This window comes from Malaclemys terrapin, chromosome 2 (assembly GCF_027887155.1).
Source record: "Malaclemys terrapin pileata isolate rMalTer1 chromosome 2, rMalTer1.hap1, whole genome shotgun sequence".
Taxonomy (NCBI): Eukaryota; Metazoa; Chordata; order Testudines; family Emydidae; genus Malaclemys; species Malaclemys terrapin.
Window position 1 is genome coordinate 225,190,295 of NC_071506.1, and position 125,000 is coordinate 225,315,294.

Consider the following 125,000-nt stretch of genomic DNA (forward strand, 5'->3'; position numbering starts at 1 on the left):
AACTAGTGTACAATGTTACAGAAATAGATTGCTCTAACCACATGGAAACCAGTTACCTCACTAAGCCTTAGTAGTCAATATAATATCCCCTTAACGATGTTAAACAGTCACATAGACTCCAAATATAATGTGAAAATCCTAGCTAAAAACAACCACAGTTATCTACAAATTAAGTTGCCAGAAAGGAAATTTATTTTTTCATCATACATTAGTCTCCGAGAAATATATTACCAGGAGAAGAATAAAAGATTTTGCAGTATTATAGTTTATTATTATTTAGGGCACTTTGAAACAAGACAATGGACAACAACAATCACTTTACAGCACTTGTGGGATGTAAGAAATACAGCATATTGTGAAGCACAGTGTTGATGGGTGCCTTGAGTGGTGGTTGTATTGTAGATATTGTTGTCATATAAATTCAGTGAACAGGGGTACAGCAAATAACTTATCATACAGAATAAGTGTGAAAGTTGTATTAGGCCATGACCCATTAAAGAGAGAGTCACTTACTCTGTTGACCCCATAAGTGAGCTATGCATGCGGTACCATACTATTCCCACCTCACTTGTAAGTAATAGGTTTAAGATACTCTGCTATATGTTTGGAATTCCTAACTTGGCAATGAGTTCCAGAGCCCCTTCCCTTCAGTAGCTGTAAGGTCATTTTGTGGGTACTGAGGGAGACTATAACAGGAGATAATAAAATAATGACAGGGTGTACTCCTGTCATATTTTACTATTGACTGACCACTGAAAAGGAATTACATGAAAAACAACTGTGCATCACCTGTTGACTGGGATTAATTGTCACCATTATGTGCATCCTGTGTATGACCAGGATAAGCACTGTGGTTTACTGCTAAGGCAGGGATATCATGGAACTAGAAGTCCTTGAAAGATTGGCAGAAGATGTCTCTTTCTAGCTGAAGCACTGGAAGACCATCTGTTATGTTGGAGAACCACCCTGGTTTTATAGACCTACCCTTAGAATGCAGAGTTCAAACAGTGGCACCCATCTCTGAAAAGAATCATTGCCTCAAAATGAATCTTTTAAAAGCCAGCATCATTACTGGGAGACGTCATATGGCAAACATCTGTGATGAGCATTTATGGGTCTCAGTATATTTGTAATGTTTCTGAGATGATTAAGGCTATTAAATAGAAGATGACGTGATTGCTGTGTTAACAAATATACCAAACCTTTTAGTTTTGTGAATGCTTCAATCACCCTAAAAACACCACTGAAACCCACCATGATTTGCCACTTGCAAAATGTATGATCTGTACAGTCACCACATAGCATATTAAAAGAGTTGCAATACCTGAAACCATTTTATTACAATAAAATTGTTTGATAACCTTATGTTTCTTGCACTGAAATGTATTAGTATAACCGTTGAGCTCCCACCTTTAGGATATTGAATAAAATTAAGCACTTGAATGTTTCAGCAGTTTGTTGACATATGGAAAGATGAATTAGACAAAAACATTAGTAGCGCGATTGTTGATTATTTCAAAATTCTCTTAATCGACCCAGCGATGGGACTGATTTGGAGACCTAAATAAAAGGAATTGATTTTCCTGCCATACTAATTGGTTTCTAAGACTTTGCCACTATAAGACAACTCTTGTGCTGCACCTTTCCCAAGCCCCCTATCTTATATATCATGATGTTGGAATGACAAGGTGGGTGAGGCACAGAGCTCTTTTTGAGGTCTGGAATGGCTTGAACCAATAAGGTTTGTTTCCCATGCAAATCCTGTCATCGTGAAATGTGTTCTTAAGTTCTCTAGGGCTAGATCCTGAGCTGGTGTAAATCAGCGAAGCTCCATCTAAATCAATTTGAGCTGCAAGTGCTCACACCAGCTGAGGGTGAACTGTAGGGAATACTCCACTGTGAGTTGAAAGAGAGAAGCAATGAAAAAAATAACATACTAAAATTTATATTACATGTTTGTTTCTTCCACACCAAAACTGGGTTTCCTATGTTGCCCTCAGGCCTAAGAAACATTGCTGATTGTTATTGTTTAATAATATATGGCATGTATCCAAGTAAGCATTCAGATGACCTCGACAATCAAATGTGATTCTTGGCTGTAAAGTCTGTTGGAGGATGGCAGTCTGCCAGCCAGTCATACATCTTTTACAGGTTGCTGTTTCTGACAGACCAGTGTTAGTTATTGTAAATGAGTGACAATCCCTATAACTCACCTTTAAATCTTACCCCACTGGCATCAGAATAGCCTGATATGTGCACACATACACACACATGCACGTAACACACAACCTGCACAGTGCTCATCAGTACACGGGGCTACCTTGTATGTGATTGACGATAATTAGGTTTCAACTGCCTTCTGATGTAGAAATACACAGCATTACAGCATGGCCAGTTTCTGCTCCTGCAATCTTGCTTCTGAAAGGGTATTGATTCACTCTTTCACATTTTTGAAAGGTCATGGCAATAATTCCATCTGAACTATGCTAAGTGAAAATAGTTTGCAGAAATAATATGGTTGCTGCTTAGCTCCAATGTAATTGAAAGCCACAATAGTTTATTATTTTTTTAGTATATTTTAATTATCTTTGTCTCTTTTGTCTCTTATTGCACAAATTAACTGTTTGTAATGTTGCAAAGCAAGTGACCTTTAATATTATATGACTCTAGTCTTTATGCAAAGATATTTGCTTTTTCTATTATGTAAGATGCTGTAGAACTGCTTATCTTCATGCAGTGCTCACATTAAAAATTGAAAGCAAAAGAATAAAAATGGCCTTTCCCCCCTTGTTCTGTCATATATCTGTCCATTTTAATAAGATGAAAATATCTATTGCTATATGGGTATGGTTCTAAATGTGCTTACTTTTTGTAAAATATCATTGTAGTTAAACGAACACCCTCCAGCAGCTTGACTAGGAACATATCATTCCCAACAGTTTTCTTTGAATAACATGCTCTGTAATGCAATGAGTTAAGTTATTAGGATACATGGCTTCTGCAATCCAAGTACCCTAGCAAGATGACAGGAAATTATGGGTGCTATAGCATAAATCACTTGAGTAGCCAGGTTGCAATTAGTGACTTTGTTTTCTATAGCTTCCGCTTGTCTGGTTTACAGTAGTTACATCCAGTACTAAACTCCCTTAGGGGAAAGAGAGGGTTATGAAAGTTTTATGCATAGAATAATCCTGTATATGTTCCCCAGACATTTTGGTCATTCTTTATGGAATCCAGACATATTTACATCAACAAACCTTTGTACTCAGTGACAATCCTAGAATACCATTCTGTTGGAAGGGACCTCAGGAAGTCATCTAGTCCAAACTGCTGCTCAAAGCAGGACTAATCCCCAGACAGATTTTTGCCTCAGATCCCTAACTGCCCCCCTCAAGGATTGAACTCACAACCCTGCATTTAGCAGGCCAGTCCTCAAACCACTGAGCTATCCCTCCCACAATGACAATTTGCTATTTACATTGACGGTTTACAATAATAATTTACAATGACCAGCTAAGGATCTGCCCCTTTGACAACAATTTTGTCCCACACATACAGCACAAGGAAATGGACAAGATCCTGAGTGTGGTTTGGCGAACTGTAATCCTCCCCCTCCCCAGGGCCTGATCACAGAGCAGCTGTCCCTGGGCAGTATTAGAAGCATACCCAGTGCCTTAAAGGTGTTATTGAGAGGCTCTATGTCAGGGGTCAGCAACGTTCGGCATGCGGCTCACCAGGGTAAGCACCCTGGCGGGCCGAGCCAATTTTATTTACCTGCTGATGCGGCAGGTTCGGCCAATCGCAGACCCCACTGGCCACGGTTCGCCGTCCTGGGCCAATGGGGGCGGCGAGAAGCCGCGACCAGCACATCGCTTGCCCGCACCACTTCTCGCTGCCCCCATTGGCCCAGGACGGCGAACCGTGGCCAGTGGGGGGCCGCAATCGGCCGAACCTGCCGCATCAACAGGTAAATAAAACTGGCCCGGCCCACCAGGGAACTTATCCCGGCAAGCCGCATGCCGAACGTTGCCAACCCCTGCTCTATGTAGTTCATTAATCCACTGGCCATGTTCGAAGCCCAGAAAACTCTGTCTGTGTTGCTACAGGGAGCTACCAATGAACAGAGATCAATAACACATGGGGGAGAGTTCCATTAGCCTGCCTCCTTCAAGCTGGCTGCCCACTTCACACAGCAGAGTGCCGATGGCTCTGGTTTTTTCAGGGCATACGTGCCAATGCATGAGACAGAGGGAGCAGGATTTCTCTCATAATGATCATTAGCATTAATGCAAATTATATATGTACAAATCCAAGTATTAACATAATATGCTCCCAAATGCTTTAATACAGTCCCACAGTATTTCCTATAATTCACTCCACAACTTCTTTGCTAATGTACTATAATGGCCATATTTTGCCACTTAGTACACATCTGCAGCAACTGTATAAATAGCAGGAAGAGATGTGATAGGCTATCTAACCTTAGTCATACAGCTGAAATGCTACAGACTTAAAATCCATTCCTTCTCCTTAAACACAATGCCTTGTTCTGCTTTTCTATTCATAGTGCTGTAAATTTGTCAGCCTAATGGGACACTTTGTAGATGTTTTCCTTTTTAAGTGATTTAACAGGAGTAGGTATTACATTGATCCAAAATCTAGCTTAGCATTTCATTTTGTGGAGACTGGATTTGTATGTTTAGCCATATAAGAAACTAAGTGGTATTTTGTTCTTTGAGTGGATCAAATTCATTTTGAGTTGAATTCTGCCAACTTGAAACTGCAATCTCCTGTCTAAATTATAGAATACAATCAGCAAACAGCATGGCCATCAAATTCCAAGATTGCTTTGTGTTTTCATTCAATATAAAAATATTTGTTTGTAGAGCTGACTAGGTGCACTGCCATAAGTCAAGCTGGATTTCCTTCATGCTTTCTCCTGCCCTGTAGTGGTAGGGGCGTGATATGGTGTGGAAGCAATTCCACCTTGCTTTTGGAAAGAGGGGAACGGGAGTCAACATTAGGGCTGGTGAACTTTGGAACAAAGTATGAACCATTGTGAAAGATCCAGCTCTGAGATGTTTAACATTACAGGTTTGGGTAGGTGGCTTACGGCAGGCAAGAAAAATCCATGTTTTGGAAGGTCTTCATCAGAACACAAATGTCAGAAGATAGGTGGGCAGATAGGGAAAGTGGCCAGTCCAAAAGAGCTTTGGAGTCTGGGACACCAGCCCTTGAAGGAAAAGAGAATGTAAAACAGCAAAGCCAACCTTCCATCATTATTTATGCCCCATCTTTGAAACATGGATTTTGCTGGGCTGATAGTGTGATGCAATGAAGTGTATCTCTCATATAAACATCTATTAAACATAGATTAGAGTTCAGGATTGTCACTGTAGCTAGAGCCCAAACTACTTCTGAGTCCCTCAACCCATACTCAACTTTGTCCTTTCTTGCTGATTGAAGAAGAGAGAATTGGTTTTCTCCAAATGAGTCCTGTCCAGTCCTCTGTTGAAGTCTTCTTCATTGGGTGAACATGATTCAGGGCCTCAAGAGTGAAGACTTGTACAAACAGTGAGCCTCAGTGCTCTGAAAGGGATGTGAAAAGCCCCATCTGCAGAACAAATACCTTGAAAGTGTGTGGAATCACAGTAGTTACCATAATAAAAATGCTCGTTGTTAGCATGCATGCTCATGTTTGCCAACCCGGATGCCATTTCCACATGTTGGCATCACAGTGGTCAAACAATGCACCTTCAACCCTACACATGCATAAGTTCAAACTACCTTTGCTAAGGCTCATATCACAATGACTTCCTGCCCCTTCATGTTAGTTCCACACATTATACTTCCTCTCTGGAGACACTTACAAACAGAAGCTGCATTCATTCTGACAAAAAATATCAATCTGTGACACTGTTTATAAAGGGAAAAAGTGAACATCAGAAATCCTATCTCTATCATTTGACCTCTGAGATTTATCACTGCTTTGAATTTTCCTAGTATTGACATAAGGCTGTGGAATGAGCTATCTCATGAAATTTTTGCTGCGTATGAACGATCTATAAAATAATAATCACCACGGCAGTTTGGTACGATTGTCTGAGACACTTAACCTATTGTCTAATGCTGTCTTTTAAAACCGTGTTTCCCTTCAGTGTTAATACGAGGGCACCGGTAAAGACAGCAGAAGTTCGGAACATCTTGGCTGTGTACTTGTGAACTTCTGCTGTAGAAAAATGTCAAGGTCAGAGCATGATTGAAGAACCTTCTTCCCCTCTTGAAGTCACTGCTCCTATATGATATTGTTTTCCACTGTAGAAGATTCTCTTAAAAATGAGGTTGAGATCCCTAAAGAAATTGCTTCAATCAGCAACAGTGCTTAATGACTGTTAATGGGAAGTGGAGATAGGATAGTAAGTGTTACTTTGATTAATAAGAGAACTGCAGAGAATTTAAATTGTGCCACTGATGGATTATTTTCTTCAAGCTTGATAAGCGCTTCTCATTTGTTCTTAAATTTGGTCAATACTGTTAAAGACAGCAAAATGAAGTATAATTAATTCTATTACTGCAACTCAGACCCGGTGTTACTGAGAAACAGATTATGACGCAGACAACAATGTTAAGTAACGCTTTTGACAGTTTTATCATTTGAGTACCTGGTAATTCTGAAAAGCAAGAGATACTTTCCTTCTTCAGGTTTAGAAGCGCTTCGGTACTCAATTGCTTTTCTTAACGTGGGGTGATCTGTTAGAACCTGCAGTGGAAATATCATCAATAAAATTGTCAAAGAAAAGAAACATCACCTTGTTCTCAAGTACATAGACTCAACAAAAAACTTCAGGTTATCCCTCACTCAAAACACCGATATACTCTAGGGTCATTTTGAATCTGGCTTCACATTGGCTTCAGTGGGATGACTCACGTGAGTAAGCATTACTCTACAGGAGTAATGCTTGCACAGTCAGACCTAAGAAAATTGGGGGAAGATTTTTGGTGTTGGATTAGCTCTGTCCAAAGAAAATGCACTTTCTTTTTAATACTATACTTTTTGTGAAGTTCAGTCCTCTATATGCTATTAGGCTCCGGCAAAGTGACAGAAAGGCATTGTAATACCTTTGCAACGGTCTTTTCTATTTCATAGTCAGGTATGTCTCTTACAAGTTCTAAAATCTAGTTACGTGTATGTCCTTCAGTTTATTATTATTAAATATGTAGATTATAATAGCACCCGGAAGCTCCCATCAGGATAACAGCCCAATTGTGGTAGGTGCTGATAAACATTATGGCCCTGTCTCAGCAAAGCACTAAAGCATGCGCTTAAATGCTTTCTTGAGTAGAGATGCTTTCCTTAATTGGAGCCTAGGAGCCAGAATTTAAGCTGGTGTATATAAGTGTTGCTCCCTGAAGTCAGTGCAGCTATGCTAATTTATACCAGCTGAACACCCAGCCCTATGGGTTTGTACAGCACCCAGAACCATGGCACATGTGCTGATGTAATAGACATGCCTTGAGGAATAGTCAAATTATGAATTTTCTTTTAGGCTAAACTTATTTGCACTGTTTATTTACTGTAAAGGGAAAATATCAACTTGATTTTGTACAATTTTTTGGCGCATGCCATTTTTTATTAAACTTAATCAGTTATAGGACAACAACAAACCAGTTCTACTGACTGGAAATAAATCCAGGCTGTATGTAAAGAATGCGGAGGCAGCATTGTGCTTTCAGTAGTGGTAACCGCAATTATCGCTTCATTTAACAGACTCTGCCTATTTCCAGGTCTATACTTCTGCAGTTCTGAATGCAGGAAGTCATTGTGGGAATTATTTGGAATTAAATTGAAATCAATGTGTATTGGCTAATAGTGTTGTTATAAAATCAGTGAAGGTCTATGTGACAATACGCAGAGCCGAAGGGCAGAGGGCAAGGAGCACCCAGATATCCGGTAATGAATTGCAGCTGGTTTAACCATTTCAAGAGTATCCCAATTCTGTAATGTTATGAAACATATCTGGTAAGTGTCACGCAAGGTGTCAATGAAAAGCTCATGACTTACTGAATATTAATTTCATTGTGTAATGTAGGTGCAAGCAATTGATGCAAAGTTATGGACCTAAACTGATATTCTAATTCTTAATATGTGTTTGTGGACCCCAGCCTAGGAAAGGAATATGGTTTCCCCACCTGGGGACTTACTTCCAAAGTACTTTGGAAGACCATGAGAATGTATTTATGTATCCCGTAAACAGACCCATCAAGCTAACAAAGGGGTGGAGACAAACCTCACGCTATCAGGGCTGGGGAGGAGATTGACATTCATATGTCAATTGCACCAGAGGAGGCAGGTATTAAACTAAAATATTTGCATTTCAGCAGACACAACTCCAGCAGGGAGGGAGCAGCAAGAAAATTCCTTCAAGATGACTACCTCAGAGCTGGAAATAGACTTATCTGGGAGTATCCTTCAGAAGAATCCATTTCAAAGATTCATTGGACTACAAGAGAGGGGCCAAGAAACCCCAAGTTATCTATCTTTCACCTAAGAAGATAAATGTGACTTTGAGGGATAGATCCTGACCCAGAAGTTTGGTCAGCCATCTTGATGGAAATATGTGGTGAGGATTGTAGCTTAAACCAAGTCTAGCAGGTTAAGTTTTAGTTATTAAAAAGTGTTTTATCTACAAGAAAGGGGGATTTCTCTTGTAATCATTTCTGACACTAATCCTTATACTTGTACTCACTTAAAATTTATTGCTGTATAATTAAATAAGCTTGTTTTATTTGTAGCCTAACCCAATTAGGTTAGGTTACAAATTTAAACTGAATTATTTGGTAACTCCAGTTAAAGTAACAAACTGTTGATTACTGACTCTTTAAAGAAGCAAGGAATATTAACATTCCTCTGACTGTTCCAGGACAGGGCTGGAGATTTCAGAACACATATTTTGGGAGAAAATTCAGGGCTGGGGTGAGTGTGGAGTCACCTTACCAATTGTTAACCAAGACTGGTGGAGACCCATGGAACTCTGTGGTATTGCATGCAAGTTCCATGCTCCAAAACATTGGACCAGGGCTGCACAACACATAGACATAGAGTGCATGCTAGCTGCTGACTGTGGGTGTCCCAGGCAGAGATCTACAGTAGCAAGGCATTGTGAGGCACTCGGGGTTATAGGGTAACAGGTGACAACTCTTCACTGTCTGAATTGCACCCCAGAACACTACAGTCTAATTCTGTTATTAAAAATATAGAGTTTACATATTACAAATGAAGGGTTCATTCTTTCCCTAAGATATTCCATAAACATAATTTCTAAAGTGACTGGAAGCGAAGAGAATGCATTTCAGATCTGAATTTGGGGATAAACTTCTATACTCCAGAGGCCAGTAAAAAGCACAAGAATATTAGGTGGATGATCAATATCAGAATTCGGAAGCAAAGGGGAAGAACCAATAATAATTCCTTAACCTCTCCAAGTTACCCTACTTACATCCACTGTTTTCATTTTCTGTACAGAAAATAAAACAACTGAAAATGTTGCAGTCAATTATTTTATCAGAACCATTTCATTGTGTTTATTTTAAAACATGCTTATTAGACATATAATGCTCAGATACCTGATCTATCCAATACTTTCCTTCAGTGAATGTAGATAAGCATTGATGTCAGACAATCAGCAAGCCCTTCAATTCTGCAAAAAAGGGGTATGTGATATGTTGGAAGAAGTTCAGGCAGTTGTACCAATTTGCTAAAGAAATCTAACACTTGACAGAAGAGCTGGCAATGCTGTCTCTTGGTAACCAATCATAACGCAATTGAGGTGCCAGGCATCCAGTATTAACAAATGTTCTGGGTGTGTTTTCTGAGAAGGTGGGGGGGATTACAGCAGCAGCTCGCTGCATCACCTGCTCTTTCTACTACAACCTAATGAATACTTGGGGGGGAGGGATAGCTCAGTGGTTTGAGCATTGGCCTGCTAAACCCAGGGTTGTGAGTTCAATCCTTGAGGGGGCCACTTAGGCATCTGGGGCAAAATCAGTACTTGGTCCTGCTAGTGAAGGCAGGGGGCTGGACTCAATGACCTTTCAAGGTCCCTTCCAGTTCTAGGAGATGGGATATCTCCATTATATATATATATATACTTAGGTGGGCCAGAAACCTTTTGAAAAATGGCAGGTGGGAGGTGACTACGAATATTGACTCTAGAGCATTGAAAACAAAGACGGTTTAAATCTAAACTAGTATCCCAGAAAACCAGCCAAAGATTTGGAGGGCCAATAAACCTCTCTCTTGCTTGTATTTTTCTGTCTGTTATTCCATTTTAGGATGCAGCGTAGCTGTAGCCGGGTCAGTCCCAAGATATTAGAGAGACAAGGTGGGTGAGGTAATACCTTTGGTTGGACCAACTTCTGTTGGGGAGCGAGACAGAGCTCTGTGTGGCTCGAAAGCTTGTCTCTCTCCCCAACAGAAGTTGATCCAATAAAAGATATTCCCTCACCCACCTTGTCTCTCTCATATTCCCTTTTAGTGTCTGTCAGTTTGATGCAAAACCTCACACATGTCCACCTCTGTGTGTTTTTTCCTGTTGCTGCTGTAAAACAGCTGTAGGAAATTCCGCCGGATAACTTGTTTGCAAAGTTAATTCATCAATGAAGACAAGCAAAACCTATATGCCACTTTACAGCAATATCCTCCAGAATGAAGCACTATATTGTGAAGCACTGCAGTGCTGGGGATGTACTTTTCACAAGGTACTTGAATAGTATGTGTTTTGTCAAAAGCCAAGGTTTGGCTAATGAAAGAGAACTCTGTGTAGACTGAGAGCTTTGTAATAAGATAGGAATACAATTTGTTACAGTTATGTGGTTACTTGACTATAATCTCTTTCTGAGGTTTATTAAATCATATAAAATTTCAATTTACACTGTAATATTCTATAAAAGATGGAGCACACAAAAGTAATAAGTATGACAACATTTCTTTCATTTATGAATTGTATTGTTGATTGTGTTAAAGCTGCCATTTCCAGCAGCAAGATTATTTATGTTAGAATAGTAATTTTCTATCTCCCAATTTAATTTTGTAAAAGTTAATTACAAATTAGAATAAAATGAATGTGGTTATAAATGCCAATAAAATGCTGATATAGTGCTGTATGTAGTGGGGGATGGGGAAGCACATGTATGCATGAATCACTGTTTATTGTGAATATACTTCCGTTGAAACTCAATGACTGACATTATCCCCATACTGTGCATTCCAAGGTGATTGTTCCATCACAGGCAGTGAAAGTCACTTGCTGTGAGCCTTGTTCTTCATAACACCACTCGAGATGTGCTTTAGGGGCTTGATCCAAAGTCCACTAAAGTCTTTCCGCTGGTTTCCAGTAGGCTTTGCATCAGGACTTATTCTGTGTTTTATAAACTTCTGACAGCTGAGTCAGTAAAATGAAACCAATGGCACCCTGTTATGCCACTATTTGCTCTATTTGCAAAGGGCAATACACAGTCCCTTGGGCAGGCTCGGCTCTCAATTCTGCCACCACCTGCCCACAGCAGTAACGTATCTAGGGCTTTTGGCACCTATGACATTTGTCCTTTATAACAGAAGCATTTTTTTTTTACAGATCTGGTTTTCAGCCTCTTCCTTCTCTGAATAACTTGGCCATTGCACCAATTGCTGTGCCTCTGATTCATGCAAGTTTGAAATACAACATCCCCATCACATGGAAGGCTGTGGCTGCTTGTTAGCACTAGTACAGTTTGGAGCGTGATCCCGCAAGCACTTAGAACGGTGCTAAACAAATGGCAGTTCAGGAAAGGAACTAGAGATGGCAGCAGGTCTGTGAAGTAGATTCTAATAAGTCCATGATGGTGGATTTTAAAACTGGGGCAAATCTGAATGGGATTCTGAAATTAACAGGGAGTGGCTGGAGGTTTTGGAGGATGGTGGCGATGCGGTTGTGTTGTTTTGTGCTTGTGAGAGAGTTTGTGGCAGCATTCTAGCATATATGGCATGGGCTGGAGCCTGGAGGGCTGGCTCTTGAGGAGATCCTAGAAAAGGGGTTGCAAGTGAAACCATGAGGAGATGAAGGCATGGGGGAGGATTTCAACAGCAGTTCTCAGTAGCTGTATGGTCACGCTGTAATAATGAGTAATAGCTGAGGGCTAAAGAAAGGAATAGCGGAGAGGAGCAGAACTCTGCCTCCTCTGCTAAAAGAATAAGGATAGTTCCCCGCCTCTCTCCATGGCCTGGCTAGGCAGCTCCCCTCCACTGGTGACTGATGCGGTGAGAGCTGTTCCTCTTGTTTCATTCTGCTTAAGCACTGGTAATAGGGCAGTTTGTTTGGCGGAAAATATAGCATTTGTGCCAGTGTAATGAGGCACAGAAACAAGCGTCTCCAAAGGGTCCATAGCCCAGAAAAACATCGGGAAACTCCGACATGGTACAAGACAGGCCTAGTGGAAGCAGGGAATAAAGCAGAAGTGAGCAAAAACAAAATTGCAGCCTACTGCACTTAGTCTGACACATAACCTCTTTATTTTTCTGATAGTCTTAGGCCCAAATTCTGTCCGTAGCTGGGCACATGTAGCTCCCACAGCTGTTTTGTGAGACATTCAACCCCTGTAGTACTTTTTAAGTAAGAAGACCACGGTGAATTAGCTCAGGATTCATCACCTAGCTTCCAAATGGCTTCGCATTACATTAGCAATATCTATTCCACACAGATGATCCCTTTTTGTGCAAAGTGAATATAGTATTCACCGTTTTGGAGGAGATTTTGGATTGTTATCATGATTGGCTTGTGAGGTGAAAGACTTTGATATTTAGCTTTTAATAGAGCAAAAGTGACTCTAAATTTGTTAATATTCTTTAGGTTATATAGGACAAATTACAGATAAGTGAATCAGTAATGAAATTTGTAATGAGAATTTCTCAAGTATGAAATGTTGGCGCAAATTAATTGCAGGATTTTACAGCTCTTATAGTTTATATCATAAATGCAAAAATGACTAGGGATTTTTAATTACAGTAGGAACACACTAAATTTTTATGGAATGCCATTTTGTTAAAGAGGTACTTTGAACATTAAGAGCAAATGCCACCAGTAACAGTGAGCCCAGGTAGCTTGTGCAGCATCAAATAAATATGCTTTTGCTATGAAATGGTTCCTTAGATACTGTAACTGACATGGTGACTAATGAGATGGGCTTATTTTCCCAGCTTCAGTTTACCTTGTCTTTGCTATCTGTCTTTCTTTTTCTTAATCACAGTGGACTTGAAAAGGACCAGGACAAGCTGCTTGGAAATACACGTAGAACTTTTCTACTTAACCTTCAAAAATAGACTTTGAAAAGTAAATGGTTGATGTCTTCTGCCGAAATGCATAATTTTGTAGGGGGGGGCAGGAGAGTATGGCTGGATGCTGCTTCTTATTAAATATTTGATGTGTAGAAAAAAATCTAATGCAGTGGAAATGCAAAGAAATCTCATTACGTGGGTGGAATGCATTGCATACTAAGATATAGATGACTCAGATTCTAAAACCAACAGACAGATTTACACAGAGAGTGTGTCTGTAGCAACTTCCTGCTGACCCTGCTGGTTAAAATACAAAATCTATGTATTCACTGTCACCCTGCTTATCTAGACATTCCTCAGAGTCAAGAACATGTTTAAAAATTTCACCACATGTTTTGCAACTCTTCCTTGATGACACTAGGGGTGAGATTCCCAAGGGGGACTTAGGTGCTGCAACCCCTAACTTCTGGGTGCTTGCTGCCTAGGAAAATTCACAATCCTGAGGTACATGTCCAGGCTCCCTATACAATGTATGGGGAGAGTTAGGGGCCTAGGAATGGGCTTCACAGAAATCGATATGCTGAGCGGGGAGCTGACTAAACTAGCCAGTAGGAAATGCTGAGGAGAAGGGTGGTCGTAAGCCCCACCTCCAAGAGGGAGAAAGGCATCTCCCTTCCCTCCGGATTTACAACCACACACCCTTTCCTGGAGTCAGGCACATAAACCAGCACAGCCCTTTTTCAAGAACTGAGGAGGCGGGGAAGCTGCTGCCCTTATAACTTTTAGCACAGTGGTCAGGGCGCTCATCTTGAAAGGGGGAGACACCCCCTTCTGCCTGATGCAGAGCAAAGATTTGAACTTGTGTCTCCCACATCCAAGGAGAGGGCCCTAGGCACTGGGCTTTGGACAGTAAGAAGAGCATGTTTATAATTAGCCAGCACACGTTTCCTGCAGTGAGGTTTTCCAGTATAACTGAGCAGAGCCGGTGTAGAAATCTACAACAGTAGCATGCTGTATAAACAGTGTGGGAGGCAGTGTGGCCTAGTGGCCAGGACCCTAAGTTGGGACTCAGGATACCTGGGTTCAATTCTTAGATCTCATTGATTTGGTGGCTGATCTTGGGGTTTCTCCTCCTTTGTAAAGTGGAATATAAGAGCTAGGTATTACTGTGGTTGTGTCATTAGGAAAATGAAGTCCAGAAGGTGGCCAATTTTCATATTCAGCCTCTAAACGAACACTGTGCTCATTCAACAGAGAGTCCTGTGGCACCTTTAAGACTAACAGATGTATTGGAGCATAAGCTTTCGTGGGTGAATGCCCACTTCGTCGGATGCATGTAATGGAAATTTCCAGGGGCAGGTATAAATATGCTGGCAAGAATCAGTCTGGAGATAACGAGGTTAGTTCAATCAGGGAGGGTGAGGTCCTCTGCTAGCAGTTGAAGTGTGAACACCAAGGGAGGAGAAACTGCTTCTGTAGTTGGCTAGCCATTCGCAGTCTTTGTTTAATCCTGATCTGATGGTGTCAAATTTGCAAATGAACTGAAGCTCAGCAGTTTCTCTTTGGAGTCTGGTCCTGAAGTTTTTTTGCTGTAAGATGTTACCTTTACATCTGCTATTGTGTGGCCAGGGAGGTTGAAGTGTTCTCCTACAGGTTTTTGTATATTGCCATTCCTGATATCTGACTTGTGTCCATTTATCCTTTTACGTAGTGACTGTCCAGTTTGGCCAATGTACATAGCAGAGGGGCATTGCTGGCACATGATGGCATATATAACATTGGTGGACGTGCAGGTGAATGCACCGGTGATGTTGTATCTGATCTGGTTAGGTCCTGTGATGGTGTTGTTGGTGTAGATATGTGGGCAGAGTTGGCATCGAGGTTTGTTGCATGGATTAGTTCCTGAGTTAGAGTTGTTATGGTGCGATGTGTGGTTGGCTGGTGAGAATATGCTTAAGGTTGGCAGGTTGTCTGTGGGCGAGTACTGGCCTGTCTCCCAAGGTCTGCGAAAGTGAGGGATCATTGTCCAGGATGGGTGTAGATCACTGATGATGCATTGGAAAGGTTTAAGCTGAGGAATATAGGTGATGGCCAGTGGAGTTCTGTTGGTTTCTTTCTAGGACTTGTCTTGTAACAGGAGGCTTCTGGGTACACGTCTGGCTCTGTTGATTTGTTTCCTTATTTCATTGTGCGGGTATCATAGTTTTGAGAATGCTTGGTGAAGATCTTGTAGGTGTTGGTCTCTGTCTGAGGGGTTGGAGCAGATGCGGTTGTACCTCAGTGCTTGGCTGTAGACGATGGATCGTGTGGTGTGTCCGGGGTAGAAGCTGGAGGCATGAAGGTAGGCATAGCGGTTGGTGGGTTTTCGGTATAGGGTGGTGTTAACGAGACCATCACTTATTTGTACTGTGGTGTCTAGGAAGTGGACCTCCCATGTAGATTGGTCCAGGCTGAGGTTGATGGTGGGGTGGAAGCTGTTGAAATCGTGGTGGAATTCTTCCAGAGTCTCCTTCCCATGGGTCCAGATGATGATGATGTCGTCAATGTAGCATAGGTAGAGGAGGGGCGTGAATGGACGAGAGCTGAGGAAGCATTGTTCCAGGTCAGCCATAAAAATGTTGGTATATTGTGGGGCCATGCGGGTGCCCATGGCGGTGCCACTGGTCTGGAGGTATATTGTCACCAAATTTGAAATAGTTGTGCGTGAGGATAAAGTCACAGAGCTCAGCAACAAGTTGTGCTGTGTCATCATCAGGGATACTGTTCCTGACAGCTTGTATTCCATCTGTGTGTGGGATGTTTGTGTAGAGAGCCTCCACATCCATGGTGGCTAGGATGGTGCTTTCTGAGAGATCACCAATGCATTGTAGATTTCTCAGGAAATCAGTGGTGTCACGGAGATAGCTGGGAGTGATGGTGGCATAGGGTCTGAGCAGAGAGTCTACATATCCGGATAGTCCTTCAGTGAGAGTGCCAATGCCCGAGATGATGGGGCGTCCAGGATTTCCAGGTTTATGCATCTTGGGTAGTAGATAGAATAACCCCGGTCGGGGCTCCAAAGGTATGTTGAATTGTTCCTGTGTTAGTGTAGGGAGTGTCCTGAGTAGATGGTGCAGTTTCTTAGTATATTCCTCAGTGGGATCTGAGGAAAATGGCCTGTAGAATTTGGTATTGGAGAGTTGTCTGGCAGCCTCCATCTGGTAGTCAGACCTGTTCATGATGACAACAGTACCTCCTTTATCAGCCTCTCTGATTATAATGTCAGGGTTGTTTCTGAGGCTGTGGATGGCATTGCGTTCTGCACGACTAAGGTTATGAGGCAAGCAATGTTGTTTTTCCACAATTTCTGCCTGTGCACGTCGGCAGAAGCATTCTATGTATAGGTCCAGACTGTCATTTCAACTCTCAGGAGGAGTCCATGTGGAGTTCTTCTTCCTGTGTTGTTGGTGGGAGGGTATCTGTGTATCAGTGCACTGTTCAGTGTTATCTTGAAAGTATTCTTTAAATCGGAGGCGGCAAAAATAGGCTTCCAGATCACCACAGAACTGTATCATGTTCGTGGGGGTGCTGGGGCAAAACGAGAGTCCCGGAGATAGGACAGACTCTTCTGCTGGGTTGAGTGTGTAGCTGGATAAATTGACGATATTGCTGGGTGAGTTAGGGGTACCACTGTTGTGGCCCCATGTGGCAGGTAGGAGTTTAGACAGCTTACGGTCCTTTTTCCTTTGTAGAGAGCTGAAGTGTGTAGTGTAGATCTCCTGTCTTATTTTAGTGAAGTCCATTTGTGTGGAGGGTTGGTTATTAATGAGAGTCTCCAGGTTGGAGAGCTCTTTTTTGATGTTTTTCTGTTTGCTGTATAGGATGCTGTTCAGGTGGTTCCTCAGTTTCTTTGATAGTGTATGGTATAATCTCTCACTGTGGTCTGTGCAGTATGTAGATAGCAATGGATTTTTCACCTTCAGTCCATTTGGTATGATGTCCATTCGTTTGCATTTAGAAAGGAAGATGATATTTGTCTGTACTTGTGCAAGTTTCTTCATGAGGTTGATAGATTTCCATTCCATATGGCTAAATGCAGTACCTTGCATGGTGTCAAGTATCAGAGGGGTAGCCATGTTAGTCTGGATCTGTAAAAAGCAACAGAGTCCTGTGGCACCTTTAAGACTACAGATGTATTGGAGCATAAGCTTTCGTGGGTGAATGCCCACTTCTTCGGATGCATGTAATGGAAATTTCCAGGGGCAGGTATAAATATGCTGGCAAGAATCAGTCTGGAGATAATGAGGTTAGTTCAATCTCGGAGGGTGAGGGCCTCTGCTAGCAGCTGAAGTGTGAACACCAAGGGAGAAGAAACTGCTTCTGTAGTTGGCTAGCCATTCACAGTCTTTGTTTAATCCTGATCTGATGGTGTCAAATTTGCCAACGAACTGAAGCTCAGCAGTTTCTCTTTGGAGTCTGGTCCTGAAGTTTTTTTGCTGTAAGATGGCTACCTTGGACACAAGTCAGATATCAGGAATGGCAATATACAAAAACCTGTAGGAGAACACTTCAACCTCCCTGGCCACACAATAGCAGATGTAAAACTACAGTTTCTCCTCCCTTGGTGTTCACACTTCAACTGCTAGCAGAGGACCTTACCCTCCCTGATTGAATTAACCTTGTTATCTCCAGACTGATTCTTGCCAGCATATTTATACCTGTCCCTGGAAATTTCCATTACATGCATCTGACGAAGTGGGCATTCACCCACGAAAGCTTATGCTCCAATACATCTGTTAGTCTTAAAGGTGCCACAGGACCCTCTGTTGCTTTTTACAGATACAGACTAACACGGCTACCCCTCTGATACTTGTGCTCATTCAGTTCCCACAGCTTTTTTGAATACAGGTTAATAAATAAATATAATGTAATAAATAATATAACGAAGTGTCATGTAGCAGACCAAGATTTGGGTCTGAGTTTCATGATCATCTGGATCTCTTCTGGAGTGAGCTCTAGACAGGTGGAATAGTCACCAAGTTTTACTAGGCAGATAGATTATAGGATTTTTCCTAGCATATCTGGAATAATGTGGGACCAGATTATATCCCTCCATGGAGATCCAGGTCCAGGCCCACATCAGGTGCAGGCAATGTCATAAGGTTTCCCCATGCAGAATTTCCTGTAAATTCAACTTCCATGGGGAAGAAATTAGGGTCTGGCTCACAAATTCTGTGGATCCGCAAGATCCAGGTGGACACCCTGTGTTTCTGCAGATGCCCTGACCTAGCTTCCTGGTAGTGCTGCTTCATCTAGAGTTGCCACAGGGATGTTATTTAAGCCTGAAAGAGAGGCGAAGTGGTGCGTGTTGATTGCATATGGGAAGATAGGTGGTCTGCACCATCATGAGTGTCTCATGAAACACCTCTCCTCTGAACTTACCTTTTAACATGCACCCTTTAGTTATGTCTAAATAAATGGCATAAACAAACCAACCAACCAACCTTTTTTGGAAAAATTTTAACTTGCTGATGGGATATGGAGCTTTTCACTTGTAGGTCAGCTCCAACCCAGGTCAGTAGCGAACAAAAGTTATAACTATTTTGTAAGCAGGGTCTGAATAAGCTTTCCCCTGACACCTAGTGATGAACTGTGTGGGGGGAAATACTTAAAGATCAGTCTGTATTTGCATAAATATACCTTCTGTGCCTAGGTATCCAGAAGACAGAGGTGCATTGCCAACGTGATCAATTTTGACTGGTGTTGCATTACAAATCACTTCCTGCTGCATGCCGACCAGCTACTTCTGAGCCTCAACGAAGAAAGCCGACCTCGCATGCTGCCATCAAGAAGCCTACTCCCATTGCCAGGCCAGCAGAACGGGATGCTGTGATCGAGAAGGTACCTGCTGCCCCGGGGAACATCACCCAGGTCCTCACCAGCAGGAGGCCCGTCTCATCCTTGCATATTGCCAAGAACATCTCCATGCTGAGACGAGTCAGTGCTGCCTCACCACCTGTCCAGGATGTCCTCATCTCCAGAAGGATCAGCGCCCCACCGCACATGGCTGCGTGAGAGCATGTCGCTGGAGGGGCCAGCGCCGCCCCTTAGACCGCCCTGCGAACTCCAACCACCGGAGGAACCAGCTCCTCCGCCACACCAAAGCACCAGGCCATCATCGCCAGATGGACCATCATGACCCCCTAGTCCATCTTGCAGGACAGTGCCTATGGGAGATCTCACAGTCCAGCAGAAACTGCCCAGGCAGCAGCCACTCATAGAAGGACCAGTGGTGTCCCAGCAACCCCTGAGCCAGACTGCATCTCTCCGACCAGCAGCAATGACACCATCCCACCAGAGATTCCACCCCAGCACCCAACTGAAGGAAATCCTGACCCACGAGAGAGAAGGCAGGCCGACCACACAGCAGGCTCAAAGCCTGCACGAGACGAGGACCAGCGGCCGATGGTGAGGGCTGCCACGCCGAAGCAGACCACCTGGACCGAGGAGCTACAAGCAGCAGCTTCCTTTGATAACTTTCACGAGAACTGTTTGCGGAAATCGCTTCCAGGAGGAGTTCAAACCAGGAGAACACCTCACCTACCCACAGAACGCCTGCTCCGAACCACAACACCACTCCCAGGGGAGCCAGAAGTAGAAATGCCAGTCACTGCTACGATCCAGCAGCAGCTTCCAGGATACAAAAACTGTACCTGGCAAACCACTCCAAAGCGATGAGGGAGATCCTAGATTGGCCCTTGTCCTACTGCACGATCCCGTCTGCGCATCTCTACATCTACTTAAATGACGTATTCAACCACATAGCCCAGAACGATGCGCAGAGCCCAGAGTGCCTCCACCTCCTGCCCCGTGTCAACGACGCAGGTGTCCTGGAGACTGACTTTACGCCCAAGGAAGTGATGGCCAGACTCTCAAAAACAAAAAACACAGCTCCTGGGAAAGATGGCATCCCTACAGCCTCCTGAAAAAGTGAGACCCTGGCTGCCTGGTCTTCGCCACGCTCTTCAACCAGTGCAAGTGGTTCTGGCGGACTCCCAGCTCCTGGAAGAAGGCCATGACGGTGCTAGTGTACAAGAAGGACAAGCGGGACGACCCCAGCAACTGGAGGCCCGTCTCCCTCTGCTCCACGATGTACAAGCTGTATGCCAGCTGCCTGACGTCGAGGATCACGGACACCATCTTTATACAATATAATAATAATAATAACATCATCTTAATAAAATATTGAATGCAAGGGTAATAAAATGTTGCTATCCTTATTTTCTGAGTAAAGGGCAGCAGAATTTTAAATCATAATTTGAGGCCTTCAGTAATTCAGCCAGAGGTTGTGGGTCTAGTACAGGAGTGGGTTAGGTTATGTGGCCTGCAATGTGCAGGAGGTCAGACTAGGTGATCACCACGGTCCCTTCTGGCCTTACTGTCTATGAGTCTAACTGTGCTTAGCACATCCTGATTGAGGGGGGTCACCCTCAGCTGAACGGCACTCTCTAAGCAAGGGAATGCCAAATCCTACTGAAAAGAGAGAGAAGATGGAGACAGGGTTCCTTCCTGGTGGTATGGGCTCTGTCTAAGAGATCTAGACTCCATTTTGATCCTCTTTATCTCCACTGTTTAAAGACAGAGCTGATTAGTCTCAAAGGAGAGTCTTTGTTTTGTTAAGTGATCGCTAGAGCTGGAGTCACTGATAACCAGGTCTAGCTGCTGAGCCTTAGACCGGATTTGGGACAGTGTGGCAGTGAAGGAGACTGCACTAGCAGTGAGGTTCCCCACTACCTGCTGAAATCACTGAGAGCTGGGTTAAATGGTGGAACCTCAGAACGTGGCATCACAGAGAGTGGCAGGTGGCACAGAGAAGCAGCAGCAGCTCCAGAGTGCACAAGAGTGGCAGACTGAATGATGTTTTCTCAAATTGATGTTTGGTTTCCCTTTCCCTTCTAACAAAAGTTCTCTTATACACAGACTCAGTGCTTGCGAGTGGGGAAGTATGGCCTCTCAGAGGCGCCCAGGGGTGGGGTTACGTTTTCCCAGATTACTGGTTTGGGGCTTGAGCTGGTTCTGTGTTGTACTGTTAAGAGGAACCCCTAGATATTGAAGGTATCTTGTTGCTGCCGACCTCACCTGGCAGGGGGATTACAATTTAACAGCCAATCATTGCCCGGTCAGAAATGAGTTGCTGGTCTAACAATTTCCTAGTATGTAAAAAACCCACCACCACATTTGGTGACAATGGCTTACATTTTCAAATGTAATGGATGATGTTGAGTGCCCAACATGATTCATCTAAAATGTGCGTTGAGCACCAACCCTCGGAAAATCAGGCCCTCTTAAGGTGTCTCAAGTTGCGTGCCCTAAATCACTAGTCACGTTTGAAAATCTTGGCCAATCTCAGAAGAGAACCAAGGACTAAGTAGCCACTCCAGGTCAGGCATATTGACAGGGCTGATACTTGTACTGCTACTGCCATGCTGAACTGTTTGAAGGAGAACTCCCTTAATCCAGCTGCTGGCACCTTTCCCAGGCACCAGTGAATTGTTTTTTATAAAGTTTCATAGTCATAAAGATACTCCACAGACTTGCACACAATTTCTCTGCCACTTAAATAAACAGTTTTGCACAACTCGTTTAATCAGGTTTATCTTTCTTTTGCAAGATAAAAGGCGAGATATAGCTGTAAATAGTACGAGAGAGCACACGTCACATAAAAAGAAAGAAAATGCAGTCAAACCCTTATTAGACACATTGAACGGGGCATAGTGAATCAATTCAGATGAACTTGGGTTCAAATAATTAATGGGAGTTTTAGTCCAGTGAATGTGTCAGAGGACATGAGCTTGTTTTGGGTAAATGAAGCTTTTCAATAATCAAGCTTTGCTTGTACATATAAACAAAATAATGTATGTACAGAGTCTTTATAAAAAGCTGAAAAGCAGGATTGCTGGTTTTAAAGGCTGCTCAGAGACTCAGTGTTTCAAGAATAGACTTCAAGCAGTCAGAAGCCAAAGAATAAATTGTCGACAGTGCAGAAACTTCTGAGCTTTTTTATTCATCTATTTGATAGTCTAGATAAAATAAGTGGAATTTTTATGAGCACTCATCTTACACTTAACTTTTCCTATTTTGATATTAACAATAGTTTTCTCACCATCTTTTTTTAATGAACTTTAATTGCTTGATTTCATTGTGTACTGTGACAACTACAAGCTCTGTAAAAATGGCATTGTGGGCGCTGCACGTTTATTGGCTCTCAATGACTGCCACAGCAAGTGTGCGTAGTTTTCAAATACTATTACATATTTACGAGACATCTGCTGCAAGTTTTGAGAGGTAATTGAAAAGAAGTAGGATTTTCCAAAGAACATGGATGCCCAGCCACTGCTATGATATCAACTCATTGCTGTGCATAACAAGCAATCCAGGGTTAGCAGTGACCATGGGATTTCCATTATTTAGATTGACAGAGCCCTAATATATCATAGTAAGAAGGAAGGTGAAAACCCCCATGCTGTGTGAACACCCATTGCCAGCCAACAAATGGAGTTACGGTCATTGCAGCCTACCAGGAGACTACACTCTCTTGGAGAAAGGAAGGTTGTTATGATGGTAAGAGCAGCTGGCATGTGGTGATGAACTGTATCAAGGGAAGGAAATCATTGGTTCCCAGCATGATAGAGGGGGCTTTAATTGTCCGTGTTCTGATGCCTAGGGGAGCACTGCCAGCAAAGCTAGAATAAAGGGAAAGGTTGCTGACATTAAAACAATGCACTGCAAATGAAACCTCTACAGAAACAGTTAAATGGCTGCTTTGCCAAGGCCACAGAGTGAAATGTTACTGCGCCATGGGGCGGATTAAAATATGCATTTTTCTCCTAATTGAGCACAGCAGACTCAGCTGGAGGCTCTGTCATGAGAAGAAGAATAATTTGTCACAGCAAGAAATGTATAACTTGACAGAGCATCCATTAGGCAGTACAGTTGAAAAATAAAGTAAAAGTGGTGCAGGTTTTCTTCAAGTTCCACACGGTTCTTTCTAGGATACCATCGGCTATAAATAAATAAATGTTGGGAATGGTGATTTGCCAGGGGCCACGCAGATCATCTTATGATCAGTATAACCTGTTTACTGACCTACAAGTATTTCTGTACCGACCAAATCTTCCTGGATCCGTCAGGCCCAAAATGCAGCATAACCTCCTGTGTGTATACTGCAGAAGTGAGCGCGTGCGAAGCAGAGATGCTGCTCAGAAGCATTCCACTGAGCTCCACAGCAGTTCTCCCCACTGTCTGTAGAGAGGGGCATTTACGGGCAAGCCAGAGGAAGGCTGTGTGACAGAGGAAAGGGATGCTAGCTTGTTCCTGACAAACAAAAGGTTAACCTCAGCTTCCCCACTTTCACAGATGTTCAGGACTGGGGGGGGGGTGGGGAGAATGCCGATGAGAAGTCAAGGCTCCATATACTGAGTCATAAGACTGGGCTGAACCTCAGGCTAGAGGAGTTTTCTATTACCTGTGTTTCCTTAATTTGTTTTGATTTCTGGTTAGAAGTACTAGCCTTTAAGGAATAACCCTTGCTGACTGCATCTGGATATTTTATTTCTGCTGAGTCATTCCACCAGGGTACACTCTGGTCTGTTAGTTCGCTATCTGTGTGGATCCATTAGCTACAAGCCTCATGTGCTATGGTCCATGACTGATCCTGTATATCATAGGCTATAGCAGTGGGCTGTAGCCAGCTGGCTTGCATCTGCCTCCAGGGTTTGGAGATGGAAAGGATTCTGTCCTGCTCTCCCCTTGCAAGCTTTTCACTGATCCTCACACCGAGCTGTGTTACTTAGGTGTGACACAAAAGAGCAGAATCTTACCTGTGGCAACAATCCTGCAGCCACTTAGCGAGCCGCCTTATCGCAATCAGAAGGCCTGTTCGTGTGATCAGGCCCCATGTAAGCAAGTTAGCACGTATGGATATGTGACAACTCAAAACAGGTAACTTTTATGCAGGTGCATACTTTTTATCTTCTTGAAAGGGAAAAGCACTGGCTGACAGGGCAATTCATCATGCATCTGACACACATACAAGAAGTAACCTGCAGGTGCAGAACCACACAAAATATTTTTCCCCAGATGGAGGCTTCAGTGAATAAGTCCTCTCTGGGGCACAATGCTTTAGAAAGTTTTTGTAGCCTATAAACTAAAATGACTGGCTACAACTGGGAGATGAAGACGTGAAATCGTAAGACTTGGTTTGGAAGAATGGCTGTTGGGCAGCCATTTCAGGTAACTTTTCATTATAGCAGGAGAGGCAGCTGGTTTAAAACATCAGCTTTAAAGCATGGCTGGGAGATGGAACTGGCTAGCTTAGAGGATTGATAAAGGGCTGCAAAGAATTTCATCGCCTAATCACTGCTGTGAATGTGGTCTGATCAATGGCGACCAAAGAGCCTTATCATGAGGCTGCTCTTCTGTAGCCTCTAATGCAGGGATTAGACTCATAGACTTTAAGGTCAGAAGGGACCATTTTGATCTTCTAGTCTGACCTTCTGCACAACACAGGCCACAGAATCTCACCCACCCACTCCGGTAACAAACCCCTGACCTATGTCTGAGCTATTGAAATCCTCAACTTGTGGTTTAAAGATGTCAAGGTGCAGAGAATCCTGCAAGTGACCCATGCCCCATGCTGCAGAGGAAGGTAAAACAACGCCAGGGCCTCTGCCAATCTGACCTGCAGGAAAATTCCTTCCCGACCCCAAATATGGCGATCAGCTAAGCCCTGAGCATGTGGGCAAGACTTACTAGCCAGACACCCAGGAAAGAATTCTCTGTAGTAACTCAGATCCCACCCTCTCTAGTGTCCCATTACAGGCCATTGGGCATATTTACTGTACCATGACCCCCTTCTGATAACAAAAATTACTACATGACCCCAGGAGGGGGACCAAAGCCTGAGTCCTGCCACCCCAGGTGGGGGCGGGGGCAAAGCCCGAGCCACCACCCCAGGCAGTGGGGTCCAAAGCCAAGGGCTGAAGCCTGAGGCTTCTGCTTCGGCCCCGGGCGGTGGGGCTTGGGCTTCGGCCCTGGGCCCCAGCAAGTCTAACTCTGGCCCTGGGATCGCGACCCACTTTGGGGTCCTGACCCACAGTTTGAGATCCGCTGCACTAATGTGAAAGAGGTTAGTAATCTCAGTCCAATTACTAAAGGAGAGATGGCCCCCTTGATGGCAATAGCCACTGAAACCAAGGCCTACACAAAGCTATTAGCATTATGTTTACTACAGTAGCACCTAAGCCATGAGCCAGGCCCCCATTGTGCTAGGAGCTATACAGACACAGGACAAAAAGATAGTCTGACTCAAAGAGCTTACAGAGAATAACTATCACTCCCCGCTAGAGGTGATTTCTCCCACCCACTCTCAAGGCACAATGGTGGGGCAGTGAGTCAGCAAGGTCACACTGCCAACCTGCCACTAACACTGTATTTATTCTGTTGAGACCAGTTCAATCTCTGTGGCTTTCAACCTTCCACAAGAACCAGATTCATTTAAAAATCGGGCTAATTATTTTTAGAGCCTTGAGTTCTCTCACCTGAATTTGGCCTGCTAATCTGTCTCTGTCCACACTGCTTCCAGCAGTCCAAAACTTCGCACAGCTCTCAAAGAGCTGCCTCCTAAGCACAAAGAGCTAAACACAAAAACCTGCCACACAAATGGTTCTTTCCTCCCTCCCAAAATTCCAGCGTTCTAAATCAACAAACGGAGGCCTTATGAGGTAGCTTTAAGTGCTGATGCTTCACTTCACCACCCTTGTGCCACCCAGCAGCCCCACCCCGAGATGGACACAAAAGGCTAGCAAGCAATGAATGGAACCAGTGCAGAGCTGTGAATCCTGTCCTCCCAGCGATGCATAGCACATTTGTATTTAGCCAGGGTGGTTTGTGAGCTATCCGCAATCCTGGTGCATAAAACCCCTTTTAGATCAGTGCGGTTGGGAGTCAGGGGTCGGGGGGGTGTTTAAAAATGAATTTCCATTTTCTGCCATTTCATAGTATGAACCAAAACTCACTAGAGAGATTATTTCGTTGGCAGCTGTGCTCCCCATCGTGATCAGCATCCCTGTGCCAACTGCAGCAATTGCTTACATGGAAAAATCATATCAAGAAAATATTTGATGCATTTTCAGTTTATTTTAATGTGAATTAGCAGCTGGAAACATCTTCGCCACATGACCAACTAGCTTTCTGTGGACCATGGGCAAGTGCTACACACAAAAGCAGAGATCCATGTTGCCAGGTATCAGACCGTTTGGCATCTTGTCTTAGCGGGCAGAGGGGTTTGAGTTGTAACATCAGTATGACTATATTAGCTCTGTAGGAGCCCTGCCTCAACTCAGTGCCGTCTTGGAAAGTGCACACTTAATTTCTGGCATTTCCTAAATGCGAGTGTTTCACTTTGCAAATGCCCTGATGTTTTAACATTGTTTCATGTGTGTAATACATGCATCCACTCCATACAATTATAGAAGTGAAATCCTGGCCCTATTGAGTTTTTGCCATGAACTTTACTGGAATCAGGATTCATCATAGATGGTTATTGTATAGAAAACATGCCCTCGGTTACTAAGCCCCAACGGCTTCTCACTGACAGACAGATGGTCAGACCTCTCACCCATCCATTTACACAAGCACAGGGCTATGACTTCAGGTGGAGAATGAGCAATAGAAGAAGCTAATTTTGGAAAACTTCAAATTCTGCTTTCATATGAATGTCCGCCCCTAGGAATCAAAAGAGAGAAGAGAATACAGCTTTCTAAGCTCTACTGCCTCTAGATACCATTATTTTGCCCAGAGGGCCTGAAAGAGCTTTTTAAGAAAGCAGATCATGGAACCATGTGAAGTAGTAAGATCACAAGATCCATGTGGTTTGTCCCATGGTGACAAAAGGAGCACATACAGGGAGCAGATCTGTTGAGTAATAAGATGGCATAGTCATGTTCCAGCCACATGTTAAAGATATTTAAGTGACTGTTGGAGACCGGCAGTATAGAAGATGATCTAAATCCTTCCAGTCTGAGGAGAAACACGGAAAGGTTGCTCAACTCCCAGCGCTTTCCATCTGTTCTTTATTTCTTTTTTGCAGTGTTAAGCAGTTTCGTTGTTTAAGACCTGTTTGCTCTTATCTCTCCCTGTGTTTGTGTTTAAAATGGGTAGCTCCTAACTCTTTGTGCTACACTTAAATCACACAAAGGAAAGAAGCTGTCCTACTTAGAATAACACAAAAGGATTTTGTAATAGAAGTATTTGAAGAGGGATATGTCAAATTAAGTACAGGCCATTGTTAAGCACTTTTCCTCTGGTTTAATTTCGGTACTGAGTGAAAAGAGTCTAAATTTAGTATGTGCGCAGTGAGTATTTACCTTCACACAGCACATCAGGTCGAACATTTGAAAGAAAGGTTTGCTGTGAGAAAGTGGCCTGAAGTGCTTCTAGCAAAATCAAGGAAGAGTTTTGGTTTTGTAGATTGGAAGAGGCTTTTCAGCAGCAAACAACACAGAACCAGGGTCGGCTCCAGCTTTTTTGCCGCCCCAAGTGGCACTTTGGCGGCAGCTCTACCATGCCGCTTCATTCTTCGGCGGCCGGTCCTTCCCTCCAAGAGGGACTGAGGGACCTGCCACTGAATTGCCGCCGAAGACCCAGACGTGCCGCCCCTTCCCATTGGCCGCCCCAAGCACCTGCTTCCTGCACTGGTGCCTGGGGCCAGCCCTGCACAGAACTTTGCACCTCCAGGTCATGGGGCTCTATGTGACTTAAGTTAGTAGTGACTGAAAGGCATTCTCTGGTGGTGGTTTGGTGGCCTGTTTGAAATGAGTTGATGGCACTTGTCCCATTCCTGTTGAACCAATGCCTACACAGCTAAAACCATTGCTACTTGACAGAGGGAGAGAAGGAAAAAACACGGGTCTACTCAGTAGATCATTCATTAGGATTGATGTAACTTTTTAAGGCACTCAGGCTCAGATCCTCAAAGATATTGAGGTGCCTATCCCTCATTTAGGCACCACTGATGCTTTCAAAACTGCAGCTCAGCTGTCACCCCTAGGACCTGTGGACAGAGCCACAGGTGGAACAGGCTGGGACTGCCCGACATCACAGCTGGGCACAGGTCTGTGCGGGTTTTTGGGGAGCAGCAATGGCAGGGCAGGGATCCAGTGAACAGGGGCCCCAATGAAAGGCACGAACTGAGCCTGGCTTGGAAACCCACAAATACTTATTTGCTGGAATAGAGACTGGACAGGAGATGGCACCCCAGGCACTAAGCACCCTGTCTCCCAAATGGTCTGCCCCAAGGGCCCACATAAGAACTGCTATTGCTCACTTTTGAACCGTAACTGTTTAAGCCTCTGTACCTAGGGTATCTGCAACCTTTCCCGTTCCCTGCCAGCCCTAGAAACCTTTGCCATAGCCATGTGTCTGAGTGGTTATTGGACCACCTACAAGGCCTCGCTGCTGAAACCTCCAAAACACTGTACCCTGAGCACATTACTGGCACACAGAGGGCTTGGGATGCAGAATGACCCTAATAATTATATACCACTACACTCAATCTGTGACAAATTGGAGGATTGTAGTGAGAGTGAAAGGAAGAGCTGCGCACTGAGAAAAGTCAGGGTCAGATTCTCTTCTCCATCAACTTTACAAGAAGCAGTGTTGGGGTGGAGGGGCGGGGAGACAACCAGCTCCCCGATTCTCTGCTCAGCCCCAGTGCAGGTTAGAACAACCTAGGGGCTGTTGTAGACTGTGCCAGCTGGCAAAGGTCCCCAAGCAACCCTGCACCAGCTGAGGATAGTCAGAGAGAATCAGTCCAGACTCTCATCCCTATTCCTTTCTAGCCCTGATACATTCCCTGCTCTTGGGGCTCTAGCCTGTGGCAGTTGAACCAAAGACATTATCCACTAACTGAAGATGGCCAGAGTGCAGGCACGCTTCCTCCTTATTCCTTGGTGAACCCACTAACAGTAATACCACATAGCTTTTATATAGTGCGTTTTCACCCAAAGATCTCAAAGCATTTTACAAAGGAGGTTAGTATGATGCCCATCTTATAGAGGAGGAAACTGAGGCAAAGGGAAGGACCTGACTTTCTAAAAGTCACCCAGCAAAGCAATGACAGAGCTAAACCCAGGTCTCCTGAGCCCCAGTCCAGTGTCCTGTCCACTATGGACCCAATCTACTACCTCCTCTAGGGTATTCCACAGTCAGATCACAACTGAGTGGGCCTTCTTGGGGGAGGAGAGAGGGGAATGTTTGGGCAGGACCATGAGCAAAGTGTGAGGTTAAGTAGGGGAAAGGATTGGAGTGGGTTCTGGTGGGTTATGCTTCTGTAGAACCCAGACTTCCAAGACAAACCGCAGGGATTGCCAATCCCTGCAAATGAACCTTGACAGATAGCTTTTGTGTGACCCACATGAAGCAAACCCTGACCTTCCACCCCATCACCACAATTCCCCAGGCCTATGTCATCCTTAGCTTTGTTGCAGAGAATGCCAACAAAGGTACAAGCTAATAATAGATTTGTGTATATATATATATATATATATATGATATGGAGAACATACATGGGATGGAGACCATCAACTTATATAAGCCACCAAACAGCCTTCCCCCTGTACTAACATTTAAATCACATAGATTTGGGCCATATTCAAGTGGCAGAAGGTTCCATATCCCTTTTTGTATCCCATGAGCCATTCATTTCCCTTCCTGTCCCCCTCCCCATATATTTTTACATTCAGCTGTTGTGCTTGCATTGTTGTTGTACAACATTGGCTATAGTGGTTTTTCAAGAAACTGTAGCACTGTGCACCTGCAATGATGAGGGTAGAATCTGCACTCATAATCAGTTGGTCCTTTAACCAGTGTGGTAAGAATGCAAATGTACATTCTCTTATTGATGAAGGAAAGGGAGGGTTTTATGGCTTGTAGTAACTTGTCCAAGATAATCAATAGTGATTTATATGTTTCTTATTTAATGTTCTTTAATCCTTTGGATAAAATTCAATAGAGACCTGGACATAGTGGGGTATAATCTCATTTTCATGTGGCAAGATAAAAATGGGCTTTTTTATAGGTTGATGAAGCTTAAAGTAATTGAGCCTTTTCCTTGCTAAGCCAAGGGTAGTTAAGAGAGTGGATACATACAATAGCCTGCCCTGTGCAGGGCAGCATGCAGTTGCTGACACAACCCTTGTAATTCATCTCTTCAATATTTCAATGCTCAAAGTGTTTAATTGGGAATATTGAATCCTAAATGACTTACCAACGCCTTAAATATCTAAAGGCACACACTGCATTTTGAAAAAGGAGGTTGTAGGCCTGACACTGTAGAGTCTGATATCCCACTGCTTACAGAAGAAAGGAGATATACATTCCCATACGCAAAAGAGAGAATAAAGTTGGCACTATTGTTTTGACCATGAGGACTTTTTCAGAGCAATTGGTAAAGATTACCATTTACAATCCACACATGAATTATAGCATCCCTCTCTTTCTACATATTGCTACACTGATGACAGCAAACTGTCTTTTGGGACAGGTTTGTGAATGGCAGGCTCTCTCGCTCCAGCCATCAGGGCCGGCTCTGGCTTTTTGGCCGCCCCAAGCCAAAAAAAAAAACCTGCGGCGCGGCCGGAGCGCGGGTGCAGGGGGACCGGCTGGGGGGGTGGGGTGGAGGAGGAGGGAGTGGGCGGGAGAGAGAGAGAGAAGGGGGCGGCCATGGCTACAGCAGGGGCGCTGCCACGCGGCCCCTCCTGCTGCGCCGCCGCCTGCCGCGAAAGCTCCGCTCCAGTCGGCGGGGAGGGAAGGAAGAGGACTGCCCTGCAGGGCGCTCTGGTTCTCCGTGCCGCCGCCCCCTACAGGGCGGCCGGAGCGGAACAAGAACAAAAAAAAAAAAAGCGGCCGTGCCGCCCTAGGATTGGGCAGAATGCCGCCTCCAACAATCTGCCGCCCCAAGCACCAGCTTTCTCAGCTGGTGCCTAGAGCCGGCCCTGCCAGCCATCCTGGGGTTTTATACTGCCACCCATTACTCTAGTATCTGAACACCTTCCACATAAGATCATTAGCAATAGTGAAGGCTATGGTGGACTTTTTGGAATCCCTGGCACCTGTCTCATGCTGAAGACAATGACAATATTATGTTTTAAGTGTTACCCAAAAACTGTTTTAAACCTATTACAGAAGTAAAACAATGAATTGTATTACCTGACCTCCCAAGCAATGATAGTGCTGGCCTGAATGGAGGTGAGGTAGGAATGATGCAATGAAAGGATGCCCTAAAGAGGGTACTTGAGAGAGCCTCCCACCAGTTATTGTTTTTAGGGCCTGGTACTACACCACTTCATTTGGCCACCAGAGGAGCTTAGTGACTCTGAGGGTCCAGATAACTAATTGAACAGCTGGGTGGGGAAAAGCCCTTCATGGAAGTATTTTTAAGCACTGCTTTTAATTGGGAAATGTGGGGTTTCGTGGTGAATTCTAAACCCAGGTAGACTCTGAATATGGAGAAAGGCCACTCAAGGTTCTTTTGAAATTGAGATCATGGCTGAGCTTGGCTTGTGATGCCTACAAGGCCACCTGCTCTTTGCACATTTAAAACCAGACTCTGTATTGGGCCTAATATTCATATTACCTGTTTTGGGTTCGTTCTTCATTGAGCCAGAAAACAAACTGCAAGTCTGCATCCTGCACTTCAATTTCTTGATTCCTGCATTCCCTTAGGCCTTATCTCAGGTAATTATTCCAATGGTATGTCTAATGTATCAAACACTGAACCATAAAAGAACAAAAAAACAGGGAAGGAGATGGGGCCTGTGAGGGGTAGCCATGAAGACAAGGGCAGTGAGGAGAGAACCAGTGTGAGGGCAGAAGCTAAGGAATCCAGAAAGAAGAGTGGGAATCCTTGGGGTGCACAGTGAGAGTGGGAGACCAGGAAGTCCAAGAGTCAAGGATGGGTGAGTTAATAATACCTACATCTTCCATAGTGCTTTCCATCTGCAGATCTCAAAGCACTTTGCAAAGGAGGTAAGTAACATATCCCCATTTTAAAGGCTGGGAAAATGAGGCACAAAGAGGTCATATGACCTGCCTGATATCACCCGGCAGGCCAGCTGCAGAGCCAAGAATAGAACCCACATGTCCGGAGTCCTGTCCACTGGGCCACACTGCCTTCTCTTAGGATGGACCTTTCGGGCAGTGTTGAGAAAAGGTAGCACTTAGGAAGGTAAGGTTTGAAGTTATATAGGAGGAAGGAGCCCACATCCAGATTGCATTTGGCAATATTCTATGTATCATTAAAATCTTTGTAAGGTATAAATTCATAATGGCACTTTATCAACTAAACTTCTTTATTTAATCAGTTGATTTAATTACAAGCTGGTTAATTGAAAAATTCATGGCACAAGTTATGAAGGTCAAAAAAATTCAGAAGTTCAAAGAAAACCAAGGCCGTTGCTTCACTTGAGTGTGAGTTGAAATGCTGAGTTACAGAAGTCTGCTCTGATTCAAACCGGCACACTGGTCTGGTCACGAAACAGAATTACAAAACAAGGAAACTTTCCCTTCACAAAGGTGTGAAGTTGTCTACTGCCAGACCTGGTTAATTTGCAATTGATTTACCTATATGTTGTGGTTACCGAAAGAGCCATGAATGCATGTGTCCCTGCACTGTCAACCTTTTTATTCTTCTACAAGAGAATTTTATACTTGTACAAGGTGCCAGACTGATAACCCTGGAGACTATGGTCCCCCATGCACTGGGGAGACCCAGCAAGGGCAATGAGTGTGCCAGCTTCCCACTCAGTAGCTAAATTCTAACCTAGTGGGACCATTCTGGGAGACTAGAGAGGTCAGCCAACAAGCCCATTCAGTCCTTGGTTGCTTCACTAAGCATGCAAACAATGAATCCAATTCTTGGCAAATGTGAGGTGGCCCACGTCCACTAAGTGCTTCACTGAAATCAGTATCCCAATTAATGTGGGGCATCAAATAAAAGTATGCTGCATTTGTCTGACTGTGCTTCCACATTGCGCTTGTGCAGAAGGACCTCAAGGATATGGAATGTCATAGACAAGTATAGCTTATCTTGTCTCTAGTAATTGCAGCCTGCAAAGGATAAAGGGTAGGATTCTTAAAAGCCCCTAAGTGATTCAGGAATAAAAATCCAATTGAAAATCAGATGTGTGCTCCAAAGTTACGTAGGGGCATTTGAAAACCCCACTCATAAGCCCTACTGCTGCTACACAAGCATGAATTCTTCATGGGTTACCACTAGCCAGAAAATATAAATTACCAGCATGGGTCACAATCATGGCCTGATCCTGTATTCCTTGCACACCCAGAACTCCCACTCTTGGTCACTGGGTGAAATTAGCACACACCCAAAAAGCAGGATCCAGCCCTCTTAGAGGATTAGATCATATATATCCCACTAGCCATTCCCCATAGCAGTTAGTGCTTTGTGTTTTGATCCCTTATTCCTGGATTTTACCTTCCTCGTCCAATGACAAGGATATTAAGTGCTCATCTCACAGGCTGGAACCAGCCTATTTGATCCATTTATGTGGCTTGCATGATGTATTGGATTCTACGGAATCTCAGCTTTCATTTAAAAACAAAACAGTAAATTTCTAGCCTTTGTGGTTTTGAAATTAACCCATCAAGAATAACTTGAGGGAACCGATGCAATGTTGTCTTCCTTTCTGCAGGCAGCCCAAAAAAAAAAAAAGGCTCTTAGAGGTGCGATCCCCATCCCACCTATTAATTTCCTTGGGATGTTAATTCTAAAGCACTGTGATGACACTTCACATATCAACACTAACTATTGCATTGCTGATCATTTGAGCAGAAGGTAGGAGCGAAGCCCACAGTGAGAGGGAAGGAAATGCAGCGGACAAAAGAGAGGGTAGATGCAATGACAAGGAAGAGGGAGAGAAAACAAAAGGGGGATAGGGAAGGAAGTGAAACAAAGGGCAAAGATAACAGTGGTCATATATATAGGAGCATATATTCCCCACTGAATGATGTTGAATGCAACAAAAAGGCACCAAATAAATAATCATTATCACCAGCAGTTAATTTATTATATGTTGGTCATATTCTAGCCTTGTTCTCTGTGCAAAGCAACCCTTGACATTACAGGGAGTTTCACTATGTATTGAGGAGATCTGCAGTCCTAAATATATACCCTGGCCCATTGTCTGACACTGAAAATGGAATTTCTCACTCTACATGAGCTTGGCAGCCAACCTAGGAGGAAGCAGAAAGGAATAACATGATAAAATCGGAAATTACAGTGAATTCGTTTTTACTTGTTGCTCAGATTTTATTAAATAGACTCATATGAGAACAAAGGCACATCAGAATTCAGAACACATTATTTGAAACTAAAAGTGAGTCTAGGTAATGCGCTTGTACACTCAAAAGCAAAGAAAATCATTGTTTGACAATCTAACGTTGTATTTATCATGCCAGGGATGAAAATATGGCTAATATAGGTTTCAAATTTAAAATCAAACTATTCAAGTGCAACTAAGCCAAGGTTTATTTCCAGCTTTCCATCTGTTCCCAGTGACATTCCATTGTTGGTTTTTCTTCCTTGTGTGTTTGCATTATCTTAATAAATGATTAGTTGCAAGATATTATTTTCCTTTAAAACATGTGACAGTAAAACAAATTTTTAATAAAGTGTTTTGAAAAAGCAATAGCCTGAAAAAATGCTGGGCAAGAGTTCAAATTGGTAATAACTGAATATGCCTCTAATTATATTGAATTTACAAGTAATAGGATAAAGCAATATTAGAAATTACTTCAGAGTGAAATTCAGTGCCTCAAGGCAGAGAAAGCTCCCCTCAAACTTAGGGAGAATGAATAAAATTGCTGTATCATTATATTCCGTCGCAAATATCTGTCACTCAGAACCTCAAAATGAACTACAAAGGTCGAATCATTTCTGAAAACAGACACTTCAATAAACATTTCACAGGAGCGGAGAAGATTTTCTTCAAAACTAGATTTATTTTGGATTTTGTGCTTAAAGAGAAAATGTAACGTGTGTGAGTAGGTCTGGCGATATATAAAACTACGCACAAAATTTCAGAACATATGTAGCTGGCTACTTTCAAAGCAATGCCCACAGATTTAGGTGTCGATCTTGATGAGAATCATCATAGGACTAAATCCCTGAGCCTCATGTTGGCAATTTAAGGCTTAATCTTAATCTTTGTATGACACAATTTGTATCAAATGTATAAATAATTTACTGCACTGGATATGGAAACATTATCAGATTAATTCCTTTAATAACAAAAATCCTTAGATAAATAGGGGCTGGCCAGGAAAGTGACCTTTTATCTTTCTTTGTGTGACCCTGAATTAAATCCAGCCTTGACCAGAATGCCCATAAATCATTCTGATCAGATTGCTGGAAGAATTATCAAATGAAGTGAGTTCAGTGGCCTTGGTTTACTTCCTACAGCAGAAAACATTGGGTGTGTATTATGCAAAGAACACAATAAACTCAGGATTGGGTTTGCAGGTCGAGGTTAACATACCTTTGTGGAAAAGCCTAAATTACGTCTACCAATAATGTTCCTAAATAATACCATACTTCAGGAAAATAAAGGATTTATGGAACTTAAAGGAACTTAAGCTCACAATTTAAGTGAAGAGGAAGGTGTTTGTTTGCAGGTCAATCAGAATGATATTAAATCTAAGAACAATAAACTGGTTTAGAGATTCTTGATGAGTTTAAATATATTTGTAGATTACAGAGAAACAAACAAAAGGATACCTCTACACCTACCAATACCCAGCTGTGTGAAAAAAGCCCCAAAAAGAGAGAAATCATTAAAGTATGAGTATAAGAAGCTGAAAATTACATGAGATCAATTATTTAGCCAAAGTAACATTGTCTATAACCTCAGTTTCATGATTCAACATTTCTGATGAGATCACAGCAGTTTAGTACAGGAGAGAAATAAATTCTGAATCTAAAATGAAGAAGTCCTCATGACAAGGAACAGCTGAGAGTTCTGAGTATATAGAAGAATAAAGTCACGTTCATCAGACATAATATTTCCCCTTTTCTTGGTATCTAGGACTATATTTTTACAGTGCTATAGGGAATGGAAACGATGATGCAGACAATTCATCAGTGTCACTATCTTAATCCTTGGTTGGCATATATGACAAAAAATGGATCAAGAATATCTCATTTTAAGGTGGACTTTGGGGAGCTTAAGATAAACCCTAACAAACCAAATTAGGCTGAGTCACAGAGATGAAATCCAAATCTTTTTACTGTTTCAGAGGAGTAGCCTTATGCCAATAAGAAAGGAAAAGGAAATGTTTAAAATATCCTGAAAGGAAATACATCTCAAGATCCACATTGTTGTGGTGTTTTGCTTGAGTCTTAGCCATCAGGAAAAATAGGAGGTTATCAGCTTTGATACCATGGAGGCAATCAGATACCACAGTGGTGGGCATGGTACCAGAAACAGAATAGAATAGAACATAGTTGTGGAGGCTCCCACTACAGAGGAGTAGAAAGTGAGAAAAAATAATTATGATCCATGCATGCTGACTTCCCTCTTTCCTCCCAACCCAGATACTTGGAATGTGGAAAACCCACAGGTCATATTCTTCAGCTGGAATAAAGTCCCTTGAACAGTATGTGATCTGGTAATCTATTAACCCTGCCAGCCGAACATATAACAGCTGGAATCACTTGGAAGCTCCTTTTGCATGCCAGAAAAATAAAATGGTGAAACTTTCTAGTGAAATTCTTTTTTGCCCAGCTTGACTTTCCTTTAAGCAGAGTTGCGTTCCAAGTGGAATTACCAAGGGAGCACCTGCAGAGCTGGTAAGCTTTGCAGGAGAAAGTTGCCAGGGCTGGGATCCTGAAGAACTTGTGAGCTCTACAAGCTCCAGGTCCTGGCAGCAATTTCAACTTCCAAAAGTTCCTTCTATCTGGAGTATCTCATTCCCTGAAGAAAATCAAGACTTCCTTTATATTTCAAAGTAGAGTGGAGCTTCACTTATTACTAAGTTCCTTATACATGATAGGATGGGATGGACACCTGATGTATTGGGATTTCACTGAGCCTGCCTGCACCACTAGCCTGGGCTCCCTCTCCCTGTTTTGCTGAATTAGACTCTCCAGCCTCTGGCAGCGCGTGCGCGCGCGCACACACACACACACACACACACACACACAGGTAAGGACGCACCAGCTGTAGAATCACACAGCGTCTGCAAACAGCTCTCTATGAGAAGCCTGAGCTAGGAAATCGTCCAGCACTGAAGTGCAGCTCCCTTCTGGAACATACACCCAAAATAATATTGTCTTGCGCTGTAGAGAAATCTATACAACATAAGCTCATAAATTCGCCCCCTCCCTCAATGTGGAGGAAGATGTGCACAACTTCTTGCCCCCCAGTTATAAATTGCACAAACTGGGTTTAATAACAAACAAAAACAAGTTTATTAACTATAAAAGGCAGATTTTAAGGGATAGCAAATAGAACAAGGCAAATTGCTAAGCAAATAAAACAAAACACACATACTAAGCTTAAGATCTTAAAGCAACTGTTTTCAAGAAGTAATTTCTCACCCTAAATGTTGTTTTAGGCAAGTTGCAGAGTTTCTGTAGCTCACAGTTTCAGGTATTTCTCTTTGCAGACTAGACTTCTCTGTCTCAGTCTAGACTCAGCCCTTGCCTTTCCCTCAGCTCAGTTCCTTTGTCTCTTCAGGTACTTTCAGCAGTCTTTCTTCTTGGGCAGGAAGGCAATAGAGGAGAGTCTTGTTTGCCTTACACCCCAGCCTTAAATAAGATTTACATAAGGCGGGAATCTTTTGTTTCCCAGTCTTGACCTCCCCCTCCTTTTAGTGGAAAATCACAAGAAATCCAAGATGGTGGTTAGTACCAGGTGACAGGACCACCTGACCTAGTAGCGTCACAGCTACATCCCAGGACTCCTCTCAGGAAAGAGAGATTAGTATCTTCAAAGTCTTATTGTTTCTTCCTAATGGCCCTTCAAAGCTGATGGTCTGTTGTCTGGTGGGTGTCTCCCAAATACACACACAATTGTAATTGTTACATAGTCAATATTCCTAATTTTAGATACAGAAAGGATACATGCATAAAAACTGGATAATCACATTCAGTAAATCATAACCTTTCCAATGATACCTTACAAGACCCATCTTGCATAAAATATATCTCAGTTAGGCCATATCCATATCATAAGCATATTTCCATAAAGAATATGGGGTGTAACGTTACACATGAGTTCCATAAATTTCAGAGCTACCACTACCATTCCTCCCCCTCAAAGAAAAACCAAAAGCAAACCCAAAAGAAATTTCTTGTAGCTATGTCTACTGTACTTGCCTTTGGAGAGTTACAAGATGGGGACGCATTGGTTAGAAGTAACGGAAGAGGAGAAGGACCTAGGGGTCCTTGTGGACCGCAGGATGACTATGAGTCGACAATGTGACGTGGCGGTGAAAAAAGCCAATGCGGTCTTGGGGTGTATTAGGCGAGGTATATCTAGTAGGAATAGGGAGGTCCTGCTTCTGTTGTATAAGGCGCTGGTGAGACCTCATTTGGAGTACTGTGTGCAGTTCTGGTCTCCCATGTTTAAAAAAGATGAACTCAAACTGGAACGGGTGCAGAGAAGGGCGACTAAGATGATCAGAGGAATGGAAAACCTGTCGTATGAAAAGAGACTAGAGGAGCTTGGGTTGTTTAGTCTGACAAAGCGAAGGCTGAGGGGGGATATGATTGCTATCTTCAAATATATCAGAGGGGTTAATACAAGGGAGGGAGAGGAATTATTCCAGCTTAGTACTAATGTGGACACGAGAACGAATGGATATAAACTGGCCGTGGGGAAGTTCAGGCTTGAAATTAGACGAAGGTTTCTGACCGTCAGAGGGGTGAAATATTGGAACGGCCTTCCGAGGGAAACGGTGGGGGCGACGGACCTGTCTGGTTTTAAGATTAAGTTGGATAAGTTTATGGAGGGAATGGTTTAATGGTAAAACATAGTAGCCAAGGAAGACCAAGCAATGGTACATGAATAGCATAATGGCCAACAAGGGTCAGGCTAGAGACTCTTGCCTATATGCTCGGGGTATTACTGATCGCCATATTTGGGGTCGGGAAGGAATTTTCCTCCAGGGTAGATTGGCTGAGCCTCTGGAGGTTTTTCGCTTTCCTCCGCAGCATGGGGCAGGGATCACTAGCAGGAGGGTCTCAGCCGATTGAAGTCACTAAAACACAGGATTGGGGACTTCAACGGCAGAGTCCAGGGAAGGGTCTTGCGGCCTGCATCATGCAGGGGGTCAGACCAGATGATCATAATGGTCCCTTCTGACCTTAAAGTCTATGAGTCTATGAGTGATTGCTCTTTGTGTTAACTCCTCAGGGAAGGGTCTTTAAAGATAAGCCTATTTAGGAGGGGACATTGGTTGAAATCTATCTGAATCTTGTCTGCATTTTAAAAAAAAGAAGGTTGTCCAGTATTAGTTTCTTTCCCCAGACCCCCTATTAGACAGACATCTGCAGGGCCTTTTCTTCCAGGGCTATGAATTTCCTCTCGCATGGCAGTGCTGAGGCTCTTGAGAGTGTGTCGGGGTTCGGTTCTCCCTAGTTGCTCACCCCATCCCTGGATGCCCTTGATTTTATCATTACCTTGTAAAGATAGAGCTTTTCTTTGTCTCCTTCCTCTGCCATCAGAATCTTCCCAACTCCCTTTAGCACTAGCTACAGCAGGTACAGTGCCCTACACACACACACACACACACACACACACACACACACACACACACACACACACACAGAGGTCCAAACACTAACAGATTCTTGCACTTACCAGACAAAATGCAGGCACAATGCCTCCTACATTTTGGTGGAGAGTTCTACTATGATATGGACTAAGAGCACATGCTTATCACTGAGTATTTGTCCTTTCATTCCTATGACACAAAGTGCAGTACAATTCAGAGTGTGTATATTATCCTAATGTTTAGCCTGTGTAGTTATAATAAAGCATTATGTTATATACGCCAAAATTAGTGACCTGTTTTCTGGTAGCTGTTTGAAAACAATCATAAATGATGTGATGAAATACACCTCTGCAATAAGGAGAGGAGACAAATGAAACAGACCAGGGTATGTTTGTCCAGGTATAACTCCATAGATTTCAAAAGGAACTACATCAGAAATTTACTTAGCCCACTATGTTCATAGTGGCATTTGCCACTCCTCTGTTAAAATGTTCTGGGCTAGACTGTGCCCCAACAACACAGCCCATAGTAAGTGCCGCCCCAGGAGAATTCCAGGGGAGGAACTGCAGTTCGTTAAGCTTGCTCTATCGTCTTTCGTCTTCCAACTCTTTTCCCGTTTCCTAGCAGCACACAAAAACCATCCTAAACAGCATCCATTACAAATGTTGATGTACTATCCTGCGTATTGTCCTTGGGGCTATTGCTTTGTCATTTGATATAAATTAGGAAACATTCTGAAATGTTTATCTGCACCCAAATAATGATGTTGTTGTAATTTTTCCCACCATTATCGTTGTTGTATACATTGTTTCTATTTAAAATCTGTTCAATGGAGGTATATTTAGTGTTCACAGTGATATATCAGAAAGACGGAAAAAGGTGAACTCTTGATATATTGCAAGTCTTTCATGCCATGAAATAACTATTGCCTATTATTTTACTCCTGACATTTTTATTTTGAGGGGAATTTCACTTGATTTGTGTTGCTGACACCTCTGATATGTTGTTTCCAGTGACCTTACATCCAAAACCAGTAGTATAAGACATTTGATGGCCCAGAAAAAAAAACATTAAAATTATAAGAGGGTTTATTTTCCTGATCATAAATTAAGTTTAAATAACTCTGAATTTATTTTAAACTCTTCAGTACTTTTTACTGTCACACCATTAATGTATTCATTACTGGCAGCTTATCAGGTTTTCTTGGTAAAGTAGTTTCCTTAGGTGCCTATGTACAGTCTTGTCTTTCTAGCTTAGCACTCAGCCAGAGTTTAGTAGCAAGAGCTCATTTGCACAAAGGAAAAGAGATTAGTAGCAAATTGAAAGGAACCTTCGGGGGAAGAATATTTGCTTTCACCTAAAGAAAATTAAACAAAAAGGTATTTGGGGGACGAGTTGCCATCATTCATAGTAAGATTCAAATTCATAACTGTGATGTTTTGGGGATCACCCAGACCAGAAAAGGGTCCTGTCACCACCTGCCCTGTAACTTTGGGTGCCTGGCTGCTATGATTCAGTAGCCAGCCCACAAGCATAAAAGATCTGAACCTCAACAACCCTTTCTGGTCCCAAGTCCCCCCAGATGTGGCGAACCCGAGTTCTTAACTACCAGACGCTCAGACATTCCTCCCTCTGGTTCATCACCTCCAAGGGAGTGAAACCTGCCCCCAATTATCGTGCACTTTGGCTCCACACAGGTTGCACAACAGAGACCTCCTTGGGGTAAAAATAAACAAACAATGTATTTAATAGAAAAATCACAGGTTCAGAGATGAAACAGTAAGGGAGAGAAAACACACACAAGTTGCACAGAAAATAAACATGAAGACACAATCTCAGTCTTTACACTGGTATATTAGCTAAATTTCCTTTTCCAATACAAGTTACCTATTGCCTCTGAACAGTTTCCCAGCATGCCCTGTGACTTAGAGGGGATCCAATATTTCATGGACAGCACCCTGCTAGATGCTGGCCGTCAGTTTCTGGATAGCTTTCCCCATAAGTGCTGACTCCATGGGTGCTCTGGGGCTGGAGCACTTCCCCCTCCTCCCAACACCTCCTGCCCACCGATGGGCCGTACCGATCAGCATCTCCCCCTCCCTTTTGCGCCTCCTGTCCGACGCAATCAGCTGTTTCGCAGCGTGCAGGAGGCTGTGGGGGAAGCAAGGACACAGCACGCTCAGGGCAGGAAGAGTTGGGGTGGGGGTGGGGGTGGAGCGGGGGCGGGAAGAGGCAGGGCGGGAATGTGGCATTGAGGGAACGGGTGGAGTGGGGGCGGGACCTGGGGCAGAGCCGGGGTCAAGGACCCCCCAGCACAACTGAAAGTTGGTGCCTGTGACTTTCTCTTCAAACCCTCTTTCCTTTTAACAGGGTTTGCAGTTTTTTTTTCCTTTCTCTGTGGCAATGTCTGCACTTAAAATGATACTGTGGCAGCGCTGCAGCTGTGGGCTTGTCTACACTTAAAAAGCTGCAGCTGCACCACTTCAGTGAAGACGTGACCTATGCTAGCAGGCGGAGCTCTCCCATCAGCATAGGTAATCCACTTCATTGAGAGGCAGTAGCTAGGTCAATGGAAGAATTCTCCCATTGACCTAGTACTGTCTACATGGGGACTTAGGTCTGCTTAACTCTGCTGCTTAGGGGTGTGGATTTTCACACCCCTGAACAACCTAGTTAAGCCAACCTAATTTTCTAGTGTAGACCAGGCCTTGGTTCCCTAAGGTCACTTTTTGTGGCACGTGAGCTTCTAGGCAGGGCTAATTTGTAGCTTTAGCATTAATTGAATGACAGAAGATGCAGGCTTTCGGTGGGAGCTCAGCATATTGGAAAATCAGAATACTTATTTAGGTGCCTAAATGGGAATGTAGGAGCTGAAAATGTAGGCACCCAGCCACATTTGAAAAGCTTGGCCACAAGTTTTCCTTGTCAGATAGCCCACAATCTTGCTGATTCTCCAGCATCTTGGAGCAAATCCTAATCCCTTTGCCAATCTCAAGAAAATGGGCTGAACACAAAGGAGAGGGTCTGTGGTAGTCCTGGCTGTGAAGCTGCTCAGTGGCCACACCTTCCCCATAGTTGGGAATGCTAGGCTGACGGATCAGCATAGTCACAGATCTACCACCTACACACATTAGGATGGAGGCAGTGTGCAAAGGATGCTAACTCCTCGCACGGCCTTCCTGCATCCTGACCCTGTCTGTGGGCTGTGGAACCAAACTGGCTAGTGTGGATTTGAGGCCTTGCATGACCCTGGAGGCAGTGGAGAAGCAAGATTTTCAGGACTAATATTCATGAAAGGATAAACTGTTCTTGAATCACTTCTTCAGTGTATTGGACGTTTGATTCTGCATACTACACATGTGAGAAAAGAGCTAGGATAGGCTCTTAAAAGGAAAGATGGTTTCCCATAATATCAGGATCGTACTGTGTGTTCTCTACTACCTTTCTTTTTATTATACAAATCTGTTTTTAAGAACAGTACACACTGTTCAGCCCCTCCCTATATGTTATGTACACAATGTCCATTGGCACTGATGCTGAACAGGCTCTGTTTACAAACCCACATCTAAATTTTGGGGTAAATTTAAAGAGAAAAACAGTTAATCCAGCTTTTCTGAAGCTCCAAAAGGTCTGTTTAGAGCTTTGGGTGTAGGCTCAGTGGATATCTGTTGGGCCCTTTTGACCTGAAGAAGAGCTCTGTGTCAGCTCAAAAGCTTGTCTCTCTCACCAACAGAAGTTGGTCCAATAAAAGCTATTACCTCATCCACCTTGTCTCTCAGGCCATTTTGAGGCAGAACAGAGGTCTGTATTTTGTCCAAACGCAGTTTCTTTCCCTACTATAGCTGAAAGGTTTCTTGAAAAAAGAATTAACTTTCTTATCTGAGCATGCTCCCTACTCTCTCTTTGGAGCAAACATCATGTGTTTGTCTTTAACATGATCTAAGATACCTGGGAGATTTTGGCTAGCAGAGTGCTAGCTTTGCTTCATTTAAGGAGAAAGTACATCACATTGAGCTCTTATTTAATTGACACTAATGTTTAAGGGGGCAGAATTTAAAGGAGACTTTGCTGGCCTCCTAAGGTACAATTCTGCATCCACAACCCCTCCACTTGTGTCTGCGGACTGAGTGGTTGGATGGCTATAGTGTTGCCAACTCAAGCATGGAAAAAAATCCTGGGATTGGCTTAAAAATCTGAGATATTCAAAAATAATAAAATTGGGGGTGTTTTTATTTGCCTTTTGGTCTCTGACCCTTTGGGGTGCACTCACTTCATGTTTTCAAGATTCTGTTTACTTTTTTTTTTAAATGAAAGCTGAGATTCTCATGTCATCTCTTGATTTCAGCAGCTGCGGCTTTAAGAAAAACAATTACAAGTGTGAGAGTTGACTACATTGTATAACTACTCAGTTTGTATGCGCAAGACCATAGCGCTGAGTCCCCTCTCATTTAGTCTACTTTTCCCCAAGTCTAACTATAGAGTAGAGTTGACTACAGTAGTTATACTTGACTTGGACTGCTCTGAGGTGAATCAGGCCTTGAGGGTCCAAATCTAGTGGTTACTTTTCAAAAAATTTCCCATACAATGTAAGTGAAAGGAAAATGAAACCCCTAGTGTTTTCCTTTTACAAAATCTCTCTTTAAAGTTCACATGGGCAAATATAACAACACAAAATTGGCTCAGGAAACATAATGGATGCTAATGAGGAAAAAATATAGGGAATCCCCTGTCACCACTGCTACACTCCTCTTTGGGCAGCTGGGGGTCGGAGGGTGCGGCCTCCCCTATTGCTGCTAGTGCAGTGTTCAGGCCCCTTTCCCTTGCACCTGGACACCTGAGGAGAAAACTACTGCCTCTCCCCTACTGGGGCAGTCAGGGGTAGCAGAGAATCCCAACTGTTGTTGGTGTCCTCTTTGGCCCTCTTGTTCGATCTTCCTCCTCCCTAACAGGTATCACTGCTCCTCCTCTTTGAAAGACCAGGAGGAAGCAGGATGAAAATTACCACTGCTTCTCCCCAGGCATCAGGAGGGAAGAGAGTTCTTCCTCCCTGGCCATTGGTGCAGCTCTCTGATCTACCTCAGACTCTGAGCCAGAAGTTTGGTGAGATGGGGCTCCCACTGACACCATTCTGCCCAAGTGGATGGTCCTGTCCCTTCCTACTCAGACTGAGCTCTCCACTGGAGTGGCAGGTGGGTCCCCCACGAAGTCCTCTGCTTGGGTGGCAGGCAGGGTTGCTGACTCAGAGCCCTGTGCTGGCCTGGCAGGAAAGGCCTCGTGCAGGCTCTGTGCTTGGAATGCGGTGGGGCAAAGGGTGCTGAAGTCTCCTTCCTTCCAGAGAGAACCCTACCCTGCCCCAAGACAGGGACTGGTGATTTGGGGAAGAGAGCTCTCAGCTCTCCTGAATAGGAGCAACAGCTTCAGGCTAATAGATCCCTGCTGCCCAAGCTATCCATAGGTGACAGCTCGTCAGGGACTACAGAACCCACAGGCTGCCGGAAGACTGGCAGCGTATGACATATGCCCACTGTCATGGATATTTCTTGTATTACTAATGCAAATAGGGAGGTGGGGCCCATCACACCTGCCATAACCTGGGTGTCATCTTCGACTGTGTCTAAATCTTGCCAGTGCTTTCTGCATAACATCTCTGTGATATGGCCTATTACCCATTCACACAGCTAAAACTTTCCTCCGGGCTTGCACCAGCTGGTGTCTCAATTACTGCAACATCCTTCTCTCTGGCCTTGACAAAGGCAGACTTGTCCCACACATATTCCTTCAGTATGATGTCAAAAAGATCATTTTCCTTGCCCGTCGGTTCTACCCTGTCATCCCACTCTTTGCATCCCTCCACTGGCTCCCCCGTCTCTAGTGCATCAAACATATGTGGTTTGTCTTCACTTTAAAGGCCCTGCATAGTCAGTCCCCACCCAACTACCATTTCTCTTTTGCTATCGTGCCATCAATCGGCCCATGATGCCTTCCATTGCCCACTTGTTACACTTTCAAACCAGTACCTTCATGTTTTTGCTTAAGCTACCTCTGGTTCTTGGGAGAAGCTCCCTGGAAACATCTGCAAAGCCACCTCATTCTCCACATTCATATCCCTCCTCAAAACTCTCTTTTGACATGATGCCTACAAAAAACTTGAGAATGGTTGAACTGCTGGAGTGCAGAGACCAGAGCCTATTATTCTGACTCCGCATACTCCCCGTCTCTCGCTGTATCCATCTGTTGTCACATACTTACAGCTAGAATGACTCAGGCACTTCGCACCACTGATATTCACAACCCCCCTGCTCAGGTGCTGCCAAACACTGTAGTTGCTTAAACTCACTCGGTGCCTCCATTTTTACAGTAAAAGTTCTCTAGGCACCTTTGTTTCTGCCTCTGGGCAGATGCACTGTTGCCTCGTTCTAGGAGTCCAGCTGCCTAGCTCCCACTTAATCTCCAATGGGACTCACAAACTGGGGAAAGAGAAGTGTTCCTCCACCCATCCCACCCGCGGGGCCCAATCCAGTAGGCATGCTCAGAACATGCCTAACTGCACACAAGATGCTGCTGCTGGAGGACCTCCCTCCCTTATAACCTAATGATTAGGGTACTCATCCAGGATGTGGGAGGCCACTAGTTCAAGTCCTCTCCCCTTTCCTGATGAAAAGAAAGGATTTGAACGGGGATCTGCCACCTTTAGGAGCGCCCTAAAACCACTGAGCAATGTGATATTCTGATGGGGAGGGGGTCTCCCTCAATCTCTCTAATTGAAGCTGTTCCACTTTCAATAACCATGTAGAGGCACTGGAGCAGGGGGACTGCTTTCTGAGGTGAGTGCTCTAGCCACAAGGCTACAGAGTCAGAGTCATGCTCACTCTGTTTCTTTCTCTCACACAATTCTGTCTCCAAAGTGAAACAGCTTCAGCAGGAGAGATTGAGGGAGACCCCCCATCAGACGATGATGTGAACTGGGGGGGGTTACCCACATCCTGGGTGAGCACCCTAACTACTGGGCTAAAGGTTATAAGAGAGGACGTCGCAAGAAATGCATTAGGCGTCTGACTGCCAGAGAGGGTTCACAGCTGCGAATCCCAAGAGGAGACAGGCACCTCCCTGCAACCTGGATATAAGCACTGAACTACCTGAGAGAAGCAGGGCTTAGGACACCCTCCCCAGGGGCTAGCTTAGGCCGGGAGCCACCTCGAGTGCTGGCTTTTGTGAATCTCATTCTTAGGCAGCTAGCTTCCTGTGTGCATCATTTAGGAAGCCTGAGCACATAATTCAGGCTTTGTGAGTCCCAGTGATTTTCTAGGCTCCTCAAAGTTGCAATGCCCAGTTTCTTTTGTGAATCTATCCCTCAGATTGTAAGCTTCTTGGGGCAGGGACTGTCTTTCTGCTGTGTTTGTACAGTGACTAGCACAGTGGGGTCCTGGCCCAAAACTAGGGCTCTGAGGTGCCACAGTAACACAAATAAATAATAATAATCAGGGACATGGCCACATCAGGAAGCAGGATCAAATGGGTCCCTTTGGGAGTGCCTAGGGTCCTCATCTGCCTTAACCTCTTTGGTTCTCTTTGTCTTCGATGCTTAGGCTGATGTCTTGGAGGGATTTTCTAACAGCTACACATGTCAATTTTCCACTGTTTACAAGAGTTCCCATTTCTGAACGTCAAGCTGCCGCGCATTGTGTACAACATGCTTTTATTGTGAATTCATGAAGTGCCACTGCAATTAAAGTCTCATGGTAATTAGCTAATTTATTAATGAAACAAGGCTGGTCTCAAGAATTTTGTGACGAAAAGAGAAGTAGGAGATTCCTCACCACAGCATCATCAGATTCACACTGGTCATAGGGTGAAAAAAGTATAGCTGTGCCAAGGAATCCAATGAACAGAACCTGCTACTGCCCCCAATTTGCCACTCCCAAGACCAGACACACAAAGAAATAAGCGGGAAAGACGAGTGAATGGTAAGAAAACTCAAAATAAGAAAAATTACAGGTGTCTTTAATTTCTTTGTTTCATCTTCTGAGAATTAGGAGGGACATTGTGCTCACACATGAAAGCTTTGCCGGGTTAAAGTCCATAGGTTTATAGCTTGCAGAGGAAGCTACAGAACAACTCTGCAGCTCTTTCCACAGAAAGCACCTCTGCCGAGCTGCAATGTAACATTACATTAGTGTAGGGCTCTGATGATTATCTGATAATCTCTTCCATTCATTACTGATAGATGCCTTCCAACAAGACCTCTGAATAAATGATACCTGAACCAATCAAGGAAACAAAATTCTCTTTAGGCTTTATCATTAACAGCTCAGTTCACAGCTACACAGTGTACACACACACACACACGCTTATAAAAATATTTGGAGTTGTTCACGGCTCTACTCTCTGTAGCATAAACAGCTCCCTCATCAATGCTGTATAACTAATGCTTTTATTCTGTATTACAGTTTTACCCCTATAATGGAATCCATATGGGGGCTTCTGTTGTTAGCCTATTTGCTGGGTTTAAAAAAAAAATGAATGCATGTAAATGTTTGCTAGTGTGGGTAGGCAACACTACCGCTGTCTCCGGAGGTACATTCATAAGAATTGAGAACACCGACTAATTGATTAACCAAGAGTTCTTGAAGAGAAAGATTTGATTAGGGTAATGTATAGAGATTGTATCTTTTGTCATCATTTGTCTTTGAAAACATAGGGAAAAAACTGCTTCCAAGTGCATGTAGCCGCCAGCATGAGAGATGGTGCATACTACATCATCAGTTACAACAGTCTGCTCAATTCTGTACCTTTCCAGCTAGTCAAATATCCAATAACCACACACACACACACACACACACACACACACACAAAAGCATCGTAGCTCTCTGCACTCTAAACTTTTCCAACATAGGCTTATAAAAATATTTGGGGTTGTTCACTGCTCTGCTCTCTGTAGCATAAACATTTATTTAAATGGGGCTGTCTTTTCAGTAATGAAGAATGAAGGAAAAACAATGGTCTGATTTTGACAAATTAACTTGTGATTTTGAGAGTCAGTGAAGCAGGGAAGAGACATTCCTAACTATACTAATTAAATGAGCTTGCAACATTTATTTTAATGCAATGGAACCAGCCATATGAAGATGAACATTTTAATTTATTTTTCAGTGACATTATGAAAAATTTCTCCGCTGCAGATTATCTACAAAAACAAATCTCATCAGCATCTAGGTTTGTGCATGAAATTTACATCCCTCACGTAAGTCTGACCTTCCCCAGTGAAAACAAATGGAATGTCCTAAGTTAAAAAGTTTCTGCAAAGATTGTCTTTCCATTGATGCAGAGGTTTATGTTCAAATTACCTGTGTGAAAAACACATCCATTTTTCATGGTGCAGCGTAGATGAAAAATTCAGAATCCATTCTAAGGGGAATGCAAATATAGCTCATTAGTTCAAAAACATTTTTCATGAAAGACTGCTAAGTATTTTCAGGCAGATGAGGATAGGTAGTTTCAGCCAAGAATGACACGACATGTCGCACTAATTGTTTTTTAAACTTGTTCCCTTCTTCTCTGCCATCCAGTTACTATTGAAAGTGGAAATATTCTTGGGGGGGGAGGGAGGAAATGATCGTATCCTAGCTTACTTTAATTCACATACTGTGTCCTTTTGATATTGCATGTAGCCCCAATGAAGAGTATGAGCCAGAAAGATCGTTCTTGCTATTTTCAAGCACATAACATTTTCCTCCTTAGTTTTTCTTAGCTACATTTTAATGAGTAGAGTACAAATATTATTTACAGCGCCCCAGGGTGGTACAATGACATGTCCCCACCCTGAGAAGCTTACAGCAACATGGATATCAAGGGGACCTGCAGGGGCTCAACACCTTTTTGAATTGGGCTGAATGGCAGTAAAATATTGCCTGTCGTTTAAAATAATTATTGAGACTGTGCTATACTGTACCATCAAATCCGACCCCTTTTAGGGCAAATGGACTGATCCTGAACCAGTATTCTCTACCACCCACCCACCCACCCAAGTGTAGTCAAATCACAAGTCAGGCCTCAAAAATCATGAGATTGCCTTAAAAACCACATGGTTTTAAAAATAATAAATGGTGGGTTCTTTTTCTTGCATTCTGGTGTTGGAGCTTGTAGGGTTCATGTTTTCAAGTTCTTCTCTGCAACTGTGAAGCCAGAAACCTTTTTTAAAAATCTATGCTGAGATTCTCAGGTAATAAGCTGATTCCACCAAAACCCACCAAATTTTATGAAACTTGCAATAAAATCACAATTTGGCAACACTTAAGGATTTTTTATTGGGCTGACTGCAATCAGTTAGAGAATAATTTGCAGTGGGTTTTTGGCTGGCAATGAATATCTGAGTGAGAGCTCTATTGCTGAGCTTAGGCAGGGAAAAGAGAAAGTCCCATCAGGCTGCTGTTTCTCCTGCCATTACCCACAAATTGGCATTCAGAGTGAGGGAGCCCCTCATCCTAGGGATTGGGAGCAGGGTCTGCTGGATTCCATGGCACATCTGTAGAGCAGAAAGCACCCAGGTGCCCCCGGCAATGATCGGGGGGTGGGAACACCATCCCAAACAACTGATGCTTTGGCATTGTTTTGTTTTTTTAAAAGCCATTTGGGTCCAGGAACTGGTCTTCCCACAGAGGCTTTACTCAAGCCTTAGCTGCTCAAGTCAGCTGCAGGAAGTTCAGCATAGGGAACTGGAGTGGGAAGCAGGTGATGAGCTCATTGAAATGGACTTTCCTACACCTGAGCAACTCTTCATCCTCTGCTGTGGTCTTCTGCGATGTGCTGACTCCTCCCGCAGAGAGATTGCCCCACCATGGGCCCAGTTTGCTCTGTCTTCTGAGCCTTATGCTGCTCAAAATTCCAAAGATATTTTCTTTTGTCTCAGCCCCTTACATATTTGCTTCCAGTTTCAGTTGCCATGAAAGAGAGCATTGCATCCTTCGGGGCCCTTGACAGCATGTAGTCATGATGCTCTTACATGTATAGAATCTTTCATCCTGAAGGATCACAAGGCACTTGACATACTTCCCCAATGGATTTACAAACATGGTCAACTCTCTCAAAAACAGTTTTCATTTGTAAAATCCTGCACCAAGGCAAAAGTGTCCTCCAAATCATGCACACTAGGGTCATTCTGAGTCAGGATTCCAATAGGAGCTTCAAGTATTGGTGCTTTAAAATTCTTCAGGATACCAACAAATATCCATCTACAAGGTCCATGTAGAGCCCACACCTGACCACCCTACTCAACTGAGGAGTCCCAATAGCTCAAAAATGATACACATGGAGACAGTTTTCTGCAGACTTCACAACATCTTCCCCATAAAATGAAAGAACCAATAACCGAAATTCCACTTTCCTACAGGTTCCGTGATTACAGGGCCTCTAGCAGAAAATTAGTCTTCTCCTAGCAGGGGATGCTACTGCTGGAAGGTGAGTCCTGTAGGTTCCTGCAAATGTGGGAAATATCCTGTAAAGCACAAGCTTCAAGTAACAGTTTAACGATTAGACTTTCCTTCTGTTATTTAAGCTATAAGATTTATATTGTACCTCTGAACAGCTTCAGGAGTTATCTGTTTTAAAAGCACCCAGCCACAAATGTTTTTTTCTTTCCCCCCCTCCAAAAACATTACACTGGTTTGAGTTGCAGTCAGTCAGTCAGTCAGTCCTGGATCAGTGACAAATTTAAAGTCCACTAATGTTTTTCTCAGCAGGGGCAGAAATAGAAGATTTTGTATTGTTGAAAAGATGTGCTGCTTTGAAGTTTGGGACATACTTCCAGCCTAGGTAGCTCACAAGATATCCATCCTTAAAAATCATTCTACAACTCAATTATGTCCATGAATAAGCCATAAGCCACCACATTATGTGGTGGTACCAATAGCAGCGCTGTTAGAAGAAGCAAACTTTTAGGCCATCTTAATCAAAGCAAAATGATCAGGTATATCATTTGAATGGGTGGAGTTACGCCTTTTCTTCTAGTCTTCTAGAACTTCCATACAATGCTCTGAGTGAGGCTGATTCACTAGTGCTGAAAAAAGTGTTCTATCGTCAAGATGCATGTATTTCAGCTAACATGGTATAAAACTGTAAGTCCCTGTACCCAGAGCTAAAATTTGTGCTGGCACAGACATTCAGCCAAAAGCCACCAACATACTGAGATGCTCTTATAAGGCCAAATTAATCCACGGTCTAACTCCATTGAATTGGAATTACACCATGAATTTGGCCCATTTTTCATTTTACAGCTGAGCAGCGGACAGTTAACGCTGCTATCCTGACACACACAAAAATCTGTGGAAGGGGAAAGTAATGCTTTTGTATAGGGAAAAGAAGCTAGAACACAGACCTTAATAATGAAACCTTGGTCAATCGGCTTTTGATTCCAAAGTAATGTATTCATTGCTCATTCAGAGTTCATGTGCATTGCACTTGTGTTGGTGAAACATTTTTCTTCATTCACCTTTTTACTTGGTTTTAATATTGTTTGCTTGGATTTTGTGTTTTTCATGCTGTGAATTTAGCAGTTAATATTGTTTCCTGCCATTATTTTAATCATGATGTATCATTGTATTTTTCCCACTGCTCCTCCAGATTCAAGGACCCTCAAGGGATCCCCATGTTTTTCCCTCTTTACTCCACTTGCTCTCACCCCTGCACTGAGTCCACTTACACTCCTAGCCAAGCAGTGCAGGATGGTACTACTGCACATATTGCCATATACAAAGAGTCACTATTACACTTTCAGTCAGCCCAATATAAATGTCAGTCAATGACTACTACACTACAGAGAGTGTTCTGGCAGAGCTCTGTCTGCATAGCCCCCAGTGTAGACACAGCTCATGGCGACAGCCGCAGTTTGAACACCGCCTCTCTTAACGACAACTGCTGTGTCAACAGAAGCGCTCTGCTGTGTCTACACTGGGGATTTTATTGGCCTAGCTATGTCAAAGAGGGGCGTGGGGGTTTTCACGTGTATCGGCATAACTATATCGAGTTACGTTTAAGGGTAGATCAAGCCTTAGACTGAGGGGGAGGGGAACAAAAAAGAGCCAAAGTAAAACTTCCATGAGTGAGCATAACTGTCTTTCCTTTGTACAAGCTACAGCGAATCTGAGAACAAAATGGCAGCTCTCTAGAGACAAAAGATGAGTTCTTAGAAATTTAAAGATGCAGTCGAAGAAAACAAAGATACACAGTTTCATTGTCAGTGGTCACAGAAAGGTAGTCTGCCGCCATACAAAAGTGATGGTTGTTTGAGGAGTCCTCACATGGTATAGAGCTGGTTTAATGGCTCTATGCTATCTGCCTTAAGCTCCCTGGGATGGAGGGCATGTAGGGTGAGTGGCTGGAGAAAAAGGAGGTATGGCCAACATCCTACAGTTCGCTCCAACTATTCCAAGTTGCCAAAGGAGCTCCTACGGACCACAGGCAGCCAAGCATAAGTTAGAGCTCCTATCAGCAGGGTTTGGCAAAGAAATCGTTTCACATTTTTGTTACTGTGACCTCCCCTAACATTAGAGCAATTCCAATATCTGCCAGCCTAAAAGTGTATTGCATAAAGTCAAGTCTTTATTTTGTGGAAGTGGGAAACAATGAAAGTGAATTGACAAATATGAAAATAAGTTCTCTCTTTTTAGAATGCAAAACCAGTTTGCAGGAGATTAATTTTATGTAAAGTTTTACATTTCAGATTGTGATCAGCATTTTTTTCCCCTCGGTTGGCTCTGAGTAAACGCATTTTCAAGTTTGAGAATTCATCATGTCTGATTAATGATGTGTATATACAGCTTTCTGTATCATCTTCCTTCTTTTGGTCTTTTTTATTCAGTTGTTTGTTGTGCTCCAACCCTGCGGATAGATGGTTCTGCAGTGATAAATGTAAAGTTTGCATAAGCCATGTAACAGCAGGACAGCCTATTATCACTGTACATTTTCCATGGCTGTGCAAACCTCTGTAGGCTATTTTATTGCTAATAGATCCACAGAGAAACAGTAGTGATTTTACGACTCTTTTTAAAATGGAAATTCATGTTTGAGAAATACAACTGGGAGGAAACAGATGTAAACCACTTAAGCATTTGCAGAAAATTGAGATGCACACTCTTATTTACAGACCCACATAGCCTCCATGTCTTTATTTTCAAAATTAAAATAAGCAATCTGTTTACCATGGGAAATGAGGAACAGCAAACTTCTTGTTTTTTCTTTACAAAGCAATGGCCAGCGTCATCCTTTCTATGCTTAATGGCACAGCTGAAATGGAATGACGTTCTTTTCCCCAGATTTTATTGTCTACAACACATTCCCTCTGTAATCGATGTAAGAGGTACACAAGTGGGAAAGATTTTAGCATAACCATGTGTTTGAATTCACATTCTGTTATAAAAGCTAAAATGATTACCCAACCCATTATAAGGTTTTACCCCAAGTATTTAAAGCTAGCGGGGAATCGAGTTAAAAGCTTAAAGAGCAAACAATTGCAAAGCATTTAGACATAGATCAGAGCACTAGTGCGCTCATTCACTGCACAAGCAGAAAGTATTTACATCTTTTACACATCCCACTTTTGATTACTCATTCTAAGGCCGAATAGCCCCTTGTCATGTATCATAACAATACATAGCATTTCTGCTCAAAAGCTGAATTCGCAAAACCAGTTGTCCACAAAACTATAAATTAAAGTCTGTTAGCTGCAATAATACTTTGTATTTATATGTAGCCTCTCACCCAAGGAGCTCTGAGAGAGACTAAGTCTGATGAACCAGACTGTTGGATCTATTTTACAAATGGGTGAACGGAAGCAGAGAGAGGGTCAGAGGGGATTTCCCCAGTTTCATAGCATTGCTGAATGTCAGAGGTGGGAACAGAATCCAGTTCCTGTTGTACCACACATACATATTTTCATCCATGTGCATATATTTGTTAGTGATAGTTTACTATGAATTTAAGAGATTTGCCTATTTTAAATATTGGGGCATATTAAAAACAGTACCTGGTCAGAAAATGCACCTTCTCTGTACTTAACTATTGAGCAGTATTAAAATACTGTACTTTCAATGTCAAACGCAATGTAACAAATACGTCTGAGTGTCAGCTAGTGTACTAAGAGATGGAGGAAGCCCTCTCTCTCTTTGATACTAGCATGATGACTAACAGTATTTGCTCAATGATGTGTCTACAAATGAGACTTTGGGGTCCTATAAATATATTTAATCAATCAATGCATCATGATAACCAAGCACATACTTCAATTACTAGTTTTCACAACAATGAATATTGTGCCACGTATTGAAAAGCCCTACAGATATTAAAACAGTCTACTGATGATCACTGCTGGTCTGCAGAACACTTGCTGGTGGCCCAACAGCTCACATGGTCAGCGCCTCCTCCTGTTTTCAGCCACTTCATCGTAAAGAAGAGTCTGGATAGCTGTAAAGCAGCTGGGAACAAACAAGGGAAAACAACCCAGGCACATTCACTTGGGCCTACTGATGTGTTGTAGGAAGAGGAGGGAGAACAAGAGCTGCTTTTATTAAGAGCAGAGCCACCAGTGGGACTGAAACTTGTCAGCACAGCTTGTGAGCAAGAGCCACCAACAGGAGAGGAGCCAGGAGTGGGACCAGCACTTCCAGTAGGAGAGGAACATCAAATGGAAAAAGGAATCATGTAGCACGTCCAGGGAGCAAGGAAGCAAACAGGCAGGAAGCATATGGAGGGGAGAGGAGGACCAAGTGGCAGGGCAGCAAGGGTTGGGTAAATGCGGGGGAGAAAAAAACAAAACAGGTAGGAGGGGGAGATCTCGCAAAAGCAGAGAGTGATTTAACTCTTGGGAGGAAAGAATAAAACATGCATCACAGTAGAGAGTGAAAGTGCATACATACCTCCCTAATCTTGCTCTTCCATGTAAGCAGTTGCCATGGTGACATTGCACGATTGCAAATGAGAGGGGAGAGGTCCATTAGACAATCTCTATTAAGATGTGATTTGCACCATGAAAAAGTCTGAGACCCTTTGCGTAACAAAGAAAAAAATTAAATGCATAACCCATAGTCCCCCGGCCACAGTATATGTCTGAAGAAACAGGAACAGTGAGAGCAGGTAATGGGAAGAGAGTAGAACATGTGTGTGCTACATAGTCTGAGCAGACAGGTTTCAGCACCAGTCATGCAAGCTTGCAGAATTGTCATTCAGCAACTAAGGTCTTGTTTCCATTACATATCACCTGGATACAGCACCCCTGTACTGTAACCCAATTACACTCACATTCGTCCAATTTGTAGTACAGGCTAGACCTGAACCATGTTTTGTAACAAAACTAAGGCCTCCCAGCCTCCAGGGTTGTAGTTTCTCTTCCCATTCATATGAGGAGTGAGGACCAATTGCTGCACCCCTCTGCAGGACCACTACTATTTGTCAGGGCATATTCCAGCACCTTGAGCAGCTGCTGAGAAAAGGGGTCCATGCCATCAATCCTCCAATTATCTCATTGGTAATACAGACAATAACTACTAATGCAAACCCCAATATGTGTAAATCACAGGTTGGAAGAGCCAACTAAGTGAAAAAGTTCTTTCTTGTACTCTGCCACTACTCATTTCTACACTGATTAGTACATTAAAGAGCTTTATTGACTCTTTGTAGTTAAATGGAAAGCTTTCTTGTTTGCAGCGGCTGAAAGAAGGGACAGATTTTCCAACAGCTGTCTAATATCTCTGTCAACGTGGAGATGAAACTGATTTAAGAACCTCAGAAAAGCATCCGGTCATTTAGTGCCCAGCAATGATGAATTCCAATTTCCAGTTGCAAAAACTGGAATTGCTTTCAGTCTGTTTCATGTGCTTTTCAAATAAACATCTGGCAACATTTTTTTAAATCACCCAAATGCAGGCACTGTCTTTCCATCTATTTATTAGTCCAGTGACACAGCCAGATATTTTCACAATGTTAATATGGATCCACAGCTCCCATAGAGAAATGGAACATAATTGTTGAAAATAAAGTTACTCTTTCAGCAAAAGTAAACTTTGGTGGGTTTTGTTACGGTACTCCAGCGTTCTTCAGATTTGTGTACAACTTGTATAAATCAATGGACAGGGAAAAAAAATACTATGTTGTTTTCATTCTCAAAATGCAAGCAGAACTCCTTGTGCTTAGATCAAGGCCTGGTGGTGCTGAAGACCAAGCAAATCCAGCCTGCGGTCCCACGGAACAGATGTCAGCTCCTTCCCCAGTCCAGTCTAGCACAGTAGAGTTCATATCTAAAAACCACCACCAAGATTAAGCAATTATTCCCAATAGGCTTGTTATTGTCGTCCTATAAAGCAGCATCTAAAATAATAGCTTTTCCCCTGACACCCAAGGTTGAGTGTTGGAGAAAAATGTATTGAAACTGATTAGGCTGGAAAGATATGCCTGCATAAATAATTGCTAAAAGACAACTAAGTCAAAATAATAATAGCAAAGAAAATTAACTTTAGGCTAGCAAAACTAGCTTCTTCTGGTTTCATTTGTACACCGAAGACTAATTCAGCAAATGAACAATGCAATTCTTGTTAAAAGTCAGACAGCACATGAATTCATGGTGATAGCTGTCACAAAAGCCAGGTCTTCTGTGAGATCAATGGGCACTAAGCAAAAGTTTAGTTCATTATTTTTGTTATCATGGAATAATGTTATGATTTATATAGCTTCTTTCTGGTTGTTGTGTCCTGGATGTCAGCATAATTTATTTATTTATTTATAATTTATGGAAGCCTGGATTTGCAGATATTTAGATGGTATATCTGAAACAATTCAGAATTTCATTCCTTATGGTCCAAGAATATATGTTTTTTCTATTCAATTTTTTATATCCTATCCATTTTGACAACTCCTCCCTCTGGTCATTGGTTACTTTCCTATAATTTATTGCCTTATACACTTCTAATTACAACAGGTTGCTCCTTTTATGGACATTAATATAACTGGAGCAATTACAGGAGCCATTACAGCACATATCTTCTTGATTCAGTCAACCACAATTCAAATCTAGAGACCCTTTCTCATGGCACAGCATTTCACATGCAAGGAAGTGCCTTTGTGCCCTTTTTTATTCCTTCAGGGGCTTTCCTCTTCATGTTGAAACTATTTTGTAGCCCCACATATCCTCTGAATGCCACTCCCTGCTCACAAACAGGAGCCCGTTCAGAACAATCATTACAACCATCTTGTATGGAAGAGTCTGTATCTAGCATTAAATGTTTCTGTAGGGCAAGCCTGGTGGGGCAGGAGTCCGAGTTCAATTCCTTATTGCCTGTTGATGTTTTGTTCCTGCTCATCTTCCCACCAGCAAACATTCCAACTAATCAGATCACTTCTCTTTGCTTTTTAAATTCTGTCATTTTCAGTAAAACCAAATTTGCTCCCCCTCTCGGCCCTATCACTATAAAGGCTGAAGGAATACAATTAGAGAGAGAACATGAACCTATGAAGGAAGGCTGAAAGAATTGGGTTTGTTTAGTTTGGAAAAGAGATGACTGAGAGGGGACATGATAGCAGTTTTCAGGTATCATAAGGAGGTGGGAGAAAACTTGTTCACCTTAGCCTCTAAGGATAGAACAAGAAGCAATGGGCTTAAACTGCAGCAAGGGAGGTTTAGGTTGGACGTTAGGAAAAAGTTCCTAACTGTCAGGGTGGTTAAACATTGGAATAAACTGCCTAGGGAGGTTGTGGAATCTCCATCTCTGGAGATATTTAAGAGTAGGTTAGATAAATGTCTATCAGGAATGGTCTAGACAGTATTTGGTCCTGCCATGAGGGCAGGGGACTGGACTCGATGACCTCTGAAGGTCCCTTCCAGTCCTAGAGTCTATGAATCTATGAATCTAGATACAGCAAATAAAGCACAGCCAATGTTACAAAACAACACCCAAGTTAAATAACTTTGTGCTGATCCACAGTGAAATTTACCAAAGTATTCAAAAGCCCTCATAATGTCTAATTTCTCACAGGTGAGGAGGTCAAATTGTTTCATATTAGATTGTAGTAGAAAATATGTAGTTTACGCACATTGCTAAGTCTTGTTAAAGACTTTTCCTACACTTCTAGCTGAGTGCATTTGTGATTCTTTTCCTACCATAAATAAGTGTTTCTATATTTTCCTTCATATGCAGCACATGAGATGAGCAATGCAGATTTGATGTATGCAGAGGGCTTGGATTGCAAGGAATGCTACTACTGAGTCCTTAATGCTTTGATTTTGAGGTGCACTTGCACACCAGATTTTCACAGAACCAGCTACTAGCTCCCACAAATTAGAGATTTGTGTGGAGATTCTACAGACATTAAGGCTAACTACAGCCTTTCATTGAGGGGAATGTAAAAGTAAATCCCGTAACCCTTTTTATCACAGAAAGGACCGTGAAAAGGTAAAGCAATTGTTAAGGTTGAAAATTTGTCAGTGATTATTCCTAAAAACTATATGTGGTTTATTTACATTTAGTTCCCCAACACCTACATCTGCCTAGCGCTGGCTTTGGACTCAATGAAACCCATGGTTGCGGTACTTCCATTTTGCAGGAGTCCACAGCCCAATTCACAGTGGTGGCTGAGATGATGACAGAGTAAAGGGAAGATGTTGCTTATGGCTGGGGGCTGAGGTAAATGAGGTCCTTCATCCGCCTTTATGTACAGTGCTACAAAGTCTCACTATTTTATCATGAGTCTCACAATATTTGGAAAGCTCTGGCTCCTGGAGTCAGGGGATTTTGTGGGAAGGATGGTAAACAATGAAGAGGACAGGTCACTGATACCAAATGATCTGGATCTCTTGGTAAACTGGGCACTAGCAAACAATATGCATTTGCATATGGCCAAATGTAAAGTCAGACATCTAGGCACCAAGAACGTACGTCACGGTTACAGGATGGGAATCTCTATCCCGGGAAGCAATGACTGAAAAAGACTTGGTTATCCACCATGACCCCACAACTGAATATGACCTTCCAGTATGATGCTGTGGTCAAAGGCCTAATGCGATCCTTGAATGTATAAACAGAGAAATCTTGAGTAGAAGTAGAGAGGTTATATTACCTCGGTATTTGCACTCATGAGCCCTCTGCTGGAATATTGTGTTGCATTCTGGTGTCCATAATTCAAAAAGGATATTGATAAATTGGAGAGGGTTCATAGAAGAGCCCCAAGATGAGCAACGGATTGGAAAACATAGTGAAAGACTCAAGGAATTCAACCTATTTAACCTATCAAAGAGAAGGATAAGAGGTGACTTGATCACCTACATGGGGAACAGAAATTTGATAATAAAGGGCTCTTCAGTCTAGCAGACAAAGGTATAACAAGATCCAGTGGCTGGAAGTTGAAGCTAGACAAATTCAGATTGGAAATAAAGCACAAATTTTCCAGAGTGAGGGTAATTAACTACTGGGATAATTTACCACAAGTTATGATGGTTCTCCATCACGGGCAATTTTTAAATCAAGATTGGATGGTTTTCTAAAAGACATGCTCTAGTTCAAATAGGAATTAATTCAGGGACGTCCTGTGTCCTGTGTAGGAGATAAAACTAAATGATCTCAATGCTCCCCTTTGGCCTTATAATCTATGAAAAAAGATCTCAATATATGTACTTTTAAAAATCCCATGATTTTTAAAACAGTCTCATGATTTTGAGGGCCTGACTCAAGATTTCTTGGGGCTGGCAATACTATAAGTATGTTTACATAGTCACACAGTACTGCCTACCATATAACTTTTTTTTAGGTTTCATATATTCAAGAGCATCCTGTTCTTATTAAGCTTCCAATATTCAGCTCTGCACCTACATTTGGGTTGCACAAGAGAAATTAATAACCCACCAGTGACCATTTTATTCAAGAATTAAAGAACTTACACTACAGTGAGCATTGCAAATTTTCCATGTGCCATTTTGCTGCCACTTTTTAGTACATTAGCTGAAGAGTACAAAAATAGAAGATACAATGACTTCAATAATGCGTACACAAAGTTTCTGAGGCTGTGAATGAAAGTAGACAGAATGAATGTTAACATTCCTCTGTATATTACTGTGCATGGTGTGTTTGATGCTTTACTGTACCACTACTGAAGCAAGAGGTAAGTAATGAATAAACATGTCTCTTTGAAACAACTTTGACATTTCAGCTAAGTTTACACATTAATTAAGATGCGATTGTCCTAGCCCCCCAAAAAGGAGCAGAAATTTTAGAGAACTCCCAGGCTGAAGTATAGTATAAAAAAGCTGTATGAACACTTTGTTAAATGCACAGATTTAACCCTGCTGTTTTGCTCCTAATCATTATTAATTGCCTCTAGTGGTGGACATTAATTTCCCTATTGCAGCAACATGCATCTTGAGCTTGGGCATATCCTAATATATCAAGTGGGACAGGTGATATAATTCAGCTGGTCACAGCTGGAAAGAAGACAGCCACCCACATGCAAGCAGTCTGTCAGCCTTAGTTACGCTGCAGACACCACTACAGCCTCCATAACAACATTGTACATTTATCTCTAGGGATATCTTTACAAGAAGTATGGCCGATCAGTTCATCCTACTTAATCTGTGATGGTTTCAGTAGTAGTAGTAAGAATGGTTCAGCTTGAGCTTTAACTCTCAATTCTTTGCAATGGGGAATTAACACACGTGGCTGGATTTTTCTACAGGTTAGACTGACCCATTGCTGATCAGTGCACAGCACTAACAGATAAGGGTTTCTTTTATAACATTCCCAGTAGCTCTAATTCTGCAGCTCTTACTCTCAAAACAGTCCCATTATAGTCAATGGGGCAAACCCCGGAGATAGTGTAAGTATTCCTAGAGATGGACTGAACAAAAGGATCTCAGGATTGGGCCCCATGGGACGACTCATGTTTAAAGCAAGTGGGACCAGGACCCATGCTTGCCTCTCCAGTGGTAATTAACCTTTTTTATAATTGTAATTAGCCTCATTATAACAGTGAGCAATGGATTAACCTGGGAAGCTGTTTGGCAGTTTGGTTCAGATAAGTATCTAAAAGTTTGGCTGCTTATCCAAAGTGTTACCCAAACACATGCATATTTCCTTGCTCTGGAAAGATCAAGCAGGAAATCTTGGATGACCAGATTTTTGGAGATATATCCTGTATTTCCTGGTTTCAGACAGGAAATACCAGATCAAGTTCTCAAATACCAGCCCCAAACCTGCAGCTGTGCAAGCAACACCCCCACTGAACAGCTATTCTCAAAATAGTTTGGTGCTTTCGGTCATGGCCAGTGCTTCATTTGTAATGAAAATGGCGCTGGGGCTCAAGCAATTTTTTTCCATTCATAACTGATGCATCAAGCCCAGAGGTGCCCGGGCTATGAACTGCCAAGCCTAGAGGTGCTGGAGCTCAGCCCTGGCAAGCCCTGGCACAAATTAAGCATTGGTCATGGCTGAAACCTGACAGTGCAGAGGATTTTTAGAAGGAATTTGATTTTTTTAATAAGTTTAAAAAAATGCAGCGCATGAAAGGAGCTCAGGTTTGGCTTGTTGAGAGGTTTCAGGTGGTTCTTAAACCAATTTAGCCATCCCTAATAACATTTTATGTTTGTTCCTGAGTGTGGTACTGTAAGAAATGTGGGATTCAAAAAAAGCACCTAAAGATAAGAGCCTCAAAAGTATCAACAATGATTCAACAGGAGTTAGGTGCCTAAATACCTTTGAGGATCTGGGGCAAACTGAGGTGAATAGCCCTCTGATGACTTCTGGGTTAGACAGTTTGGGATTGCTCTCTCTCTCTCTTCATATAATAAAACTTCACACTGAACTTGTGAACACATATAGTGTGTATTTTTGAATCTTCAGTCATTAAACTTGATTTAATCTAGCTATCTGAAAATCTTATGTGATAGCACTCAGAAAGGAATCATTTTTGCAACTCTTAAAGGGGACACGTTCACAAGCTTCATTTCCCATCTCATCTGTGAATTATTCCCTGCCAGACTTCTGGATTATATCTTGAATCAGAATTCAAATATAATTTCCTTAAAGGTTATATTATACACTTATAGTGTTTAAATTATATTGGTTTTGGATTTTCCACTGGGATAACACATTGGCAATGAACAGTAGGATCTGCTTTATCTACAACTCCCTCCTGACACTGATCTCCCCCTTTTCCCATAGAAGGCTCTAGTTTTGGGTCAATCACTCCCTGGCACTGTATATCCAGTCACAGACATTCCAGGTTGCTGTTTACCTCTTTCTCATTCCATTCTTTATTGGAAGGTTCTAACATTCTTCTAAAACCAGACAGGCCTGGGTTCCAATTTACTTGACCTCTGCCAGCGTTCGTTGGAGGACTTGATCTGCTTAATTGTAGATAGCAGTTTTATAATTAATCTGCACTGATCCCTGATTTGGAGGCCTGGAACATAATGTTTATATTTTTCTCCTCCTTTTTACCACTTCTAAGGCACGCTGTTTTACTATCCAAGAAGGATTTAGTGGAGGATAGATTTGCTATTAAAGCCCACAACTAAGGAAAACAATCCGGGATGCGCTGCAGTTGCTGTCATTGTAGACTTACACAACGTATTTTGTTATCTAGGCAGCAAGAGTGTTTGAGTTAAACAGTCAGTACCACTCTGTCACAAATCTCTCTGCCAACCTTTGAATGAGTTGTTCAGTATCAAAACAACTCAATTAAACTGCTGTACTGCCTGCATCAGATGGCTTTGCCAAAAGCCTGATTTCAGCTATAACTATTATTTACAACCTATCACAAGCAGATTCCGGTGTTATGATCATCGTTATTAACACGGGGTTTAAAAGGAACAAAGGCTTTGTACTAAAAAGGAAACACTAAAGAAAAAGCCTTACACAGTGGTATGTGGGCTGAACTCTTTACTGTCTGCAGCGTACATTTTCCTGTTAGTTCAAATAGTTAAACTTGGAAGCTAGACATTGATGTAATATGTTGTTTCCATTCATGGAAACACATTCACTAAGAGTTAATAAATAGTCTATGACTGCTAATCTTTTAAGGACATTTCAAAGGGATGAAATCACCCGCTGTCATTGTAAATGCAGTGCCTCGGCCTTTGTTGCATTTAAATGTAAAGGTGAGAACCTGATTAGAGGTGTTCAGCTGCTTTAGAAAGACGTCTCCATGTTAAATGCCACATCGTTTGTTTTTAGCAAATTGAGTCGCTAGAATAATATTTTCTCCCATCGTTAGGTCTTATCCCTTGCACTGTACCTGCCTAGTCGAGATTTAAATGCAACAGGGTTCATTTTCCTTATGTTCAGTGTGGAAGGGGGTTAGTCTCACCAGAGTTAAGGTTGCCTGGATGGACCAGTTTTGCAGAACTGCTCAGCATCCCAAAGGGACCGTATGTTCAGAAGATCTCAACTCCCATTAGGCACCAAAAAGAAATCCAGCTATAAGGGTCACAAGGGGACCTGCTGGGTGCTGAGCGCCTTTAAAAATCTTGCCCTTATTTTGGTTTTCATTGGGAGCTGAGCTCAACTTTCTTGAAACCCTGGCCCTACATGTGAAATTCTCAACTCCCCTACCCCCCACTAATGACTTCACTAAAGACCTAACCAAGCCACCTGAAATTTTGCATCCCAACATAACATTTTTTTTCTGGAAATTTCAAGGGCAAGTCACACAAGCAGGCTCAGAAATGTGGGGAGGTAGGGGGGAGAAGGTGATGTTTAAAAATACTCCTGTCATTTACTCTTCAAAGATTTTGCTCATCATGCTATATCGCCAAAAATGATTCATCGAGAAACTTAAACCATTTCTTTGGTTAGAGTCCTAAAGTTTCTAATGAGTAGAAATGCCTTTCAGAACTTTTGGGGCACATGAAGGAATTATGGAGATATTTAAAGGTGTTACTAATCACAATAATGCAAAAGCACAGATATACACTTCAAATAATATGGGTGTTATATACAAGTATATCCTTTGAAATGTATATAGTACATTCATCAAACCAACGCATGCCTTATATACACATTTCAGCTTGATGCGTACTTTGCAAAGTGTGCCTGGTTCAATGAGTGTTTTGCAAAGTGTGCACATCCCAACGGATGCTTTGGAAAATATACACAGACATGATGGCTGCCATATCTAGCTTGAAACCACATTGGGTTGAGATCATAGTTCTGGAAACAATGGACAAAGAAAAACCACATGATAGGGTGAATAGGAGGGAGGAAAACAAATGTGGAGGCAGAAGGAATGGGGTCTATTACAACATTGCTTGTGAGGTCCACTTGAGTCCCTACACAGCCCCCCAGAGCCTGTCTTTCAGCAATATTTAAACATTTTGTAAAACCTAAAAAGATTGAAAATTCTGGAATTAAGATTTTAAAAAATTGTATGACTTACTTCAGCCAAAAGGCCTGTAAGACTTCATTTAAACTAAGAGATGTTATCAGGTTTAAACTCTAGATTTCACAATAAAATTAGCTTATACGATTCTTACTCATCAGGGTAGACAAGGACAAGTCATGTTAAACTTTGGATCAACTAGTCTTGTATAAAGCTATCGGCACCATTGTTTTCCCATGACCATCTGACATGTTGCAGAATACACTCTGGCCTTATCTACACTTAGCAGTCAGTTGTGCTCAGCATTATGTCCCTTAAGATCCCTGTTTAAACACAATTAAATTTCCTAGTGAAGACAAGCCTAGGAAAATAATTGTATTTCCACAAAAACTACAAATTTGTAAGATTTCTTATATGGTGCATGGGAACCAAAATTAATCAGTTCTTCCTGCCCCCAAAATAAACTACTTTCCATTAACAGGCAACAGATGGTCTCTTGGAATTTAAGGAAACTTACAAGAGATATCTACACAAAATAAGGCAATGAAGATTGATAATATAATAGTGAACTGTAACCAGCAATGTCTAGGGCAATTTAACTTAATGTGTTGAATATGGTTTTTCTCTGAAGCCCCCTAGTTTTGAGAATAAAATCCCAGGGTATGTGTGAGATATTTTATAGGCTCCATCCACAAACAATTTTCAACACTGCAAGAAGTGTTAATGTGAGGTGTATTGAATGTACATATATTTTTAAAATCTATCCTCAATTTTTTGCTTCATTTTATTAGGTTTTATTAGTTTCAACCTAAACCCAGAAACCCTAGGCATCACATACATTCTATTCACCTTTGAATCACACCCCCGGGGCTGAGTATTTTGGATGGGAGCAGCACCATTTCTAATAAAGTCACAGCACTAGCAAATGACTCACAGATTCTATCTATCCACAGTTAATTCAAACTGCTGCAGATAATAATTTTTGTTGGGTTTTGAACATGATGTAGTTCTGATGCCTCACATCACATTATGTCACTTAGGACATGTCACATGATATTTGCTAGTGTCAATTTATGACACACTGCAACATGAACGAACTGTCTTATTTTCTTATTGGATTCCCACATCTGAATCACAGGGGGAGGGGGGGGAAGCAATGTTGCTCATAGCAAGATGCCAAGGGCTTCTATAAACCCACTGATGCCATGGTTCACCAACTACTTAAATTACAGTCAAATACTTCAACAGAACACATTGCTGCTGCTTCTAATAAATGTTTGTGCGGCCACTCCTACTGGGACTTGTTTTTTAAAGGGTGCGGTGATATTAGGGGAGGGCAGAAGCCAGAATGAATCGGTATCTAGTCAAGGTACTTTCACTGTTTGTTTTTAACCTTGACGTTCTGACATCACGTGAAATGAAAGTCAGGATGGAAATCTTGCCATTTTGTTCTGAACATACAGAATATCCATGAATTTTGCTTAGGAACAGAAACCTATCCTGTGATTTAAATGTGCTGAAATTCTGGAGACATGAGAACTTTGCACCTCCTTTGGAGATAATGCAAAATATATTTTAAATTACATTGAGTTTTTATGAATGTTCATAACAAATGTAAAATGTAACGTATACCATATGCAAGGGAGATACATGTGATATAATATACACACACACACACACTTGTCCTGTGTACTGTAATAGTTTTAATAATATTTATAGAGTTGGCCTTTCTCACTTTAGAAGATGGATAACACAGTATCAACTCCATTTTCAAGGTAGGAAAACTTAGACCAAAGGTGAGACCAATATTTTCAAGTGTCTTCTAGGTTTCTCAAGCTGGGCACTCAAAAACGGAAGTATCTAAAATTAAAGGACAGTTTTGAAAATTCTGTTCTCAAGGACTTATTTGATGTCACACACTGAATCGGTGGCAGAGTTGGAAGAGAACCCAGAGCTTCTGACTTCCAGCTCTGTGCTCCCTGCACTGCTGTCACAGAATATAAACCAAATGTGTAAACGTCTGTTTCACATGCAAATCAGAGTGTGGAAAGCAGATTCTGTATTATAAGTCAGAAGCTTATTTACCAACCACTATCATTCTGTCATGTCAATGCAACCTTATTTACTAGCCCCTTGGTGCTTTGATACTATAGTAAAGGGCTTGCAGTCTCTTTGGGGCAGGAACCACATCTTTCTATGTCTGTTCAGCACGGAGCACATTTTGGGTGTTACTGTACTATACATAATCATATGGATCATGGTGCAGTTTTACAGGTGAGATGGTTTATCAATAGTGTTATAGATCAGGGCTTTCACACAACATACCTGTCTGACAAATTTCAGTTCTTTATCCTGGTTGTTTTGACACACACACTGTTAATTAACAACGGAGGCTTTAAAACACAGTTACTCCCTTTGTCCTTGTATCCTTTTCTCTAATATTTATGACCAGTTTTCAGTGGCATGCATTGGTATCGGATGATCTGTGTCTTTTCAAGTCTGAATGCAGAGCTGCAATCTGGCTGGCTGTGGAATATTTCCAGCAAACACCCTTCCTCCCTCCCCCCTTTTCTCTCTCTCCTCTTCCCCCTTCTCTCCTGCTGTGCTGCACCCCTCAATGCAGGAACGTGACTGATGAAGCCCATTACTTATCTATCAGATAACAGATTTTTTCCACACAGATTCCTTATAAAACTCTCCCTTAACAAAATTTGTTCTGCACATACCAATATTGGGCCAGAATGTGGGAGGTTAATTTAGCTTTTAAATTCTTTTTCTCTTTTGTGGAGTAATGTCAAAGAAAAGTTCCCTTTATGACCACAGGATATATTTGATCCATAGTTTTGCGATATGTAACATCTCTGTACAAAAAAGAGGCAGTGAATGAAGAAGAAAATCACCCCCTGGTGCTGGTAGCTACATAATTATGTCCCATTGTTGTTAATAAAATGCACTGGGAAAATCCTGACTCCAGACAAGGAGACGGCTGGTGCTAATAAAGTTTGTTATGTTTTAGACTCATAGACTCATAGACTTTAAGGTCAGAAGGGACCATTATGATCATCTGGTCTGACCCCCTGCATGCTGCAGGCCACAAAACCGTCCCTACCCTTCCCTTGACTCTGCTGATGAAGTCCCCAAATCCTGTGTTTTAGTGACTTCAATTGGCAGAGAACCTTCCTGCTAGCGATCCCTGCCCCATGCTGCGGAGGAAGGCGAAAAACCTCCAGGGCCTCTGCCAATCTACCCTGGAGGAAAATTCCTTCCCGACCCCAAATATGGCAATCAGTAAGACCCCGAGCATGTAGGCAAGAGTCTCCAGCCTAACCCTTGTTAGCCATTATACTATTTACCTACCATTGCTCGGTATTCCTCAGCTAATATGTTTTACCATTAAACCATTCCCTCCATAAACTTATCTAACTTAATCTTAAAACCAGACATTTTGTTAATTATACAGCGCTGCCAGTTAACAGAGTGGCGGGACAGCAAAGTTTTGTGGCCTCTCCACACAGTTCAAAGGACTGAAGTCATGTAACATCCTCCCCAGGGTACTTTTCAAGGAGGCAAGAGAACAGTACAAAATGTTCAATCCCAAAAGTACAGAAAATATTAGCTTGAATCAAATCTGCAGCGGGCTGTTAAAGCCACTTTTATGTTCATGAGCTGTGTGAAAGTCCTTTGTTCTATCTTGATAACATTTTGAACTTGCTATTTGAATCATGTTCACTGGGAAAAGCCATATAGTATTATTCTGAGCTGGGTGGCACCTCGTTATCGGCTGAGTTAAAGCCTCATTCAAAAGGAATGTGCCTTTCATTTCAGACAGTTGTAAGAGACAGGTGAGGGACCACACTTGCATCAGTGCCTAATAGAAACTAGCACCATGTGGATGAAGGGTGGGGATTGTGACCAGGTTGGGGACAAAAGGGGGAGGCTGAGAGAGAACACACAGAAACTGAAAACAGACAAGAACAGAGAGAGACAAAAAGGCAAGAAAGCCAAGCAGAAGCCTGTGATGACAGTGTGACTCTGGGAAAAGCTAAGAGAGAGAACTTTTGTTCTTGGTTCTTCCTGCGTCCAGAGGAGCAGAACTTTGTATATTCCTTGTAAACAAGCAAGGTTGCATCCAAGAGAATACCAGACTCCATCAATTTCTGCTTCCAACCGGAACATCTCCAGGGCTCTGCAATTTGACTAGTTGCTCGGGTCAAAAAGGGACAACAGTATTTTCTAGTCTTAGCAAATCAATGCAAACCCATTGAACTAAGATTGCCTCTGTGTTCACAATAAGATTTGACCATATAAAAGCTATTGAGATCCAAATATTTTCAGCCTTCACGGCCTTCAGACTCAGGCACCCAGTTCTAAGATAAAACTTTAGAAACTCAGCAATCTGAGCCACAAGATCAGGAGTCACCGCTATTGTTATGTGGCTGATAAGGAGGCCAGTGTAACCTTACAGAGCTCAGTATGCGAATAGCTTTCATCTTTCTTTGTTTAACAAAGCAGAACACAAAACAGAGGAGCTTCCTAGGAGGCATCTCCCAGCAGTCCCTCTTCTCACCATTTCCCTCCTACTTCCAAGCCGTTCTGCTTATCCCATTCCTCTTAGAGCAACAGTGTCCAAATATGGCAAAACAGACAGAACTACTGTATGTGACCAGTGTAAATCTACTGCCCATAGTATAATTGTTTGCCTGCAGCTCTGCACGTGCCTGGTAGTTTCAGACATCTAAGTCATTCTGGGGATCCCCGCATATTCACTCACAACGTGTGCTGTCTCCCTCACAGTCTTTCACAAAAGAAATGGGAAGGTTGGGTAACGAAAAAGATACCACCACTATCACCACCACTCTTCTTAGGTCACTCGCTCTAAGTTGATTAATAGCAACACTGTTTTCCAAGGCCCAAACTCTGCAAGGTGCTTAGCTCCCTCAATACCTTGCAAGAGCTGCTTGAGGGAATTTAGAGAGCTCCGTGCCCTGCAGGAAGTGTTCTGCACCTGCAGAGCGAATAGTCCTTTGTACACAGTCTTGCAGCCACTTAATAGCTCATGTCAGTGTCCTGTAGTTCCTCCACATCACCCCCATAATCTGCCCTCCAACTTCATTTCACTGAACGCAGTGTTTCTTTTAAACTGTTTTCCTCCTATAAAACTGACCTTCCTTCTCCCTTTGGGGCCATATGGAATGACAAGAAAGAGAACGCCAATGGCTGTTTTGTATATATCCCTGCAGGCTCCATGTAGACTGCAGCAGTCATCCACCCCAATCTGGCATAATTCCCAGAAATAGCGCTTGCAGAAATATATATTCCTGGAATGACCTAAAAATAACCCAGTGGCAACCCCAAGTGTATGCTAAGTTAGATAGGTAAAGATATAAAGGGCATGAAGATATTTGTCCCTAACTACGAGTTAGCACGGCACCTGAGGCATACTGGGTATCCTTCTGACATCCTTATTACCTACCTTAGTATCTTGGCTTCTAGAAAAACTGAGGTACAGAGACATTAAGTGTCTTGCCCAAGGTCACACATTGTATCAATAGCAGGATGGAATAGAACCCAGCTGTCCTGATTGCCAGCTCTGGGACCTTTTACAAATAATTTAAAAGGCTCAAGCCTAAAAGCCAGTTAAACTCACTTGAATTTACTTTTAATATTTCTAGTCTTTCCATTATTGTTATGTAAAATGATTGTATTCAATTGTCTTCAGCTGATTTGTGTATCTTCATTTTTTAACTGCAATGTCTGATTGTCAGCAGAGTGCTTCGCAGATTACATAGCTGAAATGAATATATGAATATATTGTGAAATTAGCATGAAATGGACAATATGGCAAACTTATTTCACAGATCTAGACAAAGACAAATGAAAATCAAGAATCCCTGCAACTTTCTCAAAAAGCATCTTATTGAATAAATTACACTTGGTAAGGCAGCAGTGGTTATTTTAATGGGTGAAGATTGATGGTCAGGACCAGAAGTCTGTACCAGCAAACAAAGTACCTGCTTACAGTCCACCCCACAGCAAGATCTTAATGTCAGAACTGAGTCAATCATTCTCTGCAAATAAAAGAAGATACTTTTTTTTTGCTCACAGAATAGCTGCAGATTGTGATTTCCTCTGATTTATCTGTAATTCAAAATTTCCTTGACCAAATTTATTCTCTTTTTTTTTTTTTTTAAATTTCTTAGATTGGCTGTGAAGAATTTGCCGCAAGTATCTGATATTCACTATTCAAACTGTGAGGTGTGTTAGTTATGAATGGTGGCAGAAGTCACATGGTATTGTATCTGTACTCTAATTGGATGAATGTAACTTTAACGATCGGGCAGAGGGCATGAAGAGGCACCAGGGCTCTGAATTTTTCAAATAAGGAGAATACATGAATTTTATTCATTTTTTCTGGGCCAGATTGGCTTTGCCTAAGGCACTGGTCCAAGAAAAATGATGCCACTGTAAGATCCGTTGTCTAGGTGCACAGCTGCAATTAAATTTTCTTTTAACACATTCACCCCAAATAATTGCACACGCACACACAGCCCTAGTTGCCAGGAGCACAGTCAGATCCTCATTTAATTGCCTGTGTACCAGGGCTCTGGTGAGGATTATTGGGACCCCTGACCCCTGCTGTGTTAAGCAGTGTCCCTTTCAAACACACTAATTGCCCAGCACACAATGAAGAGAAATGGTCACAGCAGCAGTAGATGAAGAACGTTGTCCCTCATTAGGCAAGTTTAGGCTTAAGGCATCAGCATAGCTTTGTCATCGCAACCTGGCACTTCTGTTCTCTGGCAGTATTTGAGCGTGCATGCTTCACATTTGCTTTCCATGAGCATTCAAGCAAGTAGAACTTGATCATTCTAATGTTTGCAGAAAGCAAACACAAAAAAGGGCAGAAGCATGGGCAAAGGGAATTAATTTTCTAAATCACCAAACATTTTTATGGTATTTGTCCATTTCTACTTAATAAATTCAAATCTCATCCTCGAGGGAAGAGGAGAAAAAAAAATCAATGTGGAATCATCCAGCTAATAGGCACAATGTTAATTCTGGATTTGCATTTACTAATGTTACAAACCGCTGCTTAACAAAATATTATAGTCTTAGCCTTTCAAGAGATAGTTAAGAGACAAAGCAGGTGAGGTAATACCTTTTATTGGACCAATAAAAGATAATACCTCCCGTATCCTGTCTCTTTCATGTCATGAAACCAATACAGCTACAACCACACTGCAAACAAGAGATAGTTATTTAGGCAAGTAAAAAATGACAGCTCTGACAGTGAGCATGTGTGTTGAAGTCTCAACAAGCAAAGGATAGGTTCCTAAACGGTAGGCACTCCAGGGTGACTGCATTACAGTAGAAATGGGTAACTTGTCTCAGATGAACTGAAAACTAACCTCTTCCTTTGCTGAAAACTCAAATGAAGGGCTCAGTTCTGCCAACTTTATCAGATAACACATTTTACTCCAGGAGTAATTCCACTGAAATTATGGGCCTCTTTACATAGAATAGGTAAGGTACTACTCAAAGTGAGTAATGGGGCACAAACAGACCCCGTCATTGAGGTTTATTTATCTTTCTCTCTCTCTTTGTTCTTCATTTGTATGAACCTCCATTCTTCTCAGTTCTGGTCAGCACTCTAAGTGAAAGTACCAAAATAACACAATAGAGACCATTGGTATTTCTGGTGTGACTAAATGCAGGAAATACCAGGAACCTCATGGGAAAGCCTATTCCTATGCTATTTCAAACCCTGTTTTGTAATCAAGTGTTCAGATCACAATGCCACCACCGTGCCTGGCATTAAGGCAAAATCATGGTCCATGGTATGGAGCCATCTGGAACTGCACGGCTTCATGGCCACCCAGGCCTAAATCACACCTAGTCAAGAACAGATATGAAATATTCCTGTGACCACACAAGAGGTGCAAAGGGACCTGGAGTCAGACTCCATTCTACCTGGGCTCTGGGAAATGACATCAGAGAGGCTGAGCCATGAGTAATTACTTTTTGGAGTTTAGTAAGGTCTGGTCTATACTACCCGCCTGAATCGGCGGGTAGAAATCGACCTCTCGGGGATCGATTTATCGAGTCCCGTTGGGACGCGACAATCGATCCCCGAATCAGCGCTCTAACTCCACCAGCGGAGGTGGTAGTAAGCACCGCCGACAAAAAGCCGCAGAAGTCAATTTTGCTGCCGTCCTCACAACGGGGTAAGTCGGCTGCAATACGTCGAATTCAGCTACGCTATTCACGTAGCTGAATTTGCGTATCTTAAATCGACTCCCCGCTGTAGTGTAGATGTACCTTAAGTGAGGGCTGGTTGATAGGCAGGCAGAAGGGATCTTAACAAGGCAGTACTCCCCTTATACACCACTCACAAAATGAAATTCTCAGCTGGGAGAGAAGATTGAGCCATCTGGCTGAATTACCCTTAGTTGGCATCAGGGAGGGATGGTTCAGTTGCTCCCAGTGATTTCGCCCCTCAGCCCTAAGATATATTTCCTACTTTTTTTTAAATTTTTAAAACTACAAACAGCCAATTCTCAATTCCCTTCGTTCTTCTCCACAGCAGCTGTTCAAGATTCACTACAGCCTTAGGGCTGCTTATTACTGGGGGAAATCTCTCTTTCCTTTGTTTCTTGAGCACCGAGTTTGTATTTTATTAAACAATATTCACATTCCTTGAGACCCCATTGGATACATTTTAGAAATCTAATAAAAATATTTTATGTATTATAGATTATTTAATATCCGTATTATGGCAGCATCCATATCTGAATTATGGCAGCTCTGTCAACGCATCTAGGAAGACAGAGCCCCTGTCCAGAAAAGCATACAATCTAAGAAAAGCAACATATAGAAGGTGAGGGAGAGGGAGGATACATGCAATAAAAAAAATATTAAACAATATCAGTTATCCCACCCACCCCTTTACCAAGCCATTAAACAGTCTGATAATAACTGTGGAACTCTTTGCCAGAGGATGTTGCGAAGGCCAAGACTAATAGAGTTCAAAAAAGATCTACTAGGTAAGTTCATGGAGGATAGGTCCATCAATGACTATTAGCCAGAATGGGCAGAGATGCAAAACCATGCTCTGGGTGTTCCTAGTCTCTTATTTGCCAAAAGTTGGGACTGGGCAACAGGAGATGGATCACTTGACGATTACCTGTTCTGTTCATTCCCTCTGAAGCCACTGGCATTGGTCACTGTCAGAAGACAGGATCCTGGGCTAGATGGACCATTGGTCTGACCTAGTATGGCCGTGCTAATGTGCTAATTTCTTGAGACCCTCATGATCAAAGTTTTAAGGAGGGATTTGAAGGAGCAGAAACTAGTGGTCCTCTGGCTCAGTTCAGGCAGGGCAGTTCATGTAGAAGGGATGGCATGAAAAAAAGTGTGAGAATGGTTGTGTGAGAAGTGGACAATGTGGAGGCTGGCCTCATTGGTGGAATAAAGGGCAATTGGCAAGAATGGGCAAAGTTGTAAAGGTCCTTGACAGTGAGGACAGGAAGCTTGAACTTGACGTGGTGGAAAAGAAGGAACCAGTGGACGGATTCAGAAAGAGGGGGTGATATGAGCAGAATGACGTGGTAAGAAGATTGTCAACAGTGTTGGTTCCAGGATATTAGAGAGATAAGGTGGGTGAGGTAACACCTTTTATTGGACCAACTACTATTAGTGAAAAAGAGACAAGCTTTCGAGCTAAGAAGGTTAACCTTAGCAGATGCATTTTGGTGGATATCCCAGGAGCCAGAGTTCAGGACGAGGCTGTAGCAGTCAAGATGTGAGATGCTGAGTGTCTAGATGAGAGTTTTAACTATGTGGATGGAAAGAAAAATTTAATTCTTAGCAATATTGCAGCAAAGAAATGTTTTATAAAAATGTTGACTGCACATAGAGGCAAATATACCTCTACTGTTCAAATAAGCGCTTTGATTCTCATTGTGATGTGCTAAACTCCCTTGACTCTGGCCAGATAAAGCTACAAATCGTGCTACAAATACAAATTTGTGCTACAAATACAACAGTCGGGGGATCGATTTCTAGGAGACACAAGCAAGGCTCTAGACAGGTTATGGAACACAGCTAATTCCCTGTCTACACTACAAATTGCAACTGTATTGTGACTGGTTCAGGAGGCAACTGTACTGGAACCAGATCCTCTTCCTGTATTGCATTTCTAGTTCAGGCAGGCCCTAAAATTACACAAGAGATAACAGCTGGAAGTCAATATGCCAGCAGCAGAACAGGTCAACTGGAAATGAAGACATACCTCTGAAGCAAAAGCTGTCCAAGATGAATGTGGCATTCATTCTGGGTGACTGTCATAATCTGACTGGTGTCCAGAAGTCTGAGATTATTCTAACAATGACACAGCCATGAACTGAATTTCCTCAATGACAAATGGAAGCAGGAGAGAATGGAAATAAGTTGCTCATTGTCAATTCAATTGAGTAAGAGTGTTACAGACTATAATAAATATATGCGTTCACTCTGCTCCTTGTTTAGTTTTTTAAGCAGAAAGACGACTTTGTTCTCAATGTTTGTGGCTGACCAAATAGAGCTGCAAGATATGCCTGAAGCCCAAACATGGGAATTCAGTCACAAAGACATTTCCTTTGCAGATGTGACTGTAAAGGAAGATTGAGGATAGCATTATATACCAGACACTGTCAGTCTGTTAAACTGTTTACTGAATTTAGTAGGTATGCACTAGAGAAAATGATCCAGATAATTATCATTTGTGGGAGATGGAATATTGCTCTGAAAAAAACACACTGTTGGTACTTCAGCAGCTAGTCCTTATAGGCACTAGCCCTGGTGGGTCCCATAGCCACTCATACACATGACTAAGTGAAAAGTATTTTACTGGGGCTGGCAGGAAAGAGAAAGGTTGAAAATACCCTAGGTCCAAACGTTCCAACAGTTCCAGTCCAAAGTGAGCAACAACTGTTCTTGTTTTGGGACCCTGTGACAGTCCAGTCTAGAGTTGGGCTCGTCAGGCCTAGAGCCTGCGGTGCCCTCTCCAGTCCCGTCTCTATTCAAGCAAAGAGCTTGCAGGTTTCCAGACCAGGCTCAGTTACTGCTGTTCACCCATAAGTTCCACACAGACCTGCATCTGGCTGTGATCTTGTCTGCTTATTCCAGTCCTGTTATGTTACCTTGATGCTAGCCCAAGTACAAGGCAACCACAGGGACTGCAGAAAGACCAGCAGCCAGCATTCTTCCCTCCTGAGGGGGCACATTTATTCCATGGGAAGGGGAGCAGAGAGGCTGAGAGGAAAAAGAAATGCATTGAAAGAGGAGAAGGATCAGTGTGAGGAAACTTGCAATGCTGCTGCCAATCTTGACCTGTTGATGAATAATTAATAATAGAGCTTGGCTCAAGATGCAAAATTCAAATTTGGATCTAAACTCTCAGAGCTGCCTGAATGCTTGGACTTGGTTTTGGCTCATCACTAACAAATAAAGGATTTCACTTTACTGGGCAATTTTAGACTTTTCACCAAGACTAAATTAGTATAACGATAAGAAATCATGCCAACTGGTACTAGCTGTAATGCTATCCTTTTCTTAATGTAGAAACCAACCGGCAAGGACCCAGCCTGAGCTCTACAACTCTTTTCAGAGAGGCAACTGAACAAATGTAAGATGGCAATGTGGATACATTCTTGACACATACCAGAGGCTGGTGCATTTGCTCTCATTTCTATGTGCCCGGTAGCTCCAGATTCTGATTTTTCACACTGCCTTGTGGGGCTATTCCTAATTCACGCTGTGGGTAGAAAAGCGACTTTCCACCCACCCACAGTGTGACTGACCTCTGGAAACTCAGTTCCCGAGAACAGCTCCAGGAGCCCCTAGTGCCACAGAGAGAAGCTATTGCAAATATTTATCTCTAGTACCAGATTAGGGTGCTGTGCTTATTCATTTCTTAAGTAAAAATAAGCCAAAAGTCCCAGAGTGTTTTGCCAATGGACTTCATTGTGGCTCACCATAAAATATTCAGGGATCTTTCCCATTTGAAAAAATCACAGATGTACACTTTGCCTTGCCGTGTCAGTCAGGAGAAATGATAGAAACAAGCTCTGGAAATAAATCTGACTCTCACTCAGCACTAGGTAACCGACAAGTGTTCGTCCATCTGCCATAAGCAGTCAAACTGTGAATTCATTGATTTGATATTACTGGGGCATAATTGACTGAGGCTTTTTTGACTTTACTCCATGCTTACATTCTGGTGTTCCCAGTGCTGCTTTTGGAGTTTGTTAGTTTGATGATGACTGAGAGGCAAAACACTCTTTGAGAACTTTCAGATGGAATGTGCGAGAGAGACTCTAACTGATGTATTGCCCAACTGCTTTAGTGCTTTCTGCCAGAAACAGTGACGGAGAAAGCTTTTCACAGCTGTCCCTCAAATCCCTGCCTTGGATAGTCAAAACCCCTCCCTGAATCTAGGCTTGTCTGCAGTCACTTGTATCAGTTACCAGCACCACCATCACAGTACTTCTGCCTTAACATTTGAGTATCAATCTCTTGTGTCATCACTTTCTTTCGTGTCCTTAAATGGACAAGATAAAAGGCCACTTGTAATTTATTCTCTGTAATTCTTTCAACAGACATGTTGTGTTAATCTACACACTATCTTGACCTTCTGCAGTCATTATAAACACTCCCTCCCCTGGTGACTTGATCATGAAAGCTGCGTGCAAAGTAATGTCATTCTGTGAAGCTTTCTGTCTATCCAAATACTAGTCTGTTCACAGATAGCTAGAATGCAATGCAGGCTGCAGCCTGACACAAAGCAATGGTTACTGGGGGGCTTGTCATAGGAGGGATAATAGTGAAGCCTTCTTTCCCCTGTAACAGAAAGACCTCTCCATCACTGTGCGCAGGCAGTGTTCATATGGGCGGTGGATATCAAAGGCCTGGGGAGGCTAAGCCTCCCCTAACCCAGGCTGTGGCCCCACCCTGGGGCCCCACCCTCGCTCCGCATAGCCCCCAAAGCTGGTGGGGGCTCACCTGCAGCCGGCGGCCTGGAGCTTGGGCTGGCAGCCAGGGGCTGGGGCAACCAGGGGCAGCTCAGGCCACGGGGGCTCCAGTGGGCAGGGGGCAGGGCCTCGGGCAGAAGGGGCGGGGGTCTAGCCTCCCCAAAGAGGGGGTTCATCTGCCACCCATGAGTGTTCACATCTCAGCATCATATCCTTTGTTAGAATTCAAGTCACCCTGAGACCACTATTTGATTTTACGGCCCAGACTAATCATCGCTAACTTCACAAGCGGCCACTACCCAGCATTCTAGTTCAGAAGTGAATCAGTACAAGTCTTGTAAGGCGATAGGTACTGATCACAAACAAAGAACCTGAGGAGCAGGGTAAGGAAACTTTCACAGCGGGTTTGTTCATTAAGGATAACAGGGTGGGGTATTTTGATGTCACACTTACTTATAAAGAGCCTGTTAAGACAATTTACTGTGGTAATTATGGCCATGAAGAGAGATCTAGCAAAGATTAGGGTACTGCAAAAAAAAATCATCAAAGACTAAGTACTACATATTTAGGGTTAAATGGGAGACCTCGTGTATCTGTGTGGGGGATGGAGGCCCCTTAGGCCTTTGCATGGGCTACCCACAATGTACCCGCCAACTGGTTGATCCTCCAGTCCCATGCAGGTAAGCAAGGAGTGAGCTGGCTGAAGCACGAAGCCTTGGCTCCACCTCTCCTGCACCCACCCAGAGCATCAGCCTGCACCTTAGCCACTACAGAAGGGGGAGAAATCTGCACCAATACCTTAGCTGTACAAGGATTGCAGCAGATTACATTCCTCCCCTCACCCCACCCGGCCCCACAAGAGGGAAATTGGAAGCAGATTCTGACTCTGAGACACAACCTGATTCCACTCTGAGGAAGCACAGCTACACAGAGAGGCTTTTACTCATGCTGAATTGTAGGGTGACAGTGATTTAATACTGTATATTTAAGTATATAAGAACCTAGACAGGCAGAATATGAAGGAGACACCATTTCAGCCCCTTTCAACTTGAAGCTATCTTACAGTAACAGGACCAAGAGTGAAGTGTCCATTTATACTCCTCTGGGGATTTGTTGTATCACAGGCTTTTCCTGTCACTTGGTCTGTGTAAAGTAGGTGCGTTGGCAAGGCTTACGAAAAGGAAGGAAACATTTTTATTCCATCCAGTTTAGGTAACACAGGGGCGGTATTTATTGACATTCCCAGGGGATCCATTACTTTGATGGAAATAATTTTACAAATAACTGCACCTAACAGTTTATTGATCTGAATTCAGATGGCTTAACACACACACACACACACACCTTCAAGCAGGACCAAAACTAGCTTATGAGGATATTTTTTTCAAATGGTTAAAACATGTAATTTTTTGTTTTTCAATAAAAACCAAATGACAAACACTCTTCTCCTTTCTTTTCACCCACCAGTGGGCACTCTCTTTTCTATCAATCCATTGTGTGCAAACCCCAAACTTACGTTCCAGCCAGCCCTTCACCTTTGGCTTAAATGGCCTTTTTGACCTAAGGAAAATTTTCAGGTATCCTACGTAGACAGTACTGAACTGCCAATCATGTGACAAGTAGTTAAATTATATGTAAAGTTACCTAAGAGGACATTAGCCTGTCTTTAGCTAACAGGACTGATTCTCTCTAGGGGAGTATGTGGGAAAACTTAGGGGAGAGTTAAAAGAAAAAACCTGAACTCTGGCCTTGCCTACAGCAGAGTATTAGCCACTGGTGTCTCTACACCAGTGCAAACTTCTAGCGTAGACATGACTTATATTGGTGCAGCACGTGTTTACACTTGGATGTAGCCCCACTGTGCTGGGGTCAGTGACACTTGTTATGCACTATTGTAGATGCTTAAAGATAGCGTATCACTGTCTCTGCCTCAAGTGAGAATGAGCCTGATTTACATCGGAGTAACCGAGAGCAGAAGCCAGCCTGTTATCTGGATTACTGTGAAATCTCTGCTTATGTAGCCTGAAGCAGCTGCACAGTTTGTCCACAGCAAAGCTTGGTTCGGAAAACCGCAGTCTTTTATGGGAGCAATTAAGCTCCTCATGTGCATCCTTGACATTAAAGCTTATTTAAATTTAAAAGCAATGTTTTGTAATAAAGTATTTTTTTCTAGTTTATTTGGATGCCAGAGTTGAGCAGAGACCTGGGGGTTGGCTGATTCATGCCTGTTTCATTTTCCCATTCAATCCATTTTCTCTGAAAAGGAGACATAAGCAGTGAAGCCAATATAGTTTTATTGGATCCAATGCACTGGCACTAAAACAAATATATGTACACTCAGCCCACTACACTTTTATTAAAACAAATAGAATTTAATTCAAACCAGCATTCAATAGCTTCTTTTTAAAAAAGCAATGAAATTAAACCCTACCAATACTTTTGCTCAATATGTTTTCACAATCAGATTCATTTGACCTAAGCAATATATAGTTATCATAGGTAACACATTTTTATTAAAAACAAATTTACTGAAACCAAGTTTTCCTTCAACCAATAGACAGAAATTCTAACCAATTGTAAGATTAGATCATTAAAACTGATGGGGGTTTTTTGGTTGCTGTTTTTGTACTCCAGCAAAAAGACATTTCTATTTAGACTTTTTTTTTTTTTTTTTTTTTTTTAAGCTGATGCACAATGGAATCGATGCAACCAATGTCTTTTCTGGAAGCAATAACTTTCAGTGTCTTTTCGGTCAAAATATACTTTGCCAGCTCAAACTTTTAACTAGACCACAAATAGTACTGCCAATGTTATTAATGCATGGAAGCTGGGTGCTCTAGTGATTCCAGCAGGGAAATAGGAGTGTGGAATAGGGCTGTGCAAAGTGTTTGACTAGAAGCCAGACCCTAGTGTTCTGTGTGCAATGTAAGGGCCTGGTCTTGAGAGATATGGAGCACCGTGACATACTGGCCCAATAGAGGGAAACAAACACATGTACGGAATTCTGTAAGGCCTAGAGTTGACACCACTTGCTAGAGGATAACCAGTTTTGGGGATACCAGAAACCTGAAAGAAAAACCGAGCAGAAGCTCAATACACAGCAGAGAATCTGAGCCACCATTACAATGCTGTTCTGAAGCTCAGTTATATTAGTAATACTATTATGGATGAGACAAAGGAATCGGATGTCTAATGACCATTGATTTTCAAGGGCCATTTTCAAGGGTGCCACTGAAAATCCCCCCTCAATGTATAAAACTATATTTTAAGAAAAAAACATTTTGCACTTGTAAAGCACCGTTCATCTCTTTAATTTCATTGGGAGTGTTCAGAACCCATCCTTTGATTTGGAGAGGCTGTCTTCTTTTCTAATCTCCCCTCTCTCTTTCCCTCTCAAGCTTACAGAGGCTGGTGAAGCAGATAAATGCTTTTAAACGTGTTGTTGGTAAAAACCATTACAAATATTTTAAAAACATTTTGTAAAAGGCGTGTTATTACTGTTCTAAAAACCAAGCTGTTTTACAAAAGACAATACAGTAGAGGTGGGATACTTAAAAGCATCTAAAACGACCTAGGAGCACAAGTCCACAGGACAGGTGTTTTTAAGTTACTTACATGGTTTTGAAATATCCTGTAGTCTTAATAAGCCATTGATAGGAATCAGAAGAATTGCCATCATTTTACATAAAACGATGCAGTGATCAGATGCGCCTTACTTCATGCTCACAGGACTCTGGAGCCTGCCACAACTGGAAGGGTACTGAGGACAGCTGAGACAACTGAAGTATAACCCCAGTGATTGTCAGAGCTTTGCAAGACCAACAAGGGGGGGGGGGGGAGCATGTGGTGAGCAGGGGATCAATCCTAAAGGAAAGAGAACATAAATACAACTTGGAATGGGGAATTTTAGTGGGTTCCTCTGAGCCTTTCCCTTTTTGCACTCTCACCAGTAACACGTTTTGGTGACCTTCCCTCCCGAGTCAAGGGCTCTCCCCCAGAGCTGTCAACGTCAGTCTTCCAGTCCGTCAGGGTCGCAACATTAGATAGCACTGGTGGGAGAACTTCCTCCTATGTGTGGGCGGAACAGCTGCCTCTGCAGATTTCCCAGCCCAGGGAGCAAAGGATTACATTCAGGACTGATACTCAGACACCCTCCCCTTCATCAGGTTGAGTGGCAGCGCAGTGCAAGTGACAAAATGCTTCCACTCTTTCCAAAATACTTTGTCAAGGGGGCTACTGCTGCTTCTGTGCCTCATTCTCAGTGACAACATTTCCAGTCAACAGCTCAGCAGCTGCGTCTGCCAGTCAGGCTTCATCTCCTCTGCCAGTCTGGCGCGGGGGGGGAGAAACACTCCTACGCTGAAAATTTTTAATTAATATTGACGTTTATCAAGCAACTGCTGCTCGTTGTATTGGTTTACATGAAAATGGTAGAAATAAATGGAACTGTCATAAAGTTGTAGACCATCCCATCTTCATTATGGATAAAGTGTGGGAGAAGTGAATTGTAAAAAGAAAGAGACAGAAGTTTGAAGAGACACCTACGAAGTATCCAAATGCAGAGGTTTTGCTCTCAGATGGTTTATTTTTAATTTTCTTTATATTTCTAATTTCCTCCCCATTTTCCCCCTCACCTGTACCATTTAACTCAGATAGTAGCCACGGTGACATATTATCACACTATATGCCCCTCTCTTACCCTTTTTCACATTTTCTGTGCTTTCCCCCACACACCCTCTTTGACTAGGATGTCCTTTTCCTGAATCATTCTTCCCCCCCTCACTTGCAGACGCAACACCCTACTTACCAAGGCTAGACTGTGCCTTTAGGCACAGCCCTGAGCAATACATGTGTGTCTCCGTCCCATGAGTAACCGCTGGAGGCGTTGTGCCTCAGAGACCTCCCTCTAAGGCCTTGTCTACACTGGCGGTGTGGCATGTGAAACAGCAGGTTGCCAGCATCCATGCTGCACTGTGTTGCTACACCTCAGTGTAGGCTCTAGCAGGGGGCAGGCAGTGGGGAAAGCCTCCAGCAGCTCTCCATTGCCAGAGTCTTTCACTGTGGTGAGGAAAGGCTCTAGCAGGGGAGAGGCAGTGGAGAGCTGCTGGAGCCTCCCCCCATTAAATCCTCTCCCTGTGATGGGAAAAGTCTCCAGTAGCAGGGAGGCAACTGAACTCTACACTGCTAAAATACCAATGAAGACAGAGGAGGCACCGTTGCGGGTCATAGAGAGTTGTGTAGGGTATGTACCACATGGTTCTGGCGTGTCTTTACTCTACTCGCCTAAGCCGTGCCTCTCTGTCTACACTGCTACTTATACCCATGCTATGGGAGCATGCTGTATGTGTACTCTAAATGCCACCATAAGTGTAGACATCATCTGAATCATAAATCCTCCCCTGCTTCCTTCTTGCTCCTGGGGAGGGGGGGGGGAGGATAATTTTCTATTGACCTATATCCGCAACAAATTATGACACACCCTATGCAAATTCAACTGCACACGCCAGCAACAAGATGGATGTAACCAAGACTCCACTCATGCCCCAGCTACTTGCTCCAGGTATAAGAAAGAGGATGCTGCTATGCACTTGGACCCAAGGTCCTGGAAGCCTGCACTGGGATGCAAGGAAATTCTTACTCCCCCTTATTCTCCTGCATGGGTCTGAAGTCCCCAGGCCACAATCTAGCCCTATAATAAAATTCTGCAATCTGGTGAGAAGTCCCAGGCAGCTGGACTAATTCTGCTGGTGTGACAGCCACCATCTGGGCCACCACATTGGAGACCTTCCGAGAAAAGTATAAGTTGTTACAACCTGAGCTAAAGAGCCTCAGCTCTGTAACCAAGGCCATAACTGATTAATATCCTCTGTGTATTGGGCACAGAGGGGGAACAATAAAACAAGGGTGTTACCTTGGCACTTGGAAAATGGCCACTGATGTTCTCAAAGCCAAAATGGTACCACAGGAAAAACAAAATCAATCCACTTTCTTCCACTGAAATTATTTTCCCTCTCCCATATATGATTATGCCTAAAATAAACTCGTGACCCACTCATAATTCTATATGTAGGTGACATGTTGACTCTATAGGCCTGTTACATTCCCATCATGATGAAAGGAGCTAAATAACTGTGAGATACTAACACATGCTGAAAATCATGGATATTCATAAATCACACAGTGTCTTCTCTTTCTACATACTTTCTTACTGACTAGTTTAGTGATAGATCAAGGGTTTTTTTTAATATGTGTTGTACAAAACTACAGTAATATCAGAAGCACCCAAAATGTGGCAGGCTTTGGGTGTCTGTTCCTGTTTATTTACAAATTAAAGTTTCTCTCTCAAAGTTCTTCTATAATGGGTTTTCCTATCAAAAATGTACAATGTAAAATAGAATAATTTCTTCTTATTCTTGGAGGCGGGTCAGAGAATAGTTGTTCTTCCATAGACAAACAGTAAACACATAACTTCACTCTAGATTACTTTTATTTTAGATTAAGGGAAACAGTAAAGATGAGAACAAACACAAAGTCTCCATGCGTGAGCACAGCATGTGGGATTTGCTCCATAAGGCAAATTCATAGGGAGACTGGTTAACAGTATAATTAAAAGTGTAATTCACAGAAAACAGCTTTGTGCAGCTAAATGTGCCACCCTCATCAATCAGACAGTATGATCTGAGCACAATGCTTGGCAGTGGGGTGTGACAGGAGTTCCTCAGTTCTAATCCCACCTTGAATACTACTGTCTCCTTCTGTGGCCTTGGACAAATCAAGTGGTAGCTCCTCAGAGCAAGGCTTACCTACCTGGTTTTGATTCCGATACATTCTTATCTTTACCTGCTGCTGTAGCATGACTCCGCACCTTTGAACTCATGCACTTTTTGCCTACTTACATTACATTAAAGGTATGTCTACACTGCAACCAGAGGCACTACTGTAGCTTGTGTAGACATACCAGTGTTAGCCTTAATCTAGCTAGAGCAGCTAAAAATGGCAGTGATAATGCAGTGGCCCAGGAACCTGAGTATGTACTCACACTTCTAGCCTGGACCAGAGTCTGTGCCACCGTGTCTTCATTACTATTTTTAGCCATGCTAGCTAGTTTAGCCGCAAGCGGCAATACTCTGTCAGCTGCAGTGTAGACATGCCCTCAGATGGCTCCAGCCTCCACCAGAGAAGTCACCTAAGCACTCTATCAGTTTCCCAACCTGTGAAGTGGGGATGCTGATATCTGCTTTCTTGCCTCATGTCAGTGTTGTGAGGATTAATGAATTAATGTTTGTAAAGTGCTTCAAAGATACAGGGCCAGATCTTGAGCTTCTGTAAATCAGGATGTATCCAGGCACAGACTCTTACATTGCTATATAAATAGAACAGTAGATGTTACTTGCATGGGAATCTGGATTCAGTTGCAGTGCAGAACACTTGTCACATCATCTTCTGTTACCTTTATTTTTCATGCACTCATTTAATACGTTTCCCATGGACACTTTTAAAAAGTCCCTCCAATCCTGAAAGACATTTCAAGTAACAAAATTATTCTTAGTGATTTAAATAAAATACAAATCATCTTTTCCCCCCTAGATCTGCCCAGCAGCAATTGCTGGTTGCTGATATACAGTATGTTGTTATTTCTCTTTTAGGAAATAAATATTGTTTCATTTGTGAGAAAATATACTCTAATTTCAACTGTAAAATACAGTAACTGGTCTTCAGCAATACATTAATTATGCACACCTAGCTGTATTGAAGACTGTAAATTCATCAGATGATTCAGGTCAGGGGGTTGCTAGAGTGGAGGGATATTTGTCTCCCTTCCCCCTCCAGGGAAATCTGTCACCCTAGCTGAGATATCGTTTGAGGGGTGGCTCTCCAGAGGCAGCTGAGGCCAAACTTGCTGAGTCTCTTTGAGATATGTTTATCTATTATTGACATTCACATCCAGTAATAATTCAGGAAGTAAAAATAGAAAATACATCCACTTGAAGCATCTTTGGATCTTGCACTGAAAAATTTCTACTAGAGGAGAGACTGATTGGGCCACTGTCAGTGTGGGTCCCCGTGGACAAATACTTTGCCATCCTATATGCTAAGTTTCAGAAATGCACATGGTTCTGGAGATATTAAATAAAGCATGAAAGAAAAGCACAAGCAATGTTAATATCACTGACATGAAATTAGAGTCTTATATTGGGTGCCCAGTTGTTGCCAATGCAAGGTTATATTACACATGGTAACAAAGAATCTTTTTTATCTCTTGCCAATATTCATCATTTATTCTTCTTTATCTTCTGGGATGTGCTTTAATTTCTTTTCTCCTTCTGATATTCTCTCTCTGCCCTTCTCTTCCAACTACTCTAAATACCCTATGTCGACCACTGGTGGGTTTCTAGGTCCCACTTAGCAGTGAGTCAGCTTAAATGTTTGTTTTCTTTATAGTGAAAGAAAAACTTAATAGGAAAAAAAAATGTCAACTTTTGTAATAAAAAGACAAATTTAAAAAGCTGAGGTGATCACCACTGGATGCATCAGAAGTTCATCTTTAGCCAAAAAGGTCCAAATGCTAATTATAATTCATTATTTGTGAAAATTTTGAGCAATAAGGAAATTGCAAAAAACTAGAATATATTCCATTAAAACAACGGTAAACTCAAGATAATTAAAAAAAATAGGATGTCTCCTTACTTGTATTACTTACTAGCAATTTTTATTATTAAGATTCACTATTTAAAAATTCTAATTTACTTTTCACCATTTATGAGGTGTACTTCTTGTATTTCTTTCATCTTGGATAATGATCCATTTCACTTTTGTTTGTGCTCAGTTACTAGTTAGTTTCTCATGTATTAGCATTATGCTGCAGTGTTTAGATTCTACAGGGGAATGATTTCATTCAAAAATGTTTCCTTTGGAATTTTAAAGATGTAACAGAAGCTTTTGTACTGATCATAGGTTATGGAAAAATCTGTTTTATAGCACCAACATTTTGGCCCAAATTTGTCCTGATGGTGTCTTTAATGTTAATCCATAAAAGGATGTTGAAGTTGAGTTTAAGCCACCTACATACATGTGGCAGGATTAGATTCAGGAGAATGGCAGAGCATTCAATTGATCTATTAATAATTAATTAATATTAATCCTATTTATTACAGTAGTGCCTGCGAATCAGCTAAGAGTTGGGCCTCATTCTGCTAGGCACTGCACAAACAGTCCCTCCCCTGAAGAGCTCACAATCTAAACAGACAAGACAGACACAGGCTGGGAGAAGGGGTGCACAATGTGTAGCAGAGTGACCAATGTGATGTCAGCAAATGGCACGGCACGTTAGTTCCATGGGGGTTTTGGCGGATGGGAGGGGAAAGGAAGTAGTTAGGAGGGGATAAACTAAATAGAAAGAAAAAGGGAAGGGAAGGGAAGTGAGTGGGGCACTGAAGGGAAGAGAGGTGAGGGAGACGGGGAGAAGAGGGTAAGATGGGCAGGTATGGAGTGAAGCTAAGGTGAAGTAGGGTGACCAGATGTCCTGATTTTATAGGGACAGTCCCAATTTTGGGGTCTTTTTCTTATATAGGCTCTTATTACCTCCCACCCTGGCCCGATTTTTCACATTTACTGTCTGGTCACCCTAAGGTGAAGGGACCGTGATTGAGAGGGTTGGAGCTAAAAGCCAATCAGCACAGGGCAGAGAATGTCTAGTCAAAACTGTGAAAAGGTCTCTGAATGTCCAAAGGTCCCTGCTTTGGCTGATGGAGCCTCTGACTGGCAGGGCCGGCTCCAGGCACCAGCCCACCAAGCATGTGCTTGGGAGGGCACCTGGAGGGGGGCGGTGCGGCGGGGCGCTCTGGCCCGAGAGCGGGACCACGACTGGGCTCACCACCCTCCCCGCGGCGCTCTGGCCGCCCGGGGAGAGCGGAGCCACAGCAGGCTCGCCGCCCTCCCCCCGGCGCTCCGGCTGGTCGGGGAGAGCGGAGAGCTCCGGCCGGGCTCTCTGCCCTTCCCCCGGTGCTCTGGCCGCCGGGGAGAGTGGAGCCGTGGCGGGCTCGCCGCCCTCGCTCCGGCCAGTCGGGGATTGCGGGCCCGCGGCCGGGCTCGGCGCCCTCCCCTGCCGCGCTGGGAGGGTGGAAGGGGGGTGGCGGGTGGCTTTTTTGCCTAGAGCGGCAAAAAAGCCAGAGCCGGCCCTGCTGACTTGTTCCTCTTTGTACTTTCTTCTTCCCCCTCTCTACCCACAATGTGTATGGGGAGAGGAGGAAAAGGCACCATCTGAGTCCTAGTTTTAGCAGATTGGGGTAGGGGGGTCTCCTCTGCACAGTCCTGGGGATAGGAGTGGCACAGGCTGGGTCCCATTTTACCCCATCCCCCCAACTGCTCACTCCCTGCTTAGCCTGCTTCTGCAGCCACTCCTACTAGCTGCAGGCTCAGGTGGGAGAGTGTGGCTTCAATTCACAGACCCAAGGTACTTCTGATTTCAGCCCAGGCTTCTCCCTTTTAATATAAATAATCAATCATTATAGAAGAAGCTGAACTCAATCCTTTTCCCAGTGAGGTCATTGGCAAAATTCATATTGACTTCAATGGGAGAGAATCAGGCTCTATGATAGAATTGATAGATAATTAGCACACGCTAGGTTTAATTAGAATGGATGAACTTGATTATTTGAGTCCCAATAAAACAAAACAAAAGAGAACATAAATCCATAAATAGTGAAGAATCTTTTGTTGTTTGTTGTTTTTGATGCTAAGAAGTGGGTCACTTGGTGTGTGCATAAACAAAGAAGATAAATGGCTAGAAGAGGAATGAATTTTCCATAACCTGATTAAAGGATAAGGCTGGCTCCTAGGAGAATGTTACAGTGCTTAATGATTTTGTTGTTGCTATTCTTAATGTGTCTAATGTTTGCTGTTTAAGAAAATCAAGAAAAATGTTAAAAGGTTACTCCGAAAGGGAGCTGTCGGCCAAGGGTTGGGGGGAGAAAGACAACCCTATTCAGCCAAAGATTTCCCCACTGGCAATGCAGGGGAGGAGGAAAGAGTCCACAGCAAAACCACTTAGAGATCCAAGTCCTGGGTTGTTTGGGTTTTTTTTAAGCACTGCTTCCCCCCTCTAGAGCTTCTTGAGGTTACTACAGCTGACGGTCTGGAGAGTCTCCCAGTTGGGTGCAGACAAAGGCCCAGAATTTGTTCACAACTGCTTGGGACACCAGGCAGCTCTGTATCCCTTACCTATAGAAGAACTGCCCCTGCTTTGTGACCTCTCACCTACAGACATGGAGAACTTGCCTACATGATAGACCCTTTAGTGGTATAGTTATGCCAGCATTAACTATGCTAACAGAGCCCCCCTAGTGGAGATGCAGCATAAACCATCAGGAGGAGTTCGTTTGCCGGCATAGCTACATCTCCCTGTATGTATTAGCGAAGATGGAAGAAGCATTCTTCTGTTGGCATAGCTGCATCTATACCGGGGGTTTTGTCAACATAGCTATGTCAGCTAGTGGTGTGATTTTTTTCCACATCCTAGCCAACATATTGTTGGCTAAACTTTGAAGAAGAGACTAAAGTGACAAATTGTCTTCAGGACTGGTCTGCCTGCTGCCTAGCCAGTTTATATGCCCCACAGAGACTAACATGCGCTGGTCACCATGCTCAGCCCAGTTTCTTCCCAGTGGTTCTGGCTGCTCCCACACATTCCCATATCAGTGTCTGCTGCACAGGACTAGACTTAGAATGTTAGGGCATTTAGCTATTACCATGGCATGCTGCCAACATTTTCCTGACCAATACAAATGAGAGAAGGGAAGTGGCAATTGTAAACAGTTCATAGCAGCAAAAGCTCATAAAAATTCATGGGACAAAGAAAAGGCACTTCCCTACCCTGAGGGCAGTCTTCCTGTCAAATATCAAAGCTGTGCTGCAAATAATAAAGGTGAGAGAGCTTCTCAAAGAAAAGGACAAGAATCTTTTATATTGGAAAATATTAGGCAACTTAAATATAGGAGTCACTATTAGCTCTCCCTGTAACAATAGATCATTTTTGTAGTCAGGGACGGCTCCAGGCACCAGGCAACCAAGCACATGCTTGGGGTGGCACCTGTAAGGGGAAGCCAATCTTGGGGTGGCGGGGGGCAGCACGGAGCGGCGCGGCATTCCGCGGGGGGGAGGGGCGCTCCGGTGGCACAGTGCTTGGCGGGGGGGCAGCGCGGCCCTCGGGGGGGAGGGTTCTGGCGGTGCAGCGCTTGGCGGGGGGGGCAGCACGGGACGCGGCGCTCGGGGGGGGTTTCCGGCGGCACGGCGCTCGGCGGGGGGGGCTCGGCAGGGCAGCGCGCTTTTTTGCTGCTTGGGGCAGCAAAAAAGTTAGAGCCAGCCCTGTTTGTAGTGTCCTTATTTAAGAAAAAGTGGGCCAAATTCATCCCTAGCATAACTCCATAACCTTCACTTGAGCTGCACTATGGATGAATTTGACCCAATTTATTTGTTGATGTGTTTTTCAAAAATCTGCATCTTCTGAAATAGAAATAAGTACTTTTTTAAAGCCTTGTTATATTTTGTATAGCTATTGCCATATCATAAGGCAGATCTTTATTAGCTAAAATCCTTTTTAACATCACTTACTATTTTAGTTCCCATAACAACAGAATATATCTAATAATGAGGAAACTCATTCTCTCCAGTCCTTTGCTTGGTGTAAGATATTTTTCCTCTATGTAAGAGAAGCTTGTACTGTAATAGGAGCTCATGCAAACCAGAAAGCTTGTATAGTTCATCACATGGGTTGACCTAGTGAAAAGTGTTTACACTAGCTCCTATATTTAATTGAGCATCTTCAGGTAAAGTCAGCAAAACAGCACAGGGAGAGACTGGGTTAACATCTCTGCAGCCAACGATAGCTATACATAGCCTATATATTCTAATTAAGATCTGAAATACTAATTTTTTGTGTGTGTCCTCCTAGATGCTAACAAATTTACTATATGGTTACAAAAACACAGCCATACAGGCATTGGCTAGCCCAGCAAGGTTTATCTTCAGTGTATAGCTCTTTTCCTGAATTCAATACTGCAGGCACAATTTAATGCAAACCCAATTTATGACTTAATGCTCCCGGGACCATAGTGGGAGATTGTTACATTATTCTTTTCTAATCCTATTTGTGTTTTAATTTGCTAAGTCTGTAATGAGGTGCATGCCTTGAATAGATTCAAGATCTTTCACATTGCTTTTGACTTTGTTTAATAATAGATAGTACAGTTTGCATTCAGAACCGAAGTGCTCAGGTCAGTATTTTCTCTTCATTTTCGCAACTAGAATGAATAAAATTACACCATGAAAGTAATTGTATCCACATTTCCTTGTTTATCACTTAATGGTTTATTTCCTGTTATAATTCTAAATATTTGAGGTCACAAAAATCAATTCTCAGTGGGCTCTGGCTTGCCTGTTCCAAATTATTCTGAAAATAAAACAAAATATCACTCAGAAAATAAGGTCCTTCTGAATAAATGGTTGGATACCATCATCTTGTTATAGCATTGTTTCTTTGATTTTTTTTATATTTATGATACTACAGTAGAAGTAAAAAGAAAAGAAGTAATACTTCAGATACTAAATACACTTGAATAGAGTGATCCTGATTAACAGCGGACAATCTGGCTCTGTATATTTCAAATATTTAGGCTTAAAGTTACTGTCTGTAATCAGAATTGCTACTAATGCTTTGAGGAGAATAGGAATTCTGTTTCAGAGAGGATTGAGATTTCCAAATGTGTTTTTGTTTCAATTTGAAACAAAAGCCAAAAATGTTGAAGTTCTCCACAAAAGTAAATTCTGAAGTAATACTCTGATGACTCAAAATGAAATTTTTCTTCAAAGACATTTTGTGGATTTTGACATTATCTAATATCTAATAAAATATAAAAGATTTTAAATCTGAAAAAAAAATGATTTTTTTTTCCTTTTGAAATAAGATGTGTTGTTCTGAAAGTGTCAAAACAGGATGTTTTGCCATTGATAAAACTTCCTCTTAAACAAAACAGTGATTAACTCAACATGCATTTCCATTTTGATAGAACTGCATTTTCCAATGGAAAATAGTTCTGTTGAAGTTTTTCTGACTGCAGCACTCTGTACCTCAAAGCAGCACCCTGGAGCCCCCAAATTCACCACTGTCATAGAATTCTGATATGTCTTGTACAAAGTATGCCTTGTGAGATATCATTTTAAAAGTCTTGATCTGTTGAATATTAATATCCTGTTGGACTGTATGTGCTGTCATTGTTTGTGAAGTTATGAAGTTTTGCTATGTGTGTTACTGAAATATGTTGTGAGATTGGGAACACCCACAACCAGACTTTCAGGTACAACAGTGCAGTAGCCAGACATGCCCATTAAAGGGACTCCACTTGCCCAGCAGCCATCCCAAATGACTTCTCAGAGAGAACACGTAGACAATGGAGACTGCTTGACCAGTGGGGTTGGACCCCCACATCACAAGGAGAGGGAAAATGACATCATGACTTGGCCTCACTCCCCCCACAATTCAACACCTGAAGAAATATCTGGAGGACAAAGACTTTGAACTGGGGAGGGTAGTCCCAGGCTGGAAAAGAGTCCCAGCCTGTGTATTGAGGAACTATACCATCTGTCAGGGTGAAATACTGCTTGATTCAAATCCTGTTTAGTTTATAGAACTTAGATTGCGAATTTATTTTATTTCTTAGGTAACCAAGTTTGATCTCTATGCTCACTATGTATAATCACTTAAAATCTATCTTTCTGTAGTTAATAAACCTGTTTTATATTTTACCTAAAAGAGTGTGCTTTGGTTGAAGTGCTTGGGAAATCTCAGCTCAGTTTACAAAGGCTAGTGTGTGTCCTCTCCACATGGAAGGAGGGCAGACTGGGTAATAAACTTACACTAATCAGAAGCCTGACCAGTGCAAGATGTTACAGTTCAGGGGTACAAGGCTGAAGAACTGGGGGAGGGGGGGGGGGAATTGGCTAGAGCCTCTCTGTTGTTGGTTCACGAGTGGCTGGGGAAAGCATTCATGTAACTCAGTTGGGTGTGTCCCTGCCTGTGGATGTCTGTGTAAGTGCAGTGCTTGTCAGAAATTTGTAGCTTGGCAACAGCATCACAGAGTGAGAGGGACATACCAGGTTGGTGGGACAGAGGGCTCAGTGGTCCCACAGTCCATGTTGCACCCCAGGAACCCCATCACACTGACCAACTCTGCGTGCTGCTGCGTCCAATCCTCTTAACTGTGTCTGACTGTTACACAATAGGTGATTAAACCCAGCCTCTCTGTTCCAAATACACAATCAGTGCCATGTTGCTGTTCTCTGAATACTCCCACTGTAGGTATCTTTACTGCATTCAGAAAATGGGTTTCAGACTTGGAACAGATTGAGTCCTGCTGATGCAGGAAGTCACAAAGGGCTATTGTGCCCCAAAATAAGCTACATGGTGTTTCTGCTACTGCTTTTCTTTGGGGGTTGCATTAGAGGGCGGCAGCTTTAATTTCCACTGGTGGAGCTCTGCTGGGAGAGACTGTAGTAAGAATATGCTAAGTACACCCATGACATACATGTCCCTCACCCCCTCATTAGAGGAATGGTTTTGGATGCTTAACTCCATTATAAGCTCTCCTCCTGCAGAACTTTCTGCTACTCAGTATATGTCCCTGTGCTGGCAGAAGCCAGAGTAGGTCAGGGACTGTATCTGTACATATATCCACTGGATGAATGCAAATGGGTAAGGTTTTTTATTTATTTATTTTTAAATACTAAACAAAGCCCTGATCCTGCAGTTGGTAGGATGTGGCTTGAAAGCTGCCCAACTGTGGAGCCCCACTGAAGCAGTACCCCATACTCAGTTGAAGGAACAGGGACCAAATATGCCCTGAACAGGAAAAACGCACAGAATTTAGTCAACAACTTGATTTTTCAGGTTTAGTTTCTACTAATTCCAAGCAACTCTTCACTTAGTCCCCAAACTGATGAATCAGAAGAAGAAGAAAAACCTCACAACTAGTACTTTCCCATCACTAGATCCCAGGACAGAGGAGGATTTGGGAGGGAATCAATGCTGTTTTCTTGGAGACATAAAACATAAAATGCTGGGAATAAATCTGTTGTATATTGATCTCTCAATTTAATAAAGAGGCACACAAGTGTATGGCAGTCTAGGCTTAAATTCACAGTTGGTGTTAGCTTGTGCACCTCCATTTACTTCAGCAGAGAATTTGGCTCAAGTTTTATCTACAGGTGGCTAAAATGACTTTAGCCTCCTTCAGATTTCAAGGAAGTGAGCCAGGGTGATTTAGGTTCAGATCCCTGGCTCTTAGTCAGACAGCAACTGGTTCCAGGATGGGTCTAAAACTGGAAAGCAACTGTTTTCCATGTTGGACACAGCTGAAATCTTGCAAGTTTTCATGAAATTTTCATCCAAAATGGTGAAAGTCTCATGAGAACTGTTGATAACATGAGATTTATGATATTTTAGGCTGAAACTTCACAAGAAAAGCTGGGGAGATTTCATCATCCAAAGTTTACCTGAGCCTCTCCTTGATTTGATCTTAAACCCAAACCCAGAAGTCCTAGGGTAAACTTGATCTAACCTACAAGCATCTTTATTTATTTCAGGTGGCTTAGGGTATGTCTTCACTACCCGCTGCCAGGGCCGGCTCCAGGGTTTTGGCCGCCCCAAGCAGCCAAACAAACAAACAAACAAAAAAAGCCACAATCGCGATCTGCGGCGGCAATTCGGCAGGAGGTCCTTCGCTCCAAGCAGGAGTGAGAGACCGTCCACCGAATTGCCGCTGAACAGCTGGACATGCCGCCCCTCTCCGAAGTGGCCGCCCCAAGCACCTGCTTGGTAAGCTGGTGCCTGGAGCCGGACCTGCCTGCCACATCAGCGGGTAGCGATGGAGCCAGTGGGGATTGATTTATCATGGTCTAGTCTAGACATGATAAATCGACCCCTGAGCACTCTCCCGTCGATTTCTGTACTCCACCGCCGCGAGAGGCGCAGGCAGAGTCGACGGGGGAGCGGCAGCAGTCGACTCACCACGGTGAAGACACCATGGTAAGTCGATCTAAGTATGTCGACTTCAACTGCGTTATTCACATAGCTGAAGTTGCATAACTTAGATCGATCCCCCCACACACACAGTGTAGACCAGGGCTTAGACTAGGTCTACACTAGGGTGGATCGACTTACTGTGGTGTCTTCACCACGGACAGTCGACTGCTGCCTCTCCCCCATCAACTCTGCCTGCGCCTCTCATGGCAATGGAGTACAGGAGTCGACGGGAGAGTGCTCAGGGGTCGATTTATTGTGTTTAGATGTGGCAGGTAGTGAAGACATACCCTAAAGAGGCAGTACCCTTCCCACATACTCTAATTAAACTAGCTTTCCTGATCTAAAGTAATAATATCTAGATTCAACACTATATAGTTTATTAAAATTCATCAAGACCTATACACATGAGGTTAGCTTCTGGGGATACCACCAACAGAAGGCATACAAGATGAAACTATATGACGTTTATTTGGTGGGTTAAATAGCAGACCGATCAACATGGCAAAAAGAAAATAACGAGGTCTTGATGAACTATTGTCAGACCATTTCATGGACCATCAGAACTTCCTAGTGGCCCACAGAATGAAGTAATTTGAGAACCAAGCACAGGGGGGACTGGGGAGCAGGTTTGAGAAAGACTATCCTATGAAGCGGTGCACAGAAGTTGAAGACCAGATGGACTAGCAGTAGTTAGACTACTTATGTTTTACTGTGCTTGGCAGAATCCTCTTGAAGAATTAAATTTTTCACCTAGATAGCGTTTGTCTTTTCTTTGTGGAAGATGAATCCCTACATTTAGCAGTTCATCTCTGGAGTTACTACTCAAGAAAAACATTTCAACAAGAGTTGTGCCTGAGTAAGGACAGGAGAACTGGGCCCCCTAAATCTGTTCTAAACAGGTAGGTTCAAGTAAAACCTACAGACATGTTAGCATTCTTATGTGTGTGTTGTTCCTTTTAGAGGTAGCAGGGAAGTTTGGAGCAATGTGAAGCTTTTAGAGCTTTTCGAAAGTTCTAGATATTCTATTTTGCAACACTTAAAGCATTGGCGTTTATATATATATCCCATACTTGCAATCATCTTTGCTAAATGAATCTGCTTGACTAGAGTTCCTTTGTTATGCTCTTTGTTTACAACTTCTTTGCTCTTCCAGGACATACTTCTCCCTTCTCCTCTTCCACTCTCACCAAGCCCACTTCCTGACTTGCCTTGAGGTCAGGTGTACAGGGGTTGATTCACTGCTGGAGTGCCACCTTGTGGTCAGGCGTGACATAGGGACTCTTTCCTCATCTGTCACCACCTGCTGATGGTTGCTCTATTTTTTTGATCATCCACTTCTTCCCATGACACGGCCCTCTGGCCATGTCATAATTTAAGTTTATCCCTTCCAGGGTAACAGTCTAACAAATTAATGTCCAAGTCTTGTATCAGGTCTTTGGTCCAAACTCTGGGCCCCATGGTCATCACTTCCTTTTCTCAGGACTCTCACTCATCCTTGTCTCCTTCTCTAGCCTCATACTGCCTCACCGGTGCCTGATAGGGGAACTTGAGCCCTCTCACTACACTAGTGCCCAGGGACCCTATAGCCAGCAGCCAAGGTCTACTCAATCCAGCTCCTTGCTGCTATTTCCCTGGTTTGTTCCTACCAGTCTCTCTCAGGCCTTCTTACCCACAACCTCTAAATTAAGTTCACCCATCTCTCAGGACTGGGACTCTCAGGGCCCTGTGGAATCTCCTAACAAACCAAAAGGTACAAACGCAAACCAACTTCTGTCCTCAGGCTTGGCCTTTCACGCCTTAAATTCCCCTTGCTGTTCCTCCACTGAACACCTCCCCAGGCTCTCCCCCTAGAAGCAGGGGCCATGCCCTTTTATCAGGGCTTACCTGGGAGCCTGCTCCCCTCTCAATGGCTACTTTGTCTCTCTCCTGGTCTTCTGCCAGACTTCAGGAGAGTATCCCAGGGCTTGTTCTCCCCACTGGGCTTCGTCCTTGACCCTCCTGGTATCTCTGCTATCTGTAGTCCCAGACAGTGACTGCAGACTCTCTCCCAGCCACCCTGTATTACTCTCAACTTCCACTATTTACAGCCCTCTCCCATCATCTGTTAAGTCTAGCTCCGCCTGCAGGCGCAGCCCTATGCGCTAGTTGGCCTCGAAGGCCCACATTAACACTTTTGGAGCCTGTGTGGAATACACACCACACCACATCAGGCCACTTTAAAATATTATATATATATATATATAAACTTACAGCACTGCCAATTGCTAGTGCTCTGCAGTCAAGCAGTCAGCGCTTTGAAAACCACTGGCCCAGTAATGTTCCTGACACCATTACTATGGGTGCAACTTGCCCAGGTCCTCCACACCCTCAACTCCATATTGGGACAATTCAGGCAAAGAGACATGCGAGGTGTGCATATGTGTGGGGGGAGGAAGAGGGAGGCGTCTTCTGCACACAGCATTGTAAAGGGGTGCTCTGTGCTGACACCACATGACCTACAGAAAGGGCTCTGGGGACAACCAGGGGAGTCACCATGGGCCCCATGCTAGGAGCCCAAAAACCCCACAGTCTGCAGAGGGACAAAATCCCCCTATTTTGGCCCCTTTGGCTGGAGAATAATGGCTGCAGAGGGACTACATCGCAGCCCTCTTGCGGTGGGTTGTGAGTTGAATCCCACCCCCTTCCCAGGCTTGCTTAGGGCTGAGCTCTTTGGCCCCAGTCCAGTTCAGCTCTTAAGCACAGGCTTAACAGTAAGCACATGGAATAGTGGCTCCAATGGGACTATGTGCATGCTTGAAGTAAAGCACATATTTAAGTGCGTTGCTGGGTCACGGCCAGAGTGCTCAGTATCTTGCCGGACAGAGCCCTTACTGCCCTGCTCAAACTTCCATTGCTCAGGCCTTGTGCAGGGAATAGTGACTATCAGCCTGTTTGCTCAGGGAGGTAACGATGCTCATGATTTGCTGGTGATTGTCTATTACCTTCATCTCCTGCCTGGAGGATGAAGGTAATAGACCTTCAGGGCCGGCTCCAGGCACCAGCACAGGAAGCAGGTGCTTGGGGGGGCCAATGGAAAGGGGCGGCACGTCCAGGTCTTCGGTGGCAATTCGGCGGCGGGTCCTTCAGTCCCACTTGGAGTGAAAGACCCGCCACCGAATTGCCGTCGAAGAAGCGGCGCGGTAGAGCTGCCGCTGAAGTGCCACTGATTGCGGCTTTATCTTTTTTTCCCCCCACTTCGGGCGGCAAAAAAGCTGGAGCTGGCCCTGGCCTGGTACAATTCAGTAATTTAGCTAATGATGTTACTGGGTTGGAGTCCATTAAAGTGAATTGTTGCTCAAACTATTCCTTGCACCTTATGACAACCTTAAAAGGATAGCATGATTATCAGAATCTGACCCTCTACTATAGGTTCATATAGCACCTAGCACAATGGAGCCCTTACCTGGCTTAGGCTTCTAGGTCCTACCCTAATAAAAGTTGTTATTAATCAAACAAGCTCAAATGATTTCCTTTCTGTTTGAATATTCAGACTCAGGGTAGTCAAACCAAATTGAAATTCCCCATATCACTCTCCCTCCTATGCCTAATTTCCTTATTGTATTTCATTTTAAGAGCGTTCAGTCATTCTGACTCCTCTGATTTTGAAAAGGGAAAGAGAGGATGTGACCTTGGGTACTGAAATATCCAACAGAATAATTACCACTTGTTGGGAAGAAAAAAGGGTGGGGCAAAGGTATTTATTGATTTTTACCTGCTGGGGCTGTAGAAAAGTGTTTCTCAATGATAGGTCCGTGGACCAGCGCCAGTCCATGGCAGCCTCCTGGCTGCTCCCTGAGATTTCCCTGACACAGCTTAGGAAGGCAGCAAGCCAGTGCCTGGTATCAAAAAGGTTGAGAAACACCACTGTAGAACATCAGAATCCCCCTTTCTGTTAGGAAACACACATTAAAGAACTGTGACCGTGCAGGACTTGACAGTTTTCACTATGCTGCACACAGTGGCCACTCAAAACTTCACGGCGGCAGCATAGTGCTCAGATGCCCCTGTTGCAATAGTGCAGACTCCTAACACTTGAGCTAAAAGAGAATCCACATTAGCTGGTAGCAATATTAGCCCCATGAAACACAGATGGCACCAGAATTGCTCAGCTAAGAGAGGGAAGTAGAGCCCATACTAACTAGCCATTTCATTACAATACTTTCACTCACTCTTTGGACCTACATGAGGGATCCTTCACCTGCAGTTCAAGACACTTGATATCACTTTAAAAGCTCACAAGAGCTCTTTTAAATACTAGAAAGAAACAGGCAGGGAAACCCTTATGACTATGTAATACACCTCTACTCCTATATACCACTGACCTCGGGAGCCAAAAAATCTTACTGCGTTATAGGTGAAACCACGTTATATCGAATTTGTTTTGATCCGCCAGAATGTGCAGCCCCCCCACCCCCAGAGCGCTGCTTTACCACGTTATATCCGAATTCATGTTATATCAGGACGTGTTATATTGGGGTAGAGGGGTATAGATAATATGATGCCTAAAAGCTAAGAGTCTTGGAGAGAATTAGAATTTATCTTTGCATATGAACATTGTCCAGCCCCAAACATTTTTCCTAGAAAAAAGTTTTTTTTTTTTTACTGTTCCTTGAATAAAAAAATCCATCTCCCATCAAATAAAAATCAGATGTTTCCATTTGCTTGCTCATAGCTATGTAGATAGGTGTCTCTATATATGTAATAGTATAATTTAGATGTAGCCAATCTCATAATGGTTATTTTAAAAACAAAAACAAAAAAAACCCCACCCAGCTGTTAGTTCTTCCTCTCAGAAAGCTTGGACAGTGTCAGTGACCTCTATTACAGCACTGGCATATATTAGCCAAAACAATACTTTCACAGTTTTTAGTACCAGACTATATGTTCTGTTATAAGGAATAGCAAATGTTTAATCATAAATATTTTAATGGCTTCAGGGATTCATGGTATTCAATGACCGTGTTAAATGATAATAATCACATCTGGTTTATTACTATAGTAATTCAGCAGCTTCTCTTCAGTAGTTATTTTTTATTATATGTGCTGCGCTACTGTCATGGTCATTTATAGCTGTAATATTTTAAAGTGGCTCATTTGTTTGTTTAAGGGCAGTTTCACAATATATTTCTGTAGGAATATACATTTTGTACTATTATTTCCAAGCTGCCACTGGAAAATTGATCCTAGGCTGTTACGACGAGAGAGACTGGAAGTCGTACCGAATGCCAACGTGGAAAGCAAGTGGCAGAGCAGATGGGTACTGTACTGGTCTCCACTGGGGCTCTAATTGTTGTTGAGTTTTATTCATAAACGCAGAAGTCCATTAAGAAATAGTTAACTAATAATAAACGTGAGGGGAGGACTTGGGCTGCAGAGAGCACACACGGTACTAGCTAAATAAAGAGACAATCCAAATGCAACTAGATGTGTCCATTTTACACCACGCCGACAGACAATCTCTCCTTTTTTGCACACTCCAGTGGATCAATGCAAGTTCGATATAACGCGGTTTCACTTATAATGCAATAAGATTTTTTGGCTCCCGAGGACAGCGTTATATCGCGGTAGAGGTGCACTATAAGACCTGCCTCTGATATTTGCCACCCTCGCTATTGCAATCATTTACAATACCAAGCTACAGAGTATGCTAAATTCTGTTTTACTCCCCAACCATTGTATTTTGTATTTAATAGTTAAATATCCAAAGAAAGTCTGCATTGAATAATCAAGACAAACAGTTGTCCTAGGAGTGTAGAACCCTCCCAAGACCCTATGTGCTCCACTTAAGCCCAGTATTAAGAGCCATCTCCTAACCCTGTTTAAGTCAATTGGAGTTTTTACATGTACTTCAGTGAGGGAAGGAATTGGCCTTATAGACTTAAGCAGACTTCAACTGATGCACAGGGCCTTGAATTTCACGCTCAGTTAGTATAAGGCAACTTGTAAACTGTACACATGAGAGAGAAACTGGTACGCAACAGGTTAAGTTTCTGCTTTCTCCTGTCTGCTCCCCAACCCAAACGACCTAGTGAAGGAAGCTGCTGAGTTCAGCAGAAATTCTCCACTATCCCACCACTCAGGATGTATTGAATTGTTGTTAGTAAAGTTAAGAGGAAACTAAGGACAATTATTAGTGCTTCTTTCCTGCTCCATTTTCTCTTGATTCTGATTGGTGATTGAATGAGGCTTTTATAGCTTTGAATGATGAATGACTCTGGAAGCGTCTGTAACCAGAAGTGCCGACTGACATGCTGCTGATTTAACTGACATCCAGGGTTATCATTGTATAAAGTCATTTAAACTGGAGCCAACTGTGCCCCACATCTTTGCTCCTCTCCCAGGCCACGCCAATTTATCACCAAAACAAACAATGGTAATTATTTCATTCGCCTTTTAGTCGTTCAGTTCAAATGCAATTGTTTTAAATGCCGCTCCACTGTTGCTGGTGCTTTATAAAGAGAGTTTAAAATCCACCCCAGCAGAGGACAAAATAAATCCTCAATAAAAAGAGATACCCTCTTCATACCATCGCCTTCAAACCAACAATCCCTTTCTTCCACCATTATCCTCTCAGCCCTCAAACCAGCCTTTCCCCATGAAAGACAGATGGGCCCTAAAGCATGAGCAGAAGTTCAACAAATCCAGGCCCTTGAAGATGGAGGACAAAGCAAATGCCTCACAGAAAAGCTCTGCTAGCAACTCCCTCCCCTGCTGCCCCCAACTCTCTCTTTTACTCTTCTCTGTCTTTGTGCATGGCTTTTACCTTTCTTGCCTTGCTGTACAGCTATATCTAACTTTAGAGAGATCAAGCTCTTGATTCATCCACATCATTTTGTGATGCTTTGTATGAAGGATTTCTGAGTCCAGTGGGATTTTAAAAATGCACAGGCTTCCATGGGTCGGTGTTGAAACCAAAATTTGTGTCCGCCAAACAGCTGAGTGCATATGGCACAATTCTCAGTTCTGAATGTGCAAATCAGAAAGGGCTCCAGCTATGAAATTTGGCTCTCAGTTTAAGTCTGGGTACTGAACCATCATCCTCAAAATTTCCTGGCTACTTGGATTTGAGATTCCAGGGTAGGTCATCATAGAACTAAGCTTTCACTGTAAGATTCAGTTGGGTTTGGGACTGGATTTTGACAACTCACCCATCCAAAGTTCAGGGATGTACAGATTTAAGCTCTCAGTTTGGGCCCATGTCTAATATAAGAAGGGGCGGGGCTTACATGCCTAAGTAGATGTGTTTTGCAAATGCAAACCTAAAAGAATATATGGCTCCAAGGGTGCTGGAACTAGGGATGCTGGAGGTACAGCAGCACCCCCTGGCTTGAAGTAGTAATAACAACAACCAAATACATGGTTTCCGCTTTCAGCACCCCCACTATCAACATTGTTCCAACAACCCCTGTATGGCTCTATATAAAGCTTAACCCTCTTGTGATTAGCTCAGTGGTTTGCACATTAGCCTGCTAAAAATCAAGGGTTGTGAGCTCAATCCTTGAGAGGGCCAGTTGGGGATTGGTTCTGCTTTGAGCAGAGGGTTGAACTAGATAACCTCCTGAGGTCCCTTCCAACCCTGATATTCTATGATAAGCTGAGAACACTGCCTATTTATTACTCTTGTTTGTGTCTATGCTTTGTTAAATAAACTTCTATGTACTTTCACTATAAACGTCTCTAAGTGCTGGGAGTTCAGCAGAGCAGTGGTCAGAGGGAGAGCTGGGGGGGGGGGCAGTGATGCTTCTTTGGAAAGACTGAGTGAACATTGTGAGTGTCCACAGAACAAGGGCTGGACGCTCAGAGGGCTCCAGGGTTGGAGCGTGCCTATCAATAACATGTAGCGTGACAACCGGGCCTGTGTAGGGCGAGAGGGGTGTGCTTGTGCTGCCAAGCACACCCCTCAAATCCCCCAATGCAGTGGGGGAGCTGACCCATGGCAGGCATATACCAGGCCTCCTCACTTAAAGGCAGTTGGTAGTGAGGTTCCTCCAAACCGTGGGCACTTTTGGGAAGTATCTCATTCACTTCAGTGGAGGTGCACTGTGACCTGACGAATAGGGCCCTCTGTTTGGAGACAATTCTGACTGTGCCGTTCCCAGTGGAGAAGATATAGGACTCAGTGACGAATACAAAGAGATTTTTTAAAATTTATTCTGGCTGCCAGATACAGACAAGCCCTATAATCCTCTCTGGGTCTCTAGCTCCCAGGTTAACTAACTAGACAGCCTGCCCTGCCTACTGTTACCACAAAGGCTCTGCCTAAGTCCTGACCTAGTTTAAGTAACTGTGAAAGGGACAGATGAGCTATAGTGCCTGGTGCAATCGGTTGCAAGGTACGGTGAGCAGGTGAGACAAGCTACAAGGTTTTACAGTGCCCTCTGGAATGCACCTGCCTCCATTTTGAATTCTGTCCCCCGAGCAGGGAAACCCATACAGCCACATGGAGGTTTTAAAAACATCATTTTTCTTACTTAAAACCCCTGTTTACCCTCCCACATTTCAGATCAGCATAGTACACATACAGCTAATCCTTTAAAGGTCATGTGATGGATTCCCCTCAAATGGGCAGAATCCAAAATATTGGAAGGGACTGAAGCAAGTTTCCCTGGCCATTTTTGAAGCTGTAAAAGCTTTCGTTTTAATTCCGGACACCTACTTTGACACATTTTTTACCTTCTAGTTTTTGCTGGCACAAGCCAGTACAACAACTTATTGCTGATTTCCTGAACTTGTCAAAAAAACTTGTTTAATAACATTGGTCCAATGCTTGGAATGCGATTTGTTCATTATCTTGGACCCCTTTGTTGCCTGAATAAGTGCCTCTCGTGCTGGAGAACTAAAATATTACAGAGATAGAGCAGTAGCTATTGCTTTTAATATCTTGTCACCAAAGTGATGGATTTAGCACACCCTAGCTATTTGGAATCTGGAGAATAATTTTCCACTAAATTCCTATTAGGAGTAAGCAATGTCTAATTGGGGACTATATTGCATGACAGTACCCCTCTAAGGGAAAAAGAAAATTGACATAACCCTCTATAAATTAGCTGGAACAAACAAACTAGTTGCTCAAACTTACTGCACTTGTGCCAGGAATCATAAACTACCGAGCTGTGTTTAAGAAAAGTAAAAACTGTTTTTCCTAGTGTGGAATAAACAGTCTCTGGGTTCTGTTCCTAACCACAAATGGCAAATGTATGCAACTCTAGGAGAACCAAATTCTGCTCATTTTCCAAATTCACTTAATCTCCAAGCCTAAGAGATTAATTAACTAGACAGGGAGGCCAACACTGGAGTTAGAATTGAGGTGTTTTTGAAGGAAGTGCTGTTCTGTTCATCTAAAGCAGCAGCTCTGCTGAGGCCAGCAGAAATTCTGCAATATTTAACCCAGATGCTCCCATTTTCTTTTTCCTAGTTAATGGAGGGTTCAATCCCTGAGTTTATGCGCAGACCCAGGGAATAGTTGCTAGGGACAGATGTGAAGATTCTGAGTCAAAGACAAGGCATCCAGAGGCAAATCACATAGACCAGCGTTCACACATGCAGGCTCACATGCGCTGTTAGGCAAGGGATTTTGGTCCTGTCCTGGACAGAGCACATTTTCTGGAATATCACCCAAGCGACAAGAGAGTAAGTAGAACCAAGCCTTTATTACTTCCAGGTTCTTACAATAGCAGGTTATGGTTTATCACATTCACCATTCAAACTAAGTGCACAAGAGTCCCACAAAGTACTGTACTGCACAGTGAGACACACAAAGAACACAACACTGCCATAGGCCCAACTCTTTCTGGCTTCTCACATCCAGCATTCAAGGGCAAAGTTCACAATGCTAATAAGAGGCAAAGGCTTCTCTTAAAGGAATGCACACTCAAAGGGCACATTCATCACAATACCACAGACACACTCAAGCAGTTATTAATGGGGAGACATCATTGTGAGTTGAACTGGAGTATCTGGTTGCTGACACGCAACATTTGTTATTGGCTCTAGGACAAGGGACGTTATTCAATCCTAAAAGACTCTTATGCCGGACTCAGATTTTCCTTCAGTGGCATCACAGGAAACAGATCCACTCAATGTCTATACATGCATATCCATGGGCATCTCCTGAAGTGAACGAGCGCCACGACAATGCCAAATAACTGCTGAGTTATGTTGGGTGACTTTGTGACACAAAGTGTTTAATGGGGACTGAACGGAGATCACCCAGCTCAGCTTGCTTAGGGCAGGAGTGAACTTTGAGTCAGGTACGCAAGTAAAAGACAAGAGCCTCACTTACTGAGCTTCCAGTGCCAGCATTTAAAAACTCAGCTTTAAGATGGCCACTCCTTGAGAAAATGGACTTGTGGGGAAAAAAGAAAATCAACTGCAATACACAACAGTTTGTTCAAGGGGCTGTCTTTAGCTCCCTTACTACCTAGAGACATATGTCTTGTCTAATCCTAGTCCTTTATAAGTTGGAGTGAGGCCTGCATTTGCACAAGGCATGGCATATGTAATTCATTAAGGAATAATGTATTAAGTGTTTCTATTTAGTAATAGGGGGTCTTGAAGAAGACCTGAGAATTCACCACTATTTTCCCCTGCTTTAAAATTTTACTGCAGGGGGAAAATATCAGTCAACATAAAGAGATCCCTCCGTCTCCCTTCCAAACCACCCGACATCTCCACAGCTATCTCTAGAGTTCCTGACTTCATAAAGGCATCTTGAGACCCTGATGTGATTGCAGGCACATCCTAGTCCTGCTTCTAGGCTTGGACCCTTCCAGAGGTTTCCTTATATCTGGGATCTCCACAGCACATTGCCAGGTAGCTCAGTACCATCCCCCACAGTTAACTCAGGCTCTGTTGATAGCCAACACAACAAACAAGTTCTTCAAACAGAGGCAGGTTTTCTGGCCTGTACCAGTGCACTCTTGGTAGCCTGGACCTTGTATGTGCCTTAAAAGCCTTTTATCTTTTCCTGGCTCTGTTTCCCAAAGTATGTCTTGCTGGACAAGCTGTTTAGCCATCTGGTCATAAACCAGAGCATTCTGAATTGCAGAGTTCAGCTATAACTATCTCATCACCCCCACTATTCATAGATGCCCTGACACCATGTAAGTTGCAACACCATTTATACAATGGAGTCTTCTCAGACATGCTGCAAAAGTGGCTTGGTAACACATTTGCCAAGAAGTGGATGTTGGATAGAGAGCCCCCAAATGAGATCTAAGCTGTGTGCACACTGGCCTACTGCTAAAAGGTTTGCACAACACTCAGCCATAGAACTCAGACACTCAACCACAGAGGCCACTGAAGTATTGTCCAACAGTGGGCAGTGATCAGGGTAGAGATGTTAGGTCAGCACTTGATTCCTACAGTGACATGCTACCCAGGGAGACTGACACAGAGGTGGATGGCATAGGTTTGCTCACAGCACCTGCAACACATTCAGAGGTGTAATCACATGCTTTGGGGAGCAAGCATGTGTGTGGACATGTGTGTCTGAAATCAAGAGGAGTTAGGTATCAAATCTGTAATAGATGTTTTTGAATATCTCAGTAGGTTCCTCTCTACCTCTGTAGATACCTAAATACCTTTGAACATCCAGCCTTCTATGCTTACATTTTTCTATCTGTAGAGTATGTTTAGAATACTACCCATCTCTCAGGGCTGTTCTGAATCTTGAATGAACATTGTGGCAAAATTGCAACCCCAACACTCCCTTATGCCCAGATATGGAGTTGCAGCAACTGTGCCTCAGCTTCCCCCAGCTATCCTTTCACCTAGTCTAGCCACAGGAGCAACATGGCCCTTCAGCTGGACCACTTTACCAAGTCCAGCCCCTTCCAGGGCCATATAGTCCTTTAGCAAAGTCCAACAAAAAAAATGTACACAAAGCCAACCTTCAGCCCAGCTGGGATCAGCAAGCAGTTCTCAGTACAGGCAAGCTTCTGTTACTGGCATGGCTACTGCTACCACTCCCCCCCGATTTGATCACTCCCCTAAGCCCGTGACTAATACACTCCCCTTACTCAGGGTTCCCAGCAAGCTCCACCTCATCAAGACCCCCATCTCAGCCAAGCATCCAGCTTGCCCCTAGAGAAGACTATCTTTTCTTTCTTTCTTTTTTTTCCTTCCTACCTGGTGCAGGTGCCCGTGCCCCTGCCCTGCCCTGCCCTACTCCCCCACTTCTTTTCAGACTACATCCCAAAGTTAAAACAATTCCTTTCCCCCCACCTAGGCTCACCCAGCTCTTTATGGAGACAAACCTTGCTCTCCCCCAGCTGGGTGTTATTTCTAATTAGTTCTGATTCAGCCTCCAGCTGCACCCAGGCTACTTGACTGGCATCTCAGGGTACATCTACCCAACAAGCTGCAGTTCACCACAGTGACTCTCAGAGTCCAAGTCTACATACTTGGGCTTGTGTGGTTCATGTTGCACTTACTGAGGCTCTGGGGAAGGGCCGGTGTGGGCCTGCCCATTACTAAAGGCCCTTTCCTGTAGGGGTTCATGTGATAGTGCTAAAAATAGAAGTATAGACATTGGAGCCCAGGCTGTGAAATCCACCCTCTCCCTAGACTTTAGAGCCTGAGCTCCAATGTCTACACATCTAGTTTTAGCACCACAGTTCAAGCCCAAGTCTGTAGACTGGGGCACTGAGACTTGTTGCCATGGGTTGCAGCTTGCCACGTAGATGTATCCTCAGGCCCATATTAACCTTTTTCCAAGCTGTGTGGGGTAAACACCACATCACATTCGTAAGTGCTTTCAGATCCTTGAAAGGAAGTGGCTATGCAAATGGAAAGTGCAGTATTATTGTTACCCAGAATGTTCATCATGACAGAGTTGTTGTTGTTGTTACACAAAACTGAATCACTAGAAAAACCCAGCAAAAATCATAATGAAAGTAAGGACAATAAATATATATGTCTCATTGATTTTTTTTTCTGAATTCTTTTTTCTCTTTCTCCTTTCCCCCCTCCCCAGGCTTTTGTGTATCGCTGACAATAATTTTATCAGTACCCAGATTCTTGTCTTATTGTATCAAATAAGATCTGTCTCAACAACAAATATATATTTGTATTTCTCCTGATTATTGACCTTTCAGCAAACCTGTCAAGTCTTGTTCATTTCCAGTGGGTCTTATTCCTTTTGGGGGCTCCAACTCCTTGCGATTTTATCTAATCTTACTTGGAAAGCAACAATTCATCATGAATTTTAGAGGGAAATTATCCAATCCCAGGCTTCAGCCCAGCACTGAAAATGTCTAGGTTTAAGTTTGTGATAAAATACCATCCTCATTTTTCAAGGCATGCCCTCTGGTCAGCTGCTTACCTCAACAGAACATGCCCCCTTTTAAACAAGTATGATATCTCTTGGTCTCTTCCCGGGCCTTGATTTCCCACACTGCTCTTGACAGATTTCCCATAGAAGCACTAAAGCAGTAGGATCCTTATAATATAAAATCCTTTTCCTACAGTGAATATTCACTCTGGGGCCTAATATACAGGAAAACAGCTTGAGTGGACATCCTGCAGGTTTCCCATTGAGATTGCACACGGGTCAAGAACACTATGATTGATGCATGTTGCTGGAGTTTGGTCAAGAGAACAGATGTATATTATAGTCCCAATATGACCATTGAGAAACATTTTTTTATACCTTTAAGAGGTGCACAATTGCCCAATTTTACCAAGCCAATTTGACACATTACTTTACTCATAAGCATAGAGTGCTATCATTTCCGCCCCTAGAGACATCCAAACTGGGTAGCATGGAAAACCACGTGCAACTGTATAATTGATATTCAGCTGTGCAGAAAAGAAATGTTATAGGCCCGAGGTCCAGCTGCAGATCAATGCCTCAGACTCTTTGCCACATCCAAAACCAAGAGATTATCTCTTTTTCCTTCTAAATTTAAAGGAAACATTCACCACCAATCAGTAGAAAACATCAACATATATTTCAATGGACCCCCCTCCCCCCATGCTTTTGGGAGCATGTAGAGCTTTGCTAAGGACCCCATCAAATGTTCATATTCTTTTTCTGCTTTTTTTAAATTGGGCTTTTTTTAAGTATTTGAGCAAAATTATAGCAGTATATAAAAGCTTAGTCGTTATAGTAACTTTAGCAACAAAGTGCTAATAAAGCCATAATAGTTATCATAACTCTCTAATAGGCTACTAGTTCAATCAATTAGTTACCTCTAAAGGCCAGAAATTAGGACAATCCTTTTGGTTCATATAATAATCTCATGTTAGTTCTATTAGCAGCTGCTTATTCCATAGTATTGCATTCCCCATGCAACAGGGTTAAATGAATACCCTTGTTAATGCAGCCACTCTTCCCAGTACATTCTGTCTAGTCTATGTCTGTCTTGTTTAAAAATGCAAATTCTTCAGGACAGGCACTGTCTGTACTTTGGAGCCTGTACAATGGACCACCGAGCACCCAGCACATTGTGGGTGCTTTAAAAATGAATGATTAATATTTCCTCACACACATCTTCTTAGAAACACCAATAGATTCCGTCAGACTCTTCCAGCTGGTCTCTTTTGACTTCTGCTGGAGAGCCAGTGCCCAGAAGCCAATTGATGAACAGACTGATGGCATTGTTCCAAAACCTAGTTGTCAATTGGAACCAGTGAGAACCAGTTTCCATTAGAGTGAGCAATTCTACCATAACATTAAATTCTGAAATATATATTATCAGTGGAAACAGGAGCACCATTTGAGTTATATTAGGAGCGGGCTATAAAATATCAGGCCAAATCATCCACCCTGTACTAAACACAAAGGGATCTGTGGGGTTGGGCTGGGAAGGAATCTCCTCCCTAGGCCACAGAGTGACAATAGAGCTACATCACAGCTACTGTGATGGCAGAGGGGAAAGGATAGTGTCAGAGACTAGAAGACTAAAGACAAGGAGTGCAGAGGGGAAAAACAACTGGTGGTATTCAGGAAAAGGACAGTGAGCATGAAATAGTGAGTCAGTGGCCCCTCAGTTCCATTTGACTGTTTGTATAAGGCTTTTGTGCCTAATTTTGTTTGATGATCATCTAACGCCAGCATGACCCTTCTCATTAGGCAAAAGATTCATTCCATAACCCACAAGGATAACTGCAGCAGTATTTGTAACTACCGATGGCAACTGAGGATCCATTGGATACAGCTAAACTCATTGACGGGACGGCAGATAGACAGAGACGAGGTTGCTTGCTTGCTTACATATAAACTATGACAAGTTTCAGAGTAACAGCCGTGTTAGTCTGTATCCGCAAAAAGAAGAATAGGAGTACTTGTGGCACCTTAGAGACTAACAAATTTATTAGAGCATAAGCTTTCGTGGACTACAGCCCATCCGAAGAAGTGGGCTGTAGTCCACGAAAGCTTATGCTCTAATAAATTTGTTAGTCTCTAAGGTGCCACAAGTACTCCTATTCTTCTTTTTATATAAACTATGAAATCACAAGTAAGATATCAACTGTTGAGCGAGGACACAGATTTTATTGACTGGCAGCTCTCATGTGGCTTTTCTATACTGGAACTTGTGATCTCATGGGTGGGGAGATATCTTGCAGTCCTAGTGGCTGCCACCTGGATAGAACCAGGTAGCAGCCTCTCTCCAGCTTATCTGCAGAAGGGTGAAGAATGGAAAAAGACAGGGGAAAGAACAAAGCCCCAACCTGGTAATTTTGGGTTTAAAATACAGGCCGGAATGGTCAGAACAGACAAAGAGGAATACTTTCTGAGGTGGGGGAACCTTTTGATGCCCAGAGCAGCTGAAGGTGAAGGGAACTGGCTGCAGGAGTCAGAGGGCAGACTCTGTTATCTGCAAGAGAAGCCTGAGCTGAAGGAGAGAAACCCAGCAGACGGGACTCGGCCCATGAAAGGACACTGACTAAATCTCAAGGAATGCTCAGGAGTAGTGAGAAAACCAAGGGAAGGAATTGCATACAGATGTTTTTTGGTTTTGGGTTGGGGTTTTTTTGCATGGATCTGTATATCTCTTGTGCTGTCTGAAGGAGAGAGTGATTGGTTTAGAAATCCCTCTGCAAAGTCTGTCTTAATTGTCAACTATCATGAGTTCCTGAAGGGTTAAACTATAAACTAGAGCACTGTACCCATGAGGGTGGAGCACTGAGGAGGGTGGCATAAATTATGTGGGCGTCTCAGGTGGTATAGCACTGGTCTTTCAGTCTAAGGTATTTGGACCCTGGTATCCCACTTCTGAGTGGGGGTATCAGACAGATAATCTGAGCCCAGGGCATGAACCTAGAGGCCAAAGAAAGAGACAGGGCTTCAAACCTAACTAGATCCAAGGGAGCTTAAAAGTATATTGGTACAGCATGTGGGTCCAAACCCCCAGCATGGAGGGGTGTTCAGTAGGAGGCGCTCAACAGCCTCGCTCACTCTGAATCAGCTCCAGAAACAGCACTTGCCTGTCTCTCTCTGCCAGGGCTTTGCCGCCAGATCCCATTGGAGGGCTAAGCTACAAATTCACAGCACAACCTCCCACAGTGCCACTGTGTTTCAATGGGTGGGCGAGAGCTCCTGCACTTCCAAAATGACCCAAGCAGCAACACACTCAGAACATCACATGCCCATTTCCAAATAGTAGGAAAAGAGGAAAACCACCAAGATTTTTCAGGAATAGGAGACTAAAGTCAAGCTCCTAAATCCATATTTAGGGTGGGGTTTTCAGAAGTGCTTAATTGACTTCCAGTGGGATTTGTGCTCCTAAGTCACTTAGGCACTTTTGAAAACTTCACCCAGTGGCACCTAAAAAAGTGAACTGATTTTCAAAAGTGCTGAGTACCTAGCAGCTCCTGGGGAAGTGCCTAAATTTAAGCCTCCATTTTTGAAAGTCTTGTCCCCAATATGTGCAAAGAAATTTTTTTTTTAGGCTTCTTGGAGGCTATTGCAAACAATGTAAAGTATCAAATAAAAACGATGTTAGCAACAAAACAGAGAATATCCTTTGAAATGCTTAGCCCTCCCCAGTTTCAAGAGAGTTGGGGAGAAAAACAAGTCTAAATTCATGCTATCTTTGTGACCCCAAGGGCCAAATTCTGCTCTCATTTACAACCAGGGTAACTGTGCAGTGACTCCGTTAACTTCAGCGAAGTCACTCCAGATTTATATCGCTGTACCTGAAAGAATTTGGCACAAAGTCTGTTGGAAGGAATGGACGAGGAGGATGTTCAGAGTTTAGTATATAAATATTATAGTAAACTTGACTAAAATCAAACCATCCTCGGAAACAGGTCAAGTCAAAGCCTCCAATTCCTTATCCCTTTTCTTGTGACATTTATTATAGAGCCCCAGACAGTATTAGAGAGTCTGCAGTGGTCTGAATCTTAATGCTGGAATGGAAAACATTTTCCAAACAGGTAAGGGGAGAGCGGATTCTTTAAACATATTTCAAAAACAGGGCTAAGAAAAATGCACGGGGAAGAGCTAGCCCTTCATTACACTGTATTCCTTTTGATGGGGCACAAGTGAATCATTAATTATGTAACTAAGGATGCATTTCTGTCACAGCTGCCACAGGAGTCCCATGATCTGGGAGCACCCTGTTTTATTTTTTAATCCTCTGTGACTTTTGATATTTTGAAGGGCTTGTAAGTGGTGACCATGATAGTAAACAGTGGAATCATACCAAGAACTTTGAGAGATGCCAAGTTAAACATCAGGGATGCATGGGATGCTAAGAGACAGCAAGATCTCTAGTGATTTGTCACATTGTAAGGGTCATGGGTTCCATGCTTACTTTGGGTTTTGGGGGTGTGGCAAAAGTCACTGAATCATAGAATATCAGGGTTGGAAGGGATCTCAGAAGGTCATCTAGTCCAAACCCCCTGCTTAAAGCAGGGCCAATCCCCAGGCAGATTTTTATCCCAGTTCCCTAAATGGCCCTTTTAAGGATTGAACTCACAATCCTGGGTTTAGCGGGCCAATGCTCAAACCACTGAGCTATCCCTCCTCCATTTTTTAGGTATAGAAGCCTTGTCTATACTAAAAAGGGAGACATTTTTTTTTGCCAGGATAGTTTCTATCAATTCTCTGAATCGAAAGAACTTTTTTGCCAGTGTAATTGCATCTAGACTAGGGCTTTTGCCAGCCTAGCTGTGTCAGGGGTGTGACATGTTCACACTTGTAACTGACAAAACCATCCCAGCAAAACTCTTAAGTGGAGACTAGGCCTGAGTTTACATAACTGGCTTTAGGTGCAGCTCTTCTGCCTTTGGAGAGGCAGAGGCAGAAAACAACACCAAAGAAAAGACACCACCTGTGCTGCTGAACTGGACAGCAGTATTAGATGGTGTTAATCAATCAGTTAACTGTTGTTCAATACTTCTAAACAGTTCTAATTGCAAAAGAAAAATTCTGTTCGTTAAAATAATTTGGTTTATGACTTTGGGAATTATTTTTACTATCAGTTTGGGACCTTTTCCTTACCTTTTCCATGACTTTTTGTTCTTATTTTCTGTGTCAATCCACTAGTCCTAAATATTACTAAGCAACTGACTGAAAAATCTTCAACCACTTTAAAAACTCCATTTTTTGTCCATGAAGAAGATCCTGGCTAACTGGTTAAATGCAAGCTTACAAAATATTTAAATAGGTTGCACATATCAAGTACATGGGTGAAAAAGTGAATGTGTGTCAAATCCAATGTACTGTTTGTTACAGTAAATAGTGCATAATATACAATAAAATGAATTAATATACAATCAAAACTTGGGGAGTTGGCTTCAACACTAGCTAAAGGTGTTTCAGGCAATCTCAAACGTGTCCTTGAAAAATATTGTGTCTGTAATTCTCAATAGCTCTCAATAGCTCTTTTGAGCTCTGATTCCTTTGTCTTGGTTTGCTTAATCTTTTATTTCCTAAGGGTGCACTGCTGAACAAGTCAGGGGGAAAGATGCCTTTAATGTGTGGTTATCACCAGTTAATCCAAACCACTGGGCAAATTTAAATTTATTTAGATTAACAAACACATCTAATCAACAAATGTACTCCCACCTGCCCATCTGGACAGTGCACTGCAATGACAGTCATTCTTTACAATAGCACCCAAAATGCATTAGGTGTGTTCCAAACACAGAAGAAGATAGAACATAAGAGAGTAGGTTGGGGCAGGAAAGCTAACCCAACTAGAAAAGGGCATGAGTTGAACAGGGTGGTAAAGGTGAGGAAAATGATTGGACCTTTCATCATGACTGGCTTGTAACCTCAGGGGTGCTGGAACAATTTGTATAATGGGGGTGCTGAGAGCCATTGAACCAAACTGTAAAGCTTGTATATAATGGAAACCACTTCAAGCAAGGGTGTGCGGCAGCACACCCAGGACACCTAGTTCCGGCACCTATGTGTATCCTATAACTATAAGATGTGATATAAGTATAAGACAGTAACGCAACTTGAGACCTACAGGCCCAAACCTGCAGAATATTAGCTTAGCACTTATCATAAGAAGATGAGGCCTATAACCTTTAGCATAAGTTAGTTAACTAGAAGTGACCTTAAGTCACAAGATAAGGCAAGTCATATTGCTGTAATAACCAAGTATGCTTAACTGCTGATAGGTAACCATAAGTAATCAGCTGATGCCAGTTTAGGGTATTTTAGAATAAGATGTTGAGGGTAGAATGAGCAGATGTTCAATCGCAAGATGGCTATAAACCAGTTGATGTGTATGTTAATAAGTTTGAGATCTTTAATATACTAACCTACAGGATAAGGGCACCCCAACATTATTAGGGTGAGGAAGTTAGTTGTGAACAGAGGAGGATGGAAATTCTTATGAATATTCATGGAGACCCCCAGACCCAATAATAGGGCTAACCAGGGCCCAGACACTGAGACCTCAACCATTGGGATCTTTTGGCATGCACCCCAATGTTTGAAAAAGCAGAAGATCCATGGACGTCTAGGAGCCAACAGGAGCACAGGCAGGGAGGGAAGGATCAACTCGCTCCCTCCCTCCCAGTGCTGCTGTCACTGCTGTGGCTCCACCACTGCTGAACCCCTCCCACCAGCAACTCAGTCCTCAGAGCAGCTCCTCAGCACCTGCCTCCCTGGCCTTGTCCCCGCCCGTACACCACGCTCAGCACCAGGACAGTGGAAGCAGAAGTTCAAGGGGCTATAGAGCCTGCTTCAAAAGCTCTCGAAGAGGCACATCCCAACTGTCAGAGCCGAGGCTTGTGTGAGCGAGAAGAAAGAACTCCCCAGGGCAGCATTAGCCCTGCACCCAATAGCATGAACACTTTTACCCCATAAGCACTCCACCCTTCAGCCCCAGTGCAGCAACGTACAATACATCCACCGCACACAACACCATCGGCGGGTATAAGCTGGGAGTGCTTTGCTGGTATAATATACCAGTATAGCTACAATGGCAAAGCTGCCAAGTGTAGTGGCCTGTGTCGCACATGCACATGTATTACCAATTATTACAAGTCAAGAGCTTTCGGCTTATCACTTGACTGGACACGTGAACGACTGATACAAGAGAAGCATGGCTGAGCAGCTCCAGGCCTGGCATGAAAGGTTCTCAGATAAATCAGTAAGAAATGAATGTTTTTTCAGTAGGCTACCACCAAAAAAACACCGCAGAGAAGTCTGAAATATAGCTAAAAGCAAACAGGGCTTGACCATATGTGACTGAGAAAGTTATTAGTCTCCTCAAATAAACTTCGCATGTGGCACATATGAAACTTTTTTTTAATTCGTGAGTTAAATTGCAACAAATAAAAGTAGCTTAACTGCCAGGGGGATGGCCAAGTCAGTTCCAGTCAACAAACAAATGAAATGATCAAATAGAGACACGAAGAAGCAGCCTCCTTCAATCTGGAAGATCCCAAAGCACATCGATGAGTCTTTCTGGCTGTTTGGCTAGTCACTTCACTGAAATGCAGCCACCTCTGGGGTAAAACACGCACAACAGTTTACGACTGTAAGTGAAGAATGTTACGTGCACAATTCCAAGGTGTTTTCTGCTATCAATTATAGGGAATTCACTGCACTGATAAATTACTGGTTTCTGGAGAAAATTTTAAGCCATGTGCAACTGTATAATTGTTATAAGCAATGTGTCCGCTATAAATGATTTATGCACAAAACAACCTGTACTATGGGAAATCAGGAGGTACAATAACAAGACAAAAAAATATTTAATCTTGTATGTAAATTAAAGCAGGCAGGAGTTTGGGAAGAACTGTATGTTTTTATTTCATCTTGTAATGCTGCCAAGTAAAGACAGGGGGTGAGCAGAAAGGCACTGACGTGGAGCAGGTGGAAAGGGGCTTGCCAGTTTCCAACAAGATACAGCTTCAGTTGGTTTTGGTTTCAGCTTCAAAACCCTTTGAGAGCTGATCAGTTTTCCATTGACAGGAAATGAATCAAAAATCCTAAAAACACTTTCTGGGCAGGGTACATGTAGAATGGACACTGCTATCCGTGAGTTAGGTGAACCTAAAAAGTACCTGTTCACTAAAGGCCTAACTCTAGCACCCTTATTCACATGGAGCAATCCCACTGATTTCGATGAGACCATTCTTGAAGTAAGATACTACTCACATACAGAAGGGTGGCAGAATCAGACTGAAAGTTCACATGGCAATGCTGGGTCTACCTCTGTCCGTCTTCACATGACAACAGACATTTACATAAAATACAATTTCAGATCTGTGGTCCTCACTATCCAAGATACTTAAAGTGGTATGAGTAGGGTTGCCAACTTTATAATCACACAAAACTGAACAACCCTGCCCCTCCCCTGCCCCGCCCCCTGCCCCACCCCGTCTCTGAGGCCCCACCCATGTTCTGCCCCTTCTCTGAGGCCCCACCCATGTTCTGCCCCTTCTCTGAGGCCCACCCCTGCTCGCTCCATCCCCTTCCCTTCGTCGCTTGCTCTTCCCCACCCTCACTCACTTTCACCAGGCTAGGGCAGGGGGTTGGGGTGGGGGAGGGGGTATGGGTGCTGGGGTGGGGATGGAGATAAGGGGTTTGGGGGGCAGGAGGAGTCTCTGTGCTGGGGCAGGGAGGTTGGGGTGCGGGGGGAGGGGTGCAAGGTCCCAGTGGCACTTACCGCGGCTCTGAAGAAGCAGGCGCCAGGTCCCTGCGGCCTCTAGGCACATGGGCGGCCAGGTGACTCTGTGCAGTGTATGCTGCCTTTGCGCCTGCAGGCGCTGCCCCCCGCAACTCCCATTGGTCACAGTTCCCAGCCAATGGGAGCTGCAGAGCCGACCCTTCTGGGAACCGCGCGGAGCTAGGGCAGCTAGGGAGCCTGCCTTAGCCTCGGGGCCCCTGCCACTGCACCGATGACTGGACTTTTAACAGCCCAGTTGGCACTGCTGACCCAAGCCACCATGGTATCTTTTCGACCAGGCATTCCGGTCGAAAACCAGACACCTGACAACACTAGCTATGATGGATCTGCTAAGCAGGGGACTACAACTCCCTTCCCCACTGCACTTCCCTTTCTCCTGGCCAAGCAAGGGGAAGGGTTCTGAACCAGGAAGTGACTGGGCTCTGTTGGGAAGCAGCAGCTGCGTGGCTATCCAGGAGCTGCAGAGAAGCCTGATGCAGAAAAGATTCCCCAGGAACTGCCTGCAGACCCATGTGTGCAACAGGCTGTGACTACTGGACATGCCAACCAGGTGCAGATCTTGGCAGGACTTATGGGGGAGCAGCAGCAGCTGGCCAGGGAGCCAGGGCAGAAGGGCCCCAATGAGAGACACATGACTAAGTGAGCCTGCCCTGGAAACCTACAAACTCCTATTTGCTTGAATAGAGACTGTACTTGAGAGAGGACCCCAGGCACTAGACGTGAAGAGCCCTGACTCGCGATTTCACTGCCCCAGGGACCAAGCAGGAGCTGGTGTTGCTCACTTTGAACTGTAACTGTTTAAACCTCTGTACCTTGGGTATCTTTTCCCTTTTCTGCCAGCCCGAGCCAAATGCCCTTTCACTTAGCCCTGTGTCTGAGTGGTTATTTTGCCCCCTCTGGGGCCAGTGCGTACAAGGTCTAGCTGCTGAAGAGTCTATGGTGCTTACCTCTGAGTCTCAGCACCCCCAGCACACTACTGACACTTAGGTATTTGATGTACTCCAGCACTGAGAAGCCTAGGGTTGCCAGGTGTCCGATTTTCAACCAGAACACCCAGTCAAAATGGGACCCTAGCAGCTCCAGTCAGCACTGCTGACCAGGTGGTTAAAAGTCCAGTCTGTGGCGCAGCAGGGTTAAGGCAGGTTCCCTGCCTGCCTTGGCACCAGGCAGCTCCCGGAAGCAACAACATGTCCCCTCTCCGGCTCCTAAACATAGGGGCAGCCAAGGGGCTCTGCACGCTGACCCCACCCCAAGCACCAGCTCCGCAGCTTCCATTACTGGGAACCGCGGCCAATGGGAGCTGCAGGGGTGGCGCCTGCGGATGGGGCGGCATGCGGAGCCACCTGGTCACGCCTCTGTGTAGGAGCCGGAGGCGGGACATGCTGCTGCTTCTGGGAACTATTTGAGGTAAGCACCACCCAGAGCCTGCACCCCTGACCCCCTCCCATGCCACAACCCCCTGCTCCAGCCTTGATCTCCCACCTGCCCTCCGAACTCCTCGGTACCAGCCCAGAGCACCCTCCTGTACCCCAAATCGCTCATCCCCAGCCCCACCCCAGAGCCCGTACCCCCAGCCAGAGCCCTCCCTCCTCCCCCTGGCTCAGCCCTGATCCCCTTCCCACCCTCCAAACCCCTTGGTCCCAGCCTGGAGCACCCTCCTACATCCCAAACCCCTTATCCCCAGCCCCATCCCAGAGTCTGCACCCCATACAGAGCCCTCACACTGCACCCCAACCCCAGCCCAGAGACTCCCTCCCTCACCCTGAACCCCTCAGCCCAGAGCCCCCTCCTTCACTCCAAATCCCTCATCCCCGCCCCACACCAGAGCCCACACTCCCAGCTGAAGCCCTCACCCCCCCTGCACCCTAACCCACTGCCCCAGCCCGGAGTCCCCTCCCACAACTTGAACCCCTCATTTCTGGCACCCCCTGGAACCCTCACCTCCAGCCCAGAGCCCATACCCCAACTCTCTGCCTCAGCCCGGAGCCCCCTCCCACACTCCAAACCCCTCAGCTCCACCCCCAGCCTGAAGCCCCCTCTTGCACCCCAAACCTCTCATCCCTGGCCCCACCCCAAAGCCTGCAACCCCAGCCGGAGCCCTCACCCCCTCCCGTACTCCAACCCCCTGAGCCAGCCTGGTGAAAATGAGTGAGTGAGTGAGGGTGGGGAGAGCGGGTGAGAGAGGGAGGAGGGATGGAGTGAGCAGGGGCCAGGGCATCGTAGGAAGGTAGGGTCAGGCCTCGGAGGAGGGGCGGGGCAGGGGTGGGGCAAAGGTGTTTGGTTTTGGGCGAGTAGAAAGTTGGCAACCCTAGAGCAGCCCCAATAATTGTAGAGGCATCAAATTTTTTCATCTACCTTTATTAATTTTTTTATAATAGTGAATTAATGATTTGAGTGGAGCTAGACTATGCCTTGGAGGCAGAGCCTTGTGTAGGGGGCAGTAAGGAGCTACCCAGTGGATGGGAGAGCAAGCAAACTACTTCATTCCTTTAAGGAAGGCAGCATGCTCCCCCTCCACATGGCTGGCCAGTGCTGCTGGCTGTCATGCAGGTTCCACCTTCTTTCCATCAGTCCCTGCCCCTCCCCATTCTCTTTAGGATTGCATTTGCCATCAGAGGAAAAATTAGAGAGAAGTCCTGTCGCTGGGCTCATCTGTGTGCACATCTGCCTGGCCATTATATGGGCTCCATAAGTGGAGGGAGACCCCTTACTCCCACATCCACATAAGGGATAGACAGGATCTAAGAACTTAGGAACCTAAAGTTTCCCAAAATAACTTAGCCCGCTTGTGGATATGGGGCTAAATCCTGCAGTCCTCACTCCGTACAAAACTCCATCACTGACTTCAGTAAAGGACTGACTAAGGACTGCAGGATTTGGCCCATGACGTGATTATCATTACTGTATATATTAATGACTTTTCTGCATATACTTACTGAAGTTGACGATGAAAGTTTCGGACTAAGGACTGCAGGATTATCTAATCGGTGTATATGCGCTTTATGGGTGCTGTGGGGATAACTCAGAATTGCCCACCCTTCGTCTATAAAAATCACAGCTTTACATTAACATTAACCCTTTCAAAATTTCAATACATTCAACATTTTCCTTTACGAAACAACATCAGCGTCAATCATGTGCAGACTATGGGTGAAACCCACGCCTTTGCAAAGGGCCTGTGCAATGCCCTCCATGCTGTAGAAGCTCGTTGGTAGAGCCGTATGGGTGTGGGTGGAGAGGCTGTACAGAAGGCCTCATTAGTCACCCCTTCTGAGCCAGGGATGTGGGCTCCAAGTTGAGTCTAAAGAAGCCAATGTGGGTAGGAAAGAGTTGGGGCAGAGCAGGGAGGGACCAATAGAGCCACATGTGAATGGGGAGAGGGGTACAGAGGCGGCTATTCCAACCCACAAGATGCACTAACAGTAATGGAGAGAAAAAGAATTCACCTTTGGGCTGAGAATAAGCAATAGAAACTTCATCCCAAAGAGTAGTTTTTACAGAACATTACAGGTCTTTGAAAACCGACGTTATACGGCAGTGCCTTCTTAACCATAGCGGCAGTGGGGCTGCTGAGCGATTGTTCTCTAACAAAACATGCAGTAGTCATGGTCCAGTAGCAGGGCGGTAGTACAATATATAATCAGCTAAGAAGTACACACCCAAGGCAGATTCAAAACCCCTCCAGCCTACTTGCAACAGGTTAGAGCAGACACTCCCTGTGTAACAATGTGGACAACTTCAAAGCTTAGAAATGAGCATTCCTAAATGAGATGATCCATGAGGTGGCTTTGGCATCCATTCCACTCCTGAAAGCTGGAGTGTAACAATAAGAGAGCCTGGCCTGTTATTATTTCTGATGCCCAACTGTTATCTACTGTCTTTATATTGAATGAGAGTTACACTGATATGCAGTGTATATTTTCCTTTTCTTACTTATCAGTCCCTCATTCAAATGCCAACAACAGAGCTAGTGTTGAATGTGTTCATGTCATTCGTTTGTTTGTAGAATCACTACATCAAATGAACATTTCCTATTTATACAGTTGTTACTATTTTATGTATTGACCAGTGCCAGAAAGATCTTGAAATACTATGGGACAATGGCTCTCCTATGCTATGTTATCTTCAGGCTAAGACTTTTTATCTAATGATTACGGTATTATTATAAAACTTATTAGAAAAAAAGGAAGCCCTTAGCATTAAAATACTGGAGGAGCCTGTCTATCTTTTTTTGGGGGGGGATCAAAGAATATAAATAAAAGTTCAGAGGAACATATACATTGATTTACTTTGGTGTTCTGCTGTTTATATGGGCAGGGAGAAGGCTCAGGAGGGAGACAGTTAACAGACCGAGGTTAAAAATTAAGAGGACAGACTTAACTTTCAGCACCACCACATTTAGACAGCCAGAAAAAGATGTGGTTTATGTTTAGTGAGCAGTTAGTGAAATGATATATGTTATGTATATGGTGTTAGTACAGACCACTGCGCCTCACCACTCAATTTTCAGCTAAGATGCCATAAAGCTGAGTTACTGGCCAGCTGCATCCAACTGGGCTGCTCTTTAAACATTATTACAGTAACCTAGACAAGAAGGTCAAAAAAGAAGGGGGATCTGCTAGCAAGAACCAATGTAAAATCTCACCACCAAAGTCTTGAGACAGTACCGAGCTGAACCCTGCCTTCCGTGTGTTCCCGGAACTCCCATCGGGGTACATTAGGAATGCAGAGCTGAGCTGCAACTCAGCCTTCCTTTCTTTAATATTAAATGCCCTCAGTGGGGGACCTCTTAACGATGTCATCCTTTGGGCCTAGATTCTGCCCCCATTGAAGTCAATGGTAGCTTTGCCATTGGCTCCAATGGGCGCGAGATCAAGTCCTACATGATAACTCTTACAAAGTTTAGGTGCCCCCTGAATTCCCCAGAGCAGAGCCCAGTGTGGATTCACCATGTATACCTTGTGTACCATGTGGAAACTGTGATACACGTCACTCCATGAGGTGAGTTCACATGAAACCATCAGCCAACCTATAGTCAGTCACACACAGCATGCAAATCATAAAGACAAATAGGAATTGAATGATTTTAATAATAACTACACTGAGGAGAGATGCACTTGTCTACTGTGTTTTTAGGAATATGGCACTGTCTAGTCTCAGTCTGGCAGCTTTCCCTCAATGTGGGCATTTGTTTAAAAATTCCCATCAAATTTTACTGCATTTGTATGATGTGCAATTAATGAGCCATAGAATTATAGAAATTAGAAATGGAAAAGATACGTTACGTCTTTGGTCCATTCCCTGACAGTGCAGGTTTGTTCCCTGCAGTATATTTTTTGCATTTTCTAGTGCTCTGTACAGTCCAGATTTAAATGTTTCCTGAGATGCAGCTTCCACAAATTCGCTTGGAGGACTATACAAAACTCTAATCTCACTCCCTGGAAAATGTTCTTGATTTGCTGTGTACATTTTCCTGTCCTTCCTTTCCTTCCTACGCTCTCTTGTGCCAAGCCAAATAATTCCTCTCCCTCCTTGGTGCTTACACTGTTGACATATGTGTCATCATGTCCTCTCCTTAATGATTGCTTACATAAACTATACACATTTAGTTCTTTTATTCTGTACTCATAGCCCAGCCCCTTCCCTCCAGACCCTTAATCATTTTTGTTGTTCTCTCTGATCTTCCTCCAATTTGTCTACATCTTTCTGGTGAAGAGCTGCCCAGGACTAAAGGCAGTATTCCAGGTACAGTCTTGCCAGAACTGTACAGAGACAGACTGCTACCTCCCTGCTACACGCAGCTCAATCACTTCGGCTTCTTGGCTGCCATGTTGCATTGCAAACTTGTATCTAATCTGCTGCCCCTAATACCTCTGCTATAATGACACATTTAGCCATAGATCACAAAGCAATGTAGTGTGATCCAGTAGATCCAACAGATCATAACAAGAACTATTTTTTTTTTAAAGAAGAGATGACCAGCGAAAAGGTTAGCCAGTGAAATAGAGACAAGTTTAGAGCGTAATAGATAATGGAACTGGATAGTTCGGCACTACTGTGTGGACTCTGAAGACATTTTAAATCACTGAGAATATTGTCATTCCATCTGCTAGTAGTGTAGATCAACATTTTGGTTGAAATCCTGGCCCCACTGAAATCAACAGGAGTTTTGCCATCCATTTCAGTGGGGGCAGGATTTCATCCTTCTGATGAGTCCTTGCACAGCAACTGAAGTAGGGGCTCAACCAGAATTTTTCTAAGTAGAGGGCCCAGGGAGAGGACACCCTCTCTGCTAGGGCATGCATCCTGGGCAGAGAAGATGATCGGGCACAGCTCTGTGCATGGCTTGCAGAGGACAGTCCCAGCCTCAGGCAGCTTTGCAGAGGAGCTGCATCCTGGGAAGGAAGAGCTGCAATGTGCTGAGCTTGGACCCCTGGTGTCAGGGCAGGGTTACAGCCTGGAGAGCACAGGTTGCAGACCCACGGGCCCCCTGTGGCCCTGCTCTCCATGGAAAGCCCCAGCTTCCGGGCTGCAGCCTCAATCCCCACTTCTACTCTACCCAAGGTAGTGGCTCAGGGAAATGCCAGCCCATAGTACCAGACACCGTCAGTGGCACCCCCATTGATGGGGATGCAGGTGTCCCAGCCTGTTATCTCCTGTGTAGGCAGTGCATTCCCAGCCACAGGGCCACCCACGCTGCTGTCTTGGGCATAGACGGGAAGGGAGGCAGCATAGTTGGATCTTCATTGGGGGGCCTGGGCCCCCTGGCTTCCCATCCCCATTGCACCCCAGAACTGAATCAAGGGTTCATCAAGGTCATTAGATTTTAGGATTCAAGAGTGGCCAGAGTTGAATCCAATCCTCTTTCCCCTGAAATCAATGGCAGTGTTGCCACTGATTTCAATGAGAACCTTTAGCTTCATGAAGAAAGAGAATGGTGGACAAGGGGAGTGAAAGAGACAGAGAGTGCCTGCAGGCTTGAATACACTCAGAAATGACAGTGAGGGGCCTGGTATAAAACCCTAAATAGAATGGAGTAGAGTGGATTCTATTTAAACGAATTCTAACCATTGTATTTCAAGGGATGTGATTCTTCTTCTGCCCTACAGCCTTTTAATGGGCCTCAAAATGAATATACTACATTGTGATGTCTAGCAGCATACATTTTTGTGTGTGAACAATCTATCCCAGCTGACATGGACCCGTCCTTTAGACCTCTACCTCCCCGTGTAAACATTTGTTTCTCTAGCTTTTGGCAAGAAGAATTGCTCTGAGATGGCTCCCAC

The 125,000-nt window shown here is 43.3% G+C and overlaps 1 long non-coding RNA gene across 1 annotated transcript; it reads right to left on the minus strand.

Moving 5' to 3' along the window:
- Nucleotides 1–4,025: 4,025 nt before the first annotated feature.
- LOC128832595 (uncharacterized) lies at nucleotides 4,026–82,546 on the minus strand. The gene is made up of 5 exons (XR_008444013.1): nucleotides 82,443–82,546; nucleotides 82,111–82,359; nucleotides 9,625–9,698; nucleotides 6,663–6,760; nucleotides 4,026–5,614 (listed from the first exon to the last, which is right to left on the minus strand). It is a non-coding gene; the product is annotated as an uncharacterized LOC128832595 (long non-coding RNA).
- Nucleotides 82,547–125,000: the final 42,454 nt, after the last annotated feature.